The 132012-nt window shown below is 48.5% G+C and overlaps 1 protein-coding gene across 5 annotated transcripts; it reads right to left on the reverse strand.

Annotated features, from left to right (window-relative positions):
- Window positions 1–27200: 27200 nt before the first annotated feature.
- On the reverse strand, window positions 27201–102155 carry COL6A3 (collagen type VI alpha 3 chain). Of its 5 annotated transcripts, XM_036319612.1 has the most exons (44): window positions 101969–102155; window positions 89789–89906; window positions 87722–88339; window positions 82192–82794; window positions 77433–78017; window positions 75055–75654; window positions 72765–73325; window positions 70440–71048; window positions 67899–68504; window positions 65914–66528; window positions 64417–65016; window positions 63472–63809; window positions 62783–62861; window positions 61701–61846; window positions 60255–60347; window positions 59787–59840; window positions 58843–58914; window positions 58042–58068; window positions 57890–57934; window positions 57720–57773; window positions 57210–57272; window positions 56551–56616; window positions 56086–56139; window positions 53530–53565; window positions 52872–52934; window positions 52079–52141; window positions 50770–50832; window positions 49725–49787; window positions 48049–48099; window positions 47832–47867; window positions 47326–47388; window positions 46227–46289; window positions 45016–45048; window positions 44896–44932; window positions 44785–44796; window positions 44197–44690; window positions 42593–42689; window positions 41162–41860; window positions 39263–39365; window positions 36034–36716; window positions 34319–34582; window positions 33242–33340; window positions 28740–28904; window positions 27201–27997 (listed from the first exon to the last, which is right to left on the reverse strand). In XM_036319612.1, exons 2-44 carry the CDS (start codon window positions 89874–89876, stop codon window positions 27957–27959), a joined length of 9804 nt encoding a protein of 3267 aa, XP_036175505.1. In that variant the 5' UTR covers window positions 89877–89906; window positions 101969–102155; the 3' UTR covers window positions 27201–27956. The 5 variants fall into 5 exon arrangements, with proteins under 5 accessions (XP_036175505.1, XP_036175507.1, XP_036175506.1 ...); XM_036319614.1 differs by lacking the exon at window positions 87722–88339 and having other exon boundaries at window positions 27205–27997; window positions 101969–102154; XM_036319613.1 differs by lacking the exon at window positions 75055–75654 and having other exon boundaries at window positions 27205–27997; window positions 101969–102154.
- Between the last annotated feature and the right edge of the window lie 29857 nt (window positions 102156–132012).

Here is a 132012-nt window from a genome sequence, read left to right on the forward strand (position 1 = left end):
GGCATCATGGAGATGAGTGCCATGGAGACAGGATCCTTAGTGCGATGCGACTTCCCTTCAGTAGCCACACAAAATAAATATCTGTTACATGAAGCCGCTCCTGATGTTAATCTTGTTTTTATTTTTTTCCTTCTAAAATAGAGAATAATTAGTAATGCTGATATTCTAATAAGTTGAAATAATTTAGGTTCTTACCATCTTCAGGAATTAATACTTTTCAAATGGAAAATCAGAATATTCAGAAAATGATTACCATCGATTACCCTGTCCACAGAAATCAAAGGGTAAAGTGAATTAAGACCGTTTAAATCAATGAATCCTAATATCTGGCATTATGGCAGCAAAACCCAGAGGTTCTCCTGGGCCTGGGGCAGGAGTCAGGGTCTGAGTGGAAATGTGGGCGTGAAGTTGGACATCAACAATGGGCCACGTTAATGATGAAGACGAGAAAAGTCCAGACAGAAAGAGTCCCCAGGAAAGCCATTCTAGAGGAAATTTGAGGGGCCTGAAGAAAATTGTCTGCATCTTCTAATATCATATAGTCAGCATCATAATGAAATTACCGTAACTTTGAAACAATGGAACCAGGCAACAAAAGCCTTGCCCTAAGTGTACATGAGAAAAAGTCCTGCCTTGGCGTCAGGGTCACTGAAATGTCCGTTTACTAATAAGGGTTCAATGTAAAATGCAAGTCATTTTGCTTCCAGAATGGTCTCAGGCACCAAGAGCGTAAGCAAAGACAAATGGTAAGACTGTGGCTGGGTCCTTGGCACCTTCCCTGGGGAGCCCCAATGACCACAGCTCAATCAGGAGCTCGGCCACTGCTGCAGGGTAGGGTTTCTCAAAGACAGGCAGGCTTGGAGGTGAGCCCAGGCAATTCATGTCCAAGTTCCTTGACCTCAATTTGGAAATCACTCATGTCTCATCTTACAGACAAAGAAGCCCACACACAGGGCACTGGATTATAGGATCTAGGCATCCAACCACCATTTAAATGCCAGAAAGCTCACTAGATTGGCAGTTTCAGATATGTCTACATGGGTAATAACATACTAACTTGTGAGCCATGCACACAGTTTCGGCTATATCTACACGGGTAATAACATACTAACTCGTGAGCCGTGTGCACAGTTTCAGCTATGTCTACATGGGTAATAGCACATTAACTTGTGAGCAGTGCACACAGTTTAAGCTGTGCCTACACGGGTAATAGCACATTAATTTGTGAGCCGTGCGCGCAGTTTCGGCTATGTCTACACGGGTAATAGCACATTAACTCATGAGCCGTGCACGCAGTTTCAGCTATGTCTAGAATAAAATTATGGGACACCTCAATGCTTAGGGTTTTATTATTGTGGTTTTTTAAAGGAAAAGGGGGATAATATATGGATCATAAAGATTTACTTTCAGTTCCTTTGCACCCTGCACATTTATGTCCAACACTTCGCACTGAGCCTTTCTACGTTAAGGAGCAATAAAGGCGATGGGCAAGAATCTGTTCCGAGACCACGGCTCTGCCTCTGAATGGCTAGTTGACTTTGGAAATGCTACTTTGCCTCTGAGTCTGTTCCCTCAGCCTCACAAGGTCATTATGAGAATTAAATGTGATAATTCAGGGGAAGTGCTTAGCTCAATGCCTAACACAATGAACACCCACCAATTTTAGTTGCGATTGGATAAATATTGTTTTTGTTTATTACACTATTATTCTCATCATTATTGCATCAGAATCACTTGCGTCTAAGCAAGCATATAATCAGGTAACTGCCTGTCTTTGTGTGCCTTATTCTTCGGGTCTATCCAAAGCCCAAGGCACATTCCCTGGTGACGTTCAGGCCCCGTTGCTCATTGCTGTTTACAAGGTTTGAGAGGTGTGAGCCAGCTCTGCACTTGGAGCTGGCACAGCTCTGCACAGACCTGAACAGTGTGTGCTTTCCCTGCGACCCCAGAGAGAACCTCTCCATCCTGCCTCTCAGCAGCCTGCGCTGCCTGTAAGCCTGGCCCAGCTTTGAGGACAAAGCACAGTGCATTAGCATGAGGGGCACAAATGAACTTTCGCCCCACCGTGCTCTCTGGGTCTGTAAAGGGATTTCTAAGAACCGTTTCGTTTGTAGCCATCATTATCACGCTGGCCGATGACACATGCTAGCTTCCCTTGCCATGGCGCACATTCCAGACCCAGACCCAGAATTAGTCAACTTTCCTACAGAGGATGAGATAGTAACTATGTGGGGCTTTGCTGGCTACACACAATCCTGTTTCACCATCTTCTTTGCTTTTTTTCCATAGCCCTTTAAAGATATACAACCAGTGGACTGCACGTAAATGGTCTCTGGGCCAAAACTGGCCCACAGGCGACAGTCCCCGACCCCTGTTCCAGATCCCGGTTTTCTTTGTATCAGACAGCTTGGCCCTGGAGGAGAAGACACACTGAAGTTCTTCTCTTTGCCAGATCACACTGAAAGGCCGTCTCCTTGCAGCGGCAGGAAACGGGGCCCTTCAGAGATTTAATCAGAAGAAAAGAGGCATTTCGTTGCAGTGCATTCTGAAGCACACGGTGTATCTTCACACGCGCTCGTGCACATATGGTCTCCGTCTTCCACGTGAGTAGAAACATCTGACCTTTTCCAGCTCGTTTCCCTGGGAACAAATGTTAAAACACAATGTATATTCTCAACGAGCTCCAGGCTCCTGGCTGATGCAACGTTTTACGAGTGGACCCTGGAGGGTGTTTCATTTCCATTAGTGCCTGCCTGGCTGGCTGTCTCTCCCACCCCGTCCTCTCTCTGTGTGTCCCCTCAGTCACATGTGCTCTCCCTGTCTCCCCCCTCCATCGCCTCCCTCCTCTCACCGCCTCTTTGTGCGGCTCACTCTGCGGCCTCGGAGCCGAAGGGCCCACATCTGGTTTCCATCCACCGCGCTGTTTCACTGAAGCCCGGCCGACCCAGGTTTCCTGTTCATAAATCATTACTCATCTGGAACGCACTCGGGACCACTTCGGGGACTGTTTACTCAGCGCAGCTCCTTTTTTAGAAGAAGTTTCCCTTCCCCAGCGTTTCAAGTTGGCTGCCATCTTCTCCGTTGATAATTTTCTCAATTTATAGTTTTGAAAAGTGAACAAAAGGGGAATTCACTTGGATAAGGCGTTTGAACAAATTGCATAAAAATTAGAGTTGGGTAAAACGTAGGAGTTTATAATACTAAAAGTGGTGAAAAAACTGGAAGTACACATACTGTATGTACTGAGGAGATGTGATATTTGATATTTTAAATAAACTTTTCGGAAGTGGAGGTCGTTAACACAATCATAGCTTTGTGCCAGGTCGTGCTTGAACTCATTGAATTCTCTCAAGAACCCTACCAAATAGGCACTCTTGACCTTACTTTACAGATGAGGAAACTGAGGCACAGAAAAGGTAAGTAGCTTGCTCATGCCGCTGGTATGCGGCAGTCCTGTGGCAGGTCCCAGACAACCTGGCACCAGAGCCCATGATCTCAAGTGCCTGATGTGGTTTCTTCAACTATATGGCTCAAAATTCGGTATTGTCTCTATCCTGATCTTTATTTCTTCAGTCTCTCTCTTGCTCTGAAAATACCTTTTTTTTATTGGTTTGATTTCTTTAATATAATTTGTGCCACTTTTACTGTGTTAAGTGGGGTGCATAAATCATGGTGAAGGATGTACACGTAGAATAAAAGAAGAAAATTATCTTCTATTTATTTTTACAGACAGTATCCAGATGGTATTTAGTCTCTAGTCTCATAAGCCAACTTAAGAATCATCAAAAATTCCTCTATTGCTTAGTGATTTCTGTTATTCATAAGCAAAATATTTATAACTAAGAAAAATCAGAAATTCGTTATCAGTAACTGATTCTAACATAGGGAATTGGCTCAATAGAGGTGGGGTGATAGTCCTCCAGGTCTCTCCATCCGGGAAGGAGAGCTGGCAGCTGCTGTAATCCCCTGAGGCTCGGATGGCATGCCTCCTGAGCCTGGGACTTCATAGTACATGATAGCAAATCGTGCTTTCCTGCTATCCATGCACTGGGTCATATGAGGAGTGGGTAAGTAAGTACTTGACCCAAACCGGGCAGCTGGACCACTTCATCATTCCTCAGAAACTGGCGCGAGGGAGTCCCGTAGCCGTGGATCTGCATCCCAGTGGTGAAATTTTTGGACACAGGTAAAACAAGCCATGTGTTAAGAGGTTCCACAAGATGGAGGAGGAGGACACTGATGACTATTGCAGGATTTTGTGATGGCTGGGGCAAACTCACCCATAGAGCCTGTTTTTCATAATGATTGATGGTGACTGTCTTTTTAATGAACACACACAATGTGTCAAGTGGGGTAATAGATACTTCACTTGCAAGAATTCTAGAAATAGATATTACTATTTCCACTTTATACATGAAAAAACTGACTCAGAGAGGCCACACTGACCCAAGTGGATTAATTTTATATCGATGCTGTAACAAGTACCACAGAGGTAGTGGCTTCAAGCAATGTATTATTTCACAGCTCAGGAGGTCAGAAGTTGAAAATGGTCTCATGGTGAAGATTAAGGTGTGGCAGGAGCCGAGTCCCTTCCCGAGGGCCCCAGGAGAGATTCTGTTCCCTTGCCCTTTTCTTCTCTAGAGGCTGCCAGCATTCCTGGGCTCATGGCCACCTGCTCCACCTTCAAAGCCATAGCACTCTCTGCCTTGCTCCCATTATAATAACTCACTGACTGACTCAATCTTCTGTCTCCTTCTGCCTCTTTGAAGGACCCTTGTGATTGCATTGTGTCCACCCGGATCATCCAAGATAATCTAGCGAACGTAACTCCCTTTTGCTATATAATGTAACATACTCACGGGTTCTGGGGATTAGGACATGGACCTCTTTGGGAGGCCCTCATTCTATCTACAACATCGAGGTTGCATAGCTAGCACCTGGCAGAGATTACAGTCTAACACAAGTCTGACTACAAAACTCATATTCAAAACCATCCCATTCTCCAGCCTCTCATCTGGTTTCCACGCTGCTCCTTCTGCCCCTTGAGTGACTTCCTGAGACCCTGGAGCATCCCTGCATCCACAGCCTCCTCACTCCTTAAAGTTCCAGGTGACTCTCATCTCTGCTGTGGAGCCCCTCCTGAGTAAACTCTCCCGCAGAGCATCCAAGTCCTGCAGTCAAATCCCCGTCTGCAGTCTTCCAAGTGTTTGTAGACTCTGGAATAAAGGACTGGCTGGTCTCTGTGCTGCACACCTCATCTTCTGCCATCTAGTCATCTGGCTTTATGACTTAGAGATAAAGAGAACACAAGTAATCTTTCTTCTGCCAGAAAGCTTTTCACATCTATGAAGGAAATGACCAATGACCTCTCACCCCTCATCTTCTCATGGCCACGTGGAAAAGCTCTGGTTCTTTCAGCCGTCCGCAAGGCCAGGACACATTCCCCTGCACACACTACAGTTTACCAGTGGCCCCTTACAGAGCGACAATTCCTTAGGTCGATATAATCAGACCACCACATAGATACCACATTTCTATAAGCCATGTGAGGGCAAACTATCATGGGTCTATCATGGTGTTTACTCAAATTTAACTGATACTAACATGAATTAGAAGCATTAAGATATTTGCAACATACTACCACTACAATACTATTTTTTATCTTATATTGGGAGGTAGTTTATTTGTGGGATTTGGGTGTGCAGACCCAAATAAAAAGACCTTACATTAATGCCTAGTAAAATGTATTTTTACAGAGTCAGCCCCTTTCCACCAACATCTGATCGCTCCCCCTCCCAGTTTCAAGCCATTTATAAATATGAAAATCATGACTTATGTGTTTCTGTCCATGAACAGTTTGGAATTGGGTCAGAGCTCTATAACAGAAAGATCAAAAACCTTTGGGTTACTGAGTCAACAATTCCATTGGACCATCAGCCAGTTAGTAATTCACCTCATTCTACTAGCCTCCACCTCATATTTCTCCAGCGTGTCCATAAGTAGATCATGAGAAGCTTGTCAAATGCCTTGATGAAGAACAGATGGTGCCCTGTGTCAACCACATTCCCAGCTAAACTTAGGTGAAAGAAGGAAATGAGATCTGTGGGTAGTGGCAGCTGGAATTAGAGGAGTTATTTCCCCCAAATCTTCCACAAAGTGAAATGCACTGATAGGAATGACTGCCAACCTTACACAAAATGACAATTATAACCTTTAATATTATGGAAACATATAGAATCAATGAGCAAAGTCATATAACCAGCTCTGCTTCCTATGCCTGTGGACATGTCCCAGAACATCTTCGGTGTCCTATCAACGAAATAAACACAGTCAGCTCTTCCTGTCTCTCTGGGTTGTGGCATCACTTTAGCTGAGATAATGAACATTCGCTATAAAAACCACAGACATGCCCTCCAGCTCTGTGTATTTGAAGCAATCTTGACATCATCCAAGCACACCTTTCCTATCATCAACCAGCTCAGGAATGCCACACATCTGGCTGCAAACCTCAAGGACGTTCTAGATGCAATAACTTTCTTCAAAATGCACTTACTACTTAGGGACAGTTTGGAGGTGAAGAACAAATCATAGCTGCAAGAACAATTCATACAGCTGAAAACGAATAGAATAGCACTATTCCCAAGAGAAAGTTAATGTCGCTTTATTTTAATAGAACAACTTTCACACTTCACAACCCAATTTGTATTTATGACATAGCTCTGGCATCTTTGGAATGGTTCATCCAAAGAAAGACATTAGCCAGTCACATTGAAAGGACACTTCTCAGGTATGTTCTGTCACACCTGGTAGTTAGTGCCATTCAATAACCAGAGATGATAAGCACAGAGGATGAGAATGTGTTTTCTCCCCTTTCATTTGAACACACAGAGCAGTTAACTGGAGGCGTGTGAAATGTGGTGAAGCAAGGATCATAGGCAAAAGACCAGCATTCTTCACTCATCTCTTTACGCCTTTGAGATAAAGAGAACACAAGTAATCTTGTGACCTTGACCTGGCCACTCCAAGTCTCAAAACTTAATTTCCTCATCTGTAAAATGGGTTCTTTGTATCTTCTTTACCATGCCAGCTTCTTCTTCATAGTACCTTCTTCATCATTCCACATTCTTTACCTTTACTTATTCTTTACTTCTTCGCCATCTACCTTCTCTAACATCTTAAGGAAAACATTTGTTGCTGTGTTAGTCATGGAAAGTCCTGTGGTCTAGCCTGGCTTTAATTCCCTTACCCCTCACAACAGTACTGTACCTTCTCCAACTTATACCTTCTCCACCATCATACTTCTCAACACTACTGTACTTCTCCACCATTCTACATTCTCCACCATCATACCTTCTCAACACTCTGTACCTTCTCCACAATTCTACCTTCTCCGTCATTCTACCTTTTCCCCCCATTGTACCTTGTCCACTATTGTACCTTCTCTACCATTCTACCTTCTTCATCATTCTACCTTCTCAACACTACTGTACCTTCTCAAAACCATTCTACCTTCTCCACCATTGTACCTTGTCCACCATTGTATCTTTTTCACTACTGCACTTCTTTATGGAACTGTTGTGAGGGGTAAGTGAAATAATGTATATAAAATTACCAACTCTAAAGCCAGGCTAGACCACAGGACTTTCCATGACTAACACAGACACAAATGTTTTCCTTAAGATGAATCATAGATAATTCATACAAGACCAGCTTCTGTGGATGAGTGAGTATTGCCTTTGATCCCAAGCTCACCATTTGTCATGCTGTCTGAGCTTTCAGTCATTATATCACAATCCCAAGCACATTGACTTGCAGTTAAAATAGAACCTTCTATGATGTATAAGCACTGCAGAATAAACTGAGCATGTTTGTATTTCCAATAACAAAATTCCAAACTTAAGTAATTTGCAACAACATGGGTAGATCTGAAGGGTATTATGCTGAATGAAATAAGTCAGACAGAGATAGACAAATACCATATGATTTCACTTATATGTAGAAACTATAAAACAAAATAAACAAACAAGACAAAAATAAACTCACAGATACAGGAACAAATTGATGATCGCCAGATGGGAGGGTGGTTGACAGGATGGGTGAAAAAGTGGAAAGGATTAAGAAATACAGATTTCCAGTTATAAAATCAGTCATAGGGATATGAACTACAGTATAGGGAATTTAGTCAATAGTATTTCAATAACTATGTATCGTATCAGGGGTACTAAACTTATCAGGGAATCACTTCATAAGTCATTTAAATGTCTAATCACTATGTTGTCCACCTGAAACTAATACAATGTTGACTGTCAACTGTAATTAAAAAATAAAAAATTATTTTTTTAAAAAAGTAGAGTGCATGAGACCATTCACTCTTACCTTACATTAATATACCTTAGTTATTGATAATGAGGAAAAAATAGTATTATATAATAGTAAAATATTTAAAGTGAAAATTATACTGAACTGTACAATATAAAGAACATTCCACAGACCTTAGCTCAATGAACAGCTTTTGCAGCTGGGAAGACTGAAGCTTAGAGAGGTTAGGAAGCTTCCTCGGGGCCACAGAGAACTTCAGAGCCAACCTGGGGATTCAAACCCAATCTGTCCTGCTCTGAAGCCCTGGCCTTTCTTCTCTGAGCCCGGACTCCTCCCAGTACAACAGCTGCCTCCAACTCTAACTCACTTCTTCCCTGTTCCTTAAAATGCCTACCTGAATCCACACCACTATTGTCTCCCTTTCTGGTTTTTACCAAGAGGACTCGGGCACCAGGCTAGCTGGAGGTTAGGATATTAGCTACACTGAGACATGGCTGGAGGAAGCCAAGAAGGCCTTGTCCAGTGTCCAAATGGGAGAAGTGCATTCAGGCATATCCAAGCAGATTACACCATCCAAGGATGAGCTGTCAGGTTGATCCAGAAGTAGATGGGCTTCCTCCCCGAATAAGTGAAGTTGGTGCTCCTCACCCACCTGGCTCAAGTAATCTGTAGACAGAGACTGGAGCAGAGGAACCAAGGCCCCCATTGTCCTAGAGAGAGCAGGAGTCAGGCAGGAACTGGGACCAAGGCCAGGAGATGGTGGTTGGGGCTGAGCTCTGGAATCAGGTGAATGGCAGCCCCAGACAAGAAAATAAGAAAGTGCTGTCACACCACATAGTCTCACTAGAGGCTGGAGAAGCAGGAATTGGACATCAGTCAGAAGAATAATTCAGGAACCTGTGGTGATCGGCCAAGGATGCTGACATGTCGCCTGCCCTGGTCAAAACTGGCACAGGAAGAGTGAGAACTGGCCCACCCAAGGAAGGAGTCAAGGTGAGTACAGCTAGGACAGGTTGATAAAGGAGAGGCTCAGTGCTCATCCTGCCCCCGTGACCCTCTTCAGCTCTGCCCAGTGAACACTGTGTTATTATTATTATATTGAATTATATGTTCGTTTATCAACCAAGAGCCATTGAGTTCCTACAATAGGCCAGGTGGGATTATACAATGTAGCTGAAGCAGACATGATCATGTGGTTTTTGGTTCTCTAATTAATAGACTTTATTTTTTAAATATATTTTTTATTGATTTTTATAGAGGAAGAGAGAGAAAAACATCAATGATGAGAGAGTATCATTGATTGGCTGCCTCCTATACATCTCCTACTGGATATTGAACCCATGACCCGGGCATGTGCCTTTGACTGCAATCGATCCTGGGTCCCTTCAGTCTGCAGGCTGATGCTCTATCCACTGAGCCAAACCGGCTAAGGCTAGACTTTATATTTTAGAGCATCTTTAGTTTTGTGAGAAAACTGACCAGAAAGTACAGTTCCTATGTATCTCCCTTACTCAGATTCCCTATGTTAACATCTTGCATCAGTATGATACGTTTGTTACAGTTGATGAACTTGTTTGATTGAGGTTCCTAGCACAGGAGGAGCCTTTTCCTCCATCAGTGAGGAGTCTGAGCCCTTGGTGGTCCCGCCTCCATGTAACTGTGCTCAATCCCTGCTCCTGGTGATCCAGGAGGCACCATGGGGAATCCTGAGGGCTGCATCCGCACTCCTCTGCACCCAGGTTGGGGAACATCTGGTTTGAGACTGGTACCCTAACTGACATGGCTACCTGTCACCCACTAGCATGACAGCAGCTGTTTCCAAAGGAGAGTCCTTATGTGCTCAACGGGGTGCGGACGGGCTCCCAAATCACGGGAACACTGCTGTGACTCATCAGTCCGGGCTTGTCACAGCTCCTCGAGGCTCGCTCACACCCACAGTTTAAGCAGAAAGCTGTGCTGGATCAAAGAGACCCAGCACGGCTTCCCAGCTGGTCCCCATCTGCCACCTCCATGTGTCTGTCGTATGATCAACCAAAAAGTCTTTAAAGAAAATAAGCTAATAGCTGTACAAATAAATTTAAAGATACAAGCCCTGAAGTTCACAAAAGGATTTTCAAAGAAATAAAAAGAAGTAAACAACGTAAAAAGTGTTTCAATTTAGAAAGGCAAAATGAAGAAGCATAGACTGAGGTTATGAACCTCCAAGACACCATTGGAAAGGGTGAAGAAGTTGCCCGGGTGATGCTTTGAAATGATTCAGAGGATAAAGTAAGAGTAATGTGAAGGCTAAGGGTTATGGAACGCTGCTTAAAGAACAAAGAGACAGTAGTCCAATAAGATGGCAGGTCTAACGCCAATGCTTTACTTGATAAAGTAACGGTCCACATGACCCCTCTGACCTCTGGCTTAGTGAGGGGCCCAGGCACAACCCTCAAGTTTGGGTCAAATCAGATACTTGGCTTCCTGCCACTCCAAGGAAGGATTTGGAAGCCAACAGCCTTTGTAGTTGAGGCAAGTATGCCCTCAGAAGCACTGTGTCACACACCCCAAGTGTCCCCAGAGAGGTCCCTATGGTCTTCAGCACCTAGAAGCAAGCGTGCACTCATTCGCTCACCGTTCTGTGGCTGTGCGCTGAGCGTGAGGCTCTGTGGGTCTGTGAAGGACATGCACAGGGAGACTAATCCATGCCCTGGCTCCCAGAAAACCGGGAATAACAAGAAAAACCTCATATATGAAAACTACCGAAACCCAAGTGTTTTTACCCACTGGCCTTCAGCCTGGATCTGTTCCCATCAGCAGCGTGTTACTTTGCTTTGGTTCTGCACCAACTTTGAAGTAGTCAATGTTATCGAGTTACTTAATTTTACTCCAAATCCATGGGCTCATAGGGGGCGATCCATTCATTTGGAGCATGTCACTGGCGCAGTCCCCTCCTGACACCTTTGCACCAGAGCTCCCGGCCAGTGGGTGCGTCCTTACGCCACAGGTCAGGCACACAGACCCGCTATCTGAGATGGAATCTGCATCAGAAAAGCACTGGGGTGTGCTGGGGGGAGCAGTGCTGCCATCTTCAAGGATGGTCACAGGTATTGGGGAGACTGCAGCGAGGGAAATGGCAAAGAGGTGGGCAGGTGATAGCCATCAAGTGGAAGAGAGTGGTTTCCATGAGGTGGGGGTAGGGCCGGCGGCTCTGGGAGGTGGTGATGAGGAGAAGGTGGCAAGCCCCTCCTCTGGGCGGCGTAGCTGAGATTCTGCGGCTGGAAGAGGTACTCAGAAGGCACAGTGGAGAGGAAGGAGGAAGTGGGCATAGAGGCTAATTAGGAGACTCGGCTGGTGATGGTTGATACTCCTGGCCCCTAAGAAAAGGGAAAGAAACCTAAGCTCTGGGGTGTGGGAATCAAGAAACAAAAGATACAAGTGGCACCAATGGCACCTTCCCATGTCCCTACCAAAGACGTGCTCTCGGTCTGGGCGTCCTGCCAGCAGGGCCGAGGCTGGGGCAGATGCTCTGCTGTGCCGTGTCTGCTTCCGACCCTGTTTTTCGGCACTAGCTGGCCATTGAGAGCTGAGGTTGGCACAGAGACTTTGGTGCCCGGATGACCTGAGATGCTGAGACACCTGAGCCTCAGTTCACAGCACCAGGGATTTCCCTGGGACAGGACCTTGGGGAGCTGCCTCGCAGCTTCAGCTGTGGTACCCGTGGTGTCTGAGCCAGGGCCTGCGACCGCTGAGTCAGCCACACTACATACGCCCCAACTGCCTAATGTGACAATCAAAATTCACTTCGCTTCCGGTGATTAGCTGACCCTTTTGCCCTTTGTTGCTCTTTTGTCCCTGCTGTGGTTTCTTGAGTAAGACAGGCCTTCTGACCAGGGGATTGTCAAGGGCGGGGGAAAAAAAGGGACACATATGTAATACCCTTTGTAATACTGTAAGCAATAAAAAATAAAAAATAAATAAAATTAACCATCATGGTCCACCCCTTGTCAACCCATACTCATCTCCTTAAACTATATTCAATCTCCAAATAAATACCATAATGTCATAAAAAAAAAAAAGAAAGAAAAAGACAGGCCCTCTGACACCGAGAGGTGGGACCTCAGGTAGGTGTCAGAGAAAGGCCCTGGACAGGAGCAGATGTTCCAACAGCAACTACTGCACTGTTTTTGGACAGGAGTGAGGGAGGGCATTTGTGAGCGTGGCAGCAGAGAGGAAGTGTGTAAGGGGAAGAGCAACAGTAGATATGAGTTCAGCAAAACGTAAAGCCACATAAATAAAAGAAAAAATGCTGCCCTGACCGGGTGGTTCGGTTCCTTGGAGTGTTGTCCCGTGCACCAAAGGGTTGCAAGTTCGATTCCCGGTCAGGGCGCATATGGGAGGCAACCAATCAATGATGTTTCTCTCTCACATCGATGTTTCTGTCTCTCTCTTCCGCTCTCTCTAAAAATAAATAGAAGCATATTATCAGGAAGGATTTTTAAAAAGAGAAAAAGAAAGTTAAGTATTTTAAAAATGTACATTATCTATGAAAGTCATTCAATAAGTACAGAAATCTTTAAAATAGAAAAATAAGTACGTCCAAAAGAAAACTAGCACACTGGCAAGACAGACGCTCAGACTGTGCTGAGTTTGTCCATTTAGCAACTGTGACAGACTGCTCTGAGCCCCGCTGGCCTTTCTGCAATGCGAGCGGGAGGCAGCGTGCGGGGCGGGGGAGCACGCCGTGGGCCAGGCCTGGAGAGCAACCTCTGGCCTGGAAAAGCCAGCGCATGTGTTCCTGTTAGACTTCTACAGCTGTTTGGGACACATTCAGTTTGCTTCAAATTTGGACTTCACTGGCAATTTAAATAATTGAAAATAATGCAATATAAATTCTCATATAAGTAATTTATGTATGCAGCAAAAATGTAATAAAATGAGCACATCCCTAGCAGACATTTCAAAGAGGAGACATTTCAAAGAAGTTGGTTGGAATGCAAATTGGTGTGACTTTTCTGGTAGGCAATTTGCTGACGCAGATCAGCAGAACTGTATAATTTTACCATATATCCTATTCTTCTCATTTGTGCTACGGTAACAGTTAACCGTGTTAACATCTGCACAAGAGGTTGCTTATCACTGTGTTCTTTCCAATAGCGGAAAAGTGGAAACAGAGTAGGTCTACTCATCACCCAGGCCAGCCCTCAGTCCCTCACTCTGTCCCTCATGGCTCCCAGCCCTCACTCCTCCCGCTGCAGGGGCCCAGCCCAGATCAGGGCCTTTCCCTCCTCCTGCTACACTGTTCATAGCCTCCTCGCTGCCTCCCTGCCCCCATCTACATAAGCCTAACAGTTCATGACAATAGTCAGTGTGGAGTAGATTGCCCCGCTTTACTGAAATTAAATGTTTACTCAATATCCTTCTGACTTTGTTGTCTTAAACATGAACCCTTTTGCGAGATGAGTGGGGCCCTTCAAGACCTCCCTTGTCTCTGTCGTCTCAGGAAGGGCCCACAGTAACAAAGTTCGCATTCCCTGAATACTTCCTCCCCCAAAGCCTCAAGCAGTTGCCATGTTCAGTCCACACTGAGCAGGGACACCCCTTCCTTCAAGACCCCATCTGTCTCCCCTGAACCCCGGGGTGATTCAAATATGTTCTCCTCAACTCCCACTCTTCTTAGTCTCACCTCCATAGGAACAAATGTTACCTCATGTTTGCTTGCCTGTTTATCTGCCTCTAGATGCTGGTTAAGAGCAAGGGCGAAGATGTTCCATGTAGTCATCCCTAGCGGCTTTCCCAGGGCCTGGTTGTAGAGGGCCTCCCGGGGGTGCGTGTGCCTTTAGCAGAGCTCAGCCTGTTGCATTGGCCTGTGTACGAGGCTGGACAAAGACTATCATTCCATCGTCATCCACGCAGAGTCCGCAGAGCGGCACCCTGGTGGAAGCACTCACACACACCAGCATAGTCTTAGACGTTAAAACTCACGAATGTCCCCACCTTCTAGCATGGCTGTTCTGCAATCTGCTTGGCTTATGGAATGAACAGATGTGCTGAAGGCCAGTTTGAGAAGGAGGATCTGGTCTGGACGTCACCCCCAGAAGCATCTTCCTCTAGGGGCTGCATCGATGACAACGTTGTGTGCATTGGGCCCACGTTTTAGGTCGGTCTCCTCTTCCCTTGTGGCCCTGACTGCCCAGCACACCCGGGACTGGTGTTTGTTCTCTATTAAAACAGTGCTGCTGAGCACAGTGACGCCCCTACAGCGCCGGTAACTCTCACAGTCAGGCCTGTGTTCGCAGTGAGACCTCTAGACCTCGATCTGCTCCTCCTGGGGTAGGGGGTTGGGGGGGGGGGTGTTTGGGGGAGGACTACTTTCAAGCTAAAGCTTCAAGGTTTTGCACAGTTGTATACAGCCGACCAGACACCGCAACCATGGCTTTTAACCCCGTGCCTCTAAATCAGAGGTGGCAGACTGGTGCCCAAGGGCCAGATGGGCCTAGAGGACGCATATTTGCATCAGTGTGTTATGTTAAAATCTTCAAACCTGAATGCCTGTAATGTGGACATTTCCCCTGTAAGCCTCAAGTCCCAGCAGTGCCCCCTCTGGCCTTACTTATCTATGAATCTGTGTGCCCTTCACGGCATTGTGTCTGTGTCCCCCTCTAAACCAAACCTCCTAACTAAGCTCCACACACAAGGGACTGAGCCCACGGTGGCCTCTGAGGTGCGGCCACCGTGGCTGATCTGGCTGCGGATCCCATGTGCTCGGCGCTGTCCCATCCTGCCCTCTTCGGAAGCTATAGTGAGGCAGGTGGGGACCTGAGGCCCAGGAGCCTAAGGAAGCGTGAGCTTCACTTTTGGGGCCATAACAGTGGGGAGTGGCCTGGGGGCGCCCGGCTAGTGGAGCACCTCTCTGAAAACCAAAAATTAATTTGGGGTGGGGTTTGAGTAAGAAATCTGCCCAACAAGGAAGGACAGCGTCCCAGGGAGACCCAGCCAACAGCTCCTATATTTTCTCAGCTGATGGAAACGGTGGCCACGGCAGAGCCTGGAGAACTCTGCCCACTATTTTTAGCTCCTCCCTGCCACGCTGGCAGAAGCTGCCTGTTCACTCGATGGCAGGCGATGGGTTCCATGTGTGCGAGCTGGAATGGGGCTGCTGCGCCCCACAGCCCAGCGTCTTCCTTAAAAGGCAGGAGAAAGTCCAGTGGGAGGCTACAGGGACCAACCAGCGCGTGGCCTGGGCGGAGGAGGCACTTCCATCCTCCAGAGCCCTCACTCCACACTGAACTCCCGGCGTGTGAGCATCTTCAAGTGCAAATGCGTCTTTATTTTGAAACTCAAATAAGGACAGGGATCTGAGCTGACAGATATGTGCAGCCTGGTCCCCTGAGGAAAGACGATGCCTGCGTGAGTCATAGAACACTGTCTAAATTCCCTTCAGACATTTACATTACAAATCAAAGCTGCTGGGCCACTGGGTTAGAGTGTGAGGCTACACAGACCTAGTACTCAGCTCGAGCCTTTCCCAGGGCAATCTCACAGAAGGAGACAGTTTTCTGAATGTAGTCCAAGATGGATAGAATACAATAGGAAGGACAGAATACAATAGAACAGAATCTATAATAACAAAAGCATAATATGCTAATTAGACTGGACCGCTGAACGTCTTTCCAGAGGTCCTTCCAGACAAAGCCTCGGCAGCTACGAGGGCTGAGGGCAGGCAGCCATGGTGGACAGTAGTGGTGGGGTGATGGGTACAGTGCCTTCCCCTGATTGGCCTGGTCTCCTCCCACAGATGGAGGCCAGACTGCTCCCTGGGGGAGCGAGCCTAAGCCATCAGTAGGACATCCCCTGAGGGCTCCCCGACTGTGAGAGGGGGCAGGCAGGGCTGAGGGACCGCCCCCCCAGTGCACGAATTTTTGTGCACCAGGCCTCTAGTTAGTATATAGTCTAATTTGGGAGCTTAAGTCTGAGTAGTGTAAAATGTGTGTAAGCTTTTATTTCTGGAAATGTTAATATTTACTTTTTGTTCTCTTGAAGCTGTGTCTTATCCTTAGTAGCCTCAAGCCCCTTGATGAGTTGGGAAGTCCAACAAACTCTTTATCGAGAGTAACTAAGGGCCACGCACTCCATTGCCAGTTCCCTCTTTTGCCCGCTGAAGTAAAGAGCAACAATATGGAGACATTTTTGAAGTCTTCCCACACGGCCCTAAACACAAACTCAATCATTATACTGTTTTCCAAGACGTTGTCCTCAGTCACAGCATTAGCTCTGGCCCCGGGATTAGGGATGTCCATCAGAAAGTCAAGAGGGTGGGGAATGCAGTGTGGGCTGGAGTGTTGGGCACAGACCACTGTTGTGAAAATCAAGAGCAGCAGGAAGAGGTGCTCACGGAAATAGCTGAGTTGATGGTCACGTCAGGGCTGTATTCTTGGCCCACAGACCACACTAGGCTGGACATGTCAATAAGTCCCATTATTCCAAGGGCTCCTCTTTCGCAGAAGCTATAGAGTTTGCTCCTGCTGTTCTGGTTTTATTCTTTGGAAAATACCATGAGAGGTCATTGGTACGAAAAAAAGCTTACACCATCCAGTGGGCTACACACAGCTTGTTAAATGTCACGCACATACACACCGACACCCCCAGCCACAGACACGGTCAGCGCACATCCTCCAGAGCAGAGCCCACTGACCCTCGGAAGGGAGATGGGCTTGTTTGTCAGTCCTCTTGCCAGTGGTTGGAACAAGGAGGCCTGGGAGCTGAATCTGGCCCCTGGAGTGCTGGGGGCTCTGCTGGAGCCATTAGGAGACACTTTCTCGGTCCTGAGGCAGCCACAGACTGGTCTTCCTTCTCCATTAAATATTGCCGTGTCCACATGAGACCATCTTGTTACCATCCTGCGGATGGAGCCCACCCTGAAAATAGTAAAGAGAGACGGAAGGAATCTGAGTCCTTGACGACATCATTCTGCCATCTAACTCAGCGGTCACCACCCGGTGGTCCCTGAGGTCTGAAAGGTTGGCGACCGCTGATCTAACTGATCAGTCCCACTGCCCACACTCCGGACGCCCTGAGAGCTGGGGATAAAAAATGTCCCTACGGGCCAGGCCAATTCCAGACTCCAGAGAGGGGTTCATTTCCCGGCCGCTGAGAGCATCTAATCCCCCGCCGACCCCACACGGATTCTCTCTAGACTCCCCTGCCCTGGTCTCAGCAGCTTTCAACACAGTGGAGCACTATTTTCTTGAAGCAGTTTCCTTTCCTGCCCTCGGTGACACCTTCTCTCCTGGTTGTCCCTATTGCTGCCGCTGCTCCGTCTCAGCCCCTGCTGCTGTCACTGAGACCAGAGCCCTCTCCCGACTCCCTTCCTCTTCTTCACCCACCAGAGACGAGGCTCCCATCTGCTCTCATAGCTTGAAACTGGATAAATTGCCAAACTGCCGAATTCCTATCCCCAACTCTAACCCTTCCCCTGACCTTCCACTGTCTTCCCATCTCACCACGTGGAAGTTCATGGGCCTCCCAAATCAAAAAGCACAGGAGAGATTCTTGATGACCCCACCCACCTCTAAAAATAAGCAAATGGCATGCCAAAATGCCATTCCTTCCCCATTTTTCCTCTTCACACTAGACATCATCAACCATTTAACTATATTGCTTACCCCCCTGTCCAATTTAGAAGCAAGGCTTATTGTCTCTACTTCCAAAGTAAGTTTAAAGTCATCCTCTTTTCTCCCTCCACATGGCCAGCACCTGGTCTAATCCCGCATCTTCTCTCATCGCAGTTGCATTTCCTAACCCCCGCCCCGTTTGCCTGGCCACACCAGTCATGCTGCCCTTTCGCCATTGTCCCAGACTCCACACAGCAGGCTCAGAAAAGCCTTGGACCCTGTGCTTCTCTCAGCCTGGAGTCTCCTCCCTTCAGGTCATCCCATGGCTGGTTTCCCTGGCCTTTTGGGTTTGAGGATCTGGTGAGCATATTAACCACCCAGGAGCTCATCAGATCCTCTCTGCCCCCCAAAGCGTCCTTGGTCATTGTGTGTTTGACACCCATCTCCCTTGCCACTGAGGTCCATGAGGGCAGGGAGTGTGCCCCGTTCACCCTGCAGACCAGCGCCTCATACCACACCGGGAGCAGGTGAGGTGCTCAACAGATGTTTGTTGGGTGAGTGACTGAAAAACTTAATGTGTTCCGGTCAAGGTTCTAGGTTACAAATGATCAAAATGACTCTGGTTAACAAGGACAGAATGTTATTTTATTGGAAGGATACTTAGTATCTTAGAGCAACAATGGGAAAACTAGAAAACCAGATTCAGTTCCAAAAATGGACAGGAACCAGGGAGCTGAGCAGCCAGAGCCACAGCCAAAATTCACACCACAGACACTATGGCTCTCTCTGCACCCTTGGACTGCTGGACATCAGGGGGGCCTTTACAAAAAGTTTGCTGAACTCCTCCCCCCCCCCGCCCCCCTAAATAGCTGATGGAGCGGTAGACCTACAGCAGGCCATGGCAGAGCTCAGAATATCTGCTCAGTCCATGAATCTCCATTTCTCCCCACCAGAGTAACGAGGAGTGTAGTGTCTATTATAGACTCCCCTCTCTCAGGATCTCAATCTCGTGTCTCTGCTTCAATTTTGTGGGTTCACGTCCAAAGGCTGGAAGGCAGTGCTGTCTGTGCTGTGCTCCTCAACCCACCTCAGAGTTCACCTGTGGCCACAGCGGAAGTTCCAGGTGTGCAACAGCTCTCTACCTCATGGGCCCATGTCTCCCTGCTTCTTGGCCTAAGGACCTTCTCTAGCAACAGCCTGGGCAGGGAGTCTGAAAGGGTGAGGACTTAACACCCCGGGAAACTCCCGCAAGAAGATCAAGTCCCTCTCCAGCTCAGATATTCTGAGCTCTGCCATGGTCTGCTGTAGGCCTACCGCTCCATCAGCTAGGGAGGGGGGCGGGGGGGGGGGGAGTTCAGCAAACTTTTTGTAAAGGACCCCTGATGTCCAGCAGTCCAAGGAGGTAGTCACACTACCTCCCATTCCACGGGTCCCCAGCAGGATGGGTTGGCCGCCACCACTGCTGCTCAACATTAATGATCTTCTGTTAGCTTCTCTCTGTCTTGCTTCTCAATTCCCTCTTTTGTGCTTCCCACATTTCTTCCTAAACAAACTATCTGCAACCAAAACTCAGTTGGCACCTGGTGTTAGGGAACCCACATGAAGGCTGGGTCAAAAATGACTGGGAACTCCTGGCACCAGAACCCTATCAGACACACTGGACTCATTTGAGTCTTTCAAAACAGAGATATTGTTTCTCAGGGATATACTAGTAGGCTCCACCAGCGTGTGTGTGTGTGTGTGTGTGTGTGTGTGTGTGTGTGTGTGTGTGTGTGTGGTGCTATTTCTGTTTCTAACATCTCCTGGAAAATGTGTGAACACTGCATTCAGCATTCCTCTGGAATGCAGACACGCACGGCTGCTGTCCTGTGCCAAAGCCGACGTCCCTTCCACTGGAGCACTTTTGCAACAGCGGCTTGAAGGTCTTCACAGACATCTCCAATGAAAGACAGGAAAACTGTACCTGTTGTCCAGGTTGAGTGTCACTTGGCAGGTGTTCCCACTATGCACAGAGGCCTTTTCTTTCTCGGATGTCGTTGGGCTCTAAGGACTGGATTTTAAAATACTCCTTCTTTGGAGTTTTACTTTTTGGCAATTTTATGCCTAGTATGTGGATCCCAGAATCAGGAATGACGTGGAAAGGGGTCCTTGAACTGGCTCCAGGCTGAGCCTCAGGACCTCTGAAACAGAGCCCAGCTCTGGAGTCCTGGTTCCCAACAAACAGGAAGAGCCCCAGGGCCCCCCTGGGGCTCAGAGCAGCTCACCACCAGCACTTTGTCTCCAAGGGAAGGTGGGAGGCACAGGCAGAGGCAAGCTCAGACCAGGGAACTAAAGTCAGAGAAGGAGCAGACCCTGGGGCAGACCCTGGGGCAGCCCCTGGACATGGCCCAGCGGCCTGGCACCACCAGCGGTGCCAGCGTCTCCGGAAGCTGCGCCCAGATGAGTGAACCAGAGAACCTGGCTCCTGAGGAGCAGCCAGGCTCAGCTGAAAAACCGACAGCAGGGAACTCTGAACTAATCCCTAAAAATGAGTCACTGTGGGGGAGGAAGTTTAAAACTGACCTTGAGGGATCAGGATATTGGCTTCCATCCACGTTCACTCTGACTTTTTATGTAGAAAGTTGTAAAGGGTGGTGGGGAGGGGAGGAGAGTAGAAGGCCCTATATTCACGAATCCAGCAAAGATGACAATGATAGGACTGAAATGTGCTAATGGTTGAGTCCTAACAGATGTCCCTATGACTTGACCCAAGCAGGCCGCCCTCTGCAAGCCCTACACATGAGCCAGGACATTGGCTTCTCCTTCAGATAAAGGCAAGGGGGCAAACTGGAAGGGGCAGGACAGAGGGACTCTCTGTCCCGAGAGGAACAGAAGGAGTTGGGTACATGCTGGGCAGGGTACCCTTTGTGCTGAGAAGAGACAGAGCCATAACTCACATCTGACTTCCAGGGAAACAGTCCGAGGGCCCTGGGAAATGTCAGTGAGGGTCCCGCAGGAGCTAACCCATGTTGGGAGCTCTGGGACAGCCTCTGGGTCATGGTGATTTGCCCAGATACAGCCTCCAGTAGGTCATAGATGGATGAACTGGACACTCTGACCCTCTGTTTCATCATCTGTGAAGCTAGAATCATGACCGCTACCAGACAGCACTGCCTGACATGGAGCGTGTGAGTCACCTAATGCATCTCCTGACACACAACCACTATTGGACAAAGGTGAAGTGTGTTACCTGAGGTCACACCGGCTGCTACAACAGCCCAAAACCTCAGGGTCTTACCCCAGGAGAAGTTGAATACTTGTTCACAAAATCCAAAACGGGTGTTCTTTACTGGCAAGCCACCCTCCACACCAGCCAGGCTGGGAGTTCTCTGAGTCTTCCCCAGAAAGAACCGGGTGGACACCGGGGCCAGGGGCATGCCAGTGTTCAAGAAGGATTCGGATTCCCTGGCGTGGTCTGGCAAAGGCAGTCTGAGAGTTTTCAGGGCAGAAGTCCACGTTTCGCTGAACACAGAGTCAGGACAGCTGATTCCGGGTTTGCTTTTAGTTTCTTTGTGGGAGTAAACGTGGAAAGCTGAACAGGACACAAAAATGATATCAGTTCTTGCGTATTTTGGATCAGAACATACCCAGAGCACACACTTCATTCCTCTGCTATTGCTCTGGTCTTGGCCGCTGCCACCTCTCACCTAAATTTCTGCCACTGCCTCATCGCGGTGTCATCGCCTTGCTGCTCTGGCATCTGGTGCACGCGCGGCAGCCAGGGATCCTTCCACACTCACAGAAGATCACGTCAGTCATCTGGAGCAAGCCGCTGAAGGATGGCTTGCCTACCCGGCCACCAACGACCCCTCTGGCCCCGCCCTCCATCTTTAGAGCTCCTCCTCCATTGGGGGCACACTCCTGCTCCCTGCTCTTAGGGTCCTGTCTGACCACAGCTCTCCCCTCAGCTCTCCGCTTGGCTGCCTCCCTCACTGTCTTCATGTGTTTCTCCAAAGTTGCCTTCTCAACAACAAGGATGGTCACGCTATCAAAATTTGATGGCCGCTGACCACAGCACTGTCAGCCTCACCTTCCCTGTCCCACAGCCATTGTCATCACCCAGAGCAACACGTCATTTGCTTCTTCATCACATTCCTTACCCTTCAGCTGCCTCCCACCATGAGAATGTAAGACCCTCTGGTTTACTCGCTAATTTACCCCAAAAGCCGAGTAGCACATACCATGTGCTCCGTATCTGTCAAGTGAATCAATATCACCAACTGTGTCTATTGAACAAACAGACCCACGTGGAAATGGGACCTTCATGTAAAATTGGAAATCTGGGGTAGCTGAACCCATTGGTCACTCCTCCAGTCCATTGTGTAACCAACACTGGGGTGAAAGCAGCTTTGTAAAGGTCTAGAAAGGGGAGTGAAAGCCCTGTAGCTGCCGGGGAAGCAGCGGCGGGCATGTCTTTGTGGCTGAGTGGGGTTCTGACAACAGCCACCTTCCTTCCAGCAGTCCCCTGCCCTGCACATCCTGGGTGAGCGTGTGAGGTGTGGCCACAGGTGGCACGTGTGCCCCAGAGCTCTCCTGAAGTCCAGGCTTCCTCTTGCTTGGGAGCTCCACCTGCTCACTGTGTAAGGCAATGGGAAAGGCGGACATGCTACAGCTCCTCTCTCCTAACATTCACACATGTATTGGAGTGGTCCTGTTCCCCCACCTCCCTCAGTTCCAGGAGGGCTGCATTTCCAGTGCCCAGACCTGTGTCTAGCACATTACATAGTCAACAAACATGCGGACAAAGGAATGAGTGAATGAATGAATATATGAGTGAATGAATGAGTGAACGAGTGGATGAATTAATGGTTAAGTACATTCCTACAACACAGACTAAAACACAATTTCAGTTTATAAGTACTGCAATTCGTATATGAAAATATTGTCACGTTTAAAATAACTGATAGAGGTAACATGTTTAGTTTTGGAAAAAAAATAAGTGTGGGAACATTTAAAGAACATTTAAATCACCTCACCAGAAATAGTCACAGCTTGAATTTTGTTGTATTTCCTTGTGGTATTTGTCTTTGCAAAAGAGAAACATTATTTGTGTGTGCATGTACATACATATGAATGAAATTATCATATTAAATATACAGATTTGTATTTTTTAACATTCTATCATAAACATTGACTGGTTATAGTAGTCTCTTGTTGTCCAGGATTTCCCTTTCCACAGTTTCAGTTATCTGTGGTCAACTGTGGTCCAAAAACATGAAATGGAAAATTTTAGAAATAAACAGTTCTTGAAGTTTGAAGTTGCACATGGTTCTGAGTACCTCACTTCATCTCATCATCATGTAGGCACTGTATCATCTCACATCTTCACAAGAAGAGTGCTTTCAGCACAATAAGATATTTTCAAAAAGAAAGACCACATTTACATAACATTTTTACAGTTCTATCTTACAGTCATTGTTGTAAATCTCTTACTGTGCCCAATTTATAAATTAAACTTTATCATAGGTATGCAGTAAAGGAAAAAAATTTAGTATATATAGGATTTGGTATTCTCCATGGTTTTAGGCATCTGCTGGGGATCTTGGAGTGTGTCTCTGTGGGTAGGGGACCACAGTAATTACATGAACCGTTTACCAACTTATGGGGTAAAGAATGGCTACCCATCTTTTTCTTTTGTTGGTGAAGCATGATGTATTTAAATATCCTCCTCTGGTTGGCCATTTTGATAATCTCTAATTCTCTTCGTCATTGCAAATAATGACAGATTAAATATCCTTGAACATAAATCTTCATACATCTCTGGTTATTTCTTTGAGATAAATTTCTACATGCGATGCACTGAGGAGAAAAGCTACGAAAACATTCAATGCTCTTTACACACATTGCCAGATGGGTTGTCAGAGATGTTTCACGTCATGAGTGGCAAGGGTTACAAGACATTCATTTGTCAAAATTTATCAAACAGTACACATAAGCAGATGCACTTTATTGTACGTAAAGCTAATTATTTTAATGGGGGGTGGTGAATAGATTTTATGTGAACTGGGCAGGAAGCAAGACGCCCACCGTGCTGCCATCTCCTGGGCTTTTGTTTTCCTGGTTGAAGCGCCCACGCCTGCCCATGGATGGCCTGGGCAGCTGTGAGGATGGAGGGATGGAGGGGATTTTAGGCAGCTGCTGTGGGGAAGAGGAGGAGGAGGAGATGTGAGCAGCTGTGGGGCTGAGACAGTTTGTTAAAGGGCATTTGTATGAAGTCAGTCCTTCCCTGCTGTCCCCTCAAGGACTCTTCAATAAGACACCCACTTCTCACTAATGTATGGTGAAGGCAGATTCACATGCACTATTGAGGTGCCTTGGGGATGCAGTTTTCCTTCTGGGAGAATTAGGGGCATGGAGTGCAGTGTTGAGCCCATCGATAGGGGATTGGGCCCCGGAGCTCTCTGATTATTAAGTGCCTGCACAAGGCTGGTTTTGGGTGCCTGCTGGGTCCTGTCTGCCCAGAGGTGATCCCCAAGGGCCCTTCTCCAAGCACACTGCACTGAGCACACACAGTCACCACGGCAATAGAAGAGAATCAGGACAAAGTCACAGCGACCTTCAGAGGGCAACACAGCATCTGTGAGGCGGCCACACTCTTCTCTCCCCTCCCGTGGGGAAGGCAGGGAACTCACTGCCAGTGGCAGCAGCAAGGGGCACTCAACTGGCCCTTCCTTGAAGACAAAACCCTCAGAGAAGCACTCCAAGTTGGGGGAGTGGTCACCACCACCACCAAGGCAGGGGCTGAGACCAGCTGACCGTGTGCCTGACCACTGGACCTGTGGGAGGAGCTCAGTGGTTGAATGGGAGACCAGTTGATGTGGCAAGGTCATGAGTTTCCTGTGGATTAAGTAACCCAAGAGGGTGGCTGGACTTGAGCCGACTTGATTACATTGTCCCCCAAGAAAGTGATCTACTGGATAAAGACACCCAGCACCAAAAGCCTGTGAGGAGGGATTCTCCCAACAGGGAGCTCCAAAGAGGGGAGGAGGAGGTTCACAAGCCAGATTGCCCAAGCGAGTCCCCACAGATGCTGCTAGGGGATCGATATATGCCTGAGAGAGGCAGCATGGGGCCCTGCTGCAGAAGGGAGCCCAGGGCAGGCAGGGTGAGAGAGCAGCACCCGCCAACAGAAGGTCAACCCCAGCTTTGCCCCAGGAGTCCAGTTAGGAGCTCCAGTGCAGCACTCTACCAGCCTGGAGGACACAGAGGCCTGCAGGAGAGAAGCACTGGCCTTCTCCACTCAAACCCCCTCCACGGCCACGAGTCCAGCCTGCGCTGCAGGCAGGGAAAAGGTTTTGTAGAATATTTAGGATTGAAGTTTGAAAATGAACAGGACCCCTCAAGGTCCAGTAGGGATGCTTTTAATAACCAGCATGACTGAGAAGTGACAGAATTCGGCTGAAGGGTCTTCACTGGAGCTGCTGTCAAGCTGTCAGCAGTGTGCCCACAAACCAGAGTCGGGAGCAGGTACTGGAAATGCAGAGACTCTGCTGGGGGTTGAATTGTGTCCCCCAATAAAAACATGAGCTGAAGTTCTAGCCCCTAGTACCTCAAGATGTAACCTTATTTGAAAATACATGGCAGATAGAATTAGTTAAGGTGAGGTCACACTGGAATAGGGTGGGTCCCTCATCCAATGTAAGAAGACGGCCTTGTAAAGGCAAAGACACAGGAAGAAGCCACGTGAAGACACAGGCAGAGATGGGAGGCTTGTGGTGGCAACCCAAGAAATTACCAAAAGGTAGGAAAAGGCAAGGAGAAGTTCCCCTACAGATTTTAGGGTAGCTCGGCCCTGCCAACACCTTGATTTTGGACTTCCAGCCTCCAGAACTGTGAGAGAGGAAATGTCTGTTGTTTGAAGCTACCCAGTTTGTAGTAGTTGGTTATGGAGCCCGAGCAAACAGATAGACTCTTTCCTGCTATGCCCCACCCCCCCCCACCCGCACCCCAGTGCACCAGGGACACTCCTTTCCCTAGCCCCTCTACAAGTGTGTCCTTGCTCCAATGAGATGGACTTGGGTGAGCCCGAGGGGAGGTGCACATGCACATTCAGGTGGAAGGGGCTGTTCCCATGGGGCTGGAGAATTTGGGTGGCTGTCGCTGAGAAGATCCCAGAACGCATGCTTCCCACCCAGGGCCAGTATCCATCTGAAGGGAATTCATGACCCCACTGGGCTCTTTGTCGGTCTCATGCTACAAAGGAGGCTCTTCGAAGGTTAGGAGGGTTGGCCTTATCTAGAGGACAGAAGTGGTCCAGGCCCTCCTGACTGTGGGAGCTTCTAAGGAGTCCCCAGAACTTTGCATTTCCCCTGAAACTGCCCTGATGTCCAACCAGGCCATCTCAGTCGCCATGGGATGCTGGTAAAATCAAATCCCTGATGTCATGGACTGTGGAGTCCTGAGTGCTCCCCCAGGTTCCTGCAATTTCCAACAGAGGTGTCCTCCTTCCACTGGTCAATGCGCTTTGGCCCTCTCCCACACGGACTGGGGCAGAGAGCTCCGCTTTCCACCAGTCCTGTGCAGGTGGGCTCACCTGGAGGGCACTGTGAGAACTTAGGAACCTGGGTGGCAATTGCAGGGAGTGGTGTCTGTGGTCCCCGGTCTTCTCTCCTGTCCCCAGCTCAACACACTCCTCCCAGCTCCCTTCTCAATAGAATAACTGACAGATTCACTCGGATCTCACATACAGCAGCTCTGCCCACACCCGGGTCCTGGGAGCTCTGTCTACCAGGGGAGACATGGTCTCAAACAAATCCCGTCTCCTTTCTCCTTGGAATGCAGTGACCACCTAACAATGCATTTGTTTGCTTCTTGTGTTATGTCTGAAGACAGGAGGAGACAAAGGTCTTTAAGGAAGAAATTGAAAGACATTCTGCTTTCTCTTTGAGACTCCAGAAAAGGGATGGGGTTCCCTGGGCCACCTACACATCATCTCTCAGCTACTCATAGAGGATAAAAAGGGGAGCAAACCAACCGAAGGAGGCCAAGGCTCTGGGGCCCCACCAGAAGTTAGAGGAGAGCATGAAAGCCAGCCTGATTCTTAAGACCAGAAAGACTGCAGGAGTCCTAAGCCAGGAATGTGGTCCAGGTGGTCGCAGGGTGCTGGAGCCCTGGGCCGGACCCAGCTGGTCTCCTACACTGTCTCAGAGAGCTCTCTAGCCCCCTCCACTGGAAACAGAAGGGTGGTACTCAGGACCACCAGCCTGGCCTCGGGTGATTCTAGAAACAAGACAGCGAATAACACCAAACCCAAGACACTTTCCATATACTTTATTAAAAAGTTTCTTTGTATAAATTTCCTAAAAACTTTAAAATTAAAATTAGACCCCACCCACCCCTGCACCAAAAAATAAACAAAAAAAACACAACATTAGAGGAATGCCAAAAATATTCTCTATTATGACTTTCTTTTCACTCTTTAATGAAGGCATTGGTCCCTTAGCAGTGCACAGAGATTAAGAGATTCTGCTTCCTTCCAACCAGATGGTTTGTTAGAGGCTTTAGAAAAAGAAAGTTCTCTTGGACTCTAATCCAGGATTTGGGGAGAAAAATGGAAACATTGGGTAGTTGTTTATTCGCCAGAACAGGCTATCCATCTAAAGTCATGCTTAACTGGGAGGGGAAGAGACGAACCAAGCGGAAGGATAGAGAGTAGCTGTGAAGTTGGGGGCTGTTTTCTAGACCTTATGTCTGCCTGGAACAGGCAGAACATGAAACTGCAGAGGGGATTTGAATGTTTAGACATGTTCACATAGACACCAGCAGTGGCTATTACACACGTTCAAAGTATACGTGGTCACTGCCTGGGGACCAGAGCGTGGGCCCACAGGCACACTAGCACCATGTTGATAGGTCGTGCGGCAGACGGCTCCCCAAGTTCGAGTGTAAATCAAAGCATGAAATGGTACGGTGCCAGGGAATCAATACCCGGAGCTTCTATGAAGACGGCTTGGACATGGCTGGCTCCTTCTTCTTCAAGAGGTACGTGTCCCTGGTCGGCCATGCTTAGGTCCCGATCACAGCCATGACTTTGGGGTTGACAAGCCCTGAGCATCGACAGAGGGGGCGGGCAGACAGAGAGGAGGAAAAGCCATATTACTGACATGAAATGATCTCACAGCCCCTGGTTTTCATCACCCATCGCTCACTGTCCTGCTCAGCCTTCCCTGGCTGCCCAGGGCTTCTAGGCCTGGGGGTGGGGGCTCTCCTTCAAGCCAAGCCTTCTCTTGCCTGCACCCCTGGCCAAGTCTTCATGCAAACTGAACACCCACCCCTGCCACCTTCGTAACATGGGCCCAGGCTCTGGGTGAAGATGGCCTGTTTTATTACCAATCGAATCACCCATCGTAATGGTGATTTCGGGTGGCCCCAAGATCAATATTGCTTAGAGGAAGCACAATTACTTAAAGATGAGTAGATGGGATTAGTTATCGTTGGTGTTATCTACAATTGTTCGTTGTACTATTTCCCTAATAATCATGTTTATTACAATATTTTATGAATAACAGGGACTTCATAATATTTCCAGTAGTGTGGAGTAATTGGCCATGTGTTTCTTCATTGACAAAAATACGAGGATATGAGGAAGTATTTAAGAAATATTAATCATTCAGAAAGTTCCTTTCATGTGCTTTATTTGAATATCTCCCTCATCTAAAAATACAATCTATTTTTTGCTTTATATCCACCATAATTACTGCAATTCAAATATCTTTAATAAAGGTGAATTACTGCCCTGGGTCTCTTATCTTATTTAGAACACCACAAACACAGAAGGAAGTCACTTACCAGGAGAGCAAACCTTCTCGCATTCTTCCTGTGAATCGAATCTGTTCTCGTTTCCACCGCACCCTCTATACCAGAACCTCCCACAGGTCTTGGTCTGCGCGTTGTGGTACCATTTCAACACAAAATTTCTGCACGTTCCTTCTTCTTTGGGCAGCTTACAGATATCTTTAACAACGAGAGGAGAAAACACATCATTAGAGCCCGTGGGTGACTATCCCCAGTGCCAGGGGCTGAAGGTCTCATCACAAGGCTGCTGGAGGGAGAAAGAGAAGAGTGAGGGGGAAACTCCCCACAGCTCCCCAAGCTTCAGTTTCCCCTCTGTCAAATGAGCTTTGTAAACACTCAGAGCTTCGTAAGCAACAAATACAATTGTACCGGCTAAAGGGGTCAATGAACTGCACTCGAAATCCCAATGTCAGCTCTCCTTCATTACTGGATAATTTAAGGCAGTGGTTCTCAACCTTGACTGCACATTAGAATCACCTGGGAATCTTTTTAAAATCCCGATTTCTGGGCCTCCTCCTCCGGAAATTCTGTTTCTTTGTTATGGGGTGAGGCCACAACATTAGTAACAAAGAAACAGAATTTCCTGAGGATGAGGCCCAGAAATCAGGATTTTAAAAAGATTCCCAGGTGATTCTAATGTGCAGCCAAGGTTGAGAACCACTGACTTAAGGTAAAATGAGCTGTTTCCCTTTCCAACCCCTGGGTCAGCCACTCTCCAATTCCCTCACCGCTGAATCCTCAGAGAAGAGCCCAAGTTTTCCAACCTTGGAGTGTTCCACTCCCTGGCAAAATAACAACTAATACTGTCAGAATATAATTCAAAAATAAGGCTGTCCATTTCACTACAAGCCAACTAGATTGAAAATAAAAATTAAAGTGAAAAACTTATGAGTGTCTGTATGTACGTACATGAGTGTCTGTGTGTGTATGTATGTGTCTGTCTGTGTGTGTATGTATGCGTGTGTGCATGTGTGTATGTGTGTGTGTGCCTGTAGCCCAGTGCCTTTGTGACCGGCCAAATTAAACAAGTAAGGAAAAAGATGTGTTGACACTGATGTAAAATTCACAACAGCAAAAACGCCGCAGAGCCAAGCGGCTCTGAAGGCAGGGGCATTCTTTGTCCAGTTAAGGAAGCTGATTTTGAGTGCACACGCCTGATGCGGCCCAGCTGCCCGCTGAAGCCGCGCTCGCAGAGCCTGGGAGGACCTCCCGCTCACACTCGGGAAAACGTCTGTTTACAGACTTCCTGGCAAACTGCAGGTCCCTGCTGGGAAAGAGAGGCACTAATGTCAACTGTTATCTGAGAGTCTGGAAAACGTAAACCTTTCCACAAAGATCCCTGGCGTGGACGGTGCCACATGTTTCCGTGAGTGGCGAACTGCCTGACTCACCAGCCCTCCCCACGCAGGGCTTTTACCCACAGCTGCGTGGGCCGCCCCCAGCAGAGGTGGTCAGCATGCACGGTCCTGACAGATATTAAGAAAGAAAAATGGAGCCTTAGGGAGAGACCCAAAGCTGGGTCTACTACATGATGGACCAGACTCCAAGGTACACAGGACTGAGGCTCAGAATCCCGTGAGGATCAGTCCCACGAGGCCCCGATCTGAAGCAAACCCGGGAACTTGTGTCTTCACGCTGGTGGGAATCACTTGGTGGGAAGCCCACCATATGAGATGGTGAAGGGACATTCAGGTCCTGGGTTTGACCATTATGGCTCATCAGAACGCAGGACAGAGGTTTAGATTCATCCAAACAGACTCCCGGGAGCCTTGACAGCCACACAAGCCGCAATTTCAAAAATTCTTTTCTCTATCACAGGGAGAGAGGAGACCTAAGGGACAAATGTCTGGATTGAAAACACCCTCTTATTTTTGAATCTGTGTCTCAGTCTTTTAAAAAAAAAAAAAGAAAGAAAGAAAGAAAGAAAGAAAGAAAGAAAGAAAGAAAGAAAGAAAGAAAGAAAAATGAAAATGACCAGCCCAGCCAGACTCTTGTTTAAAGATTGTGCTGTTTATATTAACTAAACACTGTTTATATATTCTTGGCTCTTCTAGACCACACATAAGAGAGCCAAAAACATCCCCCAAATTGCTGCGTAGTTTACACCCAGTCATTTTCTCTCACTGAAGCACAGAATTTGCTAGAAATTTTACATTTCACATACTCTTTAAGGAGTAAACTTATCAATGGGTGAGAAACAATATACACAGATGTCGGTGACTCTGACATTATCAGCCCATCTGTCCTGACCCGTGTCTTTGGGGGATTTCTATAAGCTCTTTGTGGCGTCTCTCAGCTCAAGCAGCTTGTGGGGAAGCCTCATGGAGGTCCCTCGGGAGTGGAGCTGGAGTGGCTAGGAGCTCAGGTGCCCAGTGCAGGGGACACAGGCTTCCCCAGGTCCCTTGTTGCAGGACTCAGAAAACTGCTTATGATCAGAAATCAAAGGGTTGAAACTTAAGTTTTCTTCTCCAACCCATCCTCAATTCCACATTCCTACTTCCACTATTTTCCATTTGAGTTGAAAATCATAACATTAAAAGTTTTTATAAAATCTGCCCTGAACTCCTGAATCATTCCCATACATTTACATCCAGAGGAGACAATTTCTTGTTTTTCAATCCATTTTTCCATTAGAAAGACTTGAGGAGCTTGAAAAACGTGGCTGTCCCTAACACCGACCAATTTCTAAACTTGTTTTCAAAGGCAAACTATTCTAAACTTTTTTTCAGTCCTCTAAGTAGTTCATTTATTTCCCTTATGATACATATATGTGCATAACAGTTTCACAGTTCCTGTACTGACTCAGTTACCTTCTTTCTTATAATGACTGAGGCTACATGTCATTATGGATTGTGGCTATATGAATCGATGATAGATAGATGATGGAGAGAGAGCAAGAGAGAGAGGAACAATGTAGATGTATACATGTAAATGTAAATAGAGATACAGATTATAGATATAGACACATATCCACGGACATAGGGAAAGTCCATTGATGGAATAATGTATTCTAGCAACAGAGAAGGTTTTAACTAGAAAAAAATTAAAGAATCAAGAAGCCTCTACTCCCAAGTATGGAGTCAGAAACCACCCAATTTTATTTGAACACAGAAGAGACAGGGTGCAGACCCTACAGAAATGGTAAAATGGAGAAACAAATAGCACCTTAAAAACTTACAGTGGAAAGAGTAAAATGAGGAATCCTAGTAGATAACTGAAAAAATGATGTGCTGTTGCTGCTGACGATGCAAAACATATGGAGAAAGCACAGCTGCTTTCAAGTCCAGCACGGGACTGAGCAGCTGGGCCCCAGCAAATGCCCTTTATCATAGTCAGGTACAGAAATAAACACCAGAAAGAGCTATGCCTTCCTCCTCCTGACTGTGGCCAACACACTGAAAAATAATGAACTGTCCCCACTTTTAGGAAAACCTTGTGCTCTGGGGCCTATAAAACATGGAATTTGGACTTTGGATATTAGTAGCAACATCTTTTAGGAGAACACTCGAAAGCAAAGCATGTCGACTATGTCAGTCATCGGTTCCTCGAGGGTGAATGACTAGAGCTCGTGCTCTGCTCAGCGAGGGATTACAGGTCTGAGAGAGTCCCACTGGCCAGGAAAAGAAGCAAGGAACAGTGGCCAGTCCAGGAACATGCCCAGCTGGTCCCTGGTTAAACGTCAAACGTGCACTCACTTGTCTCGGGCACACAGAGAGTGGTATGAGAGACCGAGCCAGGTATGTGCTTAGGAAATTGGGACCAGAACACAAATCCTATGGGACATTTCCAAACCCGTCTGCCATGGGTCCTCATCTGTATGTCTTGTGTCTCTCTGAGCAGTTTGTTCTTGTTGTTGGTCCTCACCCAAGGATATTTTTCCATTGATTTTTAGGGAGAGTTGATTTTTACAAAAGAGAGGGAAAGATAGAGAGAAACATCGATGTGAGGGAAACACATCGGTTGGTTGCCTCCTGCATGAGCCCTGACCAGGACCCAAGCTGGGGAGGCGTCTGCAACCAAGGTGCATACCCTTGACCGGAATCAAACCTGGGACCCTTTGGTCTGCAGGCTGACACTCTATTCACTGAGCCAAATTGGCTAGGGCCTGAGCACTTTTTATTAGATTGGATCACTGAATGGGTGACACTCTACTCGTTGTAGCATCATAGACCACACAAATCCACACTAGTCCCAATATGAGAAAAGTGATAAACAATACATGGATTCCTGGCTGCAGTGCCCAAAGCAACTCCCATCCAATTTTCTCCAAGAGCCTGGGGATGAGCAAGGTAAGGTTCCAGGGATAGCTTGGAATATGCAGAATGAGCCCATGCTGGGCCACGCCAAGTGGATATGGAACTTTCCCCGTAGAAGTCATCCTGCTCTGAGAGTTAGAACCTCAGCAGGTGACAGAGTATCCAAAATGCAAGGGCAGTAACTGTTTGTGAGAAGGCCATACTGGTGCTGCTAATGGACCGAATGTTGTCACAACTCACCTATTTCATTCTCAGCCAGCGGTTCTGTGCTCACCATGAGATTGAAGGTTGAACTAGAGGCCGGCCTTGCTGGTTGTGGAGGTGGAGGCTGAGTTTCCCCTATAAAAGAAAAACACATGCAACTAGTAGGTAACTCAGACACTGAAGGACCAGGGAATCCTTAGGGATGAGGCAAGCTTGCCTCTCTGGATTAAGATAAGTGTGGGCCGCTGAAACACAGGGACCCAAGAAATCCATACACAGAGTCCTGATGTCTGCTGTCTGCTAGTTCAATTCATCTCAACAAGCAAACAGAGCAAATCTCTGTTTGAACAAATCTTCTCATTTCCCAATGTAAACTCTTCTGTTTCTAGCCGAGAAAACAGATCCCTGGGGTGGAAGGGCCTTTGGACTCTTTATCTTCGTGGATTACATGATGGCTGGTGGGAATCCCCTTCCCTCGAGCACAGTTCTTTGATCTGAATAACGCTGGCCGGAAGAGGAAGAAGGTGAGCCTCCCCCTCCACACCCCAGAGAAGCCAGGGTCAGGAAGAAAGTGGGGGACAAGAAGAACTTAGAAAGGAGGTGGGGCATGAGTAATTTAGAGGCTGGAGAAGCTGCAGCGCCAGGCCTTGGGGCTGTGGAAGAGCCAGGGCAGAGCCGGAGCATGGGGGGTAGGGGAGGGAAACTCTGGGGTCCTTTCTGCGGTGGCCAAGGATGCCTGTGACCCCCCAGCTGGTTACTCCCTAAGGAGCCGGGGACCTTTGGTGGTGTTTTCTGTTCACTGAACATGGAAATGTGCTTCTGAAACACAGAGGTGATGGGCATCGAGCCCAGCCCAGGTTACATGGGCATATTTCTTTCTCACAGGGGAAGGGCGGCACCCAGGCCAAACGGATCTGGTTTCTTCCAGGACCCCAAAGGCAGGGCAAGAGGTCACAAGGTACCCCATCTTCCATTCATTTGTTTATAAAGGATTTTGTTTTAACCTTGTTATTTCAGAACAGATTCAATGAATATGAATTGTTCCCTGTATGTCCTGTCGACATTCATGTACAAGTCAGGTACCAACTTTTCTTAAATGGACCCCGTACTCACTTGTGCTGAAACTTCCACGGTAGACGGCCTTAACCTGAGACCTCAGGTAGCAGACTACCACCACATGGTACGTGTGCCCGGCGTGCAGGCCCCCGATGGCGCGGTCCGTGACCGTGAGGTTCTGCTTCAGAACTAGGGACTGGTCGTGGGCCGAGGTAACGGTGAGGTCATAAAAGTAAGGGCTGGGGGGCTCCGGCCTCTCCCAGTGGAGTTTGGCGCTGTTCTCGGTGATCTCCAGCACCTGGACCTCTCGGGCAGCCTTGACTAGAAAAGACCAAACACAGTGTGGGGACAGATAAATAAAACCCCAGGTGACGGAGACAGGCAGGCAAGAGACGAAAGCTGAGGGATGTGTATCAGTAGACAGTTGACCAGAAAGCGAGATGAGGCAGGGAACCAGTTTCTTGTTCATGTTCCTGGGAAATATTGGTCTTCTACCAATGTAGATGAGATGTGAAATGATTCATAGTAATTAAAACTTGCATTATCCATCAGCAAGGTACATAACTCCCCCTTTTTCCTTCTGACAATCTCTCTTATTAAAGGATACTATGAAAATTCATGGTCCCGTGTGCTATCTGAAATGTGCTCACTATGGCGTGAACCCCAGGATTTTAAATATATTGAGTCATGAAACCTTAGGGCATGACATGAAATTCTTCTAAAGGAATCTCTGCTTTCTGTTCATAACATGAAGACTATGTCCATGACCTTATTAGGAGCACATGCATTCTGCCTTCACCTTTCTGTACAGCTTGTGATACTCTATAGCAGCACTTCTCAACCTGTGGGTCACGAACAATGAAAATACATCCTGCATATCAGATATTTACATTATGATTCATAACAGTAGCAACATTACAGTTATGAAGTAGCAACGAAAATAATTTTATGGTTGGGTCACAACATGAGGAACTGTATTTAAAGGGCCAGAAGGTTGAGAACCACTGCTCTATAGTATCTTCTAACATCTTTTTTAAGGAAAAAATAAAATAACACCCTCTGGGCCTCATGGCTCCCCTCTGCCCGATTTCTCCTTCAGCCTGGAGCCTGCTTTTCCCATGGACAGGCCTGGCACAAGGCTCAGCCTGTGGGGTGGCTGACTGTCCAGGTTGCTGAGCTAACCACCAGGCAGCGAGGGGCCTCTTTTCTATGGGTATGTGCTTCGCAGCAGGACAAAGTCCGCAATCACAAAACTCCTTGCAGATCTCCTGGAATCGTATCATATGGGAGGCAGGTCTGGCTCCAGAATCCAAGCACAGCCCATGGCTCAAGAGCTGACAACAGGCTTTTTCTTTCACTCTCACTCCCTAAATGGGGCCCCAAACTCTACTTCTGCTTAGAACTCATCCCTTTTGCTTAAGATCTGGGTTTCCAGGAGAGAGGGGTCATGCCCGCCTGTGAACTTCCCAGAGAGAATGAACAGGTGTGGGCTCGGGTGGGAGTGGGGGAAGCGGGAGAGCCCTTTTGCCTGTTCTGCATGGAGCTCACCAGCCTCACATGTAGTGAGAGATCTCTTTCTAATATAGAAAACAGGCCATGTTTTGACAATTCCCTGCTCTGACCAGCACCTTTTAGATGTACAAATCACCCAGATGTATAAAACCCTGATCAGTGACTGTATTTCAATGGCTTTGTAAACAGGCTTTGAGGGACCTGCCTTGAACACAGTACAGGTGGGTGTCAGGGGGCAGCCCTCCCAGCAGCTTGCTTACCTGCGGGCTTCACAGTGGCTGGCTTGGTGGTGGCCGGCCTGGCTGCCTGGGGCTTGGGGGCCTCAGGCTTTGCTGCCACTGGTTTGGTAATGGCAGGGGGTCTTGCAGCTGCTGGCTTTGCTGCTGCCACTGGCTTTGCTGCTGCCACCAGCTTTGCTGTTTCTGCCACCGGTTTTGCTGCTGCCACCGGCTTTGCTGTTTCTGCCACCGGTTTTGCTGCTGCCACTGGCTTTGCTGTTTCTGTCACCGGTTTTGCTGCTGCCACTGGCTTTGCTGTTTCTGCCACCGGTTTTGCTGCTGCCACTGGCTTTGCTGTTTCTGCCACCGGTTTTGCTGCTGCCACTGGCTTTGCTGCTGCCACTGGCTTTGCTGTTTCTGCCACCGGTTTTGCTGCTGCCACTGGCTTTGCTGTTTCTGCCACCGGTTTTGCTGCTGCCACTGGCTTTGCTGTTGCTGCCACCGGTTTTGCTCCTGCTACAGGTTTTGCTCCTGCCACTGGTTTTGCTGCTGCCACGGGCTTTGCGGCCACTGCAGGTCTGACTGTGGCCACCTTTGAGCCCTCAGGCTTGGCAGGCACAGGTCTTGCAGCTGCAGGTCTTGAGGCAGCCGGCTTTGAGGCCGGCAGGTTGACCACGGCCACTGGTTTGGATGTAGGACTTGAAGTAACATTATTCGGTGTGTTTCTGTTAAAACAAATTAAATTTTGCTTCAACCCATCTATAGTTTTGCCCGCTATCTAAAATGGACAGGGACATGCCTAGTGAGCTATGCAAAGCATGCTGTTGTATTAAATGCATGCAGTTGTTTTATGTATTACATATAGGCCTGCATATCTCAAATCCCTTCTCTATAGAATCTGTGCCGCAGAGAACATACTGAACAGCATGGAAAGTAACAATCACTAAAAATGAAGCATCTATTGTACTATAAATACATCTGACAACTCTTCAATTTATCAAATAAAAGCAGGGTGAGAGTAAAGAGACAATAAATATTGAAAGGATGGTAATTATTCTTATTGCTAACAATAATAATCAGTTAATAGCTGCCCTCGTTATAAAAAAGTGACCACTCAGCAAAATGTTGTGTTGAGCTGGAAAATTATAAAGTCGGTGTATGCTTTCACTCCCAGGCTCATTGTGCATTTTAGTTGGTATTAAGTTTTGTATGTGTGATTTTGTTTTGATTTTTTTTATAATTTCTTGTTCTATTCGAGTCACCAAAGAAAACAGCAACATAATTAAACACAACGGCACAGACCCACCCCTTGATCATTTCTTGCCCTGACATGAACATTTGTTATTTTATAGATATATCACACTACATGTCATATGCAGTATATTTTCAAATTGTTATCATACAAATTCAGATATTAGATTTGTTTATTTTGTTTTCCTGGATAAGGTTGATCCAACTTTTGGGAATGTTCTAGAGCAGTGGTTCTCAACCTGTGGGTCGCGACCCCTTTGGGGGTCAAACGACCCTTTCACAGGGGTTACTTAAGATTATCGGAAAACACATATATAATTACATATTGTTTTTGTGATTCATCACTATGCTTTAATTATGTTCAATTTTTAACAATGAAATTGGGGGTCACCACAACATGAGGAACTGTATTAAAGGGTCGCAGCATTAGGAAGGTTGAGAACCACTGTTCTAGAGGAATTATAAAGGTAATTAAGGCTAGAAAAAGAGAACCTATGGACCAAGATCAACAGGGTAGTACCATAGCACCAGAAAAGGGCCATGGCTGCTTTAGTAATGATTCTCAACTAATGAGACTGAGATCTGAAGCATCCCCTCTGGGGACAAAAGCAAGAGCTGAGGGGCGTAAGGGGTGATGGAGAGAAGGGCGTGTAGGAGGAAGAGGTGGGCTCTCCCCCCCCCCCCAGAGGTCAGCGGGAGTAAGACATTCCTATTTCAAACATAATCCGAATCCACACATCATCTGGGTGCCATAGTCAGAACCCCCTCCTCCCCCAGAGCATGGCACACTGTTGCATTCTCTTGAAGGGTACCAATCGATGGCACATTGCTGCGCTCGGTCGTGCCACCACATTCCCCTCACCAGGCTCTCTGTCACACAGCCACACTGCTCTCCCGTCTGCTCCTGGAGTTGGCACCACAGATAGAGCTGGGCATACAGTCACTGAGCATGTGCCAGGTGGCCAGCATCACTGTGGGTACCACAGTCCCTCCCATCTCCCAACCTTCTCATTAGCCTTCGTGGTGGAGCATGCACATTGCCTCCACTTGCTACCACCATCAGCTGTGTGATTACAGCATTAATCATTTTAAGAAGATCTGGAGTCCATTCTTTCCTGAAGGTATCCAATCCTTCCACAGGAAATCATTTCACACCCGAGATGGTTGATCGCTTGGACACAGGGCCTTCACTGCCCACCCTCTCTGTACCTAATGTGATGTGGCAGGTCCTCCCACCAAGTCCAGCTCCCACCCTCAAGTCTAGCAAGGCTGGCCTCTAGACATGCTTTGACCAAAAGAATGTAGCAGAGGTAACAGTGAGCCAATCTTAGCCCAGGCCCCAAGAGGTCTTGCATACTTCCGCCTTCTCTCATGACCCTTCCCTGTCACCTGTGGACAAATCCAGGCTTCCCCACAGAGACTGAGAGACCTTGTGGAGCACAGATGAGCCGTCCAGCTGAGACCACCCTAGACCACCAGTCCACAGCTGATGAGTAGCTGACCACAAGCATATAAGTGAGCCCTGTAGATGCCAGAAGAACTGCCCAGCTGATCCCAGGCAAAAATTGCTAACCCACAGAATTGCAAATTAGAAAATATTGTTGTTTTAAGCCACTAAATTTGGGGTCATTTGTTATGCAGCAAAAGCTAACAGATACAACAGATTCTTCTAAAACGGGGGTGGGAAACCATTTTTCTGCCAAGTGTCAGTTAGATATTTATAACATCATTCTTGAGCCATACAAAATTATCAACTTAAAAATTATGCTGCTATGACAAAAGCTCCGAGATTTGTTGAATTTCAAGTTCCACCTGCAATTTCCTTGGCAGGACCAGACCAAATGATATGGCCCATGGGCCGGACATTCCCAACCCCTGTTCTAAAAGAATGTCATATGTGACCTTAGGGAAGTCACATTTTCTGAATTTTTATGTCCTCCCCCCATAATGTTAGTCCTTGGAGGACCTCGGCACTTCCCCTAGCACTGTAATTTGTGGGACAATTATTATAATCACTTACACTTGTTTGTGACCAAATTTCACAAGAGTCTTTGCCGGTTGGTCCCCTTGGAACCAACTGCACTGTTTCCTGATATCAGGGGACAAGTAAAAAGCATTTTCACCTAGAGAGAAATAGAAAAAAAAATATTTTAAGTGTATGCAAATACCTTGCAAATTAAAATTAATGTGCTAATGAGTTCAATGAATCACATAGTATTCAGTCCATAAATATTTGTGGACTTAATTAATTCTTCCAGACAAGTTAAGTCCAGTGAGTTCTGAACATTAAGTATAATGGTACTTGATCCATAAAACATATTAAGCCAATATCTTGTATTTAGCAATATTTGGGTGATTTGGTTAAAGATTATATTTACTCAATGTGATTAGAAAGATAGGAATAAGAGAAAACTCAAGTGCAGAACTTAACAGTTCCAAACCCTCAATCATCAAACTATAACCAAGTTACTTTGAATATTTTCTCAATGCTGTGTTTAAGAAGATTTTTGTTTGTTTTTCCCGTCTTCTGAGGTTAGTGACAATGGCCTGGGTGAACTTGCTGCCTTACCTTTGTTTCAGATGTTCTCCCCTAAAACTTTTGGGGCACAGGCTTCACAAAAGTGAATGCTGTTTTCAGGGACTAGACTTTACCTTAAATAATCAACTCTCCATATATGCATGTTTATTCATACTTTATACATCTCTCTCATATGTTAAATACAGTGTACCTTCCTGTGACAACTCTGGGCCCAGCACTGTGCCAGGCTCAAGGGAACACAGTGAATGAAACACTTTCTCACCCTAGCCTTTTGGTTCGGTGGGATAGAGCATCTGCCTGAGGACTAAAGGGTCCCAGGTTCAATTCCGGTCAAGGGCAAATGCCCAGGTTGCGGGCTCGATCCCCAGTGGGGGGCATACAGGAGGCAGTCAATCAATGATTCTCTCTCATCATTGATGTTTCTATCTCTCTCTCCCTCTTCCTTCCTCTCTGAAATAAATAAAAAAATATATTTTTTAAAAAGGAACACTTTCTTCAGGACCATGCAGTCCTCTGTGATCATAAACCCATCAATGGATGACCAATGGGCCATGCGATAGATGCAGTAAGTGTGGCATCCAGATTAACAACAAGTAAGCCTTGGGAGTGGGGAGCATCCACGGTGAGCAGGGGCAACTGGAGGTGAGTTTGGAAGATGAATGTGGAACTGCTGCTGAAGCAGAGGTGGAGAGCACTCTGGGGGAGCCACATCAGCAAAGACCCAGAGGTTTCCAAGGGCGGGGTTGGTGGCAAGTTCTTCTAAAAGCTTCCATGAGCCTGATCAAGATATACTTCTCGCCCTGACCGGTTTGGTTCAGTGGATAGAGCGTCGGCCTGCGGACTGAAGGGTCCCAGGTTCGATTCCAGTCAAGGGCATGTACCTTGATTGCAGGCACATCCCTGGTTGGGGGTGTGCCGGAGGCAGCTGATCGATGCTTCTCTCTCATCAATGTTTCTAACTCTCTATCCTTCTCCCTTCCTCTCTGTAAAAAAATTAATAAAATATATTTTTTTTAAGAAAGATATACTTCTCTGTGACATGCCATGATATTACATCATGCATAATAAATGTGCACTTGACCCATCTGCCGTCTAGACTATAAACTCTCAGGGACACTGTCTATGGTTGGGAGGTGCTCAATGGAATTTGGTTGAATAAACAAGTGAACAAGGACAGGGTCTCTGTCTTTGTGCTCACTGCCAACCCTGGCAAGTTAAAGTGTTCTGGGACTTGTGGGTGTTGATACCTACCTGTTGAATGAATGAAAAAGTAAACATCATTACACTAGTTGTCTTTCCCATGCCTGTGCCCCTTCCCCCCATTGCCCAAGGGTGTGGGCTGGCAGAAAGCTTGGCCCACGATGCTGACTCAAGACTTACTACTGACAAAGGACGGCAACAGCCTCCCAAAGCGCATGAGAGGCTCCTCGTTGAGCTCAGTGGCCTTATCCACAAGCTTGAAGAAGACATCACTTGGCTCGCTGGCAAAGCTGTATACCTCCTTGACGTTGACCTTCCTGCCAATGCCCAGAATCACAAAGAAGTACCCCTTGCATTTGGCCTGCAGGATGGCTCTCTGGGCCTCCTCTAGCTGTTGCTTCTGTACCTCCCCTGTCAGCATCAGAACCACAATTTTCAGGTCCCGTGGGTTGGGTGCACTTTCAAAGACATGATCTATGGTGTAGTCAATGGCACGGCCTAAGGCCCTGGTCCCCTGCAGCTGTGCCATCCTGTTGCCCAGGGCATCCATTAGCTTCTCCTTGGAGCCATAGTCCGTCAGGGAGAATTCCACCTTTACAGGTGGCACACTGGCATTGCCCATGGACTCATAGGGTGCATGCTGCACCACGGCCACTCGGGCAAAGTGTTGGGAAGCCTTGGGGTCAGGGCTCAGGTCCAGCTGTCTGACCAGGTATCCTATGTACTTCTTCATCTCATTGAATTGGAACAGGGTGGTGGACTCAGAGCTGTCTAAGATGAAAGCCATGTCGATGTCCACATCACTGCCTGCTGCTCGCCGGTCCCTAAAAGAAGGCCTCCAGCTGCCGAATCCACAGGATGGGTCAATGTTGCAGATGTCTAGAAAGAAGCATGGCAGCCGTTTATATTGGGACTCTACAGCGAGATATGACCAATCAATCTGCTGGGAGCCCGGACAGCTGAAACTGTCACAGAACGTAGAAATCTAGTTATATCTTGTCAATATTGTTGTGGTCAGATTCCCATTTTCATCATAGAATGCTTACTAAATAAAACAAGTTAAATTTTGTTGGTATTCTGTGGCATTGGCATTAAAAAGGAAGGGAGAGAGGGAGGAAGGAGGGAAAGGATGGGGAAAGGAGAGGAGAAGGGAGGGGGGGAGGTAAAGGAGAGGGGAGGGAAAGGAGAGGGGAGAAGAGGAAGGGGGGGAGGGGAAGGGAGGGGAAGGAAAGGGAGGGAAAGTATAGGGAGGGGAGGGAAAGAAAGGAACCTTACTTTTTTTGCCACTGTTTGAAGAAATGTACTCTAGAAAGTCCCAAAGCCAGATAATTAAAATCTAGGCTCCAAGGTCAAAATTGAAGTAGAACCCATGTTCTCCTTCATTACCTATAAAACGAATCATTTTCCATCTAAGGGAAGCTCTGTTTTGAGGCTCTACTTTAAACATGTAAACTACCATGTAGTGTCTACATGGTAAGTAACAGGCTCCATGAATCTCACTTAACTCCAGCCCTTTACCCGGATGACAGTGATGTGCTCAAATGTCCCTCCATGGACTGTATGTTCTGCAGTTTCAACTGGACAGATGTGCCCGTTGGAGAAGCACCTTACCCAAGCAAACGTGACAAGTCAAGACGTTCTTCAGGAAGTCCGTGAGGTCCCTCCTGGCGGGCAGGACCAGTGCGTGCCCCACAGCCGTGTTATTGATCTGGTCAAAAAAAAGGAAACACTCAGTAGGAATGTTCAAAATCAGTAACTATTGCAAAATATAGCTGAACAATAAATTAGAGCCACATCAATAAAACAAACTTCCCAGAGGCCCAGTATCTTCTCACTGTTTTAGAGGGGAGGTTAGAAGAGTCACTGCGTTTAGTAGAAAAACACGGGTTTTCTTCTGCTGAAATGAGCTGGAGTTTGAATCCCACTCCTGCACTTTCTGCCGAACCTGAAGCAAGATTATTTAGCCTCTCCGGGGTTCAGTTTCCTCAGCTATAAAATGGGATGACAGTAAATTCTCAACAGAATTATTTGAGGGATTAAGTTTGGTAATGTGTGTAAAATGCCGGGACTAGCCTCTATCGAATAGTGGGGGCTTAAATAATACCATCACTTTCTGCAATAATAATAACTGGGAAGCACTAGCTTTGTTGCTTCATCTCTCTCCCAGGTCTCAAAAGGGATTTAATGACAAGGCAGTGATTAAATCATTTCCAGAGGATTCACAATTCCCGCCCACCACAGCACACCATCACTAATTGTTTATTTAATGAATAATTAAGTTCAATTAATGAATAATTCATTTTTCGAACTTGCTGAAACTATGTTTTTAAACACATGTGTGGTTCTGGGTCCCTCGGCCGACACAGCACACCCCTTACAAGAGCACATGGCTGGTGGCCCATGCAGGATCCCACGCCCAGTGCTCTGTGCCCCAACTGGCCTGCGGTTTGGAGAATAAACCCTGAGAAATGTTGGCAATGACGCAGCTGCCTCTCGCTGACACAGGCAATGAGAAAACCATAGACTGTCCAGCTTGGAAGTACAAATCTTGGAGCCCGTCTCAACCCGCCTCAGCTTCTACAGGTAAGTAATCTAAGCCACGGAGAGGTGAAATGACGTGACCATGTTACTGTAAGAGACCTAAAGCGAGGTGCTGAGTAGACTGATAACAGAGCCAGGGCCTCCTCACTCCTGGTCCAGCTCTCCCTTCGTGCCCGCCATCCAACCCCTTGAACAAGAAGCCCAGAATTTACAATGAGAAAATAATCATTGATTAAGTGTAACAAACAAGTTATTCAAGCAAATGACAAGGTTGCCCGTGTCCATGTCACAAGCGGATCCTTGGGTGCCAGCCCAGCTGAAGAATGGTTTGAGCAGCAGTACACCCTGGGGAGCTGGACTCACCAATGTCTGGGAACTCACTAGGAAATGGAAGACCTCCAGGGTCAATGTCACAGAATACCAATCTCCTTCCCTGGGAGATTTCCCTCCAACACATGAGGAGGGAGCCTAGGACCTGGTGCCGGAGCCAGAGGCTGTCCTGGAAACCCGACTAGAGAAGTTCTCAGCATATCAGTGTCCTCCAGGACCTTCTAGAAACTGTGGGTCATGGATACACCATTGGGGGGGGGGGGCAGGGGGGAGGCCATGCCTGAGAACCTTCCCAGAACCCAAGAAGGACAGCAGGAGGTGTCACAGAGCAGCCGGGCACAGACCTGCAGGGCGTTGATCAGCTGCCGGTCCTCCTGGCTGGTGAGGAACAAGGGCGTGATCCCGGCATCCGACAGCTTCAGCACAGCCTCCCTGAGCTGTGGGGATGCCCTCGTGGGCTTATTGCTGAAGAAAACGGCCACTTTCCTCATCAGGAATCCATTCCTCACTCGCTTGAACGTGTTTCTGGCCACAAAGGACATGGCAGTCTCCAGGCTCTGCTGCTTGGACGTCAGAGCCACCTGAAGGTTCTTGATCCTGTCCAGGAGGACGGACTTCTTCTTGGAGTCGGCAAACCGGATCTCCGTGGTCACCTCGTTGTTATAGGTGACCACCGCCACGCGGGCCCCCCTTGGGCAGTTGCTCTCGGCAATGGTCAAGTCGCCCACGATTTTCAAGAGCACGTCCCTCATTCGGCTAAAGGTATCTTGGGTGACCCCCTCAGAGGTGTCCAAAGCAAAGGCCAGTTCCGTGGGGAACACGGGGCACTCCAAGGGCCCTGGGGAAGGGGAGGGGTTTCAAAGACAAACTTTACTTACTGGAAGAGGGGCCTTCTTTCCTCGAAGGAAGTCACACCACTGAAATGAACTTACCATAGCAGCAAGCTACAAAGGAACAGAGAGAGGGAAAGTCACTCCACCGTATGAGAACTTCATATGTCAAAATAAAAGTGTTCCCCTGACAGCCGGAAGCCATATACTTACGACATTTATCTTTGATGCTCTGGACGAGGGCACATTGCTTCAAAAGGAAAAAAAGAAGGTGTAAGGACAGCAGACAAAAGACTTACAGACAATGACTTGTGCTGCATGCATGCAACTTACATCGATCGAGTCACCTCTGTTGCCTTTGTGACCCTGAAAAACAAGGAAGGACAGGCTGACATGGGGGACGTAGGATGAAGGGAACAGTCTTCGATTCACAGAAACATGATAGAGGAAGCAGAGGTGGGACCTGGCTCATTCTCAGACTCCCTTGTACACTAGACTTCACGGCTCAAAGGACAAAGGGGAGAAGACTAGGAGGACAAAGAGTTTCCCCCTGGTGAAGGGAGTAGCTCCACAAATTCACATAAACAACACATATGAGCTTGAGTCCAACACCATCTCTCTGAGAGAAGGGCTTCTTTCCACCTGCTAGCCCAGTCCACCCTGTCCACAGGAGGACAGCGGGAGCCTCCTACCTGCCCATCACTCCAGGTCTGAAGCACCTGCTGATTCCACTCAGGCAGGGACCCTCTGCTGCCCTCGTCATCACATCCCAGCATGTGTCCCCCTTATGGCCAAGCAGTCGCCTCGTGGGCCACTTGGGCATCTCTCCAAGAGGCTGTTCCTACCGACTCGTCCCCACAGTAACTGGCATATTGATCTCCCATTGAATGCTTTATTCACTGAACACCCAACTCAACCTCCTTCTCCCGGGTTCACCCAGGGTAATCCCTTAACCTTCTTCTAGGAGTGACTTTCCATTCCTGAGTTATTGGTTCATTCTTCTTTGAACTTCATCAATGTCAATGTAAGGAGACAGGAGAGGGGGAATTCAAGGAAGGAAACAAGGAGATTGGTAATGAAGAGATTTTATGGAGGGGCCACAGAGGGACACCTCCTGGCTCCAGGCGGCCAGGTGATGAACGGGTTCCAACTGCTGAATCGGTAGCTCGCTTGGGGGTTTTACAGACCAAAGGAAGTATTCCCTAAATCAAGGTCTGACATAATTATGTCCTCCCACAAGCTGCAATCAAGAGCTAAAATGGTGTGTTCTTTCTTTTGTTCCCTACACAAGCCTCAGACAAGGAAACTACACCAGGGAATCGTAGAGGCAAACCACAAGTAGGCCCTGGATTGCAGAGTGCCACGTGCTCAAGAGCTCTTTTCCTCATTGTGGTGTCAGATGGGAAGTGGTTAAAAGGAAACAACAATAACAACAAAGATGCAGCACATCGTCTGTGTGAGAAGGAGATAGTGGAAAGTTTTCAGGGACCACACACAAGGCATCCACCCCACGGGCAGCTTAATGGGAACCGGCAGGTACTTACAGATGGTCCCGGGTAGCCAGGGTCTCCCTTCTGTCCCACTGTCCCTGGAGGCCCTGAATTTCCCTGCAAGGGGCAGAAAAGCACCATTCAGCTGTGGCAAAGGAAGGAACATTCGCAGCTCCCACCGTTGGAAAGGGGGGTGAAGATGATCTAACCCGACGCCCCCCATCACCACAGGGAAGCTCTCATTTTCAGGATTCCTGTGTCTCCAAGATTCAAATGTAAGGACAAGAGACTCTCACAAAACTCATGTGCATCTCTAACAACTGTGCACTCTGGGAGGTTAGGGAAGGCAGATGCTTCCCTAAGAACCATGAATGAGACTGCCCAGGAATGCACAAGAAATCAGTAGCTGATAATTAATTAGGTCACTGTTGGTGTAGACAACCAATTTAATGTTTACAAACCCCACCTTCATTTAAGCAGTAACTGATCTAATTTGACTGTATTCACTGAGCAAATGAACAGGACAATTATGGTGAGTTTAATTACATTTTAGGCTAAAAATAACTGTTAGAAACTTTTACCTGTATCTAGACCACAATTTGTTCATTCAAGACACAGTGCAATTTTAAGGGGGTGAGTAAACGTCCCCTGAAGAGAGGAATGCAGAACCAAACGCAGCTTAAGGAAGAGGAGTTCTATCATGATGGGAGGCGGGAGCACAGGGTCCTAGCCTGGCTTGCCTCTGAGCCCAGGACCCGTATAAACACAGCACGCACCCCATGACACCCTGTTGCTTCACCATCTGGTGGATAAGATCAAATGTGGGCACACGGACTCTGACATTACTCGTTTTGACACCTGAGTCCCCCTGGTGCCATGCAGGGAGAGAACCATGGACTTATGACCCTTGAAATGTGTTACAGGAAGGGGCTCTCGGGGTCTCCCCAGAAGGAGGAAAACACAGCTATAGCCACAGGTGGTCCTGAAAACATGGGCCTTTGGCTTAGGATTCCTTTGCTCCCACCCCATGCTGTCACTGGCCAGGTTGCAGGTGACAAAGGAGAACTTTCTCAGAAGTGGTGGAGGCGTCAGGGTTGGGCCAGCCTCCCACACGTTCTCATTCCTGTGGCAGCCACGGTCCAGGCAAACTTACCCTTCGACCTCTGATGCCTTTGGGTCCTGGTGCTCCCCCTGTTCCTGGGTCACCGGGGGTACCCTGAGAAGAGAGCCAGGAGGCGGTACATTAGCTCTAGAATGGAAGGTGTAGCCGAGGGTTCCTGGGGCATCTGGACCACACTTCCCGGAGCAGCCAATTGGCTGACTGGTTACTTTCCCACTGGGTTACTAGTGCATGTGTGTCTTGCAGGTTTAGCCTTAGCTTGTTGAATCAGTAATAATAACATCATGAAGATACATCATTTTAAGGTCTACAAAGTATTTTATTGCATTTTCATTTAATCCTCAGAAGTACCATGACAAGTGCATACTGTCATCTCCATTGGACAGATGAGGGACTTAGAGAGTGGGCCTTCCCAAGGTCACTCAGTCCATAAGTGGCTGACCCAAGACTAGAACCAAGATATTCTGCTTTGCAGCCCATGGAGACACTAGATTCATACTAAAACAATGGCAATGTGTAACCACCAGGGGAATATTTACCTTTGGACCTGGGTAGCCAGGAAATCCTCTTTCTCCCTATAAAAGATAAATAAACGACTCAATATTTGGTCTCAATTTAAATTTATCTAAAATAAATTATTCCTGAGCAGAAAAAAATACATATATTTATAGAGTCATCAAGAGAAAAAATTCACTATATCACAATAAAATTTTGAGAAAGGGTTCTGTAAAAATACAATATGTCAGACGTATATACCTTTTTGCCTTTGCGTCCTTCACTGCCAATCCCATCTCGACCATCATCTCCCTAATTGTGGAAAGACAGCATTACTGCAGGTTACCATGTTGGGCATGCCACACCCACCTCTGTCTAAAGTCCTGAGCAGGGTCCTTGAGTCCCTGAAAAGTTCCCAGATCGAGGTATAGCTTAAGGCATTGTTCCTGTTCCTACACCATCTTCCAGGTGTGAACAAGACCATGTCTGTAAGAGGGTGGGCTTAAAGCACTCCTGTGGCAAATAGTACTGGTGGGCCCACCTATTTATAGATCCACTATGGCTGTTGGTAAAGATACTGCTTGCAGGTGGAATCAAAGACTCATTGAACCTAGGAATCTTAGAGTTAAAAGGATTCTTGAAGTTCACCTTGACTCTATGTATCTATGAATCTTTAATTCGATTTCAAAGCAAAAACACGGGACTCACTCTCCCATACCCTCCTGAGTGGTCTATGCTCAGACCTTTCCCCCCCGCCCTGTGTCCCTCCCCTGCATAGATCATCCCACTAGACCAGTGGTCGGCAAACTGCGGCTCGGCAAACCGCGGCTCGCAAGACACATGCGGCTCTTTGGCCCCTTCAGTGTGGCTCTTCCACAAAATACCGACTTCTGCGAATGGGCCATGAAGTTTCAATCGCACTGTCCGTGCCCGCCCGCACATGGTATTTTGTGGAAGAGCCACACTGAAGGGGCCAAAGAGCCGCATGTGGCTCACGAGCCGCAGTTTGCCGACCACGGCACTAGACTATCTTCTTTCCGAACACCTCCTCCCGGACTCTCACATCTGTCCCTGTCACCTTTTCATAGCGGCTTTTAGGACTGCACACAATTACTTCAATCAGAAGTTATATGAAACATGCATCAATATCTCTAAAACATGTGTGGAACATGCTACTTAATTTACAGTTTCAAATGGACATCAACAGTGGAAGAGCCATTGCCCTCAAATTTATAGAAACAGAATCAGAAAGAGATTTTCTTTGATAGTTTGAATGGATTTTAAGTTTGACTTTTTTCCCTCTGCTTCTGAAACTAAGAGTAATGGAAATAGATTTTTTTAAACTTCAGTTCGCTGTAGAGAAGTTACATTCACAAGGAAAATATTTTAAAGCTTTAGGGATCATAAGACAGATCAACCTGGTCAGCTCCTCTAGTCTTTATGTATACTGGCTTATTTTAGTAAAAATTACCAACATTCTGCAGATTTCTTTTTCTTGCATAGAAATATATCCTACAAGATAATTTTAAATAACAATTTTTAAATGCGTTATCAAGGTAGCGATTTCTATTCCTGGGATGTCTCATTCAAAGGGAACTGTTTCAAGCTGGCTTAAGACCTTATCAAACCCAATTCCATTTGAACCCAAGGACGTGTATTTCTTTGCAGAAAAGCTCCATGTGGAAGTGCTCACAAAGCATTCATAAGCCCGAAGATGAGGCGGTCAAACCTTATTTGACATTTATTTGCTGGTTATAAGCAGCAGGTTTCACTATTTTCAATCACATCCCCAATGACAGGAGAAGCAACTACTGAGTTACCTCTGTTTGGAAAGAAACTAATTTTCATTGGCAAAGGCTAGCCTGGCACAAGCCCCACCTCCCGCTTCCTGGGTGTTTCAGCAAAGAGCTAGCAACAACAGTGTATATTGATCTTACCGTCTCCCCACGGGGCCCCCGGTTCCCGATTCCTCCCTTTGGTCCTGGATCTCCGGGCTCGCCCTGCACACAAGAGAGAAAGCTGAGACACCTGAGGGCCCAGGCCCATTTGAAATGAGAGTCCAGCCCTATCATTCTAGGTGATGCCACTGCCAACTTCAACTTTTGAATTTTGATAAAAATGATCTCTTCAGTGGCAACGTTCATGTGTCAACTCCTGGAGAAGAATCGAGGAGGTAGGTGTGTGGCCTTTTCATAAACATGGCATGGGGACATGCTGACAGGGAGAGAGAGAGAGAGAGAGAGAGAGAGAGAGAGAGAGAGAGAGAGAGAAGAAGAAGAAGAAGAAGAAGAAGAAGAAGAAGAAGAAGAAGAAGAAGAAGAAGGAGGAGGAGGAGGAGGAGGAGGAGGAGGAGGAGGAGGAGGAGGAGGAGGAGAAGGAGAAGATGATCCAGGGAAACCCAACACCAACAAGAGGCAGAAAAAAATAATTCTGGACTCCCAGGAACACATTTCTTTTGCTGAGAAAATGCTGTCCTTTCAGACTGGTTATGTTAAATTGTGGTTTTTCTCAAGGTTTGTAGAAAGCAGGTTCTCAGATAGTCAGGGCTCTTAGATAAGCTCAACGTGGTCAGCAGAGCAGCAGTGTGGACCACTAATATTCAAACAAAATGTGTTCAGCAAGTCTGGTGCTGTGCTATGTGCCGCCCCCGCCCCTGCCCGCCCCGCCCCCCAACACACACACACCCATTTTGATTGCCCCGAGATGCTGAACTGTGGCCACGGTTCATGGCAGGAGCAGATCAGACAACTACAGCTGTTGGCGAGCCACGGCTACTAGAAAGCCAACCCACTGAACATGAGCCATGTGTTCCCTGGTGGTCAAGCGGCTCTCAACAGGGAGGCTGGGTGGGAAAGACCAGAGGGGAGGCGAAGGGATGTGCAAATGAAGCAGGTAGACAGGCTGGCAAATGAGGGAGAGGCTGCCTGGGGGGCTGGCTGGGCCTGACCTCCAGAAACCAGCTCCACCTTTGTCCAGACAAACCTTTCTTCCCAGCGGCCCGGTTCTGCCACGTTCTCCCGGAGGGCCTGCGGTCCCTCCGCTCCCCTGCAGTGGGAGAAGAGGAGTGTCAGTGAAAATTCGCCTTCCAAGCCTAAGGGTCTGAATCCCGCCTCTCCCCCAGTCCCCGGGAATCAGAGCCCCAGTACTTAGTGCCACCCACGGTGCTGGAGACACAACTGCAAACACACATGGCTTGTGCAACTCACAGTGTTAGTGTGACCCTAGGCGAGTTTGCACAACGGTGCAGTTTTCCACGTACATTCATACGTGTCCCTGACTGGAGGACAAGCACCCAGATTTGATGTGGCTTTTGTCCTTCTGCCTGTGGTTAGACAGGTGTGGAGACCTGTGTGCACTTATCCGTTGAGTGAAGGAATGAGTCGGTGTCCTGCATGTGGCACAGCCTAGTGAGCACAGGAATGACCCCACGAATATGGCAGAAACCAGCTCTCGGTTATCAGTAATTATTGCAAGAGCTCTGCCCCATCCATATTCCATCTCAGATTCTTGATTAATAAGAGCTAAAATAAATATTGGCAAAAAAAAACTAACGGCTTTAAAAATAGGTAAATATCAGGTTTCGAAGTTGGGAAGAGTAAGTACACAATGGCTCTCGCCGAGTTCCTGCTTCCACGGCAAAGCACATCTGTGCCCTTAGGGAGCAACAGGCCGGTTTGTTGCCAGGTTCAGTCACTGCTCTTTTCTGTAACAGATGGTAGGGTGGCTCCCACAGTATCCTATCGCACACCAGGGACAGCAGGTGTGTAGGACACCTGGTCCCAGCTCGGCTGTAGCTACATGTCCGCCCATCATAACTAACAGCTGAGATGTTGAATTCTGCGGTCACAGCAGATTTAAGGAACATCTTCTGTGCTGAACTGGAGGATGGAGAATTCCATCCACAGAAGAGCGAACCTCAGAGCCAATCTCCAGAGGCGATTATGAAACCATTTGTCATAATCTGAGCATTTCGGTGGATTGGGTTACATTTATGCAGTTTCACGCTGAGACCTCGGGGACAGGCACATCCTGCCTCACTGACCCCAGCTGGCCCATGTAGGGAAGGAGCAGCATTGGGGCCTAGACACGCCTGGGGCACCAAGGAAACAGGGTTCTTCCTTCCTCACATACACTGGCTGTGAGGACTGAGGTCAACCCAGGGTCAGTGTCACCAAAGAGTCAGACAAAAAGGAAGGTCTGCCCTCAGCAATACCCCCCACGCAACCCCAGCCTGCGCGGGCCCTGCGTGGTCCGCTTAGCCACACAGAGGGGTGAGCTGAGATGCACTTACCCGAGGGCCAGGAATGCCTTGTTCTCCCATCAGGCCTGGAGGGCCGGTGGGACCAGCTGGACCCTGAAAGAGGAAAAGGCCAAGGTCAGTGCTGTGTTGAGGAGACACTCCAGGAGGAAGCTCAGATGACCTCTGCACTTTCCACAGAGCCCAGAGCCTCACTCCCACTGCCAACGAGGCCCCCAGAGATCACACTTTATCTCCACTGGAGGAACAGCAGCCCCAGCCCAGAACAGGAATGGAGAAGCCAGTTTTAAAAAACACAAATGTGTACACGATGTTCACGGCAGCAATAGTCACAGTCTCCAAAAGGTGGAAACTACCCATGTCCATCAACCAATGAACAGAGAAGTAAGCTGTGGTCTACCCATGCAGTGGAATATTACTCGGCCATGAAAAGGAGTGAAGCCCTGTCCCGTTCTATAACATGGAGAACCTAAAAGTCATCATGCTCAGTGAGAGAAGCTGATCCATGTACATGAGATGTCAAGAATAGGCAAATTCACTGAGACAGAAAGGAAACTTGAGCTGGGGGTGGGGAGATGAGGGGAGACGAGGGGTGACTACGTAACGGGTACTATGAGGGTCTCCTTTGGGGGTGATGAAAATGCTTTGAAACTAGACCGGAGGTGATGCTTGTACAACATTGTGAATGTACTAAACCCCCCTGAATTGTTCACTGTAAATGATGAATTTTGTGTTCAATTTTGTAAAATTTTCACCTTGATTTTTAAAAAAATACAAGAGCATCTGGGGAAATAGCAAAGGGCATGCAATCTCCCTGGGTACCAACCTGTGCACCTCTGGTCCCCTGCTCTCCTGCAGAGCCCGGCTGGCCTGGACCACCCCTGTTGCCCTTGAAAGAAGAAAGAGAAGTTGCAGGGTGGGGTCAGGATAGTTTATACCAATGTCAGCTCTCTGTTCCAAAGTCCCATCTGGGTGAGGGAACAGGGCCATAATCCCAACTCTACGAGCGACTTCAAAGCCACTGACACAATCACCACATGGAGGCAGCTGTCACTCTGCTCTGTCACAACTATTCTTACTCTTGCCTCACCTTCTCTGCAGGATGGCTTTGGGAAATAAGGATGCTTTGCATATAGCACAGGTGAGAAGACTAAGATACAGAGACGTTGTGACTTGCTAATGACTGGATAAGTGGGCATTTGTGAACGAGATGCCCAGGAACTGCCTCCTCCATCTGTCTTTTTCCCTTCATCGCCCCCCCCACCCTGCCCCCACTGTCAATCATTGTCACAAGTTCATTAGAAGAGGCCAAATTTAAAGACCTAGGAAAAGGTGGTAGCTGCTGATTGAGCTACAAGCCTTGATGGCGAAGGACAGAGGAAGTTTTAGCTCGTGGGTGGGAGGTGGACAGGAGGACAATCCATTAGGGCACATGGTGAGTTACATTGTGCTGACAGAGAAGAGGTGCCAGCTCCGAGGCTTACCTTAGCTCCTGCCGGTCCCCTTCGGCCATACCCGCCCTGCAGGAGAAGTCACACACACGATTAGGGGAGACAGGACCAAGCCCAGACTTTGCCCGACTTAACCCACACATTCATCTGCCACCCACTGTGTGCCAGGCCCTGTCAGCCCCAAGGAAACTCCTTCCTGCCTCATCTCAGTCAAGCTTTGCCTCCACGCTGCCCTGTTAGTCACCCAAGTGGAAGTTTTGAGAATTACTTCAGACCTGCCAAGCAAAATAATGACTCCTGGCTGCATAGTCTCAGCCAATTTCAAATAAGGAATGTGAAAGGGGAATGTCAAGCTGTCTATTTTTCTACCATTTTTTCTGACTGTTGGGAGAAGTCATCATAATACGTTAATTATCATGGAAGGGAGTCCCAGACTCTCCAAGCCCTGCTGGCCAAGTATAACAGATCCTCTGGTAGGTGAGCAGCCAAGGGCACATGCGTGAACCTGTGAGCCCAGGGGTGCTTAGTTTGGGCTCATGTCTTGGCAACATCTGCATCTATGCTCTAGGGGTGACCCTCAGTCCAAATAAATGTGGGCTCGCTGAGTAAGTAATCTGCTAATTCCCCCATTGTGATTACTTCCTCTGTGGTGGGGAGGTTTGGGATGGGAACTTGGGAACGTCCTGGATAAATCTTTGCAAGGTGAGGAGTTGTGTTCTGGAGACTGTAACAACCAGCGGTTACTGGGCTTGACCGATTGCTGCATCACCCAAAGACCACAGTCTCCACTCCCAACAGACCAGCCTGGGATCTTCTGGGACAACCGTTTTTGCTATTATTCACTGTTGTGGCAGCTTCTTTAATGGAAGACTTGGGCCTCTTTCCATGGACAACATATGGACAAGTCGGGGAGGGGTGGGACCAGGTCAATCCTCCAGGGTAGCAATCTGGCTGGCCCCTCCCAAAGGGGACAGCCTAGAGTATGTTCAGAGGCCACCAGTGCTCAATGACTCATTGCTCAGGCCAGAGGCAGCCTGTAGAAGCCCTAAGGGGCCGTGTGAGGAGCGAGGTAGCCCCACAGAAGGATGCGCTTTGTCTGGACCTGGGCCCGACACAGTGAGGTCCCAGGGAAGGACGAGGCCACATCTCCGGGCCTCATCCTGACGCTAAGGAGGCAACTGAGTCCACAAGAGCCCTTGACTGTATTGAATCCAAACCCAAGTGTCACCTGTGCACAGAATGAAAATGAATTGCATGCATGACTGTCTGTCACGAAAACGAGATTTGGCCCTGCTCACAAACAGGTGCATGGCACATTATAACAATTGGGTAGCTCCTCGTTGCTTTTTCATTATATAGCTCAGCAGCATTATTCAAAAATAATACTCAGAACTATTAAGAGAGCATTTTCAAATATTAAGTCTTCTTCTGAATTTTAAAAACGAAATTATGCCCACAGCATGTCATCTGACTATGGATGTAGAGTCATTTCTTCTGAAAGCCCTCATGTCACATGCTCTCTCCAACCGTCCCACGATTCAGCCCTTAAAACATCGTTACCACCGGGAACCAGCTGCACAGCCCCAGCCAGTCTCTGAGCAGAGACATGGCTGGGCATCCACCAGCGTCCTGAACTGGCCCCTGAGGATTACAAATTCGAAGCACTCTTCCGCATACAGGGACCATCTTCTTCCACCTCAAGCTCTGAGTACCTCTGGGCCCTAGAAGTTTCCAACTACTTTGTGTCCCTTTGGCTTTAGGTATGAACTCATCAACAAGAACAAAGATTAGGCATTCAGTGAGCTACTGCAGCTCATATTTCTGATGTGTCTTAAGAAGCCACTGAGAGCCTGGCCAGTGTGGTTCAGTGATTGAGCATCAACCTACGAACCAGGAGGTCACACAGTTCAATTCCCAATCAGGCACATGCCCAGGTTTCAGACTCCCTCCCCAATGTGGTGCATGCAGGAGGTAGCTGATCAATGATTCTCTCTCATTATTGACGTTTCTATTTCTCCCTCTCCCTTCCTCTCTGAAACCAATAAAATATATGTATTTTTAAAAGCCACTGTGAGATGCAATTCTCTAGAAAACAGAGTCTAATTTCATTGCTTGGGTTCCAGCAGAACACACACACACAAACACACACAGACACCATCACACACACCATCATACACACCATCACACACAAACAGTTATAAAACCAACAAGCATATGACTCCGTCAGCCTTCCTGCCCTCATTCTCTCACTCCTCCCAGATTCATGCTTCATTTGGATCTTTTAAATATTTAGTGGGATAAAACCTGGCCAAATTTCCTACAGCAGTAAAGATAATATTTTTAAAGCGTCTGTTCAGTGTGTTTTCTGGGTCGGGAAGGAAGCAGGTCTGGGGGAGGGAGAAGAGACGGAGCATAGAACAAAAGATAAGAATGAGAGATTTCTCTAAGCAGCACGATTTGGGTGACAGTAGTTTCAGAAATTTCTTAATAAGAAGTAGCTGAGTAACTCTGCCCCAGGCAGGATTTGGGGGTTTAGGATCTAGGTGGCACCCTAATATCAGGGAGCCCACAGCCCTCAGAGACACTCACATCCTTGCCAGGATCGCCAGGCCTTCCAGGCACGCCATCTCTCCCAGGGAGGCCCTGGTGTGGGAGAGAAAACATGTGAGATTCTCCTCTGCAGAGAAGAGCGTCTAATGCGGCAATATTGCCCAAGACACCACGGGAGATGGGACTGATACACAGAGGGGGTCACCCAAGTAACCTTGTGGGTGCATCATGCTCAGGCACATTCCCACAGCACAAGCCTCTGGCTTGACAAGCACTTTCTGTGAACATCTGGGGGTTGGAGGGCCTCTTGGAAGGGTTGCTCCATTCCCCGGCGGAGACTTCCTTCACGGGGATGCACATGGGCTTCGGGGACCCTCTGTTCCCGACCTCTTAGGTCTACAACCTGAAAGGCCACTTCCATGGCCTCTAGGCTGGGGACGGGCCCACGTGGGTTTTGTGTCTTGGCCCTCAGCACAGGGAGTCAAGGAACGTAGAGCATCGTACCATGGGCCCAATGTCTCCGGTTTCTCCTTTGGGTCCTCTCTGCTGGCTGTCCCGTCCTGAGTCACCCTGAAAACAACACAGGTCAGGGAATGAGCCTCATGGGCAGGAAAATACACCCTAAGTTTGCTTTAGGAAAAGAAAGGTGTTTGTAGCTTTTCTCGTCTTTGATTCTGTAAGTGCAAGCAAATGACCATCCCTGAGCCAGGCTTCTATCCTCCTAGACAGGACAAGGCAAGAGGGCCCGGGGCACCGTCCTCCCTGGGGCTAAGAATGATTGGCCGACCCACAGTCAGGGCCAGGGAGGGTGGGATGGATGCTGTCTGAATGGGATCTGTCCAGTGGGACTGGTACAGAGCCTTGTATTCATGTCCTCACTCATATTTTTCCTGACCACCCAGTCCAGCTGGATTAAGAGTCTTGAGACCGAATTTTAGGGAAATCCTCATGTCTTCCCAGGACAGGCCTTGCAAACACTTATCTCCACAGCCACACAGCAAACATGAGCCCAGCAACCCCAAAGTTAGGGGAAAGGACAAACCACATCTTTTATCAACATGTTTTAAAGCAGCATCAAAAGTAAAATTCCCCCTTTCAGCCTTCTGTTCCCACAGCCCTCTTCCCCAGACTCGGGTCTCAAATTGTCCATGAGGAATTCTTACCGGGTCCCCTCGAATTCCAGCGTCTCCTCGTTCTCCTCTGTCCCCTTTAGGTCCTTTGTCACCCTAACAAAAAACACATGTGGAGCCTAACCATTAAATAGAACTACACATTTTTGTCTCATTCTTAAAATCCCATTCTTCAACTCACAAATCTAAATAGACCAATGTCAAGCATTTTCTCATTGGCCATGAAGGTAAAATGATTTCCAAATATTTACAATTTGTTCAGGTAATCCACAAATATTTATTAGGGACCCCCTCTGTGCAGACACTGGGATTTATTTACAACAAAACAAACTCAGTCCCTGCCCTGTGAGACAGTCTCCAAACAAGACAATATAATGTAATCTGTCACAGCTGCCAGGGACATAGGGATGCCAAGGATGCAGCCCAGAGGAGGTCAGGGGAGGTCTCAGAGGAAGTAGTCTTAACATACATCAGTGAGAGACCTAGTCCCTCGGTGACATGTTGATAGCTCCTCCGTCCCAGCAGCAGTGGAAATGCACCTACCCTTCTCCCGGGATTCCCTTTCTCTCCGGAAGAACCAGGCACGCCTTTGTCTCCCTGCCAAAGACAACGACAACATGTCATTCCTGGCACAGTGGCTCCCAGAGGCTGAGTACAGTCCCTGGAATCTTCAGGACCAAAGCTGCTAGGACTTAGAGCACAAAGTCACTTACATCTTCCCCGTTGAGACCATCCAGTCCAATTTCCCCCAATTCACCCTGCAAGGGGACAAGACACACAGGTGAGTGTAGATGGCTGTCAGACAAAGAAGAAATGAGAAACGCTGGGAAAGTTTTCAATAGAAAAAGGAAAACAAGCTGAGTACCTTCTCTCCTGGGAATCCTCGAGAGCCCTGGAAAGTAAGGGAAAGAGGACACATTAGCTCCTTTTGGAGGCTGGTCCCTGAGCCACAGGATAGCGCTGCCCCAACCCCAGTGAAGGCCATCTTGGCTGAAAATTTAATATTGGAGATTGATTTGTTTGGGTTGTCCTCTCACCATCGCATGGAGGTCATAAAACTAATTTTCCTGGACCTGGGCACTGGGTAGTTTGGCTCCCTGGCCAGGAGGGTGGTCCCTGAGAGCCAGGGACCAGGCCCCAAGGCCCCTCTGTGACTTTGCAGTCTGGTGACCTTCCCTTCACCACCTGCTCTCAAACTTCAGCAAATGGAGGAGAAAGTTCATCAGCCCTTGAATCCAAGTATTTCATGCAAAGGACCGGCAAGTGCAGTGGTCTCTCCCTTTCTTTTGCTGCCCTATCTCCTTGGCTTCTACTGGGGCTGAAGCCACGGGCACTGGCCTTCTCCCCACCCTGGCTCACGTCCTGTCTGTCCTCGTGATGGTTTCCTGGCGGCTGCCTGTTTCCATAGGAAACTATTTCTGCATTCCCAGGCTCCCTTCCCAGTGCAGCCTGCGCTCTGAACCCACCAGACTGCGGGCTGCCTTCCCAGGAGAGGCCCCAGCGGCTGGATGCTGAGAGCGGAGAGACCCAAGCCCCACCCTCCCCCAGGCACTTGGAGAAATTGTCCACTTCTGCACATGCTGCTGACCCTTCCCTTCCCAGATGGGCTGATGCTGTGGTCCCCACACGTGTCCCCCCGCCCACTATACACACACGCACACTGTACCTTTATTCCTCTCTGGCCGGGGCAGCCCTGGAAACCTTGAGTGCCATTCACACCAGGAGGCCCACGTTCGCCCTGTCAGGGGAGACAAAGGTTTCTGGTCACCATGTCTCCACTGAGTCCACAGCACGGTGAAAGCTCTGCCTTCGAAGCAGATTTGCTGCCAGGAATGCTGCCTGAGCTGAGGGACCCCAGCATCCCTGCCCCCCAGACCCAGTGCATAGCCTCCCTGGAGGAAGGGGGCCGCCAGGCACCAGTTCTGGGTGGGACCTGGGCCCCCCTAGAAATGCTTGGCCTGACCGACCCTCTGTGTGACCCTGGCTCCTGGCTCTCCAATGAGGCTGTTCCCAGCCCTGACGCTGGCACTGGGATCTGAGACCCCATGACCTCACCTGCTCCCTGCGGGGCCCTTTAATTCCAGGGCTGGGCCTTCTTCCAGAGTCTCAAAGCCTCTCAGACCATGTCTGTCCCTGGTACCATTTCCCAAAGGCTCTGTACATCCTCAACTGGGCCCTGAGGCTATGGACCATCCAAACCTTCTCTGGGAGACTTCCCCTAAAGGGCATTACCCTGATTACAGCCTGATTAGGGTCCCCCTGTCCCCCGCTCCCACCCATTCCCATCTCTGCTTGAGTATCAGAGCTTAGCAGACACTGAATATGCCAGAAATGGTGGCCCTCTGCCTCCAAGGCACTAACCCCTCCCTGAGAAACGGAAAGAGTGGAAGCCCGCGCTCCGTAGCCACTCCTGTCACACTTGGGGCATCATGCTATTTCCATCATGTAGAAATCTGGGTAAAGTTAGAAATTTTCCTGGACCTGGCTGAGGAAGTTAGAAATTAATGTCTTCCCAGTGGGATAACCAAACAGATTGTGAACTCCGAAATCCAACCCCAACAAGGGACAAGGAGGGAATAACAATTTCAGGAATAAAACAACTTCACTTACAGGTCCACCCTCGTCACCAGGATAACCTCGGTAGCCATCTTCTCCAGAAATACCCTAAAAGAAAGTAAATCGGTTCCTGGGTTAAATCGGTGGGTTTTGAAAGGGTCTATTCTATACGTAAGCATCTCCCTGATCCCTCTCCCTCCCTGCAGTACAGTAGTGCTAAAATTCAGCATGGCTTTAGGTGCTCCCCTGAACTTAACAGTTTTCTACGCATTATTTCAGTCAAATTACTCTTTCTAGCAGGATCTTTAAGGCTCCTGATCTACCCAGAAATCCTGTCCATTTCCTGTAACTGAGGCAGATGCTGAGCATCCCAGCTGACCGTCCACAGTGAGTCTGCTTATCGGATCTTCTGTCCTATAACCTGGGCCCTCCCCCTCCCCCCGCTTCCCCATCTCTAGCCAAGGTCAGGACGGACTTCTGAAATCCAGCCTCAGGTATAAGAAAAGGACAAAGCTGCCATACCTTTGGCCCTATGCTGCCGATGGGTCCTCGGTCTCCCCTTTGTCCAGAGCATTTGCAGGGCACCCCACAGCAAGCTTTCTCAGCGATGTTGTCCTGCCAAAAAGTAACGAAAAAGTTCAAGTCTCAATAAGCCTCCAAAAAAACATAGATGTGCCCTGAAGGTCAAGATCTAATGTGGATTCCACGGTGAGATGCAGGCACCCCCACACAACATTCACTCACAGACCAGCTTAGTGGCTTAGCCATCAAGATGGGGGAGGGAAGTTACTAGTAGGAGACAAAAGAGCAACCAAAGTAGAATAAACCTGATTCACAATGTCACCTCAGGCTGGGCCTTATTTCTAGAAGATTCCAACTTACATAGTCAAGTTTCAAATGGCAAGTATAACTTGTGTATTTTTAAGCTCCAAGGAGCAAAACAAAGGAATTGCAGATGGTCAGGTCAGAAAGTGGTTCCAAAATGAAGATCCATATGCTTTTCCTCAGAACCACAGTCAGAGTCATGGACTATGGCGCCAGCCTGGAGGAGGCCTGGGGGCAGTCTGGTGTGGGCAGACACAGGCAGTCCTGCCTCTAGCCACAAGCACGCGACTCTGGGTCACCAGTGCCTCTATGGCCCATCACACACCCTGGATGCCCCTTCCCACCCCAGGCCTGGACTTCGCATGGTGAAGTGCAGACCCAAAATCCATGCCCATCTACTAAACCCATGATGGTCAAATGTGCTTCTGACAATGAGCTTCCTAGTTTTCACTGTCTCCCACATCCCAGACTCATCCCCTAACTCAACGTCCTTCCACCAGTTTTCAAAAATCCTAATTCCTGTGCTGGGAAGAAGACAGAGAGAGGGAGGGCAGAGTCCATTCATCCCATGCCCCACTGCCGCCACCCCCAAAGGACCTCAGGGTCAACCACTCAGCCCACATCTCCCAGGGGCCCCACCCACACTCCCAGATCCCCGGCTGAGAGAGGCTGAGCTCCTGAGGGTGCGGAGCCCCAATGGCGCCTTCATTTGCTCCACAGGAAATTGGAAGGGACGGCAATCAAAGCACTTCTCCGCCCAAAAGTGATCCTCCTTTCCTGCACATTCTTGTTTCATCGTGCAAGCTTCCTGAGGACACTTTCTGTTTGGGAACGGGCAATATCAACCCTTTGCCTTCTCAACAATTAGGCATGAAAACATTCAGGAAAGGGAGCCGAGGAAATGCCAAGGCGGCAACATCGCATGCCTGGGCACCTGGGGCCCAGCTCATGGCCGCTCCAGCTCCCAAGTATCTCCAATTCCAGGACTCATACTTGTTATGGCAACAAGGCAGGTCCCAAGCGTATTTAATGGGTTAAATCACCCACCCAGAAGCCCCTCTCCCATCTCCCTGACTTCATTGTCTTGAGAAGCCAAACGCTGTGGCATCTGCACTGATCTGTGTGTGGAGACGGAAACCTCACCAGCTGCTCCGCGAGCTCGTAGTCCAGGTCCAGCAAGTTGAGCCTCAGGGGCCTGTTGTACGTGAACCCTCGCCCGAACTCCAGCTGCATCAGCTGCTCCAGGTTGGCCACGCGCTCCAGGCCCACCAAGATCAGGGCTCGGACACCTGCAAGGATGAGCGTGTTTCCAAGGGCTTCCTGAGTCCCTGAGAGCCACAACGTCTTTTGGGGGTTTTTAAGGTTTTTTTTAAGAAAACTTTCGTATATAATTTGCCCTGTAACTGAACCATGTTTAAACAAGCTAGTCAACTACTCTGAAGTGCTTGGAACTCCTCAGAGCAATGGTCTCAGATGTGTCAGTAAGTCAACTGGTTAATAAAAATACAGGAAGTGACACCATGAAGTGTATGCATAAACTCTCAAACTCTGGTCCTACCTCACACAGATATAATGTGGAAAAAATTAAAAGTACCACATCCCCCAAATCAGGTCGGAGCATTCTTATCTCCATGGCTCGGGAAAAAACAAGCAATACACAGAATGTTCTTATGATAATGTATGCTTCATAAGTCCTTCTTAACCCCCTGGTGTGGACATCTACTTTTTGGTAGTCAGAGCTACCAAATTCCAAAGTCATGGACAGACAAATACTACATCCGGTAATAGGCACCGCAGCTTAACCAGTCACCCTAATTTGGAAAGTATGCCGTTATTTACTTTCTATTAAAGTATGTGTTTACTTCATGCTGTAGTCTTGTTGAGCTGTGATAACTGCAAACTGCTACAAAATTAATCCCTAGTTTATGGGATGTGGCTAAATGAAGCAAATCTTCATGTTCTTTTGCAATAGCACCATGCTTTCTAGATGTTGCACCACCTGAATGAGTCTGAGAACCTGCGGGGACCGTGCCAGGACTTAGTCTGTGGTATGTATGGCATCCTTGGTAGCCCCTTCCCATAGCCCCAGGCAGGCAACTGAGAGCCAAGATGCCAAGGAGGAGCTCGCCCCAAGGACTCGGTAAGCAATTCCTGTCTCCCCAGCAGAATAGTGTGTCCGCCTCCCCTACGTCTCCACTTCCCGTTTAGAAAGCCCTGGAATCTACCTTCTTGTCGAAGTTCCTCCGACGCCTTTTGTAAATCAGCCAGATCTCCGTCCACCCCATCAGTAAAATGAATGACCACCTGAAATTAAAGGGTGGGCATGTCAAACTCCAGCCGAAATTAAAAAGAAGCATCACAGAGCTTGGTAAGGGAGCTTAGCCAGTTCAAACCCCTCATCTTACAGTTGAGAAAACTGAGGGCCAACCACCCCATGTTCGTAGCTCTCTGGTCTTGTGCAGTTAGTCAGGTGGAAAGTGAAGGGATTGCAGTGGCTGATTTATTCAAAAATACAAGCAGCGATGAAAATAAGAACAGTTATCTCACTCTCCTACTTATGTGATGTTGTTTCTAGGAATCGTGTGTGTGTGTGTGTGTGTGTGCACATAATAAATACATATGTATGTATACACAGGGAGAGAAATATGTATAGAGAACAGAACTATTTAATGGGTAGGACTATAAATATAAATTAATCACAAATTAAAGTTATTCAAACTTAATTTCTGATTACGAGGATTTTTTAGAGCTTAAATAAAATTATAAAAACAAGGGAGAAATTACACTTCGGAATGTCATGAGTTGAATACAGGCATGAGCAACCCATCAAATGTGTTTAGGGGACAACAAGGTGTTCCTCCTGACGAGGCAAGTCCAAATATGGCACAAGAAGCTGAACATGGGCCCTGCTCACCTTCACACTGTCGGGCGAGGACTGCCTGAACTTGTTCTGATAGGCCTTCAGCGTGTCCGCAGTAAGGACATAGGGGTGCTGGCTGCGCATGTTCCGGAACTTCTCAAACAGCTCTGGCTGGTACTCGGCAAAGTCGAAGGCCTCCACAGGGCCCGAGGGCGTGTTGGCCACCACAGACACCCGCACGGTGGGCATCTGGCCGCCGCTGCAGCTGAGTCTTTGCATCTGGCTGATTCTATTCAGGATGATGTCCACCTTAGACTCAAGGCCTTTCTGAGTCACAAAGACATTCTGATCTCTTGAACCATCAAACCCCAGAATCACATCCAGATTACAGGCTATAAAGGGAGAAAGCAGGCAATGAGCTCTGAGAGGGGCTGCACAGGTGAGTTCAAGGTACAGGCACAACCCCAGGACATGAGCCAGACATCATGCTCAAGGAAAAAATGAGATCTTCTATGGATGAGCTTCGAGAAGAAATTAGACCAGCCTCTCTCACAGGGAACACCGGTGCTGACTGTTAGGAACCAGAACAGTAGGCCATTTTAATCTGTTGCTCTTTTCATGATATTAATCAATTTTGGCATGACATATAGTTGCTGTTTACATGCCTCCCAAGTTCCTGAACATGAGAACTCAAATACTCTGGTCTCACATAATTCATATAATAAGGCTACAAACAGAAACAAGGACCATCTGAATTATTTGGGGGATTAAAGAATAGGGAGAAAAGGTAAATCTTATAAGGGCATGAAAGGCAAGCTTCCACTCTTTGAAGAACATCCGAGACCTGGCTAGGTGCCCACCAGGACCCCACCCTCAGTGAGATGAGGAAATGCCTGAAGTGAGCAATGCTTAAGGAAGCCACAGGCCAGCGCCGGGGACCTAGGTCACTAAGTCACATCAACAAGACTGGATGGAAAACGTGCTCAGGAAAAGGATTACCTTTGGAAACATCCGTCACCCCCGGACACAAGATCTCATTCATGGCATCGTCCAGAGTTTCCAACACCTGCTCCTTCAACTCCGACAGCTCCTGGATGTTCCCCACACGGAAGGCTGTGGCGCTGTTGGACGCAATCTTCCCGACCTCCACTGAGTCGATGTTTCCCAGGCCCACCGCAAACACTTTGACACCTCTCTGGGTGAGTGCCAGGCTCGCCTCCTGAGCATCCTCCATGGACTTCCCGCCGGTGATCACAAACGCGATCTGAGGGACCCGCTGATCCAGGCGGCTGCCTGCCTCTGGCACGAAGTGATTCAGCCGCAGGTGCTCGATGCCCACCTTGGTGTTCGCGTGCCTCCCCCCTTTGTAGACCACCTTGTTGATGGCGTCGATAATCTGCTGCTTGGTGGAGAAGTCCTTCAGGAAGAACTCGTCGGTGGGGTCAGAGTTGTACTGGACCAGCCCCACCTGGATGGAGTCGCCCTGTCCATAAACCGTGTCCACGATCTCAGACACGAAGTGGAGCACCTCCTGGAAGCTGCTCCTCTGGAAGTTGATGGAGCCGTCCAATAGGAACACAATGTCTGCTTTCTTTTTATCTAAGAGGGGCCAGAATGAAAAGGAGGAGAACTTTGGTTTCCATAGTCACGCATTAATAAGCAAACTATAAATTAAAATAATTGGCATGACATTCCTGTAACTCATTCACATTGAACACCTTAGCTCAATCCCATGCCTCTACGGCTTCTGAATTCACAGCCCTCAACACATTATGCTAAAGACAAGAAGATAAAATGATAAATCACTGAAACAAAAAGGAAAGGACTCAAGAACTCATGAAACTGAGTCCCCATTATCCCTTACCAAATGGTACTCTACTATGGATTCAGTGGTCCATGGCCTCAGGTGTTTTAGGAAATACCATCGAACACTTTCCTCTGTTCAAAAACAAAGGATGATGTCTGACAGGAGTCAGGGGACATGTGCTAGAGGCAGAGCAAGGAAAGGCTTCGGATACAAATTGGGAAATGGGAAGCAGACCCCATGCCTTTGGAGGGTGGCCTGCCAGTATGCTGAGAGCTTCGTGGGACCCTGCTGAAAATCAGTGGCATTTGGGGTAATTTCCCAATTATATCAAGTGGTCAAGATCAGAGTAGAGAAGGTCATAGATTGGCCAATTTCAATGATGTTGTCCTATTCTGAGAGCCAACAAGCCTGTGGTTACCCCTCAATGCACCTTCATAGAACCTTTCAATGGGGCTACGTTAGCCTCATGGAAGCTCATGGAAGTCTCATGGAAGAATCAGTGACCATATGCTTTCTGGGCTGTTTCCTTCTACAATTTCAACTGTTTTTTATTCTGGTATTTACTTTCTAATACTATCTGCAGCAACAACCCTATGAGATGAAAATTATTCAAATAAATGCTGTTTACATTTCTCAGTTGAAAAACAATTGATGTCATACTCTACAGTCATGAGTTCCACAGTTCATACCTGTCCGAGGGGGGGAGGGTATGTCCACTCCTGGTGGTGCAGGTGTGACCCCCGAGGGTCCAAATGAGTACATGATCCTCTCTTCTACACTGGGGAGATCTCTGAACTCTCGCACTGTAAAGACCAGTCTGGGGTTGCCGGTGATTGCCTGCAGCTCCGATCTGTCAATTTTTCGGTCTCCAACCCCTAAACTCACAATCCCTGAGCTGCGTATCACATTTGAAAACTCAGAAACATCATCCTGGGATTTTCCACCCAGAAACAGAACCAGGTGTTGGGGCACCCCGTCTTCTATCCGGCTCCCAGCAGACTTGATAAAGAGATTTTTTGCCACATATTCCAGAGCTCTGCCGGTGTTCAGTGGAGACCCGCCTTTGAACCTCAGGCGGCGGAGGGCCTCGAGCACAGTGGCCTGGGACTTATGGGTCTTCAGTTGGAATTCCGGGAAGACATCATTGCTGAACTGCACAACCCCAATTCTCACTTTATTGGGGCCAACGTTGAGCCTTCGGACAATCCTGATGATAAAGTCTCGGATGTGTGCAATGCCTTCAGACGTCACACCGTCGGAGCTGTCAATGAGGAAGACAATGTCGGCAGCATCGCTCTCGGCAACTGGGGAGAAAAGAAGAGGAAAACTCAGTGCGTGGCTGGCACCCATCTGTCTTGATTTCTGCCTTTGCTTCTGAGGTTTGTATTGTATTCTGGACTTGGCGTGGTGTTGCACCGTAATATTAACATTAAAACTATCACCCGAGTCATCAGTGTTTATTTCTTGGACTTCTTTAAATTAATCATTAAAACTGGGCCTTTTTCACCTAAACAATATCCACTTCTTGATATATTTTAAGTCTCCAAGACTTTCTGAGTTTATTTGATTTTAATTTTGGCTTTGGGGTCTGAGTTACAACTAATTTCTAAAATAAAAGCAATATTTAGAAACAAATTCTGGAAACCATAATCTACAGAGTCATGAACTGTTACCACCATAAGGAACTGAGATCATCCAGACCAACATCCTTGTTGTACAAGAAGAGAGAGGCAGCTGAGGTCAAAGGTCCTCTCCTCATCCATGGTCACCACTCAGCTGCTGACCACCCAGGTAACCCCAACTGTTCCCCAGAGGGCCACTACAGCTCCCCAGGTGTTACAGTCATAGTATTTCTTTTTGTTCACATTTCTCTAAGGTTTATAGAAAGTTTTTATTTTCAATATTACTGTTCCCACTTCTTTACATGAGTCCATATTTAACTATAAAACCAATCAGAAAACGCTGTTTTCCTCTTAGAATTCTAGGTACTTCATGGATGTTATGTATTAAACTACTCATATGTTTCCACTCTACAAATTCAACCTGTCTTTTGCTTCATAAATCACTGGGCTACTTATAGTGGAAACAGCACAGCAAAAGGTGAGCAAGTCATGGAATTGAAACGTTTATACTAAAAAAGAGGAAATCTCTCCTGGCACACACAGCCAGGCCACATCAACACCAGGGAAAGCCACACTGTGGCCACCATGGAGCAAGATAAAAATGAGGTTATGCTGGAATCCTATGTGAACACTGACAAAAAAGAAGACAAAAATAACCAAACACCCCTCTATCCTGGCTCATAGGAATGACCACTGCTTCTTTACCAATTACAACTTTAGCCATAAGATTTAGCAAGACACCCAATCACAGAAGTACTTTAATTTCTTGACAACATCTGATCCTGGCAAAGTCCCACTTCCTTAAGCTTTCCACAGACTCACCTACCATAAGCCTGAGACCTATCATAAGTCCTTTCTAACACTGAGCTATCCCGTGGTTCACCATCCTGTGCATCTTTCCTTCTGGCCACAAGCAATAGGCCCAAGTGGCTCAATCACAGGTGTGCCTTTATTTTCATTTAACTCGTCCTGAGGACCATGGATCTTTGAGCCTGTTATTTTGTTATATATTGAAAACACTCAGAGAGAAGCAACAATACATTCAAACCCACCGGGAGGAGGGTAGGGAGTGCGGGCCAGCATCTGCTGAATCTGCTCTAAGGTCAGGGTCGTGATGGGCGTCAGCAGCCTCTGCTCCAGGCTGGGCAGCTCCCGGAAGGTGCTCACTGAGAACACGTACTCAGGGCTCAGGGAAATCTTAACCAGCTCCTCCTGGTCCACACTCTTGGAGATGGTAATTGGTGCCACGCTATTCCTCCTGAGCTCTGCTGCCGCGTCGTCCACCTCATCCCCGGATTTTCCGGACGAAATGAGGACCAGGAACTGAGGAACGCCCTCTTCAATCCGGCTCCCCAGGGGCCTCTTGAAGATATTTTTTGACACGTACTCCAGGGCATTCCCAATGTTGATCTGCCGCCCGCCCTTGGGCCGCAGCCGCCTCACCGCATTCTGCACCTCCTCCTTGCTGGAGTATTCATTGAGCAAGAACTCCACATTGGTGTCCTCACTGAACTGGATGACTGCCACCCGGGTCGTGTCAAAGCCCACGTCCAGCGAGTCCACCAGCCTCTCAATGAGGGTGCGGATGTACTGAAACTCAGGGCTAGCACGTAGGGACCCATCGATGAGAAAGACCACATCCTTCTTGCTGCCTGCACCTGCGAATCAAACCGAATCAAACCATGGGTTTCACCTTCGTTGGCACCTAATCCTCAGCATTAACAAACCACCTCCCAGGTTGTCATGGAATCACCATGGGCAAAATACCCTAATTCTGAGTCCTAGCACAGCAATGACAAGTCAGGGAGGAGAAGAGGAACCAGCAAAGGATAAGGAAGGGTAACTGAGGGAGGCAGAGACTAGGCACATAAGACACATGTGTAGACGAAGTGGGGATGGTGTTTCGGGAAGGAGGGGGCCTCAGCAGTGACAGCAAAATGAGTCATCCCAGCACCGTATCCAAATGAATTCAGCAAAATGAATTGCCCATGGGTGGAGAGGCCTTGAGAAGAGCGCTCTGGGTGGAGTGGCGAGAGTGAGGGGCAGAGGTGGGTTCAGAGCCGAGTTGTAGGGAGTATAGGAACTCACCTAAGAGGAGACTAAGGCGCTGCTGGAGGGGATGCAGGGCACCGGGAGAGAGTGTTTGACAGAGAGAAAGCAACAGGTTTGAGCATGAAGGAAACTACCCTTCCCATCCTCAGTGGAGAACTGGTGATGCAGGAGAGAGAAGAAGCAGATGAGCAGGCGACAGGAGAGCCCGGGAGCAGAGGCGGGTCACCACAGCACAGGAGGGAAGCTGAGATGGGGATACAGTGCTGGGATGACCACCCGGTGCTTCTGGAAGTTCTTTCCAATTTACTTACATTTCTCAGTGAAATGGGATTTCAGCCACCATCTCAGACTAAGCTGAGGGAGAAGAGCATAGAAGAAGTGGGTGGGGAGAAAAGAGGAGGAAGGATATAGTCACTTAAAAGAGAGGGAATGTGAGTGGGCAGGAATCCTGTTATTATAGAAATATGGGCTGCGCTTCTGGTAAAGGAGCCGCATGTTCCCAGTGCTGACATTTCCAAAGGGCGCTCTCGGGAACACTGGTACTGCAGCCGCGCTGTGCCAAAGGCTCTGGCCCCACTGCGCTGGAGGCACCACGCACGTCGATTAGGGGGAAGCTCTTTCCCTTTGTTTACCTCACTGATGCCTACATTCATCTGGTGTCAAACCCTTTAGACGCCAGCAAGGAGAAGCTGACATCCACTCCCTCGCACTATGTCCATCACCCTCGCCTCCCTCGTCCACCCAAAGGCATGTATCCTGCATCCCACTTTTCTCACTGGCTTTTTCTCCTCCCTTCCTTCCCCCTCTCTATGCCATGAGGCCATGGATGGTGTCCTGTAGAACGGGAGCCACAGGGAGAAGCCATGGCTGTCTCTCTACCACTGTGACCATCCCCGCCCAGGGGCCCAGGGAGGACAGGCCCCTGCTGGGTATTTTTGGAGGGGGTGGCCACATCTCAGTCCCCTTCCTTCTTAGCAGCCAGGCTCCCATCGTTTCTAGTTTATTTAACCAGGCCTAGGAAAACAGATAGGAAGGAGGGTATAGGGCAAATGCCGTCACACAGCCTGGTGGCCTTCCTGCCGGCTAAGACACTTCTCAGTACCAAGCAAATTCAAAAGCAATCCTCACACTTCGGCTCTAGAAACACCAACATCTCAGAGACTGTGTTCCAGCTTGACGAAGAGCCTGTGTTCTAACCCCCTCCCTGGTCATGGAAGGCTGGCCCTCCTCTGGTCAGTTCAGAACCACACTGAACTGCTGTTGTCAGTGAGGTGGCTCCGCCCTTTGGATACCTACACAACAGCCTTCATGCAGAGTCAGAGCACCTGCACTGACAGCGAGGCACATGCCCTTCCTCAGACTTTGGCCAAAAACATGAATCTTAGCATCTCCCCAAGTCTCTACCATGTCTGAGACCAAACAAGGTTCCTAATTCTTCATGGAATTAGGTATAAATAGAGGAAACAAAATGTGCAGGCCACAGTCCAAACAAGTAGCCCCAGATGTTTCAAGGAACGATGATCCAAGAGTCCCCTCCTTACCTGGCCTCGATGGAAGAATCAACTCTGGCTTCAACGTGCTCAGCTCCTGGCTGGTGAGCTGGGTCACCCTCTGGGAGATGTCCTGCTGGACGTTCTCCAGCTGCCCGAAGGTGGGAACGGTCACAGCGAAGCTTGGGATGTAGGAGATGGTCTGCATCTCCGTGATGTCGGCGTTTCCGATGCCGATGCCGATGGGCACAGCCCCGCCCCTCTTCAGGACCACCGAGGGGCCTCTCACGTCATCCCCGGACCTGTCTGCTGTGAGGACGATCAGGAGCTGGGGGACGCCTTCTGCTATCCTGCTTCCGGCAGAGCTAATCAGGATATTCCTCAGGACAAAGTCCAGGGCGGCCCCGGTGTTGGGGGTCGGCCCTCCCAGCAGTGCCAGCCTTCGAATGGCATTGACCACACTCTGTTGATCCATGTATGAATTCAGGTAGAACTCGGGCCTGGTCCGGTCACTGTACTGCACCACGGCCACACGGACTCGGTCTGGGCCCACATCCAGGCTCTCCACCACTCTCTGGACAAAATCCTTCAACAGAGAGAAGCCGCTCCTGACACCGTCAGAGCCGTCGAGCAGAAACACCACATCCTTTTCAGCTGAAACTGGAAGGAAGACAGGCCAAATGACTCACACAGGACATGAGAGGGACAGTTTCCTACTGATGGTGGTGGGCTGAAGAATGTCTGATTCAGAATCCCCAGAACTTGACTTTGGGGATGTCCTTATAGGTGAGAGACAAGAGGATCAGGTTTAGAGGAAACAGGTCAGAGAAGAGAGAAGGTACTATGCTATGGTTTTGAAGCTGGAGGAAGGAGCCGCAAGCCAAGGAATGCAAGCTGCCTCTAGGAGCAGGAAAAGGCCAGGGACCTTCAAGAGGGACACACTCTTGCTGACACCTTGATTTCAGCCCAGTGGAACTGGTTTTGCATTTCTGACCTCTAAAACTGTCAGAGGATTAATTCCTTTTGTTTTAAGCCACTCCAATTGTTACAGGAGGAAACAAACTCACCAGTTTATATAGATAGCCCTTTCATTTTAGAATTGTCCAAGGCTTGAGCAATAAACTTTCAAAGGTGTACTCAAGAAAAACACTGAGGGCTAGAGAGATCTGGATGGAAGAGCCTGCACAACCAATAACATTTTATACATGGACAGTTTCAAATAAATTGCTGCAAGTCATAGTGGATCAATAGGGAAAAAATGTAATCCAGATGTCCAGGTTATAATCCAAAACCAACAGTGTGTGGGAGCAATAGTCAATGTAGAAACTCTAGATTCTCAGCTTTTAATCAAAAGGATTGTAGATGAAATTAATTACTCTTTTCATTGCATTTGTATCAGTAAATGGAAAGTGGTTAAACACAAAGGCATGGTACTGTAGATGAAACAGTTTCATGCAGTGGGAATATGTCTCTCATCATGCCTTATGTCCTTAGCGTAGGGAATGAATTCTAACACAGGGACACCCACGTAATATGATGGGGGGAGGGAGCAGGATATGAAGATGAAGACTGGCTTAGCTACATTATAACCAAGTCATGTGGCTTTTATTATGCATATAGTAAAAATTGTGTGTCTTGAAAGGATTTTTAACCACTAATATGTCTAAATTTTTATCATGTATCTTATTGTGAAACTAGAGACCCAGTGCATGAAAATTCATGTACTCAGGGTGCGAGGGGGGTTCCCCTCAATCCGGCCTGCGCCCTCTCGCAGTCTGGGACCCCTTGGGGGATGTCCACTTGCCGGCTTAGGCCCGCTCCCCAGGGGATTGGGTCTAAGCTGGCAGTCAGACATCCCTCTGGCAGCCCAGGAGACTTCAGGGGATGTGTCGGACATCCTTAGCACTGCCAAGGAGGCCGGAGAGGCTCCTGCCACCATTGCTGTGCTCACAGCCATCAGCTCAGCTTGTGGCTGAGCGGAGCTCCCCCTGTGGCAGCACACTGGCCATCAGGAGGCAGCTTCTGCATTAAGCGTCTGCCCCCAGTTGGTCAGTACACGTCATAGTGACTGGTCATTCCTGGTCATTCTGCCGTTAGGTTAAATTTGCATATTACCCTTTTATTATATAGGATACTCTTATGTCCTTCCAAATAATCACCCTGATTCTCCTGTTTTGCCCTAAGCAGCAGTTAGGAAGTCCAAGTGAGGAAGGAAAAGTCATATTTCATTGCTCCTACAGAAATGATCGTTAGTCTTCCACCTTCCCTGGAAACCCAAGGACGGCTTCGATCTCAGGACCTGGAGCCAGCAGCCCACCATCAACCCACACCCTGGAGAACTAAGCTGTAGGCCCAACCAGAATCCCTATGCCATACCTGGTGAAGGCACTGTTTTCAGGAGATTCACAATCTGTGGTTGAAGTTCTCCAATCTTGGGAAGTGACTCTGCAGCCAAGATAAAGGCGGAGGATGGTACTACCAGCTCTAACTGGGCAGGGTCTGCGTTCTTGGCCTGTAACACGAAAGGCACCACCCCCCTCTCCTTCAGCAGGCGTGCCGGCCCTTCCACACTATCAAACGAGCGTCCTGCCACTAGCAACACCAGGAACTGGGGCACTCCATCCTCCATCCGGCTCCCGGCAGACTTCACATAAATGGATTTGAGTGCATAGTCCAGGGCATAGCCCACATTGAGGGTTTTGCCAGTCTTGATTTTCATTCTCTTCACGAGATTCAGGATTTCAGGCTTGTTCTGGTGCTGATTAAAATGAGACTCGACCCTGACATTGTCGCTGTACTGAGCCACTGCAATTCGGGTCCCATCTGGCTTCACATCAAGCTCATCAATCACCTTGTAGAGAAAGTCACGGACGACATGGAACTGGCCCACAAGATTGGCTGAGCCATCAAAGAGGAATAGAATGTCTCGCTTGCTTTCTACAAGAAAAAGGAGGTTAGGACACCATGAGGTTCAAGAATTTAACAGGCACCAAACTGACGTCAGCCCAGCACCACCGGCATTTGGTAACAGGAGTTCACGCAATTCATCTGACGATCACTGTACCAACAAGGGAAGCAGAAACCTCACCGACTGTCAGTAAAATGTCTGTTTCGGCCTGGCTGGTGTGGCTCAGCATTGACCCATGAACCAAGAAGTCATGGTTTGATTCCATTTGGGGCGCATGCCCGGGTTGCAGGCTCGATCTACAGTAGTGGCATGCAGGAGGCAGCTGATCAGTGATTCTCTCTCATCATTGATGTTTCTCTCTCTCTCCCTCTCCCTTCCTCCCTGAAATCAATAAAAAACATTTTTAAATGTCCGTTTCAAAGCAGTGCATACTTGCAAAGGACCAGAACAATAAGCTGGTCCACCCAATCTGAAAGCTTCTCAACAGAGCGAGACAAGGACAAGCCCACGGGGTTCTATTCTTGCACCAGGGGCCCATCACTCTAGGGCAGTGATGGCGAACCTTTTGAGCTCGGCGTGTCAGCATTTTGAAAAACCCTAACTTAACTCTGGTGCCGTGTCACATATAGAAATTTTTTGATATTTGCAACCATAGTAAAACAAAGATTTATAGTTTTGATATTTATTTTATATATTTAAATGCCATTTAACAAAGAAAAATCAACCAAAAAAATGAGTTCGTGTGTCACCTGACACGCGTGTCATAGGTTCGCCATCACTGCTCTAGGAGAACAGACAGTGTTTTCAAACTATAAACTAAACTATCAAACATGTGATCCTTATTGTCCTTTTGCCTAAAAATTGACCTATCTCTAGTGACAAAGGCTGATGTGGGTTAATTACACAAGGATAACTGAGTTGACACATTATCAGCTGAGTCAGTGATCAGCTCTAACTGGATTATCTTTTCATTAAATTGGAGGTTATGGATGAGGACCAAAATGGCGTCTGTCGTTGCTCTGTGGTCAGGCAGGCTGTCTGTCACTGCTTTCCAAGCTGCTGTATTTAGACAAGAAAGGATGACCACCCATATGGGGCTACAATGGGTAACATGAACATGATTTTCAGTTCACACAATGGGAATTCATCCGATTAGGTTTCGGTTGTCTCAGTCTTGCTACTTGTCCGTGTGATGTCAGCTGCAAGATCCAGTACTCCATATCTCACCACCAAATTAATTTGCAATAAGAACAACTATTCAGACTTCCTTTGGAAATCATGTTACCGTCACATAAAGTGGCAGGCTTTGTTGGGTTTACAACAAATAGTTGTCTAGATACAGCAGATTTTGAACATAACAAAAAAAAAAAGTCATATAAAGAAAAGAACTGTGATTTCTAACTGACGCCAAGGCACCTTCATGTGTGACAGGAAACCCACCTCTATCTATCTATACCCTCTCACTTCCACCTGGATTTGCACCCCAGAATCTTCACAGGCATTGGGGGTGAAGGAGACAGCTTTTGAATAAACGATAAGATGCAAGGAATGTAAGCTGAATTTCCTAGACTCGCTTTCATCAATGAACACCCTTTAGATAGAGAATGTAAACTTGCCGGTACAGTGTCTCAGACCCCCAATCAAAATATTCCAACCAAAGGGAGTCAGTCGAGTTTCTAGGGTTCACCATGCTCTTGAGTTCGGGTTGGGCCACCTGCCTGCCAGGGGAGGGAGCCCCGTGCAGTGGGGGAGTTTTACCTGGCTGGGCGAGTTGCACCTCCTCCACACCTCCACTAACATATGTGGTTAGGGGCTGAATCAGCTGCTGCGGCAAAGCTGACAGGGAGCTGAAATCATCCATGAGATACACCAGGCTTGGGTTAAAAGCAATCTGCTCAAGCTCGGCCTTATCCGCCTGGTTGGCTCCCACACAAAAGGTCAGGACGCCCTCTCGGGCTAGTGCATTGGCGGCTTGCAAATAGGAGTCCTCAGACCGCCCTGCCGTGAGCAGGAGCAGGAGCTGTGGGACGTGTTCGCGGATCCTGCTGCCGCCAGCTTCGATGAAGTGGTTGGCATGGACATAGCGCAGGGCCGAGCCCGTGTTCAGGCCTGACCCACCCTGGAGCTGCAGCTGTCTCAGGTGAGCAAGCAAATCTGACTTTGTCTGGTACGTGTTTAGGGAGAACTCCGTGACTGGAGTGTCACTAAATTGCACTAAACCCACACGAATACTGTCGCTTCCAACATCAAGGCTGTTAACTACGTTCATTACAAAGTCCCGCACATAGGGGAAGTTGGTCTTTCCAACGTTGAGCGATCCATCCAAAAGAAAGATGATATCCCTTGGGTTTACGTGAACTGCAGTGAAGCACAGAAAACAAAGTGAGACACACACACTCATGTGTGCCCGCAACCGGTGCACACATGCCAACACATAAGACACAAGACATCAGTGAGGCAAAGCACATCCATCTGGTAAAATATGGCAGAGGGGCACATATTTTCCTCCATGGTGACTGGTGCTATGAGGTATGTCCATAGCCAAGTTTATGAGACCAAGTTGGCTCACAGAGAGACACAGCGCCAAAGGCAGACTGCTTTCAAACAACAAAAAGGATCCAGTCCTTGAACCAGAACATCCTTCCTAGGGAATGAATTCTGCAAGAGTGCAGTCAAATTCTATCTCACTCGTGTCTCTGAACCAGGTTCACAGCCAAGTTCACCTGGGTTCTTGGGGGTTCACCTCTACACATTCACAGAGATTTCCCTTACAGATACGTTAGAAGCCTTAACCCAAGTTAACCTGAGAACATGAGTTCCTTATGACTAAAAATCTCAATACTGTTAGTCTGTTCTCATCATGAAGGATTCCTAGGGGCACCCATTTGTCATTTCCTACTGTTCTCTTTTCCTAACAGGGCATCACAGGATTGCCAGATGTTAATCCAAAAGGGTACCTATGGGAATCCCTCTGGGTGAGATCACAGAATCCTGGAAACATGTGAAAATACAGAGTCTACTTGCTATGCTTGGCTGAGGCTGTACACATGAAGAATCAAAAGTATAATTCTCAAATTAGAGTTTTTTCCCAACACATTTAGTCCATGTCCTTTGAAAAAATTATTTCCCATCTCTTCCCTGGTGTCTCACTGAAATTTAAAAATAACAACTAATTTTATCCTATGTTCTATCAAATTGTACTTTGGCTATGAGAGGGTGGGTTAGAATTTTTAAGAAAATAAAAGAGAGGGAGAGAGACAGGCAGGCAGGCAAAGACAGAGAGAGAGAGAGAGAGAGAGAGGCTTTTAGAAGACCAGAGAGCATGAAGAGAAAGCATGCACTCATGCAACATGGGTCATACAACATGCAACATGGGTCATGCAACATGGGTTGTGCACCGAACACCCTTCCAGTGGTAAAGCTTGTGAGGTGGAAAAGCTTGTTTCCATAATATTAATCGTCATTGAGGACAGCGAATTATACTTGTTCAATTCATGAGGTCATAGACTGCTAGAATGTGTTTTAAAATAACTTCCCACTGACAATCATATTAAATGAGAGATTGAAACAACCACTGGGTTTTTCTCTTCATGCCCATTCCTTCACTATATTTTGCACTTAAGGAAATCCCTTAAAGAGAGAGGAGAGAGGGTTAATGTTCTACGCTGGTCGGGTTCGAATCACTTAGAAGTGAACTGTCAGCTCAGGAGAGGAAGATCCAGGCGACATGTTGGTGGTGGGAAAAGGAGGCCAGACAGGTGTCACCAGGAGAAACTGAACACTGGGACCTCACGAGGGACAAGAACTGAGAAGTGACCTCCTCAACTAGAAGCTTCAAAGACAGGTGGCCCTGATCTTATAATTCGAGTCAGATGGTTCTTATGACATTTGAAGGCGTACAATTCTCGTGTGACATCTTAAGACATGCAGTTGTGTCATAGTGCATCCAAGTCCTACAATTCCCTGCTCAGGGTAAACGGAAACCTGAAATAAAACTCATGTGTGGCTCTTGCTTCCACCATTTCAGAGTTGTCTCCTAACTGAAGACAAGTAAAGCTTCCTTTTGTTTTGTTTCTCAAAGGCTCCGCCTGGAGGCCACCCTGTGGTGTGTCTGACACCTCCCACCCCAGCCGTACCTTCCGTGGTTCCAGAGAGGGTCCTGAGAGGCGCCAGCAAGCTGGGCAGCATGCCCTGCAAAGGGGCAGCTTGGAACTCAGCCGGGGTGAACACCAGCGACGAATCAAAGGCCATGTCCGCCAACTCCGCCTGGTCGGCAGCCTTGCTCCCAACTGCAAAGCACAGGATGCTGCTCCTCTTCAGCTCCTGGGCCGGCTGGCTGACTTCATCTAGGGACTTACCGCCTGTAATCAGCACCAGGAGCTTGGGGACCCCCTCGGCGACCCGGTGCCCTGCCGCACTAGTGAACAGGTTGTTACGAACAAAGTCCAGAGCGGCGCCCGTGTTCAGGGCCGAGCCTCCCATGGGCTTCATTCTCCGCACGGCAGTAATGACCTCCTTCTTGCTGGGGTAACTACTGAAATAAAACTCTGGCCTCACAGTGTTTGCGTACTGAGCCACTGCCACCTGGATGAGATCCTGTCCAATTTCCAGCCTCTGGATGACCTTGATAATGAAATCACGGATGGCATTGAAGTTGGACAGGTCCAGTGCTGATGAGCCATCCACCAGGAAAAGTATGTCCCGCTTGTTGACTTCAATGACTGTAGGTAGCAATATGAGAAGGTGAGTGGAGCAGTCTTTCCGACCACATTCAACTATGACTCTACACAGTTCATTCTGTTCAAAGAACTTCCCCATTAGCTCTGGCTAAGGTGACGTCGGGGCGGGGGGGGGGGGGGGGGGGAGCTTGTCCTTACATACACAGGAGAGTGAGAGCAGTGTCCTTCCCTATGGGGTAGCACATCCCCCACCCACTCAGCACTTCTGTACAAAATTATAGCCCAAAAACAGATTTCGTTTCAGTAGCCACCTGATTAACATGCTGTCACTAAAAAAGTCAGGAAGCTCTTTCCTGCCATAAATCTAAGGCTTGGGTTTGCGAGGCCAGAATGAGGCCAGAGCCCGGGTAATGGAGGAAGTGATCAGTGGGGCTCAGAGGCCCCTGTGGCATGATCGGGAGTTCATGAGCACCTACTGCCAAGTGCAAACGCTGAGAGCGCAAATGCCCGTTCCTTCCGCTCTAGTCTCCATGCCTTGGTTTTCCAGGCAGAGGGGGAAGTAACATACCAATTACTTGGCATCATAAAACTTATAAAAAGGAAACCAGTGTCAAAACCAGTCAATGGCACAGAGCATTTTCTGTCGGAGCCCTGTGCTGTGAAGGCACTAAGTCTCATGGTAACTGTGTGATTACTTAAAGACAAACCACGAAGCAAGGACACCTGGACAAGGCCTCTGTGCCCTGCGTGTCACCGCGTGGGCAGTGCCTGAGTCACAGGACCGAACACTTGAATCAGCCCACCACACCCCACCCAGAAACCGGCAGAGCGTCCGGACTTACAGGAACACCAGTGCTGACAGATGAGGCTGGAGGCCTCCACTTATTCAGTCATTATCTGGCCGCAAGGAGCCCCTGTCACTCGAGTGGTCAGATCAATAATATGAAGCACTCTCACCTACTTGACATGTGACTACACTGACATTTATCAGCCCACACTCTCCTCTTTCAGAGAAAACACGGAAATGCACACTGACACCAAGGATTAGGGGCAGGCACACGGAGACCATGGCTTTGGTGCCAAGTTGTGGCGTAAACAATACATTTCAAGTCCCTAGCTCTCCTGGAGACCTTGCAGATGCCTGGGGTTCTCATTGTACCTGCTGCTGAAACACAGGAGTATCCCATGCCCGCCTTCTCCTTCTCCCCCTCCATTACTCCGTGGAGGACATGTATGAGCCATACAAACAGCCATATGCCTGCTTTCACACACAGACAAGGACAGCGAGCACACCTGGGTCCATATGCACTCACACACGCCCGCCCCCCTTATAACCACAGACAGAGGAGCTAATGCTGGTACCCTGTGAGCAGTTTCCTGTGCTCAGCGAGAGGTGTGCACTGTATGTGATGGGTGATTAGAAAGACCAATCAGCATCCCCTACCCCCACCCCGTCCCAGCCCACTCCCGGCATCTGCTGGAGTGGCAGCCCCTTCCTCGTGAGATGCCTACCCAAGCGGAGCCTCTTGCTCTTGCACCTGGTTCTGCTGGGGCTGGGTTTGCAGTACCCTCGCTGGGAGGTGAGCCTGAGGTTCCACTAATCTGTTGGCTTCAACCCTCACCTCCCTGTTGACCGACACCAGCACGTCCCCCAAAACGCGGCTTCCCTGCAGCCCTGACAGCCCAGGACGGGCGACTGTCCCCGCACTGTTTCCAAGCAAATTCTCTTCAACTGTCCAGACCCCCGCCCCCTTTCTCAGGGCTGTCTCCTCTCCACCCTACTATTAGAATGACTTAGGGCTACTCTTAGCCTGCTCTTCTCAGTGACTCGGGACCCTGACTTCTAATAAAGCACGTCCTCCTGTCCCCAGTGCCCGTGTCCAGGGCCACAGGTGGTCAAGTCTTCAGGAATGGCTCTGAAATCTCTCACTCACCGCCCCCTCCTGGCCTCATCCCTCCAGCTCCCTCAGGCTCCACCCTCCAGCCACACCTGAAGCCCCAAATCTGCTCACCCTGACTCCCAGTTGGCCCCTTGCTCACTCACTTCCCTCTCTCCATCTTCAGAGCCTTGGCCCCAGCTCCCTGGCCCTTCCCTCAGTCAGACACTTCCGGCAAGCTTTGCACTCTGCTCAAAGCTGTCCCGCCAGCACTGCCACACAGCAAACTCACAGGTGGGGGGATGCCCTCAGCTCCCATTGCACCCACCACAACCTTCCCTCCCTCCCCCACACCAATGACTCCATGTCTTCATCCTAATCAGCTTCTTGGCAGTTCGGGCCCCAGCTGATCTCTGCCTCCCTGGATTCACACTGCCCTCGCCCGGCTTCCAGCACCCTCCCTCTCTCCCTTTATCACTGGCTGCTCCGCCAGGCTCCTTTCCAGAGCATTCCTTTCCTCACCAGCTGTACAAGCACAGTGCCTGCAGCCTGGTCCCCAGCCTGTCTCTCCCCATCCACTCCCAGACCTCTCCTCTCAGCCCACGAGCCTGTCAGCCCCAGCGCCATGCTCCTCTCACTCACTCTCCGCGTGCCCACAGTAAAGCTGTTCTCCCACTTGTCAATTATCGCCAGCCCCGCTGGGAGACGCCAGGCTCCTGTGCACTGCAGGCAGCCACATGGGACTCTCTCCCCTCTGCTCCTCACCTGCTTGCCTCCTTTCTTCATACCCCTCTCAGGCCAGCCTTCCCCAACAGCCCCATCTGAAGCTGTTGGCCCCATTGCTCCTACTCACCGCCCCCTCCTGGCCTCATCCCTCCAGCTCCCTCAGGCTCCACCCTCTAGCCACACCTGAAGACCCAAATCTGCTCACCCTGACTCCCCTGTAGTGTCCTCATCCAACTCTTCACTTGGGGAATATTTGATGTGGTTGCTGGTTTATAGTTTTGTCAACTACTTCCCCGTTATACTCTGATGCACCAGCAGCCACATTCGTCTCAGTCACCAGTCCTGTAACTCCAGGGCCTGGCATACTGTTGGGCTCATACCAGAGAGCCAAGAATATTAGTTGAATATTTACAAACTCATCGCAAAGATTAAAGATGATGTGTAAATGAGGAATTCACACTTAATCAGCTAGTTAGCTTGGGAAAACTGAAATGAGGGCAGCGTGCTGGCCAAAATAAAAATGTTTGAAGCTTTGCCTGGAACAGAACTATACGCTCACCGAGGGTGATCCCTGTGCCCCAGCCCAGCATCACGCAGCTGGTGAGGGTGGGATTTGGGCTCAGAAGCCAGTTCACCATGGCGCTCCTGCAGTGTTTACAAAACCTGTGGAAATCGTGTGTTTGTTTCCAAAAGTGTGCAAGCCCGGAGAAACCTTAGCGGGTTGTATTCCCATCAGAGGGATGTCTGTAAATATCAAGAGGCTCTTCAGAATGTAATGTCGCATCGATTCTAACTTACCTGCCCAACTACATGCCTGGAGACATTGTAACAAGATCTGATGGACAGAGGGCATCCACAGCTCATACCACTTGGTACACCTGTGTCTGCCGGTTCTTTCACTGCCTTGCACCAAGCACCATTGCATTCTTATTTAAATTCTGAAATCCACTTCCCACCTCCAACAGTTGTTACATATGTATTTATGGGACCTGGTTAGTTCTATATTTTTTAAGTGGCTCCTATTGGACTTTCTGCCAAAGACCCTCATTTGAGTGTATGTCATCATCTCTCCATTCAGAAGACCTATTCCTAAACTTGACAGGCCCAGGGAAAAGTTTCTCCTAAATATTGCATCACGTGAGGGCTCTGTTATGCCTTACCTGTGGAAGGACACCTCTCAATACTCAGCACACAGAGGACTTAGGGGAGACAGCCCTCAGGGATCTGTGAGCACACCTCTCACATGCTGGCTCTCAGAGGCCAACGCCATTTCCCTGGAGTCATTTTCTCAGGACCCCTGGGGTCCACCGCTAGCATGACTGCATTATGAGGAGATGACACAATGATGTCTGACGTCTCAAAGGAGCAGATCTGTTGAATTGACCTCACAGTCTGACAAGAGCTTTCCACTCACTCGTATATCTTCAGCTTTTAAGAGACCCCACCATCCCAGACGTGAGTTCCAAGAGCCAGCTCACCTCCAGAGGGCTCAGCTGTGGTACTTACAGGTCCTCCTCAGGCGATTCATTCTGTGAGGTGCCTGCCTTCCTTCCACAAACACCAACACACAAAACACCCCGCAACCCCTCGGATGGTGAGAAGATCATACGTACCTTGTGTGACAATGGTTGGCGGTTGCAAGACAATGAGCCTTTGGGCCACGCCAACAATGTACGACAGTAATTGCTCCTGGAGGTCCCCAAAGCTACGGAATTCCGGGACAGTAAACACCAAGTTGTCATTGGTAGCTATGTACTGAAGCTCTGCCCTGGGGGCGGCCTGGGCTCCGAGGGCGAAAGAGAACACGCTAGCCTGCTTCAGCGCCACCACCCCGTCGTGGATCTCGTCACTAGAAGGCCCGGCACTTATGAGCACCAGCACCTGGGGAACCCCTTCGTCCACACGGCTGCCCCCTGCCCGGGTGAAGTGATTCTCCACCACGAAATCAAGGGCAAAGCCGATATTGGCCAACTCCCCACCAATGAACCCAAGGGCTTTGACCGCATCCAGAACCTGAGCCTTGGTGGGGTAGGTGTCCAAGGAGAACATGGTTCTGGGCTCATCGCTATACTGGACCACCCCCACTCGGATCTGCTGAGTTCCGACTGACAGTCTCTCAAGGAGATTGACAAGGAAGTCGCGAATGACTGTGAAATTGACACTTCCGGTGTTGTTTGATCCATCAATAAGGAAAATAATGTCAGCAGAGTCTTGTGCTTTAAAAGAAAGAAATGCAAAAAATGTGAAAGCGTTAGAACAAGTGACCACATGCATTGTTCAGTGTTCTGACATGTTTCTTTGGAAACCAATAAGAAACACGAAATAAGACAAACAAAACACATGTTGATTAGGGAACGTGGAATTCTCTTTTCGTTCTGCATTCAGAATGAATAAGAGGCAACTTCTTAGAAATGATGATGTGAAATAGGGACCTTTACCTCACATTTTTATCTGTGCCGTCTGTGTAGAGATCACATTCACTTTTCTGTGGGTGAAAATCATGGGTGCATATTCTAAAATTTTCTACTAAATTTGGAGGAAAATGCAGTTTCATGGAATTGTGCACTACCATACCCACAGGAGAAAATGAAGGAGGACATTAACAAAGGCTCAAAGTTGAATTCTAATTTGGGGATATTTCTCTTATTATCCTCAAGTGATTGTAAGAATTTTTTATCCAAATCCACAGCTTCCAAATGGAATGTCAGATTCAGGGGCTGGTGATTCTTCACCCCAGTATGTTAAACTCTTGATTCTTGAGCAACTGTTGGTTCTTCTTTTTTTTTTTTCTTTAAAAACCAAGATGGCTGCATACATGCAACTTTGTTAATTTGAAAGGTAGACCTCAAACGGCACTTCAAGTTTTAATTTTAAAAACACTCTGATAAAATTTTGATTTGAATTTATTTTTCTCAAAAAATAATTAGTTGCGTAAAACTCCAGTGCAGGTCTGGGATTTGGCTAAATGTTGTGTTCATGTAGTTCTGCTAGTGCCTCTATATTCAGTCGCGTAATGCAGAACAATGTTAAGCAGAGTGATATGAAACCAGTCATGACATAATTATCCAACTTTGTTTTCATGACATCCTAAATTGCTTGCCTAGTGGGACCATGTTCATCTAATGAACCCTTAATCAGAATTAGCTCTGGGGTTATATTAATGGACAAAAAAAAATGGCCAATATGAAACTTCCATTCCGATACGAAGAATTGGAATCTCATAGAAGCACTGAGCAATCAATAAATCTACAAACCTGAGTAGAATATTTCAAAGGCTCAGCTAGAATATTGAAATTACACTGATTTAAACTACAGGAAAAGCAAAATTATTCTGGTAAGAGTTTGTTTGATAACTTAAGTGCATGACAGAATAGGAAGAGATTCATATGAATATATATGACATTTACATTCCGAGATTTTTAGGAACCTATATTTTGGGTATAATTATAATACTATAAATAAGACCATTTATTCTGATCTTCTTAATGACAGTGAATATTTTATATTTAAAACTATTTTTGTACCAACAAAATTGCTTTTATTTTCACTGCAGAAATGGGATATAAATCTTGTCTCAGGAAATTGAAAAGTTTTGCTACAGTGAAATTATATTCTCACCCAAGCTCTCTCACTATATAGGCTGAGCCTGTGAGTGCTCAAATCAGAACGTCTCTCACATTATTCTCAAATACACACAATCCCTGTCAACATCTTTGCAGATGAATTCCTGGCATAGGGAAAGATATTAACTTGGGAATATCTTATAAGATCTTTTAAGATTAACTGGAAATATAAGGTCTAATGAGCATAATTTTTCACTAGAGTAATTAAGATCTTGCATTTTTGATCATGGCATACAGAATAATTAAGACCAGGCCTTTGCTAAGAATGCGAAAACATTCAGCACTCTTTAGCCAAAACCTGGGATTCCTTAAGGATCTGTGGGAGGATGGTACTAGCAGTATGACTGCAGAGCAGGCCAATGAGATATCTCACATCATCACATGACTTGAGGTTCTGCCAATCACATGGCAGAATTCCTCAACATTTCTCAGGCCTAAACCAATGACCCTGAGGGACCAAGGAAGGTTTGCCACATATGTAGCATAAGGAGACATTTAAAAGAAGAATTAATGATGATCCCAGAGTCAATAATAGAAAATATCATAGGATGAGGTATTTCTTACTAATTTATTACTTACTTTTATTGCCATTTGCAATGGTATAAATAAGAGCAATGAACCCTGAGGTAAAACCCTTGAATATTTCTCGTCTCAAAGGCTGAACAGCTGCAGGTCATAGAAAAATGTTGGATAATTTGTCATCACTGAAAAAACAACCTTGTCCTCTTATGCACACATGATGGGACACACACGGGCATGCTGTGTTATCCAGGAGAGCCGAAGCCTCAGGAAGACACAAGAGCCGGGTTCTTGTGTACGACAGGCACACCAGTGATCCATGGGAACGCGAAGGGTAATCAGCTCTACCTAGAAGTAAAACTGTAAACCTCTCTGGTTTTCTGCCTCTATGGCTCACATCTCACATCCTCCGTGGCATTTTCTACAGGAAAGTTTCACAATGTCCATGGAAAAATCAAGGGCTCCTTCAACACTGCTTTCCTGAGCATGTGAGCATGGACACAGTGCCTTCCTTACTCACGGGTTGCTTCCTTTTTGTTTTTTATTGCTTAAAGTATTACAAAGAGTATTACATATGTCTCCTTCTTTTAAGGTAAATTTAAAAGAGCACCTTTGCATTTCCTATGCAAATGCAAAATGGTTGATAGGTTCCATGAGTTCTTGAAATCTTTATATTTTTCAGAGAAAAGAAAGCTGGAATCCTCACTGAATATAGATCACGTTTAGCTTTCGCTTCAGTTTAAAGCTTTTGTGTCCTATATCCACTTAAAAACACAACTTTTAGAGCTTCATTGAGTAGAGTTCATTTAGAACAGTGGCAATCATTAACATTTTATACACACACACTCACACACACACACACACACACACACACACATATATTTCTGGGGGAAAGTTACCTGGTGGACACATAATGGGAAGAAATTGCCCCACCTCATTAGACATCTCTGGAATGCCTTCCTATCTGATTACCTTTCCCCAAATGATAAGCAGAGAATTATTATTATTATTATTATTATTATTAATATTATTATCTTACTGTGGAGCATGCAGTGGGACATGGTTCTGGAGAAATTTCAGAGTGAAGTTAATTAGAAAAGACAACATAAATGGATTAATAGTCCACCCTGGTGCTGCTAGTGGCTTGGACACTAGAAGACAGAGATGCTTTCTCGGCATAAAAACAAAGGTTTATCATCAGTGTGGAAACATGCTGTGCTGATAGCTCACTTAGCATTCAGACTTTAATTATCTGCTCATTTATATAATGATTGAACATAAAGGCAAACACATCCACTCTTTTTCCTGAGTTGGCCATCGATAAAGGTGCCCCATTTCTCTACTGATCTCCTTTATTATTTTTGACATAAATTAGTTATTTTACCTATATTCAGAAATGCAATGATCAGTGAATTATTGATTCTGAGGATAGTGTATCGAATGGAGTAGGTTATTTTCTTGCAACCTGGACTGTTTGGTTTGGGGTGCTCCTAGGGTCCCATGTTCTTTTTCTGTAATCTGGCAGGATCAACACTAGCACAGAAACGAAGCATGTCTTTCAAAGGAGAAGAGCATTTTAGTGTTAAGTAGAAATAATCCAGCCTGTCACTCACTCCTCTCTATTGGAAGTAGGCCCACTGGTAGGGCATTAGCCCTCTCATGCTATCAAATCCGAAATCATGGGGAACCATTGGGGCAACCATTCTATGAACAACCTAATGAAACACCTTGGGGTTGGTCAGTTCTGAAACCCTTCTCGTAACCAAGCTCTGCCTGTCCAAGACAGCTGGCTCCGTCCTCCTGACACCAAGTCTCCCTGCTTCCCTTTCTCTTCCCTGCACTCCATCTCAGAGGACATGCGTCTCTCTCTCTCTCTGGAACTCGTCTCTCCCCTGAGGCCCTGGATTCCCCCTTAACTCCCTGCCCATGCTCCTAAAATCCTCTGTTCTCCATTGTCAGTTGGCTTCATGGACTCGTTCCCTCCACCCTTCCCATCACTGATGAGGAAGCCTCGCCATGGGTACTGGTCAAAATTGCCATGTACCGTACACTTGGCATTTTACTTGTCAAATCCCTTCCCTATTGGTCTTTGAGACACTCAGCGCTGCAGAGAGAGCTCACGGCTTGGCTGGTTAAATAACTTGCCAGCCAGTTCATTCTGCACATGCCCCTGTGTGATAACCCGCCAGTGTCGTGTCAGCGTTATCAGTACTTGCAAGTGGCACTGACAGGGCTTTTGAGTCAGGAGAACTTCTGTGGGCACAGCCATGGTTGTAGCACGGACATGTGAGAAACCAGACTCAGAGCCAAGGCCTAAGGGCCTCAGCTGGACTCTAACTATAGGTCACTTACCTTCTAGGACTCAGTTTCCTCCAAATGGACTTGGACTGGATCATTTCTAAGGTTTCTTACAATTCTAACTCCATCAATTCTCCGGAATAAATTTCATGGAGCAAAAGAGAGGGGCTCTCCTGTTACCCTGCTGGACACTAAAGCAGACACCCTTCCTCTCTCCGTCCTCACTCTTTCCCACATGGAGCAAAAGAGAGGGGCTCTCCTGTTACCCTGCTGGACACTAAAGCAGACACCCTTCCTCTCTCCGTCCTCACTCTTTCCCACATGGAGCAAAAGAGAGGGGCTCTCCTGTTACCCTGCTGGACACTAAAGCAGACACCCTTCCTCTCTCCGTCCTCACTCTTTCCCACACGGAGCATTCTTTAAGGAGATGGTCCCTCTATTCCCGTCACAAGTGGCCACACTGATGCTTTCTTTTGTGGGATGTGGTTTTTTGAGTTAAAGTGTAATTGTTTGATGTGGGTGAGTGCTTTGTCTCCAAAGGCGACTAAGAGACTATTCAAACCTTTGTTTTTAAACCTGCGAATGCTCATCTCCCTGATCCACCCGCCATGGTTTAGCCATAGTGGTGCTTTGCGGCCAGCAGGAGCCAAGCTTATCTCAAGGAACAGCAAGGCGGGCAGCAGCGTGGCGGCGTTGCCATTACCTGTGATGTCTTTAAGGGTCTCTGTGCCTCCAGCCCTTCCTAGAGCCACGGATGAACGCACACAGGACACTAAGTTTCCTACTATGTCATGAAGGGAGGTGAAATTCTCTAGGTTGAAAACATGCATATTGAACGGTTCGCTTGCTATTTCTTTTAAGGCTCCTTCATCTGCATCCTCAACTCCAACTGCAAACACGTTAACGTCAGCAGACTTAAGTTCCACTGGGGGCAGAGCGAGGCGGTGGTCCGAGTGTCCAACAGTTAACACTACGATAACCTGAGGGACTCCATCCCTGGCCCGGCTTCCAGCAGCCTCAGTGAGGTGGTTCTGTGTTACGTATTCTAATCCTGTTCCGGTCTGATTGCTTCCCTCAATATAAGACAGGTTGGAAATATGAGAGAGAACCTCTTGTTTGGAATGATACGTATTTAACAGGAACTCGGTATGTGGGTTGCCGTTGAACTTGACCAGAGCAAAACGGAAATCATTTTCTCCCACAGCTAAAGATTTTATAACATCATATAGAAACTCTCGAACAAGTTGGAAATGTTCCTTTCCAATGCTCCAAGAGGAATCCACTAGAAATATTATATCGGCAGCGGCACCATTTCTGACATCTTTAAAAAAAGACATTGGTTTAGATTTTTCTCCTGTTCAAGCAGTTACTTCCTATCAGTGCAAAGCCTTCCTAAACTACGTCAGTTTGCGCTATGCTCTCACTAAACAATCCACACTTCACCGGCAATGCAGACAGGCAGGCTGACTTACCTGAGGAGTGGGGACCTGGGCCTCAGGCTCAAAGGCTACGGTGCAGTCATTGGCCTGAGTTCCCTACACAATCACTGATTGCATACTGCTCTGGGGCAGGTCCAGGGTGTCTTTTATCTCAAGCACGATTTTTGTGGTACTTTGAGCCCCAACACCTACTTGACCAGATTGGAAGGACAGCCTATCACAAATGAGCAACCATCATTTTATGAATTCAGTTTTCACTTTTGGGATCTGAAGCGGAGCCCTGATGAGAAGGAATGGTGAAAACGACTGCTTTCTTACAGTAACTAGCCTCCAATGCTTTGGGTAATTGCAAGAAAAATACACGTCGTAAATAAGTCTTCCTTCAGTGAAGAGAACTTGTGTTACTGTAGAGAAAGGCAACGCCTCATGTTTCTCAGATGGTTTAGCGTGAAGAAAGGGACCTTAACATATTCATTAGGGCCAGAAAAGCCTTCATGGGTGTTGGAGATAATCTCTCTCTCTCAAAGATGAATCCAGTGGGCCCTCATCAGTGGGAGCTGGAGCTGAGGGTGTGGGGACTGCCCTTCCGCAGCCGTGGCCAGGCTGGCTGATCACAGCTGGCTCCTGGTTGCTACTTACCTCGGGCTGATCTGATGCCCAACCAATGGTCCCCTTCCACTGAGGTGGCGCCCATTGCCCTCCATCTAACCACTAGCGGGCCAGGCTCCCTCAGCAAAGGAGAGGAGACCCAGTCATCCTCCGAGCTCGCAATGCATGAAGCATTTCTCCGTTTTCTCAAACTCTGCAAGCAAATTCTTAACTGGGTTCATTAGGATGGATTTTTAAAAATAGTTTGGGGAAACTGGTTTTTAAAAGTTTTGGTGATTGTAAATGACAAATGTTTCTGAGTCCAGAACTGCAGAGACAGGGTACTACTCTCTGTGTTTTGTTTCCAAGGAAAACGATGTTTACTCTCCATGGTTGTCTTCTGGTTTTAAGCACTCAGAGACCAACAGGTGCCAGAAACATGGAAAAGCTGTTCCGATGGTAAAGTATTTGCGCTACAAACTTTCTGCTCCTGCTCTGTGTAAGAACCAACCACTGTTGAGCCAACTTCAATACATCAAACCCAAGTTCTAGTAAAAGTAAGCCGTCTCTCACTGGGTAGAGTGTCTGAGGTCTGTAAACTAGATGAACATTCTGCAGTGATCAGCCTAGCTGGCTCCTAGAGGAATCTCTAAGCTCTACAGCAAGCGCCTGAGGGCTAAGGTCTGAAATCAGAAAACCCTGCTCCTTTTATAATGGCTTTAAGAGACAGTTCTGGACCTTACCTGCTTGTTGCTGTGCACGAGTTAATGAGAAGCCTGAGAGAAAAAGGCAAAAGATGGCCACCAAGGGCAAATGTCGGTGTTTCCTCATTTTGAGTTTGTCTAAGCACCACGTGTGAACCTGAAAGAGAAAATAGGGCAGAAGAGAATGAGCAGCGTTTGACTCTCAGATTACTACCCAGTGAATTAAGGACTTGTCGCTCTTAAGAAAAATAGTTTTGAGTGAATATGTAAATGAGACTCTTTGAATCTAGTGGTTGCATTACTTTGGTCATAGCTAAAAACTGTGCTACTTAAACTTTTTTCCTCTCAAACAGAGGCAGGCAGCAACAACGTGTCAGAGTAGGAGAGTCAGGGGTAAGGTGCCCACAGGCTCAGAAGTGGCAGTTTGGGGACACCCAGCTTAACTTTGTGTTTCACATTTAGAGCAAACACCACTCCACCCCCCACTCCACTCCCTACCCACCCACCCCCACCCCTGCCAACACACACACACACACACACACACACACACACACACACAGCTTCAGTTAATGGAGGGAACAGATTTCACCCAGATCATGGTGTATGCAAACACAACCACAGCAGCTGGGACCACTTTGAATCTTCCCCTTATTCTCTATTAATATTTATACAAAATCTTAGCTATGGGCATCTCTCCCTGCCCAGGTCTCTATTGGACCCATGTCAGCAGTTTATGGTTGTCTATCCCCTTGGAGTACACTAACTACAAGTGAGGATCCATGTCCCTTGATGGAGAAGCTCACCATTTCCCTGGACCGAGTGGAAAGATGGAATGTGTAGCTGACCAGGATTTCTTCAAAGAGGCTCTGTGAGAGGCCAGAACCAATTCCATCATCATCATGAACTTTCAGGGGCTAGTTCATATCATTGGCTATTCTTTCTGAGCATTAGGAAGTACTTTGGGGTATTGAAAAATGTATAGAGTAGACTACAGTTAGGTGGGAAAAGCCCATTTGGTTGAAAAACTTAAATACATTTAATCTAGAGAGATTGGGTTACCACCATAATTGATCTTTCATTGTTAAGGCTTGAAGATTAAAAAGAAGGTCTTGTGAATGAAAAGCAATCAGCTTCAATGTGAATGAAAAACCAAAAACATCTCTCTCAGTTTTCAAGTATATGTCAGATTTTTAAATGTGATTCTTTTTCCATTACCTAATCCTAACAGTCCAAATCCTTCTAAATTGCTTTTATATCCCCCTGCCTTAGGAATGGTTTGACTCTTCCTGGGAGAGCTAAGGGGAAACAAGAGCAAATGAGACATGTAGAACAGCTTCTGAAATGTCATCGCTATTGACAAAGGGAGGACGCTGACGAGACTCCACAAGCCTGGGAGAAGTGAGGACAGAATACATCACAAATTGAATGACCTAGACGAAGTGGGTAGATGTCTAGAAACACACAACCTACCAAGACTGAATTACAAAGAAACAGAAAATCTGAATAGACTTAAAATGTGTTAAGAGATTATTTCAGTAATCAAAAATCTCTCAACGAAGAAAAGTTCAGGACCAAATGGCTTCACTGGAGAATTTCCCAAACATTTAAAGAAGAATTAATAATGATCCTTCTCAAACACTTCCCAAAAAAATGAAGAGCAGGAAACACTGTCAAACTCATCCTATGAGGCCAACATTACTCCAACACCAACATCAAACAAAGATATTACAAGAAAAGGAAGCTATAGACCAACATCCCTGTAGAGATGCAAAAATTCTCAACAGAGCACTATCAAACTGAATTCAACAACATATTAAAAGGGTGATGCATGACCAAGAATTCCTGGAAAGCAAAGATGGTTCAATACATGAAAATTAATCAATGTAATACACAACATTAACAGAATGAAAGACAAAAAAATACAGAAATATCACATTATAAATTCAACACCCTTTCATGATTAAAAAAAAACAACAAAAAACACTTAAACTAGGAACAGAAGGAAATTACCCTAACATAATAAAGGCCCTATATGAAAAGCCTACTGCTAATATAATACTCAATAGTGAAAAAATACGAAAGCTTTCCTTCTAAGATCAGGAATAAAGCAAGTATGCCCTCTCTCACCACATCTATTAACATAGTATTTGAATTCCTAACCAGAGCAATTAGGCAAGAAATACAAACAGCATGCAAAATAGAAAAGATGAAGTTGAATTGTTTCTATTTGAAGATGACATGATCTCATATGTAGAAAACTAAAGATTACACACAAAAAATAATAGTTATTAGAACTAATCAACAAATTTAGCAAAGTTGCTGCACACAAAATCAACACACAAAAGTTGGTTGCATTTTTATACACTAACAGTGAAGAACCTGAAAAAAGAAATTAAGGTGCAAAAATCTCATTTGCAATAGCACTAAAAGAAAGAAAACACTTGGGAATAAACTTAACCAAGAAGGTAATAAACTTGAACACTGAAAACTACTAAGCATTGCTTTAAAAAAGGAAACACAAATAAGTGGAAAGATATCCTGTGTGCATGTATTGGGAGGCAATATTGGTTAAATGACCATACTATTCAAACCAACATACAGAGTCAATGTAATCCCTATCAGGATCCCAATGGCATTTTTTGTAGAAATAAAAAAAATGCTAAAATTCATACACAATTTCAAAAAAAACAACAGAGAACCATAGCAATTTTGAAAAAAGAAAAGAAAAATAAAGTTGGAGGCCTCACATTTCCTGATTTCAAAATATATTTAAAAACTACAGTAATCAACACAATATGGTACTGGAATAAAGACAGGCAATAGTCTCAATGGAATAAAATAGAGATCCCAGAAATAAATTCTCACATATACAGTCAAATGATCATTTATAAGGGTGCCAATGCTACACATGGGCAAAGGATAGCCTCTTCAAGAAATGGTGCTTGAAAAACTGTATAGCCACTTGCAAAAGAATGTAATGAGACCCTTACCTCACACCATTTACAAAAACTAACTCAAAATGAATCAAAAATCTAAATCCAAGACCTGAAAATATCAAACTCCTGTAAGAAAATCTTCAAAACATTAAATTTGACAATGATTTTTTAGTTATGACACCAAAGGTCCAGGCAACAAAAGCAAGGATAGACAAATGGGACTCAGATCAAACTTTAAAACTTCTGTGCAGAAAAGGAAACAATCAACAGAGTAAAACCCACTGCCTGGCTGGTTAGTATAGTCCCCTGTCTCCATGGAGGGTGACCCAACACTGTATCATTCACTCTCCAGAAATCCCTCAAAAAAAGGAAAGCAAATGCGGTCTCCAATTTGTGTGTGTGTTCCAGTAACTGAGGACATATGCTTCAGACCAAGGTAAAAGGACATTGTACATGTGCTTTTCTTGATTCTTTGTGTTGAAATTAAATGTTGGGATTTTTATTCGCAATAAGCATCCTACTGGGAAATGATTTTATGGGGAAATTGTCCACATGGTTTGAATTTTACTGGATCCTTTTGGAAATATAGTCTGTCCTTTGCAAAACAACCTATAATATTACAATTGGTCAACAACATTTTAACATGGAACCCACAGATTTCAAAGGATTTGACAGCTCCCCACAAATGTATGCAAAACTGTATGTGTGACAGAGGGTTTCCTGGGGATAAAGTCTAGGTTACATGTGACTCTCCCACTCAAGTTCAAGCACCACTGTGTCAATGAAAGTTTCCGTGCTCATCTTCCAGGGGATTCCAGCTCAATTGCTTTAAATATCTGATCCAGACACAAGATGCAGGACTCTAAGTAGGATTCCAAAGTAATTCTGTAGTCTGCACTAGAGCTCAGTAAAATCAAAGTCATCCTAGGATGAAAGCTGGAATGTCTTTCTGAGACATTATGTACTTCAACTATCTTCTAAGGAAAATGAGAATTTTAAATTGGTTGAAAATTATATGTAAAGATTTTTATTTCTGAGATGTTAATCTTTAAGACAGCAATCCCCGAAATTAATTGCTTCCTATTGGGACACAGAGTAATGGAATAAATATACAGTGCACAGGATCTGTCTTTTCCAAAATCTATACAGATATTGAAGAGAGGGGAGGGGTAGAGGGAGAAGAGAGGAGGGAAGAGGACAAGGAAATCGATGGGAGGGGAGTGGTGGGGAGGGGATGGGAGGGGGGAGGGAGGGGAGGGGAGAGAAGGGAAGAGAGGGCAGAGAGGGGAGAGAGGGGAGAGAAGGGAGAGAGGGGAGAGAAGGGAGAGAGGGGAGAGAGGGGAGAAGCTCTTCCAACTCTGAAAATGAAGGGCAGGAGAGAAGTTTGTGAGCTAATGAGTTATCCAGGCTCCACTGATGACTAATAAACTCACATGATTTGGTGGAGCTGAATTCCCAGGTGGGAAAAACGCCTTCGGCTCCACACACTTTTCCTGCCATCCACTTAGGAGCAGCCTGTGGCTCAGGCTTCCTAGCCCAGATGATGAATATTTGTTAATGCTTCTGTCTGCAGTTAAATCTACTCTATTGTTCACTGTGTCATGGAGTCCTAATTTTTTTAAACTGAAGTTCCTCCCAACAAATCTTAGAGAATTTTTTTTTTCATTTAGGTGATTGAAAGATGTCCACATCATCACCCCAAATCACCTGGCTTTCCCATTTTAATAAGGGGAATGAGGCAGTCCCCGCCCCCTGTTATCCTCCTCCTGCCACACCAGGAAATAGAGACCAGTGAGCCCCAGGAATATTTACTGGTCTTGCAGTGGGACTTCATGCCAACAATCTAATCGCTGCTTACACCTCCCCCTTTCATAGCTGGGGAACTAAAATCAGGTGAGACAAAGTGACTCCCCCACGGCCAGGTAGAGCAAACAGGACCAGCACCCTCACCAGAATGAGAACAGAAGCCTGTGTGTCCAAAGCCCCCCAGGAGCCCAGGAAGCCCTAAGAGGCTGTGCCCGACTTGGCCCAGATCCAGGGAACTCCCCACATCCCTTGGGGAAAATAGACTTCTTTGGTGGTGACAGACCACGGAGTCTGTGTCAACAGAACCCGTTTGTTCAATGTTGTCCCTTCAAATACAGAACAAGCCGGCTGCTCAAGACCCTTGGGTTGGGTGGGGCGATGTGCCGCTTTGTGTCAGAGGCTCTGTCCTAAGGCAACAAATTTAATCATAGAACTTCAATGCAGTTTCATTCTTTCTGGCTCGCATTAGTAATTCCTCTTCTTTTAATCTGTCTCATTCTCAAAAGCATCTTTTTGCTTTTAGTAGCTGTCCACTCGCAACTTTAAAAGATGCCTCGTATCACAAAGGTGGTTTTGCACAGCCGTTGGACTTGACTTTGTGGTCAGTCATAGTCCAGAGACTTTCCCAGGCTATTTTGCAATTCCGTGGGTTTAGTTTTCATGAAGTTTACTCAAAAGCTTCTCCATTTTCCACGTCTGGAAATCTTTTTTAAGAAAGACACACACATGCACACAAGGAAACAATTTTGAAACCAAGGCTTAAACACATCCAGAGCTCCCATGTGAAGTCATTTATTCGGTCTCCTCCAAGCACTGCCTTTGAAACTAGGCTGGACCTCCTATCAAGTGCTAGGGCTTCGGTTAACTCCTAGCTGTCCGGCTGAAATGGGAGCTGCAGAAATAGTCAGAGACAGCGGCGAGAGAGGGGCCATCTGCCGGGAAATGAACAATCGCGTTTCAGTAAACCCGAGGGTCCCGAGCTGGCAGCCCCTCCTCCTCTCTCCTTTTCTCACTCTGCTTCCCTGTCCGCCTGAATCCTGCAAAAGGAGTCCCCATTCCTAGCCCCAGAGAGGAAGCTAAGAGGGGTTTATTGGGTCCATCTGTTAGGAGAAGGGTGGACATGATATATTACTGTCATTTGGAAGAGCTTTGGAGGATCCTCAAAAGCAAATGATTGGGAACAGCCCCTAGGAATCCCCTTCAAAGAAATACATCAGAACCTGCACTTCCATCCTATGAAAATTCCCTGGATAAGAACTATCAGTGACAAGTTCATATCTGTAAACCGGGATCTGCATGACCCAGGCTCTGACTGTGTTTCCTGGGACAGCAACGTCTTAAGGCTTCCAATCCCCTGTGTGTTGACCCAGCCTCACTGCCCCTTATTGGGGTCCTCATTAGACACTGAGGGGCTGACTCAGGTCTCCATCTCTTCCTGGCAAAACCAAGTCAAACAGTTCTGATCGTCAGCTCATGCCCTGGAAGAGAGCAGCACAAAACATGCAGGTTGGCATGTCCCCTCGGAAGCAGCCTCCTCCTGAAGGAGGCCACGTGAGGGTGTGCTGAGCACACGGGGGTTCGCTTCCTTCCCTAGAAAGGCAACTTAGAGACCCTCCAGGGGAACAGCCCACAGAGTTGGAAATTCCTTTGAAGACATAATCCCAGGGTCTGAGGCAATGACCAGCAAGCAGAAAGCTCCATCTCCGCTGTAGGTGGAAAAGCCTGGTGCCCAATGCAGGTGTCAAAACATTTACCCTCTGAAACAGAAGGCCCCGGACAAGGCTTCCCCCACTTACACTGCTAATTACAAACATTCGGCGGAAACTGGCTCAGATTAACGGTAAGGTAGAGGATGCCGTAGGAAATGGTACAAAAACAGCACAAACACCTGTGGCATCCGAGCCCCGTGACACAGGCCGCTGGTGGCCCCCCGGTTAGGGCTTGGTGCGTGTCCCCCTCGCTTTCCTGGCCACGGCCTTCGGGGCTGTAGGCCTCTCCGAACCACAGTGCCCCTTTGTAGAATCATTCAAGGTGGCTAAAATGTTCTCATATTCTAAGGAAAATTAAATATTTTGGTTTGTTTTCTGGTCTGATTCATGATCAAGTCTAAAAGAGAAACTTATTTAAAGTAGAGGCTTTAAAAAATTAAGTGGAAACATCTGATAAGATATCAACTCTGGACTGAGCGTACTGGCTGGAAAAACACCCCTTCGTTGCTCTCTCCCCCAGTAAAGGCCAGTGATCGTCTCCCAGCCTCGCGTAGGTGGAGTGTGAAACAAGGTGAACTGCCCGATGCTCACGTCCTTCCATCTGCCCCCCTAGGCTCTGCCCAGTGATGGGCTTCCTGCCGCCCCCACCATCCCCCCTCCACCTCAGGACCATCAAGGGCTCAGCTGAGCTGGCTCCAGCCCCAGTGCCGGCATGGGCTGCCGGATCGACTGATGGAGATTCCAGAAGAGACAAACCAGTTTCCTGGAATGGCTCCCCCAGAGGCCTGAGTCATCTCCAGCTGCCGTGCAGTTTTTAATTTTGAAATGAAACCAGCCCTTCCTTCCAGTAGCCAGTTTTCATGCTCTCGATCCTTGAGAACTGGATGTATAGCACACACGAGGAGGGGGACCACAGAAGCATTTCCCGTGGCACTCTTCCCTGGCCCCTCCTCACTCAAAATGTCTCTCTGCATTTCCCGAGCCTTAGCTTTCAGGAGAACAGCAGGATCGCATTATGCTAGATGCAGCCAGACCCCTTCAAAAGACTAACAATTTGCCTTTGGGAGAGGGTTTGGCAGAACTTTGCGTATTTGTCTTATTATTCTTCTCTCCTTTTTCCTTTCCAGATTTTTTAACAACAATTACTTCTTTGCTAAGTAAACTTAAAATATGCTACTCCACAGAAAACAGTGCCTTTCTTCACAGGATGCTCAAGACTATACCCCTGGGGACTGTGCTCCCTCACTAGTCCTGGCCCAGCTGTCTGTCTGTGGAACACACTGACGGGTGAGAGCACCCAGGAAACGGTGACTTGGCTTTGCTACCGGATCTGTGACCTCAGCCCACGAATTCACCATTTCTTCATCTGAAGTGTCAAGGGTATGAAGAAAGCATCCACCAAGTTGGCAATTTTCTGATTTTTTTAAAGATGTTTTATTGATTTTAGAGAAAGAGGAAGGGAGAGGAAGAAAGAAAGACAACGATGGAAGAGAGAAACATCGATGTGCTGCCTCCTGCATGCCCCTACTAGGGATTGAGCCTGAAACCCAGGCATGTGCCCTGACTGGGAATCTAATCAGCGACCTTTCAGTGCATGGGATGAAGCTCAACCCACTAAGCCACACCAGGCAGGGCTAATTTCCTGATGTTTTAAATAACCAAATGGAAGTCAAACTTACCAACCAGAGAGAAGGGCCTATGTCTTAGTCATTTTTGTCCCCTCCCTGGACCCCAAAGTTCCCCTATGGAAGGCAACAGGGCTTATTAAACATCAATGAATATGAGCACACAGAAGCCAAATAGAGGGTTAGATTTCTTCTCTCTGAGCCAAATTCTGTAACTCAGGACCCACACAGTGGATGTCTCAGGCTAACAACCAACCCTAAGTCTGAGCATAAGTAATCTATTTTTTATTAACAAACATTTTAAATGGGACATTCATAATTATAGTTTGTGTGCATTGTTCAAACAAGTTGCCTATCAGGGGAGACTAGCAAAGTGCAGGTAATGGGAAATTTGAGTTACTGGATCAGTTCATCTTAACATCCCATCCAGTTCTAAATTTCAAAAATCCTACCCAGATACAGTGAGGCATGAATATGCAAACTTGCTTTGGCTCTGAAACACCTTACTGTTAATTCAAACTTTTCTTAGTAGGTTTGGGAAAACTTTTCCTTAAAAGTTCTTCTTTGGTGAATGCTCTTGTAATGGAATCATCTTAGAGTGAAGAATACCCCATTTCAAGGCATAATTTCACCTCATACCTGAGTTAGAAAAAAAGGAAATCTAAATTTACTTCTACTTCAGATACTGCAGTCACATCTTTTAATTATGTATTGAAACCATCTCTCCGTGGTTCCATAAGTTACCCCCCCAGCCCTGTTGAGATATCTACCAACTCTCCCTGCAGACCCAGAAACCCCACCCTAAGGACTCCATCACCACTGGGAGGTTTTTCTGGAGCTCTGAGGGTTATACCGCCCTCTAGAGGAAAGAAAGCCAAACTGCACTTTCAAGAACAGTTCTAACTCAAAATTTCATCTCCTTCCCAAAATAGACCTGTGAGACCAGAAGGTATTAAAAGTCATGTTTTCGAGAATTAACATAAGTAATTTCCGAGGGGAAGCTCTTTTTGTAAATCAGGATGGCGTGTGTGCTCCCTGAGTGTGTTTAGGGGACAAGCAGCATCTTTCCTGTGAAGGCAAGGATTATCTCTGGAATTTTTACATCAGAAAGAGAGAAACCATATCTAGAAGCATCTCATTCAAAGCTGTCTGAATTAGCAGGAATTTTTCAAGCTTCCTTGCTTTAAAATTTGAAGCACTTAGGGTTTTCATTAGCTTAGCTAGAGCTACTAATAAAAAATGTTTTAAATGTCAGGTCGTGCCTCAAATCGCCCACTATCTCTGTAGGCAGGGGTGTGTTTTACTGCCCACTTTCCACAGCGAAGGCACCATGAGAAGTCTGCTCCCACAGGTCACGATGGGAAAGCTGCCTGGGACACAGTCCCCTTTGGGCGGCTGGGGACATCCTAGTCAACGCCTGCTTCTCCTCCAAGAGATAACAAATCCTCAGTTTCCTCCAAAGAGAACAGTGACAGAAACCAGTTTTCAAATAAAACCTTCGGCTGAAGTCATTAACATGCCTACAAGACAGTCTCACGCTACAGACGTGACGTGCCAGTGAATTTTAAATCCTAAATGTGGAATTTCACATAAAAGTGGGGGTGGCACACACTGCTGTCAAGGGCCACGCTTTGTCCCATTGTCTGAACACTGAGCGAGAAGACATAAAGCCCCGATGGCAAAAACTGTCCCAACTTTCACACGGGAAGGAGACCTGATCTAAAGCTGGCTTCAGGCGGGGCGCCTGTGGCCTCCTAACCCAAAACTCAGGTCACAGGGGGAGCCTCATATGAGCCACAAATTGATCATGGATTGGTTAGAGGGGTTTCTTGCTACTTTATCATCAGTGATGTGTTAGGTTCTACGCTACGAGATCACAGAAGACACTATGATGGGAGAAAGAGGTACAGTGAATCCTGAACACTTTGGAAATAAAGGGAGGTGCAGAAAACAGACAGTTCCTACCCAGAAAAATACGTTTCTTCTATCAAAAATGTCCTTAAGACCCAAGTTTGAACATTCACCATGTCTCTGATCACCTGAGAGCTGCAGGCATGGTGGGGTGGGGTGGGGTGGGCCCGGGAGAGCCGGGGCCCAGGACTAATATTCCAGTGGCTTCTCCAGCCACCTCCCAAGAAGGTGGGGTGGCCACACCCTCCAGGTTCCGACTGGAAAAGGACAGGACAGCCACACTCCTCCACCCTGCTATGGCATCCTTTCCCAAGTCCTCCCTTTACCCCACGTCCTCCCAATGGTTTTCTCACCGCCGTGAGCAGGCAATGAGACCAGTAAACCCATAATGAAACACCCACCTCTTAACAAAGAGCATATCCAGACCACGTGACCATTCTTAGATCTTGAATTCCCACAAAAGCCCCTCAGCTCCCCACCCCTATGCCGTCACCCTCAGCAACAATCCTACACAAGAATGAAGCAAAACGTCGGTCCCATCTTTCTGGGCCCCCACCCCCCAGAGCTGGCCTGACTGAGGGAAGCCATTCAGGTGATCTGATCACAGAGCCAGTGTCCATCCCTGCGGCCAGCTCACTTGCCCAGCACTTGGTTCTCCATTCATTGGAAGAGCCGTGGGAAGCTTCAACTTCTTTCCCTTTAGTTTTAACAGAAAAGGAGAGGAGGACATTATCTCCTGGGGAACGAAGCAGATAACACGTTTCCAATCTCGACGTAAATTAGCTCAGGTCCCCCATGGTAGGCCGTCTGCTTTTCTGAAACATTCAAGATTTTACTGCCTTCTCAGCCACCTACTGGCTCTGTGGCCTCAGCAAGGGATTCAGCATCTCGGAGCGCCCCACTTTTCATCTTCGGAACCGGGGGACCACGCCCCAGAGGCTCCCACCAAGAACCTCTCCCATTCTCTGTGGCACAGCAGAGAACCCAGAGGTTTCAATGATGTCCAACAGCACTGGGTCTCAGTCTAATGCTGGTTAGAAACACAAAATACCTGATTTTAAAGCCATCTCTGTTCAAGGTTTCACAATGGGTGGGCCCTGGGAGGTTGGGGGATCCCAGGCCGAGAATAACTATCCACGTGCGCTCTGAGCACCCTTGCAGCCCTAAGATCCCACAGCTCTCGAGGCTCTGCCTGGCATGGGGCAACACCCCTGCACTCAGAACAGTTTCTTCTTGGTGTTCAGAGCAGCCGCTAAGTCTGCTCCTTGGGTGGCTGGGAAGTGCTGATTTTTATTTCTTTTTATTTTTTTTGCATTCCCCAATACTCCATGAGGCCCTTCCCAGGGCCCCACCCTCGCCTCGCTCCACACTGATTTCCTAACACAGTGAGCCCTTGAAACAGGTCCCCAAAGCAGGCTGGCAACTGTCAGGGAACACTTTCCATCCTGGGCGAGAGGACCGAGCCCCACCCTCCAGCCAGGGAACAGGCCTGGGCCTCCAGCTTGGCACCCGCCCCCCATCTGGGCAGCACAGGCCGGCCCGTGGCCCCGGGGGCCCTGCCTTATCCACTGGGCATGCCGCCCAAACACCCAATGCCTTCTCCCCGCCTGACCCTGCAGCTCCTTGAGCAACCGCGGAGGACAAAGGCTTCACCAGAGGCTCCTGAAAAGACGAAGCCCCGGTGATAAGGGCTGACTCTTGACTTGGCCCTGATCCTGGACTCCAACGTCTCCAGAGGCCCCCCAGAGGACACAGCTGTGCTCCACCAGGCCAGCCCCTGTGAGGACCGGGCAGAACCCCGCCTGAGGCACCTGGGAGGGCCCAGAGAGGCCTCCCCAAGCAGCAGCCCAGCAGGTAGCTCCTGGGTTCTCCCAAAGAAGACACTCCTGCTAACAAACAGATCCCACCGAGTTTCAGGAGAAGATCACCGCCAATAAATGCCTGTGAGCCCAGACACACGGCTGCTGGAGGGCACGGGCTGAGTCAGAGACCCCAGGGCCCCGCAGCCCAGCCCAGGGACCCCCACTGGCAGCCCACACCTCCACTGAGTTAGAGAAACCCAGTGGCCACAAACCGAGAAAGAAAAATCAGCTGAATCCTCCAGAAACCTGCAACTTATAAAGAAATCGCGACGCTAAGGAGCGACCCTGAGACCACCTGGACATGGTCACCAGCTCCTAAGAGATCCCTTCTTCCCACAGGCTCGCGGCCACAGAGGGGAGGTGCACTTACCCTGAGAACCCTGGAGAGGTGATGTCCCTGGGCTTCTGTGCTCAGCTCTGTTGGGTCTGGCGCATGTTCTGCCCACTCCCGGAGGCTCCCTTCCTTTCTGCAGGAGGAGCACTCACCGCGGTCCCTGCAGGAGGCTGGAGCACAGAGGACTGAGCGCCTTTGGTGGAAGATCGAGCTGCAACTGGCCCGGGTCCAGGGGTACAGTCAGGGCTTCCTCCAGCTCCTCCCCTCCTCCTCCCTTCCCCACCCCTCTCTCCCCCTCCCCACCGCAGGCCTGCCCCACACTGTAAATGAAAACCAGACTCCCTCTGTTGCTCCTGGCCCACTGCGGGCTGATGTCACCCTCTGAATACCGTCTTCACCCTACAGCGTTCAGCTGGGCTCCTGTGAACCCTGACTCTTGAAAGAGAAATTCACCACTTCGACTGGTCACCTTTTGGGCCCGGCCCCCAGTGGCAAAGAGAATGAATTTTAGAATTTTTTTCTTGGGTATCCATGGTTTTCCTGCAATGTTTTCCAACACCATTGGAAAGGAAAACAGGAAATACAGTCGCCCCTCCACCCTCACCAGGCCCGCCCGCTTCTTCTTGAAGTTTCTGAATTGAGACTTCTCCTAATAACCTCCCCTTTCAAAGGGTACGACCAGCAATGAGAATCACCCGGTTTTCCGGTTTTCTGCTAACCGGAGCTCTGTCTGCCAGTGAAAAGGCAAGAAAAGGAGGCTGCATCTTTCTTTACAGCTCAGTACATAATGGTTCTGATTGTGAGGGTTAGGACCCCATGCTCCTCTTGCTCAGGGTTTCAAGAAGGTTCTTGAGAAAGAACTCGCGTTTCCACGGGGCTTTGCCCAGTTCACAACACTTTGATATAGAGCCTTTCTTTTACCTCAAACATCAGCACCCCAAGCCCCTTGCAATGGATGGATACGTGCCATTGTTTGCTTGGTGAGACTATGGTCCCATTTTACAGATGAGCAAAAGCCTGGGTTAAGTAGCAGAGCTCAGAATTGAATTCTGGCCTCAGACAGTCCAAACTTTCTCACTGCTCTCCTGTCACGTGACACTGTGACAAGTCAGTTAACGTGAAGGATTAAGAGACACCTGAAGGATATGTTGGCTTTGAGATCCTTCCAAAGCCAAGTTTGAGGAGTAAGGACATCGGGAACTTCTTTTCACAGATTATCTCCTTCAAGTTCAGGGAGCAAGGGGAGACAGTACCAGTGAGACCACGCCCACTCCCCCCTGCAGCCCCAGGGCACCCTAAGGTTCAGCTCAAAGAATGTTGGGCTAAGGGACAGGGATGGACACCTGGATTGTGGTGATTCCCTGCTCGTCATCTGTAGATGAAAAGAAAATGAGCAGAGAATCTGAGTAGGAACCACACTGCCTGTGTGATGTGAGGAAAGACAACATTCAAAATACCTGAGAGCCCACCAAAGCCAGTGTTGTTCAGTGGATAGAGCATTGGCCTGCAGATCAAGGGTCCTGGGTTCTGTTCCGGTGAAGGGCATGTACCTCGGTTGCAGGCTCCTCCCCGGCCCAGGCCCTGGTCAGGGTATGTGCAGGAGGCAACCAATCGATATGTTTCTCTCACATCAATATTTCTCTCTGTCTTTCCCTCTCTCTTCCACTCTCTAAAAATCAATGGAAAAATATCCCCGGGTGAGGATTAAAAAATTAAAATAAAATAAAGTAACTGAGAGCCCTGGCCAGATACTACGCTGAGTGAAATAAGTCATACAGAGAGCCCTGGCTGTGTCCTGTGCACCAAGAGGTTGCTGGTTCGAGTCCCAATCAGGGCACATGCCCAGGTTGCGGGCTTGATTGGGTAGGGGGCATACAGGAGGCAGCTGATCGATGTTTCTCTTTCTGTCTCCCTCTCCCTTCCTTTCTCTCTAAAAATCAATTAAAATATTGTTTTTAATAGTGGAGAATATACCTCCCTTGGTATTGGGAGAACAAGATTTAAAGAAGCCGGACTCTAACATTTAACTGTAACTAGTTGTTGATGACGTAGGCCCTCTCCAGCACTGCCCCTGGCGCCAGGAACCTCGGAGGCTGGTGGCAGTGGGTGGCAAGCCTCCAGCATCCTCCCTGGTGCTCACTGAAGAAAGCATTTTGGTTGCTATGGTTTTCCCTCTCGTTACTGAGATTTGGAATCCTCACTGGACTGTCCCTTCCTCTCTGCCATCTGGTCCCAGGGGAAGCCATCTCAAATGTCAGCACAGGGTCTGCTTGGCCACCTGGGGGCCTCGTCAGCCACTGATCTCTCCCTCAGTCTCCCCCTCGGTGTTGGGTTGAACAGGTCCTGATGCCCCTCTCGTTTCCTTCTGCACCATTGGCAAGTTCCACTCCCGTCTCCCAAGCTCCCCGGTGCAGGCCCGGGAAGAGGGGTTGGGGGGGGAGGGGGTCCCTTAGACACACTGCTGGGACATGGGGAAGGTGGACAGGGGTGCTGGCGATTTTTCTGCTACTCTGGCTCGTCTTTTTGCTACTGGCAAACTCAATGAGAACCCCTCCCAGACCCACTCCGGGCTGGGAGCACCCACTACTCTAGCAGCCACTGTGGGTGTCGGCAGCTAAAGGCTCACAATGGCACCCTTTGGGGAAAATTCCCGTTGGCCCTGGGAGCTGCCTCTCCTGGGGATGTTGGGATGAGTGTGGAAGGCGGAATTCTAAGGGAGGCTCCAGCTTTCCCAGTGCTGAAGGGCGTGGAGAGGGGCAGCTGGGCTCAGAACCCAGAGCCCCTTCCCTGGCTCCCGGGAGCTGAAGGGAAGCTGTGAACGGAGGAGCAGCAGCCAGACTCCACACTCCAGCTGAGGACACCACCCCTATCCTGGATCCCGCCCCCCAGCCCCCTGGATTGCGGCCCTGTGAACAGGCCCTGGCACAGGCTCTCCAGTGCAGCCCCTGGGGAGGCGGGGAGGGCTGGCCTGGAGAGTGCCCACCCCAGAGCCCACGGCCAGGGCCTGCGTCTGCCGTCATGGTCATAGACATCTTGTTGTGAGGCTGGAGGATCATCTTACTGGAGGGGGTTTGTGAGATTCCAAAGTCAGCTTAAAGTGACACGCTCCAAGGAGGCAGCCCTGCTATTTCAAGAGATGGAGTGTGAGCACAACCAAGGGGGAGCAGAGCTTCCCACTGACCCCGCAGCTGCAGGGCAGCTGGGACTCCTCCATCCATCCCTGGGCCCGTTCTCAGCCTCCTAAAGTGGCACAGGGCACAGTGGAAACCAGGCCCTCGTGCCTTCTTGCCACTAGTGAACCACAGGTCTTGGGCAAATCTGCTTCCTGGGCTCAGTTTCCTCATCGGCAGAACCCATGGTAGCCGTCACGACAATGTCAGGACCTGTCCAGCACTGACCCCCGGGGGTCAGGCTGTATCAGTTATATGTGCCTCTGCCTGACCTCCAGCCCCAGGCTGCACACTCTGAATGTCCACCCAGCCGGGCCCCGGGGCTGAGGATGGGAGCCTGTGGTGGGCTCGCTGCCCTGCCCTGCACCTACACGGCGTCCATGCATTCTGCTGCGCTCCTTCCGCTGGGCTCTCTACTGCTCAAATAATGCTGCAGCAGCAATTTTCTGAGAGTCTGCAGCTCAATGACATTTCCCTTCCAATCACCAAAGCACAGCCAGCTATGAAGGGAAATACAGTGCCCATGGGGGACATCTGCTATGGCACTTGTCTAGACGGCACTTCCCTTGGTTTGGGGAAAGCCCTTCCCCTAATTTCATCATGCGCTTCAAAAAGGAGCTGCCAGCTTCCTGCAGAGCCTCCGGCACCACCCCCACTGCTGGATCCGGGGTAGGCACGGGACACGGGACACGGGACACGCGTGATGCAGCCGACCCCTGCCCCAATGTCTCCAGCTCGCGCCCACAGCCCGCTGATGCTGGGACTCCCTGATATGACCCCAGGAGCTTCCATATTTGCAGCCACATGAGGGAAACCAGAGGAGAGAAGGTGACCGTGTACCATGGATCCTGCTTCCAGACGGCTAAGACCCAGCCCACCCACAGTCTGGTCCCACACACCCATCTCAACTCTCCCTTTGATTACATGAGCCAACAATTGTTCTTTTTTTTACACTAATTTGAATGAGGCTCCCCAGGCTTGCCACCAAAGCAGCCCTGCCTGGTGCCTTCATAACAACTGTTCACGGGGCAGCTGGCCACCTTCGGCCAGCAGATCATCAGGCTGTAGCAATAATCACCGCTGCGGCTCCATGGTCATTCCCGCTGTTGTGAACATCTTCATCTGGATTTTCTTTTATTTTTCTTAAACTATTTTTCTAATCAAACAGACGGGAAGTGAGGTCCTTGTCACTGAGTGGCACGTGAACACAGACTGAAATGGAAACAGAGACATTCAATGGCCTGGCTGACGCTTCCACCAGCGAGATGTGGGGGGAGGTTTAGCGCTGATGCTTTGACTCTAAGAGCTTCGGAGACACCCGTGTAACAGTATACATCCTCGCCAAGGAATGCCAAACGAGGGATTTTGTAATTACCTTGAATCAGTAACTTGTGGGGAACACGCGAGCCCCTTCACTTGGGGAAATGAGAAGATTGCTTTCAGTAGAAGTATTATGCCAGCTCTGAGCTGGCTCTCGGAAAATTTGTGTAAAAGTGCCCAGTTAAAAATATAGCATACTTCCCAGAATTTTGTGAGCTATAAAGCATGCTCAGCTGATTAATTTTAAGGGTGGCAAACCCAAATGTGAGACGGTCCAAGAAACTGTTTGCAGTTGATTGGAATTCAAAAATTTTAGCAAGGAGATATTTGGTTTTACAATTACCAGGCTACACCAAAGTTCCAATTTGACTCATTTTCTTTTTGATACATAAATTCCATTTGTAAAGGATGGGTGGATTGGTTCTTTCTTGAACAACCTTAGCCTCAGGATTGATTTTTCTCTCCGGCATAAAATCAAAAACGTCTACTCCTTTTAGCTTCACTGTCACCCTCTGCTCTTTCGTTTATTTAGCCAACGTGTACTGAGGGGCTATTGTGTGAAAAAGCTGCTCTTGGAGGTGGAGGTAATGCCCAGAGGAATTGGAGTGGAGACTTCCCTCCCTCCAGGGTGGGACCTCCCATTGCAGCCAAGACCTAGGGGCAAAGAAGAGGCCTGGGGACGCACGGAGTGAATGCTGGAGGAGGCCAGGAGAGGGCGCCCTCACTTCCACCTGGGAGAGCCCAGGGGTTCTGGGAGCTGTGACCTTTGGCTGAGGGGCTTGAAAACTAGACATTTAAGATGCAGAGGCAGGTCACTCAGGAACAGGAGGTTCCCTTTAATTTTCAAGAGTGAGCTGAGGCAGACGCACAAGGATGCATTGGGAATCTGAGTCGGGAGGACGCAGGCCCCTAGATCCTGCCCCATGCACATCACGCCTCCTCACCCCAAGAGGCATCAGGAGGTTAATTGTGAGAGCAGGAAGGATGGAGAGCTTGTGGTGGGCTAGCTCTCCACTTTAGGGACTCACCCTTGCCCTATCAGAATAAAGGAAGGGTGAGTCCCTAAAGTGACAACTGAAGGAGTAGACATGTTAGTAAAATCTCTACATGTCCCCGGCAAGCCCCTTGGCCCGTCAGCCTCTGTGGCAAGCCGCGGTCACCACACGCTCTCTGGCTCAGTGTCCTAGAACTGCTCTACCAAAGTGCCACAGTGGGAGGACTCCAACAGAGGTTCCATCTCAGTTCTAGAGGCTGGAAGTCCAAAATCAAGATGTTGACAGGGACACCCTCCAAAGCTTTTAGGAAAGGGCCTTCCTTCCTTCGTCCAGCTCAGGTGGCTCCGGGTGTCCCGTGGTCTGTGGCAGAGTCACTCCACTCTCTGTCTCTGTCGTCACATGGCATTCTCCCTGTGTGTCTCTGTCTTCTTTTAAATGTGCATTTTTATTGATTTCAGAAAGGAAGGGAGAGGGAGATAGAAACATCTATGATGAGAGAGAATCGTTGATCGGCTGCTTCCTGCACGCTCCCTGCTGGGGATCGAGCCTGCCCTGGCATGTGCCCTGACTGAGAATCGAACCGTGACCTTCTGCTTCATAGGTCGACGCTCAACCACTGAGCCACGCTGGCCAGGCTCTGTCTTTTTTCAAGACAGCAGTCATATTGAATAAGGGTTCATGCTACCCCTGTGTGACCTCCTCTGAACTAATTACATCTGACACAACCCTATTTCCAAATAAGGTCATCGTCAGAGTATGGACAGAAAAGGGCCACATACTAACCCTGACAAGCTCAGGGAAGGCCTGTGTGGCGGACTTCCTGAAGTCACCACACAGGAAATTAAAATTGCTAAAAGAGGGTCGTGGCAGGTAGTCATGTCCTAGGCCAATGGTCGGCAAACTCATTAGTCAACAGAGCCAAATATCAACAGTACAACGATTGAAATGTCTTTTGAGAGCCAAATTTTTTAAACTGAAACTATATAGGTAGGTACATTGTTATTAACTTAATTAGGGTACTCCTAAGGCTGAGGAAGAGCCACACTCAAGGGGCCAAAGAGCCACATGTGGCTCGCGAGCCGCAGTTTGTCGACCACGGTCCTAGGCTGTAGCTTCCCTGACAAAGGTCAGTCTTTCCCTTAACTGAGCCTGTCTGTTGTCTTTTGCATCTAAAATAACATGCCTCAGAGTAACCCCCTTTTCCAGACCATCTCAGGGAATACCCACCGCAACAGAGGACAAGACCACAGAACCCCTCCTTGTATCTTGTCCCCGCGTGCCATCTCCACGTGCGTAAATGTTCACTGTTAGCTATCCGGTACCCTCCAGTGTAAAAGCAGTGTGTGTCTCTGCTCTGGCTGGGTGGCTCAGCTGGTTGGAACGTCGTCCAGTACGCCAAAACGTTGCGGGTTCAATATGCAGTCAGGGGTCATACCTAGGTTTTGGGTTCCATCCCCAGTTGAGGCGCTTATGGGAAGCAACTGATCAATGTTTCTCACATCAGTGTTCCTCTCTCTCTCATTCTTTCTCTCTCTCTTATTCTCTCTCTCTCTCTCTCTCTCTCTCTCTCTCTCTCTTTCTCTCTCTTTCTCTCTCTCTCTCATGAGTATTTTTAAAAAGTATGTATTTCTCCATTTTACTCTTTATCCAAGCCCAGAGATTTCCCCAATTTACTTTCTCTTGTCCCCTTAATCTACTACCACCAATGAGACACCAATGTATAAAATAAGCTGCAAAACTGCCTTTCTCTTGAGCATTTTCTCAATCCACTGAGATTTTTCCTTCCCAGCAATTGTCTTCAGTTTGGCTCAAATAAACTTACAAAAATTCTCTACAAGTTGAATGTTTCTCAAGTTGGCATGAGTTACTGGGGGTTAGGACTTGGACATACTGTTTGGGGAGTCACAATTGAACCCGTAATGCTCTTTCAGCAGAAAACTGGAAAGTTCCTCCATGGAAAAACTCACTGGACCAAAAGAAAAGATGTTCCGATGCTACATAGAGGTCCCACAGAACAACAGGGAGGTCCTCACCCAACTGTGACAGCTGTTACCAACAGGCCACATCCTTGAACACAGAGCTTCAACTGGGTTTTTGTGTCCCATTCTTAAATACTAGAGGCCCAATGCATGAATTTGTGCACAGGTGGGGTCCCTCAGCCTGGCCAGCAAGGGGCCAATCAGGGCCATCTTGCCCAGTCCCGATTGGCGCTATGGGGGCCAGCCAGCCAGGGAGGGATCATGGGAGGTTGGCCAGCCGGGGAGAGACTGCAGGAGGGCTCCAGGGCATATCTGGCCCATCTCCCCAGTCCCGATCAGCCAGACCCCAGCAGCAAACTAACCTACTGGTCAGAGCATCTGCCCCCTAGTGGTCAGTGCACATCATAGCAACTGGTTGAGCGGTGGACCAAAGGGTTGACACTTAGCATATTAGGCTTTTATATAGAGAGATGAGCAATGAGGGGAGCCCTTTAGGGAAACCCTTAAATAAGAAACAGAAACTTGCCTTGACCGGTTTGGCTCAGTGGATAGAGCGTCAGCCTGCGGATGCAAAGGTCCCAGGTGTGATTCCGGTCAAGGGCATGTACCTTGGTTGCAGACACATCCCCAGTGGGGCGTGTGCAGGAGGCAGCTGTTCGATGTTTCTCTCTCATCGATGTTTCTAACTCTCTATCCCTCTCCCTTCCTCTCTGTAAAAAAATCAATAAAATATATATTTTTTAAAAAGAAAACAAAGAAACAGAAACTTAAGCAAACATATATTCATTAGTTAATTAAAGAACTCAGAGGAGACAGAGATGATGCAGGGAGCAGGGAACTGTTTCTACAGGGCAATCATGAATAGTCATAGGAATCCAAGAAGAAATCTTGCAGCCATGAAACAAGAAATGAATTCTATTTTCTAACTGGGAATATTTGCTGAATAAGAAATCTATTTAGAAGTGAAAAATACCAGAGCAAATCTCACTTATATATGGATTCTAAACATGTCAACCTCACGGAAACAGAGAGTGGAATTAGCAGTGGGAGCTGGAAAAAATGGGGAGATGTTTGTTGGTCAAAGATGTTGGGGAGGTGCGAGTACAAACTCAGTTATAAGTTAAGTAAGTTCTGGAGACCTAAGGTACAGCATGGTGATGAGATTTAATAAATATGCACTGGAACCTTGAAATTAGATGGGAGAGTAGATCTTAAGTGTTCTCATCACACAAAACTGTAATTATGTGAGGTGACAGATGTTTTCATCATAGTGGTGATCATTCCCCAGTTAGACATATATCAAAACATCACATTGTACACCATAAGTATACCCAATTTTTATTTTTCAATTTTACCTCCATAAACCTGGTGGGAGGGAGGGGGAGGAAGAGGAATACCATAACAAAGCTAAAACATTCAGTAGAAGTTTTGGAAGACGAACTTGAGGTAATCCCTCAGAAAGTATGACAAAATGTCAGAGATAAAATAAAACAAAAAGACAAGAAAATTGCAGGCCTATCCAGGAGGTCCTATATCTAAGAAATAAAAGTAACAGAAAGGAAGAAGAGAAAACAATAGGGAGAAAATTATCCTAATAATAAAAGCCTAATATACAAATCGACCAGTCGCTATGACGCTCACTGACCATCAGGGTCCAGATGCTCAACGCAGGAGCTGCCCCCTAGTGGTCAGTGCACTCCCACAGGGGAAGCGCTGCTCAGCCAAAAGCTGGGCTCATGGCTGGCGAGCACAGCGGCAGTGGCAGGAGCCTCTCCTGTCTCTGCTACAGGTGGGTGTTAAGGAGCAAAGGGTCCCAGACTGTGAGAGCCCCAGACTGCAAGAGGGATGTCTAACTGCTAGCTGTCTAAGCCAGCAGGTGGACATCCCCTGAGGGGTCCCAGACTGCGAGAGGGCACAGGCCAGACTGAGGGACCACACCCCCGCTGCAGTGCATGGATCTCATGCACCAGGCCTGTAGTTAGATAAATAATATGGGGGGGGGAAAAACAGAATGGAATGAACTAGAATAGAAGAGAACAAAATGGAAGTAGAGTTAGAATTAGAATGGGACCCCTCCTGCCACAGGGCCGCCTTGGGTTTGTGCTTGACTCCCCGTGTCACCACTGGTGGGCACCCAACACCCTGCCCTGGGACGAATGGGACAGGAGGGGAGCATGAGGCCTAAGGAAAAGAGGACCAGACCCTTTGGGGGGAGAGATGAGAAACCACAGGGAGGAGGTGGCTGCACCAGACTGGAGAGGATCGCAGGTGGGTGGGGACGCGCCTGAAGATGACACGGCAGTGAGTAAGGCTGGAAGCAAGCAAAGGCGAGCCAGTCACCAGCTGCCCACCCACTGCAGCCATGGAGCGGGAGGGGCTGAGACACGAGCGGAGCAGACAGACTGCAGGGCAGCCGTTCACGGCGGCTGGACAGGCACACCCATTTCAATGCCCCCTCAGCCCTCCCTCCGGGGGCAAAGTGAATGGGACACTCACAGAGCAAGCCGTCAGCAAGGGCGGCTACTGATTCACGGTTTATAAGCAACGGTGAGGCCCTTTTTCCACTGGCTGCACCGGCCTGGATGCTGTAAACAGTAACGGTGGCCACGCCAGTGGGTCCCCACCACACCCTCTCCTCGTCGCCTCGTCTCACCTCTCCAGCTCTGAGCTGGGGATGCGAAAGCTGCCCCATCACTTACCCACACGGCTGCTGCTGCTGCTGCTAAGGAAGCACGGTGACACTTAAAAAGACACACAGACTTTCATGGCAGCTGCCAGCCCAATTCTGAGAGGGGTGGGGGAGGGGGCTGCCACCCTGTTTCCTAGAGAGACTGAGACATGGAGGCCTTGGTCTTCCCCAGCAGAGTTCCAGCAGCAGCACGCCTGGGTAGCTGGTGGCAACAGGATGCATCATTGCTTCATTCATTTGTTCATTCATTCATTCATTCATTCATACAACCAAGCCATCCCTGAGGCCTTTCATATGCCAGGACCTGCGCCAGGCTAGAGACACAGAACACAGACAGACACTTGTGGCTCTCGGCTCCTTTTTAAGTTAGCAATGCCTAAAATGATTGAAATCGGCCGCATGACAGTGTGCTGTGGGCACGTCATAGTGTTGTTTCAATGAAAGTACTAGAGCAGCCTGGGGGAGAGAGGAAAGGAGCCAGGGGTGCCAGCAGTCCCCTCTGGGGCTGTCCCTGCCCGCGGTCAGCGAGCAGATGAGCAGAACAGTGAGAGAACTTCCTAACTTCACCATCGCTCTCAGCCCAGTCGTGGGCTGCTCTGCTGATGTAAACGTTCCTCCCACTCTCAGTCCCGTGACTCCTCCTGAAGAGCTCGCAGCTCTTCCTGTGCGGAACATCCTCCCGACGGTCCTAATAAGGAGAGGGAAAGATTTAACAAGTCCTTTTGCCAAAATGCTTCAGAAAGAGGCATGGAACCAAAACGGAATGAGGTCTACAGTGAAACCTTAACATTTGTTACTCCACGAACTCTGCCGTGAGTTATGACACCATGTGACGAAAGGCATGGGTTTTTAAAACCCCTGTCACTACCCCGAACCAATACAAGGAATTTACAATGTCACGATTAGCTATTTCCGCTTAGGATTCTTCAAGCATTCTGAGACCCCGTGACTTCAGAGGCACCCTTTAGGGCAGTGGTTCTCAACCTTCCTAATGCCGTGACCTTTAATACAGTTCCTCATGTTGTGGTGACCCTCAACCATAAAATTATTTTTGTTGCTACTTCATAACTGTAATTTTGCTACTGTTATGAATTGTAATGTAAATATCTGATATGCAGGATGTATTTTCAGGGGTCACAACCCACAGGTTGAGAACTGCTGCTCTAGGGAGTGATGGACAACAGGGGGCTCTGCAGCCTCCAAGCTCATCTTCACCTCAAAGGGAGCTCCAGAAAGTTACTCCCTTGGGCTCCATGAACCTGAACCCACAAAATGCCTTCTTAGGGAATTCTCAGCATCTTCAGGGCTAAGCTACAAGAATACATCACTAAGACCTTTTTCTACAGAAGATACCTCAAGATGAGAACTCTGTCTCAGAAGCCATATGATTGGTTCCTTCTATGACCAACTTTCTTGATCTTGACCAGGGAACCCCTTTTCCAGATGACCTTTTCTTTCCTCTTATTTTAATTACTTTTTATAAAAGGGTAAGTGTTACCTTGTCGACATGGCTCAGGTGGTTGAGCATCAACCTATGAACCAGAAGGTCACGGTTCAATTCCTGGTCAGGGCATATGCTTGGGTTTGAACTCGATCCCCAGTGTGGGGCGTGCAGGAGGCAGCCAATCAATGATTCTCTCTCACCATTGACATTTCTATCTCTTCCTCTCCCTTCCTCTCTGAAATCAATAAAAATATATTTTTAAAAAGGGTGTGTGTGTGTAGAGTAGGAATCTCAATTACTTTAGGACAGAAATTTGGTATAGAAATTATCAAGTATTATATTTTACATAATTATATATATTTTGTTATATTAACTAATATATCATTTTTAAATGGTGTTAGTGTTTATCTCTTTTTAAAGTATATATATATATATATTATTGATTTTTTACAGAGAGGAAGGGAGAGGGATAGAGAGTTAGAAACATCGATGAGAAACATCGATCAGCTGCCTCCTGCACACTCCCTACTGGGGATGTGCCCGCAACCAAGGTACATGCCCTTGACCGGAATCGAACCTGGGACCCTTGAGTCCGCAGGCTGACGCTCTATCCACTGAGCCAAACTGGCTAGGGCTAATATACCATTGAACTAATGATTCTCAGAAACCAGTTCTAAACAGTCATTACTGCGATGTTTTCTCTCTGGAGGTGCTGACAGATATTCGCAGCTTTCTGGAACCCTATAGGATTTCAAGCCAAGGCCCAGCTGCTCAGGGCTGGCCATGTACTTCTTTCCCCACAGGTCTAAGGTGGCATGCCAGCGGGTAGGGAGGTCAGCTTCTGCTCTTCTCACCCCAACTGACTCCATACATCTCACCCTAGACTCCCAGGACAACTTCAGTTATATCATTTATACTAGTTCTAGATAGATAGAGAGAGAGGGATGGATGGATGGATGATAGCTAGATACTAGATAGATATGTGCGTGTTTGTATGTGCGTATGCATGTGAATACTTTCCAGAGACAAGTCTGGGGTTTCTGGTTTCTAGCCTCCCCCTCTCTGGCCCTGGCCCTCCTCAGAACCCTCTCCCACACCCTGTTTCCACAGTTCGTGTGGTGAAGATGTGGTGAAAACCATGGGACCCAAGGAGAACCTCCCCACTTCCCTGCACAGGTACCGGCCCAGGGCCCCCTGAGCTTCCAGCATTTCAAGAGAAGCTGCAGATATTACTTTTTGTGCAAAATATTAATTTTTAGATGTCAGAGCAAATTTTCTTTGAAATGAAATACATCCTGCATGCCTTCTGTCATGACCTCTGTCCCAGAAGGGGGACCACTGGGGTTGCAGATCTGAGGACAGATCTCAGTCCTGTCTGGGCTCCTCCCTGCAAGGTAGGGTGCATGGGTGGTTGGGTGGGTGGTCTTCCAGCTCCCTCTCAGCTCCACATTTCTGATTCCTCCACCCCTCCCACCCACCTCCCAAAAAATCCTAACTTAAAGATTCTAGCCTCCCCACGGTGTAACTTATTAGAGCATTAACTAAATTATGGCCATTGAAAGTTTAACCAACTACCAGATTTCCAACTGTTTTCCATTGACCCATATATTAAAATAGTAGAAGCCGTTGGTCTCCGGAGGTTTCTGGACAACCCTGGATCCAGCAGAATGACGCACCGTTGTGGAATGTCACCAGGGCAACAGGCCCCAAACAGAAAATGTCAGCACTTCTGAGGAATAAGGCAGCATTTCTGGTACACATCCCTCCACCCCTTTTTTACCCAGCTCCTCCTCTTTTCTACCACTGCTTTTAAGTGTTCATGTGTTTTCATTACTGCAATTTAAGGAGAACTTAACTCCCTAAAATGGCCCTTTCTGACTCACTGCATTGCCTACCATGATTGTGCTGGCCCCTTCTCTGGAGAAAGGCTCTGTTGAAGTGCCCACCTTGGAAAGGAAAGGAATTTGTGCCTCACCACCGGGGTCTGGTGCTGAAGGAGTTGTTCATGAGGATATCAAGGCTTTGCTCGACAGCCAGACTACTAGTCAGCCCCAGAGGAAAGCCAGCCCAGGAGGGAGCAAGGCCAATGTCAAGGTCCAGCCAAGGGTCTGTGAGCAGGAAGACAGATTCAGGCACCAGCATCATCCAAAGGAAGTCTTCTTCCCAGGAAAAGCCAACCTACCCCCTCGCTGCCATGCAAGCATGTAAACATCTGCTAAATGAATACAGATTAGGAGATGCCTCTCCTTCATATAGTGTATAGTCCCTCTTTGTAGGGTCATGGAGCAGAGTGGCCCCCGGAGGTCCAACAAGGTGGCTGTGTGCCCTGGTCTTCATCTGTCAGACTCCGAAGAGAGTCCTTCTACAACAAGCATGTCAAACTCACAGCCAGTGGGCCACATGCCTCGCCCACTGATCATGAGTTTGACATGCTTGTTCTACAGGGACTGAGGCCAGAAAAGGGGGTGTGTCTGCAGTTTGGGAAGAGTGGTGTTTGAATGGTGCCCCCCCCAAAAAAAAAATATGTCCATGATTTCATCTCCAGAATCTCAGAATGTGGTCTTATTTGGAAAAAGGTCTTTGCAGATGTAATTAAGGTAAGGATTTTGAGAACATCCTGAGTTACCGGGTGTGCCCTTCAGGCAATGAGTACTGCCTGCATAGGGACAAGAGAGGACCTGGGGGTGGGGGGAGGAAATGGAAACACTGGAGTGATGTGCCCACAAATCGAGGAGCACAGAGCCACCAGATGTTGGCAGAGACGAGGACTGAGGGTTTCCTAGAGCTTCTGGAGGAAGCACGGCTCTGCCGCCACCTTGATCAGGACTTCAGCCTCCAGGTCTGTGAGACAACACATTTCAATTGTTCTAAGCCAGCCGTGGGCAAACTACGGCCCGCGGGCCGAATCCAGCCTGTTTGAAATGAATAAAACTAAAAAAAAAAAAAGACCGTACCCTTTTATGTAATGATGTTTACTTTGAATTTATATTAGTTCACACAAACACTCCATCCATGCTTTTGTTCCGGCCCTCTGGTCCAGTTTAAGAACCCATTGTGGCCCCCGAGTCAAAAAGGTTGCCCGCCCCTGTCTAAGCCATGGTGGTTGGTTACTGGTCCCAGGACACTATCAGAGGGAGAGGCCCTGGAAGAGGGCTTGTGGGGCCCTCGCCCAGGAAGGACATGAGCTCATCTGGGGGGTGGGAAGGTCAGTGTGGACACTGACAGTGGGGATCCCTAACCAACAGTCACCCCCACACGGGAACCTTCCAGCAGATCCTGTGACTCCAAATGCAAGTATGTGCCCGACCAAGTCGAACACAAAGAAAAATTGACAAGTGTAGAGAAGAAGGGAACTCTGAGTTAAAATGAGCAATACAGAGGGCAGAATCAACTTCTGAGACCTCAGAGAAATAGATAAAATAACGTATTCTTAAAACAAGTACACTGTGTATCCAAAGAACATACATTCAGAGCCTGTGGACACAGACACAGTGTAGTGACGGCCAGAGGCGGGGGCAGGGGCTAGGTGGAGGTGTGTAAAGTCGGGGGCGGGGGAATGGGGACATCTGTAATAGTGTCAGCAATAAATAAAAATAAAAAAGTAAATTGATTAATAATGACCACTTGACAGACATATGAGGATGAGAACAGGGAAAAAATGGTGACAGGAAATAAAACTGAAGAACTCTCCAAGAAAGCAGAAGAAAAATAAATGTACAGTGAAGGAAGGAAGCTACGTCTATTAAAGAATCAGTCAGACCCAGAAGTCGTGGATGGAGAAGGGAAATTATGAAGGAAATAACACAAGAAAAATTCCCAGAATTAAAAGACTTGAGTCAACAGCTTGAGGGGCCTGACAGCAACCCTTAGCCATGGGGGTGACTCTTAAACCCCATGTTGTGAGAGGACGAGATGTGCTAGCTCCCCTCCTGTCATTGGCTGGGGGCTGCCGGGGAAACACAGCCTGGGCCTGAGAGCAGGGCAGAGTAACGGGGGCCCTGAAGCCCGCCAGGGCTGTCGGAGAGCAGAGAGCACAGTTTTCCTGGGAGGGAGTGCAGACGGCACACCTAACGCAGGGCTGCCAGGCCCGTCCCTGAATGCTCTTTTCTTCTGCTGTTTTTCCTGCGTGCTTTTCTTTGCTCCTCTCCTTCATCTTGCCAGCTTTCCTTAAATGTCTGGCAGGTACTCGCTGGGATCACTATGGGGCGTGGCAATGGACGCTGCTTGGGGAAGGGACTGGCAGCTGGCAGACCTCACACTGGGTGATCTGCTGGGACAAACAGTAACTCGGGACCACGGGAGCAGTGTCCGGGGAAGGCGTCAGTCCCTGTCAAACTGCCAGCTTGGCTCTGGGGTACCCAGTGCAGGCCATGCCAACTTCAAGCCTCCCAAAAGAACTCAGTGAATTTCTTAGAGCAGAACCTTCAGTGGCCTGGTTGGTCCGTTGATTGGTTGGTTGGTTGAATTTTCAGGTGGAGGTGAGATGCTCTGGGAGCGACAGCAATGTTTAAATGTCAGGTGTTCTGGGGAGGGGGAAGTCAAGAGGTGTGCTTCCACTTGACCCCCATCCCAGGGCCGCAGCCTCCTCCACACCCAGCACCCTGAGTCTGGGCATCTCTGGGCTCTGTGAATTGACCACCCCCCTCGGCCTCTCCACCTCTGCAGGTGTCCACACCAGGATCCTCCACCTCTTCCCCAAATGTGTTGAAATCTCTCATCCTCTGAAGGATCCCCTTCCATCTCTATGTGTGTGAGTTTATACCTTTCAGCAATCCCCACACTATCCTTTAATGGACTACAGGCTGGGGACTGAGACAAAGCAACAGGGTCCATCCCCCATCCTGACCTGGGAGCCTTGAGCTCACATTGTTCAAGCATGGTCATCATAAGTCTTCTCAGATCCTATTTAATAAAGAGGGAATATGCTAATTGGCCCTCACACTGTCTCAAAGATGGTGGCACCCATAGCCCACAGCCAATAAGGAGGAATATGCTAATTGACTGCCATGCCCTCAAAGATGACAGCACCCACAGCCAATAAGGAGGGACAATGCTAATTGACTGCCACACCCTCAAAGATGGGGGCGCCCAGTCCTTCTCAGTTTGCGCTGCCGGCAGTGGCAGCAGCAGAGGTGTGATGGGGCACCGCCTTCCCCTGATCGCCAGGTTGCCTCCTGCCCCTGAGAGCTCCCAGACTGTGAGAGGGGGCAGGCCAGGCTGAGGGATCCCCCCACCCCCGCATCCAGTGCATGAATTTTTATGCATCAGGCCTCTAGTATAACTTATATTTCTAAAACTGCAATTTTTCTCTCTTTTGATTGCTTCCTACCACCTTCCTCCTGGTCCTGCTCTGGGCTTCACCCTTAGCTCCTGTCCTCAGCACAGGCGCCCCCTTCTGATGGGACGGGGAGCCTTGTGAGCCCCACTCCACACATAGTCCCATCCAAAGAAAGGCTCCAGTGGCCCAGATGTTCCCGGAAGCAGCTGTGTCTCTCAGAATTGCTCAGAACAAGAAAACTCCCTAGAAAGTCGCTCAGCCTGGTCCCTTTGCAGTTCTGTCCTATGGGTCTCCTGCCCCACAGCCTGTCCCTGCAGGCCCCTCAGCGATGCCCCTCCTCCTTCCTCCAGGCTTGCCTCCTGGGACCACTCCGCAGCTCAGCAACTCAGCAGCCAGCTGTTCAGCCAGCAAAGCCGGTGTCATCCCACCTGCCCCAGAGGGCAGCTTGGCTGGGACGCCTTGGGTACGCCAGAGATGGGACCATTCTGACCCACACAAGTCTCTAGTCAGGAGCGACCAAGGAAGTCACCATGACCAGTGAAGGCACAATAAGGTGGAGGTGAGATGCTCTGGGAGTGACCAGTGTCCACAGGAGAGGGCTGTGCCAGGGGAGGCAGGGATGGCATCCAGTGGAGGCCTTGATCCCCACCTGTAGGCAGGACCTGGGAGAATAGACCAAGGGGGCCAGACACACGACCCTTAGCACCGCCCCATGCCACACAGCCTCCCCTCATGGGCCCCGGTCAGTCCCGGCAGAGATTAGAGTCACACACATAAAAGTCCAACGCATTAGACTTTGTATGCCCACACTGAAAGGGGTGGCATCCTGATACTTTTGTAAATCCCCAGATCTGCTTATAATTCTACAGCACACAATTCATTCCATCACACAAAATATGACTTGAGTGAACATGTGAGTGGTGCCATCAGATCTATCATGAATGCATTCAAGATGAAAGTGATTCAAAAACACATCTGGCTTATTTCTGGACCATCAGTTGCAACTAAGAAAAATCTGTGCTACTGCCTGGGAGTGGCTGTGACCCCTGGGAGGGGGAGGTTTCTCAGCCCAGGGGCAGGCAGGTGTGGCAAGGTGGGAACTGGGTGGGGTTTGCCCTGAGTCCTGCCCCTCCCCAACCCTTCCACCCTCACTGCTGCAACCCTCCTGGCCCCAGACTGCCTGAAGCAGGAGGAGCTAGTGTCTTCTTGGGAACCCACAGCTGGGAAGAGTCCAGTGGGCAGGATGAGCAGAGTGCCCAGCCCCACTGATGGACTGACCACCATGTGGATCGTGTTCTTTGGAGAAGGAAACACTGCATTTTTTCCACATATTAAGCAACACCCAGTCCTTATTCTCCAGCAAAAATTTCCACAGATGTTCCTTTGGGCTTGGTTGTTACTATGTTGGGAAGGCAGCTGAAATGGAGCAAAGGTATTCAGGAGCATGGGTAGAGCTGGTGGCTCTGCAGAGAAAATACCTGGGCAGAGCCAAAAGGTGAATCGCAGTGAGACAAGCTTAGCCAGGGAGGAGAGGGAGATGGGGGAGAGGAGATGGGTGAGGCAGGGAGAAGAGGAAGGGGAGCAAGGGAGGGAAGGGGCAGGGAGGGGAACTTCAGGGTATCAGCCTGAGAATAAGATGCAACATGGCAGCAGCATTGAGCAACCTCCGTGAGTGAACTTTGGAACCGGATAGGGGTCAGATGTTCTCCAGCCAAGGGTGGTTTTTATGTCCCTGCCACAAGACACTTTTCATATATTCCTGTTTTATTCCAGCAGGCTCTGTTGGATCGGTCCTTTGGAGAAGCTGAGTCCAAGGAGACCGGGAGGCTGGGCTGACATCCCTGGAAGGAGAAGGGGAGGAAGAGCCTCAGACTCCAGCGCGGTTCTGGGAAAGTTTCAGCCAGGCTGGGAAGTCCTGGAGACAAAGCCTGTGCTGGAGGGGGCCCTCAGCTCTCAGAAGGGGCCTATGTCAGGACTCCAGGGGCTGGGAGCAACCCTGGGAGTGTGGCCTTAGGACGTGAGAGCCCCCATGGGACGGAACCCCATCCCAAATGCTAGCTCAGCCCCTGAGCATTCATCGGGAGCATCCATCGCTTGATGCCGCTCGCTTCCTGTGCATCAGCGTTCCTTCCACCGGAATGCCAGCTCCCTGAGGGCGGGGCTTCATCTTCATTTGAACCTTCAGCCCTTAACCCTAGGCCAGACACTTAGTAGGTCCTCAGATATGTGTGGAATGAAGGGATGCGTGGAGGGAGACCTTGGCTTGACAAATTACTATATTGAAACAGGAGTTTTGAAACCAAAGAAGCTTAACTCATCAAATTAGTGTCACTGTTCAGATTTTTTTCTTAATTGATATCATGTAAAAAAAAATACGTATTTGTATTAAAAATAAAATCGCCTGTGTACTCATGGCGAGGGTAGCCCTCAACACCATCGGGCTGAGGACGCTTGCAATTTTATTCTTTTCAGCAGAGGCTTTGTGACAGCGACACTACACATGGTGTTATTGTTATGCCTCTGTTAGGCTTTCCAAATAAAAACATTCCTCAGTCAAGGAGGGGGAAAGAGATTGGCTATCAAGGCAGGCAGCCTAATGTTCGGCTAAGGATACGGAGGTAGAGGAAAGCTTGGTATCAATGTGCATGAACAGCCTCAGGCCTCCAGGGCTGCTCAAACCTAAACACACAGCTGCCTTCACAATGTGCAAACAGAGCCCTCCCCCGCCAGGGCGAACGCTACACATTTAGAGCAGAATCATCAGACAAACCTGAAAGCCCTGTAATCAGAACCAGCCCGGAGAGGGCGTCCTGTGAGACAGGGTTACATTACGAGTTTCACAAATAGCTCTACTTTTTTAACTGGGGGGGGGGGGGGGGGGGGGGGGGGGAGTACCAAAAGCATGTGTTCCTGACTCTAACGAAGTTTAAAGACGTTTTCATGACACTTCAGTCCTGGATGGGACATGGAGTCCTTGAAATGCAAATGAGCTGGGGCGTCCCGATTGCTCTGCTTGGATGTGAATGACTGGTTACTTGCATGACTTTTCATTTCAAATAGAAGGCGGAGCAGACGGACCGGACGGTGGCCTCCTCCTCCAGGTCCCTGTCCCTCAGCTCCTCCTCCCTGGCTTCAGGCCGGCTTGGCGGACCCTCCCAGACACTCCCTTGAGGTGCCCTGGGCTCCCTCAGCAGCAGTGACCCGGCGATGTGCCCCCCTGAGACACCCCTGCCACAGCTTCCAAATAACCGTGTTTCTCTACCGGCCTGTGGGCACTTTCCTCTGGTCCCTCTGCAGACTCCCCTCAGCAGCGTGTGTGCCATCGCCCATTGTTGCCCCATGTTCCCAGCAGGGAGATTGAGGCTCAAAGGCTAAGAGAGAGGCCCAGAACCAAGGACTAGGAGGCAGTGCGGGAATCCGGCCCATGCAGGGAGGTTCCAAAGGATTTTCCTCTCATGCACACGTCTTCCTTTCAGTCTGGACTTGCTTCGGAGCTGGGGGTGCTCAACCCTGAGGGGTCAGAGGCAAACAAAATGGGAATACGCCTCCCTGCCACACACAGACCTTGAGGAGCTCTGGATGCTGGTCCAGCACAGGGAGGGTGAGGAGGGTGTCCCTGTCCTCCCCTGCACCTCCACTTCTCCAGGGGCCACTGACCCCTCCCCTGAGAGTCACCCCTTGTCCAGGTTTGCAGCGCATTGGAGCCTCACTGTCCCCTGACCAGCATCTGGGTGGGTGATGAAGCTGGTGTAGGGGTTTCAAGGCCTGCGAACCCCCGGCCACCTGGACAGGACAGCCCCCTCCGGATGGCCAGGCAGGCTGGGCCCAGCGCACCCCTGACCACAGGAAGGACAGTTCCCTGCTGCTCCCGACCAGGCACTCATCCAGTACCTTCTGGGCAGGAGCCACATGGCTGAGACCTTTAGGGTGTCCTCTCCTGCGGAAATGGCTGGACAAGGAGCTCAGAACACTCACTGCCCTCCAGAAAGGGTCCCCAAGACAGGGGCTTCTCTGGGCTGGCGAGGGGGCCATTTCAGGCCTGCCTGTGGCAGCAGCTGCTTGAGAAAATGGGGGGGGCGGGGGGCAGGGCACGGAGGTACAGGTACAGGGTGCTCAGGGCCCAGGTCATGGCTCCATCAGTCACCAGAAACGGTTACTCTCCCTGTGACATTAGAGTGACAAGTGAAGACCCAGACTCAGGGCCACATTGCTTATACCCCCTCACAAGCCAGAGGGCCCCACAGCGTTGGCATGACTTGGGCAGATGGCGGGTGCCCAGCAGTGCTCCGGAGCCACCCCGGCCTTGGCCCAGGACAGTGACAGGGAGGCCCGGGCACAGGTGAGGCAGGAGAAGGAAGAGGCAGCCAGGCCCCATCCTGAGTCTAGAAGGCTCTGCAGTCATGTGGTCCTTCTTGTCCAGACAGAAGAGAGCACCCAGAAGAAAAGGGAAATAAAACCCACCTTTGGAATGCCAGGGCGGGAGGTTTATCAGTATTTATTTAAAAAAAAAAAAAAAAAAAAAAAAAAACTGGAATAGCATGAAGGTCTGAGACCCATTGTTGAGTGGGGAGCTGTATTTACTCAACTGCACCTTGATCTTCCTTCCCACAGGGCAAGTCTGTCTGCGGGACCCCTGGAGCCCCGGGAGGGGGAGCAGGGCAGGGCCATGGCCTTGACCTGCCTGCAGCCCCTCTCAAAGTGGCTCTTCTCCTCCCCCACCCTCCCCCTCACCCCCAGGAGACTGGTTGAATGTTGGTTCCATCCCCCTGTGTAGACCTCAGCTGAAGAACATACCATCACCTGACATACAGGAACCTGGAAAAAGACCGGAAGTGCGAGTGCGGCGGCTTCCATGGAATCCTTGCCATCTCACCCCCTTTCCCCAGCTCCCATACAGCATCCTCGAGGTGCACTGTAATCCGAGATTGTAAAAGCATTTTCAGGAACCCCGAGTGTTTCCTGTCTGGCACAGGCCATGCTGAAACGTCCCACCGGAGCAGACTCAGCGGAAGTATTTGGAGAGTCGGCGGGATGTTCCTGTTAGGGCGTCAGAGCCAGGGCCACACACCACTGCCAGCTTCCTTTCTGACACCTGTCAAGTCAACTTTCCTCAGTGGCCGTGTGGGGTCCCCTGTGGGGCCTTCAGCCCCAGCTCTGCAGTGCCTTGGGACATGGGGGGCCAGGTTCTGCTCCAGGCCACCACAAGGACTATGAGGAGTCCAGCGGCCCTGACTGCAGTAATGTCATGGAAAGTTCCAGAAGGTGGGGCTGGGAAAGGGAGCCTGCTCTTGGGGTCTCATGAAGGCCCTGCCATCCAGTGTCAATACAAAAGATATGTCAGTTCCTTACAATAACTAAATTGCATCCCAGTGCCCTCCAACCCAGCCCACATGCTCAGAGACAGACTTGCTAATTCGTCATGGCCCCTCAAGCATCCTGACCACTTAGCCATGTCTGCCTCCCAGAGAATAAGTGGGGGAGTGGGAAGTGCCTTGGTATTTACCATTCCTGCTCCAGCCCATTGGCTTGCAGAGCCCACAGAGCCAATCAAAACCTGTCACTGTCATAATTTCACCAGTTTCTGAAATGGCTAATTTTCCTTTCTCTAGGGCCAGCCTTGGGAAGAGTCACATGCACAGAAATGTCTGCTGGAAAATGCGAGTCCCCGGCTGTCCAGCCATTCCACAAAGGAAACAGGGATGCCCATAAGGGGAGCAGTCAGCTGACACCTGGCCCACCTGCATGAGCAGGCTGCTAAAAAAAGGCATGACTCACAGTTGGCTGGGAGGGCCCAACCTTAGTCCAGCAAGCCCTCTCCCGCCTTAAATGCCACCTAAGGCGTCCAGAGGAGCAGACCACGTGTCTGCCGGGGTGTAGAGCTCAGCATGTGCACACCAGGCAGTCTCAGGTCTGCCCAGACCCCCCCTCACCTAGTCACGAGGCTGGGGCAGGGCCTGAGAGCTCAGCACTCCTGCTGCACAGCGCACAGCCCGCACCATCTGGCCAGGCCAAGTCCATTCGGAGTCCCTGTGTAAACACATCCATCACTTAGGAAAACAGAATTACATTTTCCATAGCAATGAAATACCTCTCTAGGGGGTATTTCCAGAAATATACGCTCTGCACAGGGACAGTGCGGTTTTTGCCAATCCCCTAGAACAGGAAGTCTTTGCACAGTGTCATGAAAAGAAGAAAGTGAGTAAGAGACGGAACCGGAGCGAGGAAAGTCCAGGGAGGTTCATGTTCAAAATAAACAATGTTTAGAATTACAGACAGTCCCTGATTTATACTCAGGCTGAGTTCCAGGATTGTATTTCCAAGTCCGTCATTCGGACTGAGATGCACTTTCCCATAGAAACTGGGTTCAATGGTCATGAAGTTAACCCAGAGCTGTCTCTTCTCTGACAACGTATGGCATTACCAGTCAAACTTTCCCAGTTCCCTCAATATCATCGCCGGTGTTGCTTCTGTGAGAAAGTAAGTTCTGATGTACAGAGCAGGACAAAGGAGCCCCTCTCCCCTGGGGGTACAGAGGTGGGGAAGGGTTCCAGGAACATGAGTGGGGCAGTGAGACTTGGTGGGTGGTCAAGGCTTTGGTTCTGGCAAGATCCATGACCTCACCTAGCCTCTGTCACCTCACCTCAGAATACTTCCCACCTTATGTTTTTGTTGGCAGGATTAAGTGGCAGAAAGTATGCAGAGCACATGTTACAGGGCTTGGCCCCAAACAAGAGCTTAACAAACAGTGGCCATTGCCATTACTGTTACCTTTTGTGTGCAGGAGAGAAATTGATCATCAAACCTGAGCATCTCAGGGCTTGAAGGGATTCAGTAACTATTTCCAACAAAAGGCAGGACCACAACTGTTTTACCTGATATGATTCTGGCCCATGGTAGGCTCTAAGAAGGATTGGATGGATGGACGGGTGGATGGATGGATGGATGGATAGATAGATAGATAGATAGATAGATAGATAGATAGATAGATAGATAGATATGTGAATGGGTGGATGGGTGGGTGGATGGATGGGTAGGTGGGTGGATGGATGGATGGATGGATTTTATTTTCACCCATTTTATTATCACCCATGATTCTGGAGTTTGACTGGGTTCACCCAGGCAATGAACCCAATATCTGTTCCGCCTGATGTTGGCTGGGGAAGCTGTCATCTACAGCCTCAACTGGGCTGGAGCATCCAGCATGGCTCCCTCATATGTCTGGCCCCTGAGGTGGGGTGGCCAGGACACTAGGCAACTTACTCTCTGTGCAGGGCTCACCTCTCCCTCTCCACTTGGTGAGCTCAGCAGGGCAGCTGGGCTTCTTACATGGTATCATGGGGCTCCCCAAGTGGGACAGCACTGGCTTCCAGGCCTCCTAGGGCCTCAGTCCATGACCACCACAGCATCCCTTCTGCCACATTTTGCTGGTGCAAGGGAGTCGGGGCCAGCACAGGAGGGCATCGGGCAGGACGGTGCTGTAGACAGGATGTCTAATCCCCAGTGTGGTGGTATTTGGTGGGGATACCACTGAGAGGTGATTGATCCATGGGGACAGAGCCCTCATGAATGGGATTGGTGCCCCTATGAAAGAGCCCCTTGCCCTTCCGACACGGGAGGACACAGCAAAAAAACAGGAAGCTCTCACCAAACAAGGACTCTACCAGAGCCTTGATCTTGGACTTGCCAGCCTCTAGACTGTGAGGAAGAAATGCCTATTGTTCCTGAGCCCCCAATCTTTGGCATTTCTCTAGAGCAACTGAATGGACTAGGACAGGTGGGAGTATTAGCAGGTGTGGTTCCTTGGGCTGTCCTTGAAGAGGAGCTACCACCTTCGCTGAAGTCACGGTCCTCACAGGTCAGTGGCTCTTCTCCACCCTGGGGCTAGCTAACATTGTTTGCAATGTGTGGTCTCCAGGTCATCACGGCAGAGGAGAGAAGCGGACAGGTGGAAGAAGTAACTCTAATGCTGCTGCCACATGACTTCTGCCCACACTTCACTGGCTGGGGCTGCTCCCAAGACCCCCAACTTTACTACAGGGAGGCTTGGAAATGTCGGGACTGGGCATCTATTCAGTTAGTCTTCATCATCTCTGCCACATCATTGAGTTCCTCTAATGGATATTGGTGGGCATGAGCAGGGGCTCGCATTTGCTGCTGGCGGGTGTGTAAACCGGAACAGCCTGTGCCCAGCTCCTTGCTTGCTCCTGCCTGGGTGTGGAGACCACGCTGTGTACTGGGACCTCGGCTCCAAGACCCAGTGGGCACTACTGACCCACAGAAGCCGAGGGCTGGGTGACAGCAGGACCAGCCTCCTGTCCTCCTTCCAGAGTGTTATGTGGTGTTGGCCGGAGCAGAGAGGAACTCATTCCTCTGGAGGGTGGAGGCTGCTCGGGCGACTGCTGGTTCCCACCTAGTTACGCAGGAGAACACACAGTGTCCCTGTGGGAGGGAGGCAAACTTGGCCGCCCTGAGCAAGGGGACTTGTGTAGCCTTTTCACAACACTGGGCCCTGTTCAGGTCCCATGTTAGCACAAGGATGGAAAACCAGAGAGAAACCCAAGAACAACAAAACTGCTCAACCTATAAATGAAGGTGCAAGGAACTGGGATTAATTCACCAAAAGAACAAGATACGACTCAGCAACAAATATCTGTGGGTGTCAAATGGACCCGGATTCGAGCACCGGCTCCGTCGCTTCATGCTATGGGGCATTTAGTCATGGTGCTTCGCCTCTCTGAACGTCACTCTCCTCCCCCGTAACATGGCCCGAGTCCCAGCAGCTCCCTCGCAGTGCTCATGTGACCGTTACGCTGGATCGTGCGTGTGCCGGGCCCGTGGGAAGCGCTCAGTAGATGTGGGTGGCGTTCTTGCTGTTGTTATTCCTATTCTCGGCCTTGTTGGAATAACACGATGCCCTCCCCAAGGTATTAGGTTAATTCAGAGGGGAAATCGCTAGCAGTCGGTTGGTGACAGTGACAGATCCTGAGTGTGGCAGGGCAGGATGTCCCGAACCCCCGTCTCTCTCTCCAGCGTGACGTTGCCTCACGCCACACACCACGTTCCTGATGAAGGGCCTGCAGTTTGAACTGGTTAGGGTTCTTCTGGGTGAACTTGAACGAACATAAGCAAACTGGGGATGTACTGAAATCCAAAAAGGCACCAAAGCAGGGGGACCAGAAAGGGCAGGATCCAGCCTCTGGGAGAGGAGAGGACGCCAAGGCCATTCTCCGTACCCCGAGTTTCAGGGTCACCTGAGAGACAGCCTGGACGCACAGAGAATAAGTGTCTGGAATCATCACGCGTAGCTCAGGAAAGGCATCGCTGGGCCCGGGAGGACCTAACCAACGAGGCAGCGCTGGGCTTTCTAGAAACCCGCCTGGGCACAGTCCCATCAGTGTTGCCTGGAAGGGGCGCGTGTGCCATTGGAGTGCCAAGGTTTCAGGCACAGGAAGGTTGTGGAGTGATTGTTATAAATACAAGTGTCCCCATGAATCCAGGGTCCTAAGTACAACTGTTCAGGGAGGAGACAGGAAACCAAAGTGAGCAGGGCAGGCCCGCTGGGGGCCGTGAGGAGCAGTGGAGCTTGTGGTGAACTAGGCAGGGCGTGACCCAGCGGGCTCAGCCCTACCCACTGTCGCCCTGGGGGAATGCAGGCAGAGCACTGCCGGGCCTTCTGGTTTCAAAGAAAAGTTGGCCATTGGACTTTTGTGAGAATCTTTCAGATTTTTAAGTGTGAGTAGCTAACACAAAAGCTGGAAAGCCCTGGGGGACCACAGGTGGCAAGTTGTGGGCTGAGGGGTGCCCAGGAGCACGCCACCTCTGCCCGCCCCCGCCCTGACCCAGGGCTGAAAGAGGCACCCAGAACGCTGCAGACCTGGGGTCACATGGCTCCTCGCTGTCGTCCCGGCAGGAGGAAGAGAGGGCTCCAGGCAGAGTTGGTTATGCCAGAAATTTACCCTCCTCTCCCCCCTGAAAGATGAAAATTTTACTTAAAGAGGGTATATTTTTACAATATTATATTATGAGAATGTGCCAACATACAGCAAAGTTGGAAGAATTTTACAGTGAAAATCTGTATCTCCACCACCGAGCTCCTGCCGTTAATATCTTCCTGGGTTTGCCTGATCCCATACAGATCCATCCATCGCCTCTCCAGGGCCCACCTACACCCACTAGCAATGACCTTTCCGGAGAATGGTGGGAGGAGGTTTTGGAAGGTGTCCTGGCCGTTTCCTGTCTTCTTTCAGCTTTGGATCCTGACTGTCCCTCCTCTGCTCTGTCCTGAAGGGAAATAGAAACAGGCCCCATTGGCTTCTAGCTTCTGGGTGGGTTTAGACAAGAGCAGACACTGGTGGAGGGGACAGGAGGAGAGAAATCAGAGTATCTTTCTCTCTCTCTCTCTCTCTCTCTCTCTCTCTCTCTCTCTCTCTCTCTCTCCTCTCTCTCTTTCTTTCTCCCCCTCCTCTCTCCTCTCCCTCTCTCCCTTTCTCTCTCTCTCTCCTCCCCAACTTGACTACAAGGGACCCACCAGCCCATCCCTCTGGGGTCCCAGCTCCCACCAGACATGACTCCAACATCCTCCAGGTGACAGAGATCTGGGCTCCAGCAACACCTCCTCCTCTCTTTGTCTCTTGAGGCCTAGAGAGGAGAGTGACTTCCTGCTCTTGCTAATGTCTTCATTGCCTTATTCCGTATTTAGCTTCTCACCTCTTTCCAGGACCTGTGGAAACACTCCCTGCATTGTGCTTCTATTTGAAATGAGCAGCATGGATTCTGTTGTCTTGGTTGGATGGGCTGGAACGAGAGGTTAGCAAGTATGAGGCATGCAGTCTCCTGGGAGGCACAGGCCAGGCTAGAGTTACAGGTGCAAGGTGTTTGCAGAGGGCAATGCCTGTGAGAGCGGAGGAGAGGGAGAGGCAATGCTGTGGGAGGAGGAAGCCTGGGACTGACGTGTAGGAGGTCTGACACTATCGAGGAAGGAAAAGGAGGGTGGGGCTGTGCTGAAAACATCGGCCAGCTCTTAGAGGGTCCCACACTGGGTAGAAACAGTCAGAGTCCAACCCTCCATCATGCCCAGAACTTGTCCAGAGCTGCCAACGAGAACCAGCCTTGGCTCAGACCCCGGAATGGATCCTGCAGGTGCTGAGGCCGGAGGCTGCCGTGAGCGCTCTTCCAGCTTTCTAGCAAGTTCTTTCTTGAAGGGAAATCCCAGTGGCCACTCCCATAGCCACAACAGCAAGCTACCCTTTTGTAAAAATTGTCTAAATAACATCTTGATTTCATCCTGCAGGAGCTCTCCTTGAGCTGAGAAGCTACAAGAATGAGGTCCAACCGCAAACACTGATGTATGCGGTCCCAGGGCCAAAAACTCCTCCCCAGGGACACTTCTAAATGAATAATGAATCATAGGAGTCACGGGGGATGGGGTGATGAGGCCCAGCTGGGATGCGTTCAACTATCTACAAAGCACAGAGAAATCTTTAACGAGCTAAATCTCATCCAGTTGCCCATCGGAACATGGGAAACTATGCTGGAAACTGCCATCTGTAACCAGCTCCAGACACTGGGCCAAAACCCACTCCGCTTCAGCAAAAGCTATTCTTTTGAATCATATAATTTACACACAACAGAATGAACTCATTTTAAGTGTACATTTCGATGGGTTTTTGTAGATGTGTACACCTGTGGATATTAAAGAACACATTTTGATGAGTTTCAACAAGTGCATACAACCACGTAGCCACCGCCTAAACAAAGACAGAACCTGTCCATCACCCAAAGGGGGCTCCTCATGCCCCCTCTTAGTCAAAGCCCACCCTCAGGCCCAGCCAAGTACTCACCTAAACTGAATTCGATGTGTCTTCTCCGGAGTTTGGCATAAACGGAACCACATTCTATGTTCTCTTTGATGTCGGATGTCTCACTCAGCATGAGGTCTGTGAGAGGCACTCAGGCTGCTCTCTGTATCGTCAAGTTTGTCCCTTTTTACTGAGGGGTAGTCATAGTCCATCGTACAGATACCACATTTTGCTTACTCATCCACCTGTTGACAGACGTTTTTGCCTTGTTTCCAGCTGTGGGTGATTGCGCTATGAATATGTGTGCAGTTTTTATTTCTCTTGTAACCCATTCATTCTTCAGCTTTTCACTTTGAGATCATTGTAGATTCACGTGTGGTTGCAATAATGCAGAGAGACCCTAAATGCCCTTCACCTAGTTTCCATCAGTGGCAACACCTTGCACAACTATCGTACAATATCACAGCCAAGGAATTGACCTTGATACAATCCATCGACCTTGTTCAGATTTTAACCACTTTTATTTGCACTCATATGTATGTGTTTAGCTCTGTGTGATTTTACCGTATGTGTAGATTCATGCGGCCACCACCCCAGGGAAGGCATGGACCAGATCCATCACTAGGATGCCTTCATAGCCACGGCCACTTCACTCTCTGTCCCGTCCCCAGCCCCTAGCAACCACTAACCTACTCACCTCTATAAACGTGTCACTTTCAGAAGGCTATTGAAATGGACTCATGGTAATTGATGACCTTTGGAGTGACCTTTTTCAGGCATCAAAATTCCTTTGAGATCCCCCCAAGTTATTGCCGGTACCAAGTGTGTTCCTCTTTATTCCTGAGAAGTACTTCAAGAGGTAGATGAACCATAGTGTGTGTCACCTTTCACCCGCTGAAGGACTCAGAGTTGCTTCCAGTTTAAGGCTGACACAAGTAAAGTTTCTATGAATATGTATGTGCAGATTATTTTGTGAACACAAGCTTTCAAATTTTTTGATATAAAACACCGAGTGGAGAACCAAGATGGCGGCATAGGTTAACGCCGGAGTTTGCTGCCTTGAACAACTACTTCAAAAGTGAAACCAAAAAACGGAAGGGACATCACCCAGAACCACAGGAACGCTGGCTGAGTGGAAGTCCTACAACTAGGAGGAAAGAGAAACGCATACGGACACTCAGAGGAGGCGCAGTGCTGAAGTCAAATTCTGAGGTGCGGAGTGCGCAGAGCGGGCTGGCGGCGGAGGGCGCAGTTGGCGTTTTCAATCGGGAGGGAGTCCCAGACTCTGAGCTCCAGATCCGGGCGAGTCTTTAGCGACCCAGACTCAAACGGGAGAAGCGGGACTGTCTGGCTTCGGTCAGAGCGAGTGCAGCTTTCTCTCTGAGCTTTGCAGCGGGTGCTGGGACT

This window comes from Myotis myotis, unplaced genomic scaffold (genome assembly GCF_014108235.1).
Source record: "Myotis myotis isolate mMyoMyo1 unplaced genomic scaffold, mMyoMyo1.p scaffold_m19_p_8, whole genome shotgun sequence".
NCBI classification, from domain to species: Eukaryota; Metazoa; Chordata; class Mammalia; order Chiroptera; family Vespertilionidae; genus Myotis; species Myotis myotis.

What these genes read in the sequence shown, in the direction of transcription:
- COL6A3 (XM_036319612.1), bottom strand. Translation starts at nt 89,876, where the DNA reads ATGAGGAAACACCGACATTTGCCCTTGGTGGCCATCTTTTGCCTTTTT. An exon ending in AAGGCATTCCTGGCCCTCGG is followed by an intron (nt 50,833 to 52,078) that starts GTAAGTGCATCT and finishes CTCCCACTGCAG; the next exon opens with GGGAGCGGAGGGACCGCAGG. An exon ending in GCTGGCTGAGAATGAAATAG is followed by an intron (nt 28,905 to 33,241) that starts GTGAGTTGTGAC and finishes TCGTTGTTAAAG; the next exon opens with ATATCTGTAAGCTGCCCAAA.